A 103,542-nucleotide genomic window follows, 5' to 3' on the forward strand; every position below is an offset into this window, starting at 1 on the left:
TTGTAAAGAAAATTAGCTGTGAGAATCTTCATATTGGATAATCGAATACTCAAACCCAATATGAACCGACCTTATGAGGCCACTACTGCGTGAAGCCAAACAGAGGTTGATGGGCTCAAACCGAATCAAAATCCAACCAAAAGCAAATGTTTTTGTTTAATTTCTTTTCCCTTTTTGAGCTTTACAGAATAGAAGATGCTGAAGTACCTTCTTCAACTTGGTTCCCTCCGCTTTAGAAATACCCTCCACCGACACCTTATGGTCACATTTAAAAGTGACACTAAAATTTGGTACTTTTTCGATTTTTAGAGAGTGAATGTGAAGGAAAGTGAAGGAAAGAGAAAGAGATCTGATATCCTCTATAAAAGTGGGAAAATATGTATTTGTCCATTGATGATGTCACAAAGTGATTTTCCAAATAATCATAGAAAATTCATTTTTTAATACTTGAAAAATCGACCTTCCTTTACTGCGGTGACGACTCGAATCGGAAAGTACCTGTAAAGGCACTTTGATGCTCAAATTAGTTTAGTGCTCGAGGTTATAATTCAGTCTTCATGTTGGGACAAACTTGCTATGCTTATAAAGGTTCGGATGTGGTGGTAAAATACTGGCTTGAATGCTTCATGATAACTCAATGGCGTGATCGTTAAGGTAATTGACCAGGTAAAATACTGGCTTGAATGCTTCATGATAACTCAATGGCGTGATCGTTAAGGTAATTGACCATGTGTGTATCTTCTGACATGATCATATCTTCTAGTAATAACAGTGTGTGTAAGCGAATCTTTCACTACTGATACTTCGTGCAATCGTCGTTCTCCTAGGCAGAGAAAGCTCAAGGTGTCGAGCTGACTTCATTTAACCTCCCTATTTTGCCTCTCCATTCAGAGCATGGCCGGGGACAGAGCTGATTCAGATCCACCTCTTCCCTAGTCTCGAGTAAAGCCGAGCTAAAGGTGTGCAGTTGGTTGCATACTTCCCTACTTTGTTTTAAGGTCAACGCAGAGCTCAAGGCAAGAGTTGACTCAAATTTCACTTCTTCGCTTGTCTTTGGTTCAACAGGATTCAAGGTGCATACGAAACCTGTATCGAGCCCTAACAATCTCTCACATTAGAGTTGGGCTCAGGTGACAGAACTATTTCAGATGCACTTTTCTGGTAGTTTTATCGAGCGCTCACGCAGGTGGTTACGTGTAACGCCCCAAGCCTTAGCAGTTGTCGATATTGTCCCCGCTTTAACCACCTCACACAGGTACGGGGTTTTCTCCTTGGCGAAGGCACCACAAGCCCACCCAAAAGGCCTCGGTATGGGCGACGACACACGATTCGCCCGACCATCAGAGTACGCAGTGACACCGTGGACCCCCCACAACGATTTTGTCCTCACTTAGCCACCACTCAACGTGGTGTGAGGTTTTGTCTTGGCGAAGGCACCACGACCCTCCCAAGAGTCGTCCTCGGCTCTGGTACCACTTTGTAACGCCCCAAGCCTTAGCAGTTGCCGATATTGTCCCCGCTTTGACCACCTTACACAGGTACGGGGTTTTGTCCTTGGCGAAGGCACCACAAGCCTACCCAAAAGGCCTCGGTTCAGCAACATGAGAGTTACATAAGTAAATTCTTACAATTTCGAATGCAAAGTGTCATCCTTGCGCAGGGGCCATGCTAATCTTCTCTGTATCGTTCCAATTTTATCGGATGTCCCCGATGCCTACCCAAAAGGACAAAACCCCGTACCTGTGTAAGGTGGTCAAAGCGGGGACAATATCGGCAACTGCTAAGGCTTGGGGTGTTACATTACGGATCTTGATACATATGTGCAGCTTCAGGTCTATCTATTGACTGGTCAAAGTTGGCCAACATTTGAATTGAACATCTATATATAGTGTTGGAAAAGACCCTATTATAGTCGTAAAATTTTGGGTTATTTTCCAAATGACCCCCAACTTTGTGACCAGCTTCCTGCCCAGCCCCTTACTTTAGCAAATATTTCTGTATGGTCCCCTTTTTCAGTTACCGTTAACTTTCCGTTACTCTCTCTCTCCTCCATCTCATCTCCTCTCTCTGCCAACTCACCTATCACGCCACATCATCATCTTCTCCGGCAGGAGTCGCCGGTCGGCCAAATTTCCGGCAGGGGTCGCTGGTCGACCAAATTTCCGGTCGGCGACCTTCAAACTTAAAATTTTTTTTCTCTTCTTCCTCTATTTCTCTCTCTCTCCTATTTTCTCTTCTTCTTCCCCTCTCTCTCCTGTTTTCTCTCTCCTACTTTCTCTTCTTCCTCTCTCTCTCCTCCCCTCTCTAAAATGGACGGCGAAGGGTTCCCCCCTTTGCCGGCCATTTTATAGAGAGAGAAGAGAGGGGAAGAGAGGGAGATAGAGGAAGAAGAACAGAGAGAGGAAGATGAACAGAGAGAGAGAGGAAGAAGAAGAAGAAGAAGAAGAAAAAAAATAATTTTTCGCCGAGCCGGCGACTCCTGCCGGAGAAGATGATGATGTGACGTGATAGGTGAGTTGGCAGAGAGAAGAGATGAGATGGAAGAGAGAGAGAGTAACAGAAAGTTAACGGTAACTGAAAAAGGAGGCCATACAAAAATATTTGCTAGAATAGGGGGCTAGGCAGGAAGCTGGTCACGAAGTTGGGAGTCATTTGAAAAATAACCCTAACATCTTACATTATGCTGGGATGAAGGTGGGACCTACTTGGAGACCAGCGTGGTCGATTGCCCGACCAGGTTCATGGTCTTTGTAGTTAGAGTAACCTTAATGATAACTAAGGTTCCTCTAGCTCTGGCGGTTGTATGGGAAGGCAACCCAAGTTTAAATCCCTTTGTTAGCATTTGTTTTTCCTTTCCATATCTTTCACTCAGTGAAGAATTGCTAAAGAGCACGATTTTTTATTCAGTTAAACTCGTAATATTTTTTCTTTTCCTTTAAGCTTTAGAGCATCTCCAATGCAACACTCAAATTGAAAAATTCAAAGTGTCACCTAAGATCTTTTGAGTCTTTTGTAAAAAAACTCTCACAATGCAACACTCAACTTAGATCTCAAAATGACGTGGCATCATTTAATGTTGAGATGTCTTAAGAAGAAACTCAATAATTGAGATTTCTGTAGGGATTTAAACCCTTATACTAGTGTTTATAGCGGAAATAAGACATCTAATGTCTACACTAGTATCCCCAGGATCACATGCAAAACTAGTAATTAATCTAATGGAGATAGTAGATTACCTTAATCGCTTTTCCCTCGAACTAGTTGAATTGATTGAAGAAGACCAAGAGCTTCAAGTGTAGCTCCTCTACTTGGGACACGAGCAATCAACTTGATCTCCCACCTTGTTGTATAGCTAGCACACCAATGGTGGTTGGATAGAAGAACACCTTCTTCTTTGACTAGATTGATAGTAATGGGAATTAGCTCACTTTCTCCTCTCTACTTGATGTGGTAGAGTAAGAAAGCTTAGAGAGAAATTCCACACCTTATTCTCTGCCCTAAGAGTGTTTATATAGAACCCTAATAAGAATCCACCTCCTTTTAGGTTTCCTAAAACACCCTTTAGAATAAGATTTAGGGAAATAGTCGAAAATAGCAACTATTGGTATTTTCTCAATTCCCTAAGGAGGAGGTGCCCAAACACCACGAAAATTGGCAGATATAATTTTTATTATATCAGCAACTAACCCTCCAAAATTCAGCCCAATCCGAGTCCTAGAAGTACCCGAACCGGTCTAGGCCCAAAAACCCTGTTTTTGGCCTTTTTGTACTATCTTTGCCTAATTCCCTTTTAGGCCTATGAGATATGTTTATGGGACACTCCCGTGATTATATCTCACTCCCACTAGTCATATCTTAGATCAATTTGTCACTCTTATGTGTAACCCGTTGTAGGATCCGATCGAAGTTAGCCGCGAATTACTCCGTAATTCGACGATCGTAGTTGGTCTCTAGCTACAACTCTACGATCCCTAAATCAATCGGACTTGATGATCTTCCACATCAATTGTCCTATCCGACATATTGCTCGCATTGCCATCTTGGTCGAAGGACATCTCCTTCAACTCCTTCAATTTCTCTTGAAGATATCAATTGGCCACTCAACATCAAAAGCGAATCTAATCATCTAGGAAATGATACCTAAGTTATTTTAAAAAATTTGGAGTGTTGCATTGGAGATGTCTTTTGAATTGAGGATCTCAATACTGCATCTAGGAAAGAAAAACTCAATTGAGTTTTGACACATAGGGCAATTTGAGTTTTTTTTCATTTTGCATTGGAGATGCTCTTAGATGAGAAGACACAAACTTACAAGGCTCACATTTTTTGGTACGTGCACGTCTGAGTATGTATTTCTCCATAGTATCGATAACTGCCTCTGGAGATACCTTTTGATCAAGACTTACTCTATCAGTCGCGACCTACTTCAGAGATACCTTTTGAAATATTTTCAAATACAAAAGTTCAGTGTCCCCACGACTTAGTCAATTAGTCAGGCTACTTTTCGTTTGTGTAAAATTCTGTCCATAAGTAGGATAAAGATATAAACTAATTTGCCAACAATCCTTGATTAGACTCTTTCTTCTTAAAAAATTAAGAGTTCGAGACATGCTGACAATTGAAAAAAAGATAAATTAATTTGAAAGTGGTCGAAACTAGCCTATTAAAAGACTAAGACTACCTATTTTCTTTGTGCTTAATGATTAAATAGCTATAGTTGTCCCACCAGTGCAATATACAACGAATGAAATATAATATTTTTTTTTTTGATGAGAATGAAATATAATATTTTATTAGGAATCTTTAGGCGTTTACTTCTTATTATATTGTTCGATATTAGTTTTGGATTGGACAAATTCACAAATTAGCTTATTTTCTTTTTGTTGAAGATACAAATGAGTTCATTTGATAGGCCGACGTCGTTCGTCATAGTTAATTTTAAATAAGAAACATAAAACAAATATCATTAATTTTGGTACATTACCAATAAACAAATGACTTATTCGCAACGATTCATAATTTAACCAAACATTGACTTATAAATCAATAAAGAAAAAAAATCACAGTTATCAAAAACATTTAAATCCCTTTTGACAACAAAAAAAATACATTTGAATCAAATCAAAGCTGGAACAAGAACATTTTCAAGAATTATTTCCTTAATTCATGAAAATTAATCACAAAAAATTGACAAATAATCAAACAAATTCCTTGATTGTCATTTACTAAAAGAAAAACTAACTAATATGAACCCACTTCCCCTTACTAGGAACTCCTGAATGCACCACAAATAAAAGATAATACCCAGGAGGTGCAACAAATAACGTGGCCGGAGCATTAACTCCGATTACATAATTCCTACCGGAAATCTGACACGGTTTACCGGAATCCAAAACCATCAATCTTTGATTCATTGAGAAAGAATGTGTAGTGAATGATGGTGCCACCATTGTCACATGTATCTTCTCCAACTCAACACTCTTCTTTAATTTAAATCCAATTTGGAACCGATTCTTATATGTAATTTCGGTTCCAGGTTTGACCCAATTAATCTGAGGCCGAGCAATTCTGGAACTAAAATAAGGTGGGTAAAAGGCTTCTAGGCTTAATTCAGTTGGATAAAGCTCAGTAAAATTGTAATTGGAATTAGGGTTACTACCACCAACTAAAACACGCCCATCAGACATCAATTGAGCAGTTGAATGATACATTCGAGCGATTTTCGATGGGTTTAATACCTCGAATCTACTTGAATTTTCGATGATTTGTAAATCCGGTTTATAAAGAACCGGGTTTAAAACCGGGTCTCTAGCAATATACCAACCAGCAGTACCATTTTTAGCTCCATTTATAATCAAAACTTCACCATTTGGTAATAAAATCATATCACCCATAACTCTATTAATGGGCATTTCTTCCATCACCCATTTCGGATCTTCGGAAGTTATAACCATCCTACCACAAGAGGTAGAAGCGGGTAAAAACGTCCCGTTATTAGCGAAAAGAAAAGAATCGGGTCTTGACCCACCACAGATAAAAACCTCAGCATCTGGTGAACCAGTTCTTGTATTAACCAATCCAAGATTCAATGGCAAAAGAACCGAAGAACCGGTGCTAGGGTAGTTCCGGGAAACTTCACCCGGCATAGCCGGGTACTCTCTCAAAACCCTAGTGCTTTCATAATCAAGTAATATTGATCTAGTATTAGCAAATATGAAAAGATTTCCATCTGGTGATAAATGAAGAAATGGGTATAAGTTATTCTCAACAATATCAGAAGTTTCTTTAAGAAATGGAAGATCAAAGACTTTATAATCTAATTTTGATGAACTCTTAGGAATAAATTCATAACTAAATTGTCCTCTACCACCAACAACAATAATTTTCCCATTAGGTAAAATTTGGTTAGAAGCATACCATCTAGGAACAACTAGTCCTTCTTCATCTTCCATCCAATCACAATCCAAACAAGGTTGAAAGAATCGAACAACTCGTTCCCCATCGTTAAACCCACCACTTTGAACTAGTACTCCATCCGAAGCAAGTGAACCCGAAGAACACCAAGTATCGGTTAAAACGGTAAGAGGACGAACATTTCGATTATTAGGGTTGAATTCAATAGAATGAGCATAACAATCATCTTGAAGAGGTTGGTTTAGGTCAAGTTTTTTGCATTTTTGATTTGGTAATGTAATATTTGATGGACCAAAATCAGTTCTATCAAATGATATGATTCTATCATTTGGTAGTAATGCTATATGCATTGCTGAAATTCCAATACTTTTCTTTAATAACTTCCATCTCCCTTTGAAAGGTTGGCTTCTAAGAGTACTACTTTGGCTCTTGGTGCTAGTTACAATAGTGAAGAAAGAAAAGATTATCAAAAGAATGAATTGGAAGGATTTTGCTTCCATGGGGTTATTACTTTTGTAAATCTTGCTCATGAATACAATTTCTTAAATATCTATATATATAGAAAGAGAGAGAGAGAGAGAGAGAGAGAGAGAGAAACTTATAGTACTAAATAGACAAACAAAAAGTAGTTAGAAGATTCAATTGGCTGTTGATGACTAATACCATGCAAAGTATAGTTATGTTTTTTTACTCCATGAACTTCTTATTTATTTCCTTTGTTTTATTCATGTTTTGTTGACTTCAATTGGTCCCGACTTTTATATCGATATTAGGACTACACTCCTATTTTTTAAAACTTTTGATTTATACCCGTGGACAGAAAACGTTAGTTTCTAGTTTAATTTCGGTTGTGTGAATCACACATGTGAATCAGGAAAAAAAAATACTCTTATTTACAATTTAATTTCTTTCTCAATACCTTCTTCTTCTATAACTTCATCAAGCACAGACAACCATTCGCTTTCATCGACTCCCAACATCCCTGCACAACTATCAGCACAATTTTTATCTTCACAAGCCACCATCACAACCATCATCAACCTTAAGGGGTTTAATCAGTTATCAAAGTTGTATGCATTCTTTGGTTGATTAGTGATAATTGAGTTAGAGGTCAGCTCATAGAAGAAATTAAATTTAAGAGTTGATTAAGCAGATGATGATGATGTTGGCGGTGGTGGTGGCGGTAATAGCCGAAGATCACCATGATTTCAAGACAACCTCATTATGGTCCATGTTTTTTAACGAGGTGACTCCATTTTGAGATGTACAAGTTGTTCATACTTCGGTCCGTGTTTTTGAAATGAGATGACTCCATTTTAGGACGTAAGTTGTTGATACCTCTTTTCACAAAATTTCGCAAAATTATTATCTGGGTAGTGCTGATAATGATGGACTTTAGATGATGAAGATTATAAGACTCATTATCAAGAAAATTAGTTCAAGCAGTTTGTGAAGATTAAGATTGTGACGATTGTTGCGTAGGTCGGAGAAGATGACGAAGATGATGATGATGGTGGCGGTAGTCGATGAAGGGAATAGTTGTCTGTGGTTGATGAACGGAAGAAAAAAGAAGAAGGTATTGAAATGAAAATTAAAATTTAAATAAGGGCATTTTTGTCCCAATTCCCACGACTTACATTTACCTAGAAATTAACGTTTTTTGTCCATGTGGGGGTATAAATCAAAAGTTTTATAAAATGGAGATGTGGTCCTAATATCGATATAAAAGTGGGGGTTGATGTCAAAAGCATACATAAGGGCATTTTTGTCCTGATTCACCCAACTGACATTTAACTAGAAATAAAAGTGTTAGAAAAACGGGGTGTAGTCCTAATAGCGATATAAAAGCAGGAGTCAGTGTCAAAATCTCCCAAAAAATTTCTACTTCCAAAAATTTGGGTGAAATTTTGATTTATTTCTTCTAGGAGTCCAACATTACTTATTCTCCTCACACAAGAAAGGGTCGGGCAAATTTTAGTCGTTCACGATCCTTGCTAGCGTGAAGAGAAGTGGTAGCAAAGACTTGGAGAAAAAAAAAAACACATTTTTCACACAAACAGTTTTGTATCTCCTAAATTTGTTTTGTTTCCCTAAAAATGGACAAAATTTTACCAACATGTACCTTAAAAGGTGAAGCTTAGGATCCCATAATGTGTAGTGCCTCGAGAGATTGAAGGAACCTACCTAAGACTTCATCATAATTTGATTATGGCCTAAAAAACTTCAATTGGATCATTTTATCACCCACACTAACATGCAACAAAGAAAAACATGCATATAGTTATAATTTAGCATTCTGACACATTTTTCACATCTAATCTAAACTTGTTAAATCTCATCAGCTGTATGGTTAAGATTGATTGATTCCATAAATGTAGAAAAACAGGTATATAAATGCATGACCAACCGGTTGTACCCATTTGATGAGAAAGATAGTATAATGGACCCCTGAGGATTTAAAAATCCAACTAATTTTTTATCATTCCAGATGGATTTATGGAACAAAAAGCATCTTATTAGAACAATATTCCGTGCACCCACTTTCAATCAAAATGCTCTATTTTATTTTATTTGTGATTTTCCTTTGGTACAAGATGACTAAGGATAGTCTTTTTCATAAATCAAAAGTAAGTTTAGAATTTAATTTTATGCTTTACACCGATTTCAAATAACTTTTAGCAATTCGTAGTCGCATGCACTAAAGCGGTAAGGCATCTCTATTTACAAAGTATTAGGAATAAAAGGGAAAGAAATGAAAAGACTTCCAACTAAGCTTTTCGTAAGTGGATGAATTCAACAATCACATGAACAAGATCTGGAATGGTTCGACAAGATATGGTTTGATGAATCAGATTGATCCGCAGTCCATAGATATCTTGTCTCTATATCAATTTGATAAGTTATGTTAGGCATATGGAGGGGGCAAAGTCGGAGATGGTAAAAAAAGAACGGTTTTATAAAATTAAAAAGAACAATCGATACAAGAAATATACCAAGATGGCAGTGTTCATGTAGAAAAGGGGGCGATTAGCCAATAGTGATAAAAGAAATGTTAAATGCACCTACCACTTTTGTTACACACTCACATCAAACCTAATTTTTGGCCCACAATTACGACATGCTGAGTGTATATAATTTTAAAAAAAGTGAGTGTGTATAAAATTTCCCTAATGTCAAATGATCTACACTTTTCCTCAGTTCCCACAGCCCAGGACCAGACTGAACCCACGCCCAAGCCCAAGAAAACCCGTAAGCCCAAGAACAACCATAAGCCCAAGACATTTAAAGTTCGGAACGTTGGGCTGGCATTCTAAATAGAGTAGAATGTTAGCAAATTTCTTATGGGCTTTTCATCCATCCTCGGAAGAGCAATTGAGCAGTACATACATGTACATATATTTTAAAGGCACTGATGTTACCTTGAGCACCATAAGTTTCTACAACTAAAGCAGCGTTTGTTTTCTCACTTCTGTTAGATCTAAAATCTGACTCTAGGTCTGAATTAACTCGAGTTGGACCCATCTGATGGCTAATTGAGTTATGGTAACCATAAATTTCTACAACCAAAGTAGCATTTATGTTCTCACTCTAAGTTACATCTAAAATCTGACTCAGAGGTCTAAATTAACTCTCATGTTTTCATTTTTTGTTATCTTGTCGAACTCCTTTGAATAGCTAATTCGGTTTGCTCCGAATGGATAGTTCGGTTGGCTCCGAATGGTGAATTCAGTTTGCTCTGAATGGCTAATTGCGTAATTTCTGAAACAGTACCTGTAATTTATATCAAATTACACATATTTGTGTTATATTACAGTGTCAATGTGATTTAAACTAAAATACTATTAATCTCTAACACATGTTGAAGTTTATCAAACATTATGGATAGTTTATTCATTGTTTAATGTCATTCATGATAAATTATATATTTTTCAAACTAATGTATATGTTTTTTTTTCTTGTAGTAAACCAGCAGTGATGGAATTTCCTATGGAATCATCACATAAACTATAGAAGAATAAATTACGATGAAGAAGATTGTTTCTATAATCCTGTTTGGACAACTGAGTCTTATGTGAAGACTTATAAGGAACATATAAGTCTTGCCTTAACTTTGATGAACCACGTACATTTAATGAAGAGTAAGAAACACTACCATGTTTGATTCGCCGTAGACCTGAAAGACCAAAGACAGTAAGGATCGAGAGCTCGGGCAACATTCCAACGGAGTTTGTTTTTAAGTTACCTAGTCTACTATGTTCTTTTCATTCACAATAAATAACAGATTATTGTTCAATAAAATTTCATTTCAGTCGTATAAAGGTTGTATTATTTTTAATACAGTATACATAATTTATGATAAATCACATACTTTATAACAAAAAACATGATTTCAGATTTACATATCCTAACATGTTACCATAATTTATGGTACATAATGGACATGTACGCGTAAAAAACATGTAATTTATGTCAGAAAATAATCTAAGTATTCAATGGTACATAATGGACATGACACACATACATATGATAAATTACGTTGTACACATGACAAACTATGGTTTCCTCGTCATAAATAACACATAATTACAAACTTGTTTCATAATTTGTATTCGATGTGTGTTTATGTATGAGTAAAAACGACAGTTAAGTGAGAGAAAGTTGATATATATGTTTTGAATATTAACTCCCAAATCACGCTAATTGATCTCAGAAAATATTCTCTTTCCAAATCTGAAAGTTAATTGAGAGAAGTGATATATAGATTTGGTTTCCAAATCTGAAAGGATGAGAGAGAAAATCTGTTTTGGAAAATATTCGTTTTCCAAATCTGTTTTGGAAAATCTGTTTTAGAAATGTCCTTGATGTGTTTCTTCCTATTAAAACCCCCAAATCACATCCAAATCTTGCCTTTCCAGATTCTTTCCGCCCCCAAATAAAAAACCCGTGAAATATGAAGGTGAGACATTGACGGACTCTGTTTTAGAAAGTGAGGGTTTTTATGTCCATATGGTAAAAGGACTAAAAATCCATTTTTGGGAAGATTGGATCCTAAACCCTTTTTGAAAATTATTTTGAACTATATACCCATGGACCCACTTAATATTTATTGTTATAGATGTTCAAAATGACATTTTGACTACATAAGGGTAAATAAAAACTCTTAATTGAATATTATCTTCGTAGAAGTTAGTTGTCAACCAAATAATAGAGTCGGTAATTCCACAGAATAATAAATGATTGCCAAACGAAAGAACTCTTATTTCCACGAAATAAATTTTGAGGAAGACTTTCCATGGAACTCTTTTATTTCTATGGAATTATTTATCTGATATCAAATACAACCTTATTTCTATTTGACTTAGGCACTTTAGTTTCAAACAATGAGAAAAAAAAAAACTAATGAAACACTGCTTTCCAAAAGAGAAACACACCTAGCTCACACATACCTACAATTACAAAATCATTACATTCTTCACTAACTTGCTATATTATCATAATAAGAAAATATCTTGGTCTCCATTAATGTCTCTTCATCAACAAAGATTTCACTCTTAAATAGGTGAACAAAAATTCACTTTCCAAGAAAAGAAGGTTTCCAAATGAGAGTATTCACACAAAATTTCCTCAGTACTTCTCACATCAATGTCCAATTAAAACAACAACCCCCACCTTTATTGTATTGAGAGGCTACTTCATTTGAATGATCAGTCTAGCTTAAAATAATAGTTTGGGAATAATTGTGTGAAAATAATAGCTTGAGATAATTGTTCTAGATATTGTGAATCAAAGGTAAATTTATTTATGTGGAACAATTATATATAGAGGTTTACAATGAAGAAGTTTACATAAGAGAGGAAACTAAAACTAGCAAGTATAATTACAGTATGGAAATAACCTAAATCTAATTACAAATAATAAGGAAGTAAATCTTTTGTCTTCATTCTTCTTTCTATGTTGAGATAGTTGGTTGGATTTGAGAGGCAATATTGCCACAATCCATCATTAAAGATTTACAAGCACCATGAGTAAACCTTAAATAGTTTTTTGTAATGAATAAAATCTTTTAGGGTTTCATTGATTAAATAATTAAGAAATAAAAACAAGATATAAAGAACCATATAGATTTACAAGCACCATGAGTAAACAACTAACAAGATTATAAACCCATAAACTTTTACATGAAAAAAGTATAAGTTGAAAAGAAAGAATCAAAAAGTTGAAGTACTTTCATGCTATAGAAGTAAACAACTGTCTTGTTTTCAGAAGAGTCAAGTTTCAGATCTCAACCACAGTTTCTCTCTCAAGATTGATGAAACCCTTGAGAAACACTCAGATCTGAAAAAGTAACAAACAAAAAAAAAACAGATCAGATCCTTAAAGCCATCATGACTACAATATCTCCAATGATGAAACCATCATTATGTTTTTAAAAAATAATAGTGTAATGATGAATACCTTTATGATTTAGTCAGATAAAGAAAAACAAGTCAAACATTTTTCATCATTACACCAATCTGCTCTGAAGAACCAACCTTTTTAATGTCTTTCTTAAAAGAAACCCTAAGTTCATGAGTACCCAAAACTCACAATTAGATCTGCTGCATTAGAAAGCAAGATATAGAGAGAGAGACTGGTTTAAAACAGATACCAAGACCATCTCTTATACTGTTTCTCTCTCTAGAAATAAAAACTACAACCATGAAGAGATATCATTAGGGTTAGTTAGAAAAACAAGAGATTCCATAACATTTAAAAGTACCCAACATTAAAACTTACCATTAGATCTCATGCATGAGATACCTATATATAGAGAGAGAGAGAGAATTAACATCAAGGTTCGTTATAATGGAAGCTTTAATTGGGGGGAATGAAGCCTGGTCCGACGACGATAAACCAGATAATCTCTTCTGTTATATCTCTCTCTCTTTAGAAAGATTAAACAATGAAGAGATCAATCGTTAGGGTTTACTAGCCTCGAGCCAGACAACAGTCCCCTCAAAAAAGAAAACTTCCCCACTATTTTCTTCTCCAACTTCTCCTCTCTCTCTCTCTCTCTCTCTCTCTCTCTCTCTCTCTCTCTCTGATCTCTCATGAAAGTCGAGCAACTTTCTCTCCCTAAATAGGGAGAGGAGAAATGTTGTGAGAATGAAGGGGGAATGATTTGGTGGTGTTATAAAAGAATAAAAGAGGGTAGGGCAAAGAAGGAAGAGAGAGACACAAAACCCTAATAGATGGTACCCAGACCTAGAAATGACCACGTCTCCCTATTTTTTCTCTCTAAATAGCTACCGTTAGATTCTGTAATTTCAATCATGGTATAATCATTACTGTTCATCATTAAAGTGAATGTTTTTGAAACCCTAAAATTTGACGGTTTAATTATGAGCCGTTGGATCAAGAAACTTTGATGGCTATTATCCAACAGAGGAAAACACAAAGAATGAAAATGAGACAGACAAGTTGTTGGAACTATTAAAAGCCCTTGTAACGTAACAAGATGTTAAATGCTCTAATTAATGTCAATAGAAGGCTTTACAATAAAAAAAAAAATTGAATTGATAGAGCACAAAAAGAAAAAGAGTAGATGGACCCTCTCTTGTTGCCCTTCCCCTCCATATTCATTCATTCAACCATAAAAAAAAAAGTTTTAAGGAACAAGAAAAACTTGGCCGGAAAATCTTATGTTACGGAACAAATAATAACGGCAAGCCACGTCAGATTTATGTCACTTCCTTAGTTTTTCTTATCATATAGCATTACTGTTCAACAATCATTTAACACGTATCGGTTTTCCTTTTTTTCGGTATATAGGACACCTAAGAGACCAAAATATTGCCTACTTTAAAATATTTTGTTCTTCTAAATATTTTTATAATGCCGGCATGAAATTTATGAGATTGCATATCTTTATCGCGGAAGATAAGATATCATCATTGCAAAATAAATGTAATCGTAAAGTGCAAAAATAACTCTTCCTCTACAATGAAACTTCAAATCGTTCGTTGCGTTAAAGCACTATGAAGTCACCAAGACTACAAGGCCGGCGAAACTAATGAAATTCAATTCGGTTGGACTAGAAAAAACATTCTCTTTTTGGTAGTCTAGTTTGGTTAGACCAGTTCAGTCTATTGTTGGTTGCTTCCGAATCGTAATGGAAGGGCACCACCGTCCCAAACCAATGAGAAAATTAGAGTACCTAAAATACCCTAGTTTGTGACCTAAAATTACCATGCGAATCTGTGTATGGGCCGGGGGAAGTCAATGAGCATTGAATGAATCACATCAAACCAGTCAAAAATGTGAGATGATGAGGTCCTTTTCCTGCAAATCGCATTGAATGTTTTTAACCGTACATTCACAGTCAAGTATTCGATTTTAATACTACAAACTTTGTAAAAGCGTGTGAAAATTACCCTAGTAGCTACTATAACCCTATATCAGTGTAAGAAACTGGTAAATATGATAGGGTAAGACAGGTCTGAAGTTGGGATTTTAGGGCAAAATATTAAGTTTGGGAGTAAAAAAAGTCATAATCTGAAAGTCAAAAGCAAAAAATTGTATCATTCTATCATTGTCAAATGTACATATGTAAAGTATACTATATCCGAATTGAAATTTGTTCATACCTAAAGAGTATAGCGTTGTTTAACAAAAATTTAAGTCAATTTTTGCGCTGAGCTAGGCCCTGTTTGCGTGACAAAATTAAAAACCAGCTTTTAGCATATTTTAAGCGCTTATTAAAAATTTTGAGCGTTTAGTTCAAAAAAGTGGTAGCTTATTTTAAGCTAGAAAAACTATTTTCTTCAAAAAGCATAAGTCACAATTTTGTGGCTTTTTTATAGCTGCGTTTGAAAAGCTAACTATGAAAATAAAATAAAATATTTATCTTTTTAATCACCATCAATAAACATCCACCACCATCACACCCACCCCACCACCTCTGCCACCACAATCACTCCACCACCTCTAACCATCACCCCACCACCTCTGCCACCATTCCACCACCATCACCAACACTTCATCACTTCCATACCACCTCCGGACCACCCCACCACCTCTGCCACCACAATCACTCCACCACCTCTAACCATCACCCCACCACCTCTGCCACCATTCCACCACCATCACCAACACTTCATCACTTCCATACCACCTCCGGATCAACTCCATCACCACCAGTCCACCACTTTCGCCGAAACTCCACCACCACAACTATTCTACAATCATCAATTTTTTTTTACAACCACTCCACCACCATCACCGACGCCTCATCCTCTCTCTCACAATTCCACGACCTCCGACGTAATTTCACCTTCGGCGGAACTCTATCACCACCACTCTAATTTCGCCCCAACTCCACTACCACCACAACCATTCCACAACCACTTCACCACCATTGTCACAAATCGACCACTCCACCACCACACTATACCACATCCACTAACACCATTTCACTACCATTGTTGCAACTTTATCCCCTAACCACCAACACCCCCTCCATTCCACCACCACCATCACTACCATAACTCTGCCACCATTAAGCACCACTACAACACGTCCACTACCATTGAGCTTCATCACCACTAAACAAGGTTCAAATTTCTCAAACTTTGATCTTTATGTGATTATGAAAAATTAAAAAATTTATATGATTTTGTTTTAGTTTTTAATATTTATATATTTTTTTATTAATATAATGAATAACTACAATACGAAGATTACATTTTTTTTTTTACCAAATGTCACATCCTAGCTTTTGAAGATATAAACACACTTTCTATGTAGCGTACCAAACGACTCAGACAAATTTTTAAAAAGCGCTTTTATTTATAGACCTATAGAAAAGCTCATAATATAAGCTATTTGTGTACATAAATGAGGCCTAAGTCCTTCTCTGGTTGTTCCCTTTCAAAATTAGGGGTTTGAATTTCTTTCTCGTTGTATCTTCAATTTCTCTTTCAACAAAATTTCACTAGCCTTTTGAGTTATTGTACGGGAAGGCAAATATAAGTATCGCACATAAGTTTAGAACATGAAAATGTTTTTTTTAGTCTAGGCCATGAGCTAATTTTGTCATGAAAAAGTAACGACGTCAAACAAACCCGTTAGTTAACTATAGTAAAAACGGTGAGATTTTGTTTCATGATGTTAAAATTCGAACACAAATATATACCGATAGCCTATTTTCAAAATTTTCTGGTGCTAAATTTATTCTTACTTAGGGACGGATCTAGGATTTTCACTCAGAGGGTGCAAATTTATATACTTAAATAATTTTTGTTTGCAAACACAGTAATTAACAAAATATTTATATCCATTAATTATATTAATACAATCAACCATTACAAACACAATGACTTTTACGAGAGTTCTTATTCTGAAATGTTCGCATAATCGACTTATTGTTAATTTCACAATTTTTTTTTCAATAAAGACTACTAAACTATCATTTAACCACCGATCACTCATAGCTGAAAACTGAAAAGGCTCTTTCAAATGAGGTAGTTGCAACCGGCAAAATTAGTGCTAAAGTGATAAGCAAAAAAAAACTAAATGATATGATTTATCTCTCTTAGTTTCCACCAATGATCTAGCATGAGCTCCTCGATCTAAATTTGAGAAGTCATCATTCTGCCTCATATCGTAAATGTAACTATCAAGCTGAGAGCTAAGTAGCATAGTGTCAAGACTACTAAAACTTGAGGTATAAAATTCAACAAGACGCGTCAACTTACTTCGGTCTTTTCTTTGTAGTACTTGTGACAATTCATTTGTCATTCACAATAAATCTTCATCAAAAGTAAACAAAATACAAACTCAAAAGTTTGCATATTGAATAAAAAATCTATTGCTCTAAAATAAGAGTTGTTAGACCATTATACTCTGCATGTTACTAGTTCGGGACCCACTATAAAAGCTTTTAAACCATTAGTAATTTAGTTTGTCTCCTACTCGTTTGAAACATAAGTTTTTCCTTTGCCTTATCATTTTTGTCAAAAACACAAGTCATGTTTAGCGTGTGGTAAAGAATGTGATTTATGGGAATGATGTTCCGTAATGAAATTATTTGTAATTATAATCCCTTACTTTATAGTTTGATTTTGTCGACGGTAAGATTGCCATAAATTGAATTTGTTTAGAGGAAGAATTCTATTACGTTAGAACTGCAATTTTTGATGCATATATGTGTGTACGGAACACTATTTTCAAATATATTTCTCAGTGATCACATTTTTTCTAACACTACGAATACAGTCTTAGTATTTTTGACAAAAGTAGTTGTCACGAATAAATTCAATTACCAATTACTGAGGAAATTGAAAGTACCATCTATTAGTGTTGAGGAAGTATGGTGAAAAAAACAATAATCTACCTAGATTTTTTAGAACTTGGATTTAAATGTTAATATACTTTGAATTCGTGAAATGATTCTTGTGCAAGTAGACAACAAAATCTGTTTCAGAGTAATTAAGTTTATAATTGTTGGAGTCAGTGAAGACACCAAATAGATGACAAACTTCTAAACCACTCCCAGCATTGTCTTGTATAAATTAATTATATGCGATTCAAACCCTAGGTAGGGCCTCAATGTAATTTAAAGCATGTTTAAATTATTCAAAATATTGTTCCTACTCTATTTGATTCGACATAGTTGTTCTACTCTATTTGTTTGTATCTTACTAGTTTAGCAGAGATGTCCTCGCAACCTGCTCCAATTTGTGTCTATATGTGTCTACGTATGTAGACAAATGTATATGATCTTTGTAGGAGTCTGCAGGGAATTCGAGGAAATTGATTTCTAACATTGTTAATTCAAAAACTAAATAAAATCGGCCCTTTCATAAAAAAATAAAAAAAAAAATTGGCCAAAACCTCAAAAAGTACAACTTTAATATGAGAATTTCTCAGTATTTTGGTGAGGAATATGTCCAAGAATTAGGTTGAATTGAAAGTGTCATTGGGAGGCTAAAATATAAATATGTCTCACCGGACAAATGTGGAATTTGACAAGCAATAAGTAAAAACGACATCAAACCATATTTATTTTACCAAAAACTGAATTGGGTACACTATAAAATACATATTTTTTTATCAGATGTAGTTTTTTTTTTGTTGTTAAAAGATGCATGATGTAGTCTACAAACAAAAAGTATGTTTTTTTTTAGCATTAACTACAAAGGTCATTACAAAGACATAGATACAAAGTGGACACACAAACACTTCGATTGGGCTGTGGTAACGTGAGTTTTGCTCCTGATGACAATTGGTTTCTTACCTACCACCACCATTGATCTCTCGTCTTTTTACCTTTTGTCCAAGTCCTCAAACAAATATAAGGAAAAAAAAGTTGGTGTTACGGGGAAACAGGGGCGGACCCACGTAGGGGTCTGTGGGGTCACGTGCCCCCCCCCCTCACAGGCCCCAAACTTATTTCAAATAGGCCTTTAAATAGCACATAAAAAAAATAAGTAATTTGGTATAGCCACTATAAATAACTACGTAAGTTTGGCACAATGGAACCTTATACGGTTGTGCGCGTCCCAGGTTGGGAGTTCGACTCCCACCTCCTGCCAATTGTTTAGGTTTTTATTCATAATTTTATGTCCCTTTTTTTCAAATTATGGTGTGTTTGGATGGCGGAATCATGAATCCGCGGATTCATGAGTCCTTGGAATCCATGATTCCACGGATTCATGAATCCAAGTAATAATTTTTGGCTTGTTTGGCAACTAAGAATCCTATGATTTATTATTATTTAAGTATTTTTAAACGTCTTTAGAGAAAATATGATTTTGGAAAAAAATAATGATTTTGGAAAAAAATAATGATTTTGTAGAAGGAAATATTTTTTTGTTGATTTTAAGTTTGAAATTTAGGTTCATTAATCCAAAATCCTAGCAAATCCTAGGGGGTAGGGTGGGATTTTGGTCTATACAAATTTTGGAATTAGGAATCCTTAGGATTCAAGAGTCCTAGGATTCTTGGTAGCCAAACAGACCAAGGATTCATGATTCCTACCAAATTCCACTTTTGATAAGAATCCTACTTAGGAATCCTGCAACCAAACACACCATCAGTTCTTTTTGGAGTCTTCACTGTTGACTTTGGTTAACTTGGTTAGTGTCATTTTTCTCCATAATTTACATTTTCTTTTTTGTTTCATTTTCATATATATATATATATATATATATATATATGATTCTCTTTGTAATTTGATAATGACTTCCATGTAACTTTGTTGGACTCATTTTTCTCTATGTTATTATTTTTCTTCTTTATTTCAATTTTCTTATATATATGTATACATTATACTTCTTATTATTTTTTCTTAAACTCAGTCTACAATCTCTTTCATTAACTCCTTCAAGAATGTAAAATGTGGTGAACATGTTTCAAGACATAAGTATTTCATCAAAAAAATGTTTCAAGACATAAAACACTCTCTTTCTTGTGAAATAAGATTTACACTACTATTTTTTTTTATAAGTCGAATGTATATGAGGTTGAATATTTATATTGAGAATATAGTCAATGCAACTCACAAAGAAGTTAAGGAGTTGGTTCGGAGGTATATAACTAATAGAATAAAAATAGCACTCGCGTGAACTTCACCTCAAAATTTTGAATAATTTAAAGCTTTTTATTCTAACTAATGGTGCCCCCCATAAAGAAAAATTTCTGGGTCCGCCACTGCGGGGAAATAAAGAAATTTTCCGGGGTTTGAAATTTTAGGTGGAAATAAAAAATAAATTAGACTTTTTCATTTTCCCCAAACAACCATATCTTTTTCAGCTTCTTCTTCCTCTCACCTACCACCGCCATCTCCGACGACCTCAATTTGCTCCAGCGACTTCCACCATCTCCGGCTACATTTGTTTTTTCTCCTGCTCTCCATCTCTGGCGAAGGGAAGGAGCCCCTTCGCCTGAGATCGTCTGGTTGCAAACCAGATCTCGTCTGGTTTGCAGCCAGACGATCTCCGACGAAGAGGCTCCTTCCCTTCGCCGGAGATGGAGAGCAGAAAAAGAGAAGAAAGAGAAACAGAAGAGAGAGAGAGAGAGAGAGAGAGAGAAGGGAGAGAGAGAGAGAGAGAGAGAGAGGGAGATAGCGAGAGCGAGAGAGAGAGAGGAGAGAGGAAAGGAGAGATAGAGAGAAAGGGGGGAGAGAGAAAAGATGATGATGTCGTCGACCGTAGCCGGCGAAAAGATAATTAGTTTTATTTGATTACTTTTGTCCAATACCCGACCGGTGACTTTTTTGCCGGTGGCGTTAAGGTGCATTTGGTTTCATTTTTTTTTTGTTTTCCACCGTCGTCCCCGGAAACATTTCTGCTTTCCCCAAAGCGATGGCCAAAAACAACTTTAGTGTAGATATTATTTTGGATGCTACTATATGCAACTTTAATTTTACTAAAGACAACTATCGGACAAAAGTAATCAAATAAAACTAATTAAAACAGCATCCTAAATTGCTAAGCAACACCATAAACAAAAATCAAGTACCGAATTTCTCCTCCATACTATACACAATTCTATTTTACTCAAAAAAAAAAAAACTATTGGACAAAAATAACTAAATAAAACTAGTTAAATATTGTCCTAAATTGCTAAACCAACACCACAAAAAAATCAAATATAACCGAGTTTTTCTCTAAAAATCTAGGGGTTCAAATATTTATTACCATAACTAATTGTTCATAAATAAAATTTAATCGAGCATTAATTATATATATTCAAAAAATATTATATTCCAATTAGAGCATCATCCCAAGCTGTAATTCGAGGTAGGACAAGCCTCGTTCGAATGCACAAGGTTGATAATACCGATTCCAACTAACATATAATCGTGAAACTGGTGCATTTTCTTTCAAAATTACCTTGACAAAGTGATTTTCCTTCTCAGATATTGCAAGTGGAACAATTTTTTGTTGTGCTTGGACACCCCCTCTTAACGATAGACTAGTTAAAGAAAAAAAAGATAGATTGCGTTATAATCAAATTAGTGACTCTTAAAAAAAAGTTCTAAAATAGAGTGTGTGAGTCAAATTAGTAATCGTCTTCAAAACGAATTTCTAAAATAGAATGTGTTAGAGTCAAATTAGTATTCTTTTTTAAAATAAAAATATAAAATAGATTGTATTAGAGTCAAATTGGTATTCATTTTTTAAAAGAAATTTTATCTATTATATAGTTATTATTTTTCGGGTTCTATTTGGAATGATATTTTTTTTAGATTCTCAACATTATATTTGCTAGATAACACTCACAAAATAAATCTTATTTTTTTTAAATAATTTAACAAAAGAAAAAGTTGTGGCTAGGAAATAACTTTGTAGAAGTAAAACATAGTTGTATTTAACAATTTAAGAATCAACAAAATATTTGCTACATAAAACCAATAAATCAACTTTTAGTGTCGTTTAGCAATTTATAGGAAAATAAAACGGTTGTGTCTAGCAAATAGTCGTGTGGAGCAATAATACAACTTCCTTTAGCATTTGTCATTATTTTTGACTTATCACAGTTTATTTATGAATTTATCCAAATATTTTTTTGCTAATATTGTTTTAGTGAGAAATGTTTTATGATTAGTTTAAAGCAGGGTTGTTGATGCATTTTTAGAGAGAATAATTTAGGTTGAGAATTGTGCTATATTAAACTCATCTATCTAACTAGTTTCTTTTGAGAGAGATAGAGAGAGAAGATGATGGGGAGAAGGAAACAAGAACATGAGTAAATGTCAAGGGTACTATTCCTGCAAACTAGAAATTAAATATGTTGATAGAAGAAAGGACATCTGCATGTCTTTTTCTCTGGCCTATGATTCCATCACTATTACCTACTAGTAGTATAATATTTTACTAGTTAATATTCACACATTACAACAACTGATCCCTCCCTATCTTGGTTTTTGTTTTCTAAGTCTCTCTCTTTCAATATTCGTGTGATCAGTGCATGCACACAGTCAACCCCAGCATGGCAAAACCTATATCAAATTCCTCCTTTCATACCTACTGGGAAATTTAGTATGCCACCTCAAGAATTGACTGTATTTTTAGGGCAATTCAGGATTCATGTGTAAAATGAGACGCTTTTAATAACAAAAATGATGGTATGCCCGACCAGTTTTCCAGTTGAATCCTGGGCGGATGACGTAGTCGGGTCAGATTTAGAGAGAGAAAGTGAAAAACTCTCTCTCTCTAAATCTGGACCGGCCACATCATCCGACCGGAATTCAACTAGGAGACTAGCCGGGCATACTATCACCCATTGTTAGAATAAAGAGGGAACATGAAATAGAGAAGTTTTAAGGTAAAGAGAAAGGGAGCCTTTGTCTGTTTTGTTTAAGTCAACATGTATTAGGTCCGGTCAGAGTGCCCTAATACTTGCTCAATGCATGGGTTGGTAAAAAAACGGGCTCAAATAACAAAGAGGGGCGCCTATATATATTCCCTGTGGCCGGGAAATGTTGCATGCAAACATGACTTTTACTTGGCCCACAATAGAGGGCGGTACAGTACAGATACTGTAAAGTCATATTCTTATAAGATGAACATTAAACTAATTTTTCTTTATGGAAATTGACTACGATTAATTATAGTCATTAAACTAATTTCGCAAATTAAAAAATAAATATATAAGAAAAAGCTGTAGTTCGTAATGTCAATCGAAAGAACCAACTAAAACCCACACAATTAAACTTAAATTAACTAATTAAATCTTAATATTTAACGTCGTGAAAAATAAAATAAAAATAAATCAGACAAACCAATTGTTTCTGTTTGCGAAAAAAAATAATCTAAAACCACCTACAAAACAAAATAAAAGAGTCAAAATTGTTGAGGGTAGAGAGTTGTGAAACAATCGAATTAGTCGACGAATTCTTGTGATCAGTAGCACTCTCCTTTCGCTTGTTCGACGATGATGACTGTGAACTCTGAACTCCTTGGGTGTTCTTTGTAAAATTTGGATAATCTTTTTCTTCAGTTTTCATCTTATTCTTATTATTTTCGTCAGTAGTATCCAAATTCATGTTTAATCCAAAAGAAGAAGAAGAAGAACAGGGCAAGATACGGAAACCAAATTCATCACCAAAATTATCACCACAAATTCCATTATTCCAATTGAATATGGACATAACGATGATCAAAGGTTTATTGACTAATTTAGGAGTGATTGAAATTTTTGATGTCTGAGAGAATATGCTCATTGTGAATCTGTATGTCTATTTAAAGAGGGGTAGATATTTAGAGATAGAGTTTGACAAGGTTAAGGATTTGGGGTTCTTGAATCCGAGTTCTAGATGAATTTCTATTTCTTTTACGTTAGGAATTTAGATAAGGCCAGCGCTTTGGGGAAAGCTAAAAAGTTGCCGGGGTGTGAAGACTTGGTCAAAAATTGGTCAAATTTATTTGACAATTTTATTTAGGGGAAAGCAAAATAGCTTCTCCACCTCACTTCTCTCTCTCCACCTCACCTCTATCTTCTCCGATTAGGTCGCCGGCCGGAAAATTTTCCGGCCGGCGACCATTAAAAAAAAAAAAAAAAAAAAATTTCACTCTCTCTCTCTCTCTAAACTCCAGCTAAGGGGTTTTCTTTCGCCGGAGTCCCGGTCTGTTGAAGAACAGACCGGAAGTGGTCTGTTGAAGAACAGACCGGACTGGTCTGTTCTTCAACAGACCACTTCCGGTCTGTTGAAGAACAGACCACTTCCGGTCTGTTGAAGAACAGACCAGATCGGTCTGTTCTTCAACAAGCCAGATCTGGTCTGTTCTTCAACAAACCGGAACTCCGGCGAAGGGAAACCCCTTCGCCGGAGTTTCTAGAGAGAGAGAGAGTGAAATTTTTTTTTTTTTTTTTTTTTTTAATGGTCGCCGGCCGGAAAATTTTCCGGCCGGCGACCAAATCGGAGAAGACAAAGAGGTGAGGTGGAGAGAGAGTGAGGTGAGGTGGAGAGAGAGTGAGGTGAGGTGGAGATAGAGTGAGGTGAGGTGGAGATAGATTAAGGTGAGGTGGAGTGTTTTTTTTTATTTCCCCTTAAAATTTATTTCCCCAGAAAATCTCTAAAATTATGCATATTCCCTTTAAAATTTCACACCCCGGAAACTATTTAGCTTTCCCCAAAGCGGTGGCCTTTAGATAATCCACCTAAGCGGAGTAATTATGGGTTAATTCTTTTTTAGTCCCTAATTTGTGATCAACTAACTAATTTGGCCCGTAAATGTGTCTGTGAGTTCGATTTTACCCCAATTGTGTCTGGGAGTTTGGTTGACTCCCAAATTTTGTTATACCAAAGGCGTCCAATCCTACTCTTATGACATTTTTGTAATTATATTTTTCTTTTTTGTCCAACTCATCATCTCTCTCTTCCACCTCACTCAGTTTCTTCAATCTAAGAAAGTCGTCGACAGAAAGTTGTCGACTAATGACTGTTTTATGGCTCCCTACATTTTTTTAACTCATTCCGCCACCTTCTTTCCTTGATATCCTCTCTCTCGCTCTCCCCGTTACTCCTTTTTCCCCTCTCCCTCTAACCATCTCCGTTTTGTCGAAGTGATTCCCCTTGCAAATATCAAAATTTGACAAATTGAAACATTTGTTGGTCGTGGTAATCATGATTTTCGTTTTTTTTTTTTGGAACTGATCTTGGTAATGGTATGCTAAAAGTTTCTATTCTGTGTTCATAATAAGGGAGTGATGGAGTCGTGTTAGTGGAGAAGTGTTGATGTTGGTAAAATGGTGGCAGTTGTGGTGGTTGGGGTTAGCGGCAGCAATGGTTGTGGTTAGCGGCAGCAATGGTTGTGGTTATTGGAGGTGGGTGGAATGGAAGTGGTGATCTTGGTAATGGAATATAAGTGCTGTTGGTTAAATTGTGGGAGTGACTGGGAAGGCCATAAAGGTGTTGTGATGGTGGTATAGTTGTGGTGGTTGCGTGGTTAGATGTGTGGTTCAAGTGGTCTATCGCGTCGCTTATGTGGTCGTGATTTGCGATGGTGGGATGATGGTGGTTACTGTGATGGTTGTATTGTTCAGGTGGTATATCAGGTAGCATGTGGTTGTGGTTATTAGCGGTGGTGGTTCGCACTGATGATGGTGGTCGTGGTACAGTTGGGTCATATACAGTGTAACAGTGTTGGTTGGGTGATAATGGTGGTAGTTGTGGTGCTGGAGTGGTTATAGTGGAGGTGGCAGTTGTAGTGGAGGTGGCAGTTGTAGTGGAGGTGGCAGTTGTAGTGGAGGTGGCCCTGTTGTAGTGATGGTGGTAGTCATGTTAGTAGTATAGCGGCTGTAGTGGTGATGAATGTTTGTGATGGAGATAGAGAAGCAAAGACATTATATTTTTCACAAAGGAAGTTTTATAGTCGACCAGAATACTTGCCATGGGTGTGGTTTGCGGCCAGCCAACAACCTTTTTGCAGGAGAAAAATGAGGGTTGGTCCAACTCGGGCGTCAATTGTGTGGGTAGTCAAACTCCATCGGGCAATAGACTATTTTGAGAGTAGTCACTGTTTGTAGGGTTTTAAGATAAATGTGCACACATGAGGGAAGGGGTAGCTCATTCGACCTACCCTAGGAGATTATTCCTTACATATCTTAGCTAGATGCATGGGCCGGTGTGTTATCACTACAATAGCAATTTTTTTTGTTGAAAAGTAACACCAAAAACGAAAAATACTACAGCAACTATAAAAGTAACACCAAAAACGAAAAATACTACAGTAGCAATTGCACTATAAAAGTAACACCAAAAAAGAAAAATACTACAGCAACTCTAGTTCTTAACATTGATTAAATTCTAGTTCAAAACCTTGCTAGAAAAGCACCAATCAAGTTTCCATACAACTAAGTTCACATGTAAGAAAAATATCGTTGGGTTAAACACGATGAGACAACAAATACGCAAATAAGAAAAGATAGTTTAATACCAAGATTACTTGTTTGAGCAGCTTCAGTAAAGTCTTGCTCAACATCTATTTGATCTTCTTCTTGGGCCTCAACTGCAAATTGAAGATAAAAACCAGAGGTGAATTTGATAGAACTATCTTATTACAAATGAAAAGAAACTAGAAATAGCGTCGAAGAATTATACTTGGTTGCTGTGCCCACATTTCTTCTTTCTGCAGTTCACAGCACGGGGATGCAGACGAGCATAGCACCTGGCCAAACCAAATCATGTTCCATTGGATTCCATTTCAGAAACTACGAGTCTTATTTGTAAAACAGCATTTATATAGATTTACTGCTCAATCATTGATTCTTTCAACGTGATTGCTAGAATACAAAGATATATGAAGCATTACAATGAACGAGAACACTTGATCAGCCAATATCGAGGTTCAAACCCTACATATGTATGTCTGTTATCCATCCAACAACAATAGCAGGGTTATGAGTTGTAACCGGGACTGTATCCGGTACACATGGGTTCATAAGACCTCAGAGAAGTCGTTCTCGGTCCAGAAATCTCAAGAACATTAAGGTTTCGAGGCAGCTCTTGTCTGCACAAAGTCCAACATGTGAGATTTACAAATGGACTTACTGGGTAGGGCTTATCGTGTAACAGGCAATTAGGTATTAAAATTGCTAGTCAAAGAACATGTAAAAAACCTAACAATGTTCAGTTCAAGAAATGCCACATTCGCCGAAAATCGAACAGTAATTAATTCTTAAACGGCAAATCAATGGGGCAAATCAATGGGTCGTCTATGTTTTGACGTTGCGAAAAGTACGTAAGGTTCTAAGAACAGTGATAATCGAACACTGAAATTAGGTGTAAAAAAATCAACTTACTTGCGGCAAATCATCTTGTCCTGGTTATACTTTCTGGCTAAAGCCATCAAAGATGGTTCAATAATTCCACCACGAAGCCTCAAAACAAGATGAAGAGTTGATTCTGAGACATCATTACCATTAAATTATTCAATTTCTATCAGCAAAAGTGAAATAAAAAACAAATTTAAAACAAAAATAGAAGAAGAAAATACGGAATTCTGCGAACCTTTTTGAATGTTGTAGTCAGCAAGAGTACGGCCATCTTCAAGTTGTTTACCGGCGAAGATCAAACGCTGCTGATCTGGAGGAATACCTGAGAAATGAAATTGGGAAAGTTATTATAACAATCGGAACTAATCTTTTGAATAAAATGAATATTAGTTGTTAGGGTTTGAATAGAGGTACCTTCTTTGTCTTGGATCTTAGCTTTGACATTATCGATAGTGTCGCTTGATTCGACCTCTAGGGTTATTGTCTTCCCAGTTAGGGTTTTCACGAAGATCTGCATCTTCTCTGAACTTGTTTCCACTGATATCAAAACCCTAGCTTGGTTTCTATCCTTCTCACTCTAGAAATTCTTTTATATACGATTAGGGTTTAGTCACATAGTTATGGGCTTTGACCCGATCGTGGAAGGAAAAAAATGCATTGGCAAATAAGGCCTGTACAAATTTGGGCTCCCTTTGATATTTCATTTGGGCCTCCCCAATACCTACCAATGATAAACAGAGAAATGATTTCTTTCTTGTATTTTCAATAAAAGATATATCCAAATTTAATCAATGAAAAGTTTCTAAGAATTTGTGCATTAAAGGTAAAAACTGCAAGACGGACTTATAGGTCTCTTTAAGAATTTGATCTTGCTATCAGGATCAGACGACTTAAGGTCTCTTTATTGAGACGTCTGGGTGATAACCTCTCTATCACTGGCCTTTACTACTTTGGTTGGGCTACTTTTTATCTCTATGGAGCATTGAGTTTTCACAGTTTGTTTCGAGATTCGAAGGTCAAGAGATATCAAATGTTCACTACGAAACGGACGGGTTTTAGCTACGCCCCTTTTGTTACGGCTAACGAGTATCGTAGCTACTTGTCACCACTTGCTATGGAGTTTATGGTATTGTAGCAAATGCGGGCCAACAACTACGACCGTTGTGTTCATTTGCTACACATTGGTCTGTTTCAAGTACGTCTCACGCACAAACATTTAAAAAATTAGAAGGTGTCTTTCACCTACGGTTAGTTTGGCGTAGCAACTGGTGGCCATTTGCTACGAGTAATCCGTAGTTAATGGGGAAAAAGGGTAGCAGATACTCATTAGGTTTAGCGCGGAAAAAATTGCGGGAATTTTTTTTATTTGCGCCAAAAACTTTGGGTGCCTTGTGTAAAAGAAGCTCAATTATTGGGTGCTTTTCACAAAATATAGAAATACTTGTGGTGCCCAAATCGTCCATTACTTTTTTATTCTATTTTCTAAATAGAAAGACCTAGAGAGGGAGAGTTTGAAACCAGGGTTTCTTTTTGGCAAAAGGAAGAACGGTTTATGCATAGGAGAGTTGGAGTTTCTTGAGCCGAAGGAAGATCGGTTTCTTGTAAATCGACAAAGGGAAATCGATCGAGAGAAGGAAAGTTGGAGAAGAACGGGTTCAGCTTATTGTTAGGTATTTCATTGATTTTCCCCTCTTTCTCTGTCTATGAAGTTTTTCTGAGTTGATTTCCCAAATTTCTCTCTCGATTAAATCACAATGATCAAAGAGAGAGGGTTGTTATGTTCTTTCTCTTCTCCTTCTCTTTACTAATTTTACAGTTTATTGTGTATAAAAGTGGATGAATGAATTTCTTCCTGTAACCCAAAAAGAGAAGGAAAGAGATAGAGACTATGGGAAAAACCTAGAATAATTAATTGTGATTTATGAGAGATGATAATAGAAAACTAAGTATATGTTTATATTTACTCAAATTGTATGAGTGTCTGTAAAACGATTTTTGTTCGTTTGTTGATGTAAATCTCTCACCATTATTGATTTTCTCGTTACTATGTTCCGAACACATCAAGAATTTTAGTGTTTGTAAAGTTGTTCTTTCCATTTGATTTAGATATCAAGCAAACTAGGAGGTTTACGTTTCAGACTTCTAGTAGGGAATGAAAGACAAAAAGTCTGAATAATAAGCCGAGAGACACGTTTGACATGGGGGTAGATGATCAATTATTGGATAGTCAACCTTATAACTTGGGATGTGGTGCTGATGATGAAGTAGATATATCATTAGTGAGGAATGATCTGGTTGGAACAACGGCTGAAGCACCACTTAATTTAAGTCGTACCGAAGCAACTAGTTCAGTGAATTTCATTAATGATGATTATATTGAAGATGTTACCGAGGAAGATGAAGAAGATATAATTGGGGACGAAGATGAGGACGAAGATGAGAATGAAGATGAGGATGAAGATGAGGACGAAGATGAGGATTTTGATATTTAAGTGTCAACTTTAATTGTTATTTTATAGGAATAAGATCTACCTATTAGCCTTATTTTTCACGTATGCTTATAAATGATAACTTTTGAGTTAGATTATTGTAATTGTTATCATAAGTATTAGTATAAATTTTTCTTCCATTTAAGATTATTTCTTTTCAAATAGGTTTATAAATGTGATCTTACCTATTATAAATGTGATCTTAGGCTCTCTTTCACTTGAAGTTATTTCTTTTTCAATTATGTTTACAAATATGATTTTACTTATTAGCCTTACGTATTACAGGATCGAAGACTACTTGGAAGGTGATGGCCGACGAACAACCACGAGCTCTTAAGCGAACAAGAGGTCTTGCTAAGTTGGAATTTTTGTCAAAAATCCCACCTGGAACAAAACTTACATTAACTATTGAGGGTGGAACTCCTTATGGTAAAAATTCTACAGAGTTAGCTGCTTATGTTGGAAAGCTAGCTAAAGATGGTGAATATTTCCCTTTTGATGAGCCTGTGTGGAGTAAAATAGAAGATAAGGCAGAAAGGGTAAGGCGGGTGAAAGATGACTTGGAGGTAATTTTGATGTTCTATCTCTCTCCATCTTTTTTTATCTCTGTCTTTTCTCCCTTTCTCTTTAATTGTATATATGAATTCTTTAGATTCGCTGTTTATATTTCTTTGTTTTTGTTTTTTTAAGAATATTTTTCACTTTCCCGAAGAATGTGATCGTTGGATAGACACGACTCTAAATCATAGTTGGAGACTTCACAAGTACAGAATGAAGTTGAAATATTTTGACCCGTATAGCAATAATACTGAGTGGTATGCTAACTGCCCAAAGAATGTCATTCCAGCTCAATGGAAAAATATGGTTCATTATTGGCATACTGACCCCCATTTCAAGGTTTGTATACGTTATGTTTCACACATACACAGATGCAAACACAAACACTTCATTAACCTAATGAATAGTATAATTAATTAGGAGTGAATTTAATTTCATTATGCAGAAGGCAAGTGAGACAAACAAGAAAAACAAAGCGAAGAGCAAGGATCCTCATATCGGCGGTTCAAAATCGAATATGAATTACGCTAAGGAGGTAAAATCAACACAATTCATTCATAAAAAGAGTTACGTTGAAGTAAACTAACTGTCATCTTTTTGTGTTATTTTTCTATTCTTTCCATTTATTTCTACTCTTTTTACAGATAGAGGCTGCAACAAATGAAAAGGTCACACGATCAATGATTTACAAGAAAACACATCGTCGGTCTAATGGAACAGTAGCTTCTGAAGTCGCAAACGAGAGAATAGTATGATTTTAGATCACTTACAATTACTCAAATTAACTTATTCATTACTCAATCTAAATTTTTGTTATATATAAACTTACAAATGTAGAGGAAGATTGATGAGATTTTGAGCACCGGTGCTGAAGATGTTGTCTTGTTTCAAGAATCTTCTGTGGACTTGGGTAAAGACATTTACTCAAAAGTTGTAGGACCCGAGAAAAAAGGGCGATGGGGGGTTGTGGGACCTAGAATGAAATTCGATAGAGTTGATCAAGGTGCTTCTAGCTCCACAAGCAAGGATGATAAGATCAAGAATTTGAGTGAACAGGTTGAAATGTTACGCACAACTATAGATCAGATGAAGGAGGAGCTATATCGACTATCTAGTCAGGTACACATGTATTTTATATTACATTGTTTATGCAAATCTTTTCGTTTTTGTACATATTGGATTGCTTAAGGGGACCTGAACCCAAAGAGTACAAGGAATATCTAAGGCATTAAAGCGTTCCTATACAAACACTTAATTCCCCAAACTGAAAACTAGGAATCCTGACCCAACCATAGCCTAAATAAAACACAACTGCGTAGAAAGCAGTTATACATATACTAGATGCAAAGTGTAAGAAGGCACTAATATTACTATAAGAGTAGTAATTTGGATTTCCATTTATTGTTCCTAGATTCGGGTACCAGTACCCGGCATAGACGGATGGAGAATAATGTGACGAATTATCGTTCGAACGAGTAAGAGATGATCTTTCCATGATGCAGTAAGTATTAGAAGAATTAGGTCTGCTAAAGATATTCTTTCCTCTCATCCCATTACCTAAATTACTTGTTAGTAATGGGTTGGATGCTTTAGTTGTTATTCCACCTTCATGAAAGTCCCATTGAGAAGGGTAAGCTCCTGCGAAAATCTCGTCCGGGCGAAGACTTTTTTGGAACTCAATATTAATACCATGAGTACTACTAGTTTCCAAGTCATTGGAGTAACCTAAGCAAAAAGGTCTAGTTGTTGATGATGATATTGAGTTATAAATTCCAGCTGAATTAGTACTAATACTTCTCTTGCCATAGAGCTTAGAACGTTCTCGTTGTCGTCTAGCCATGATAACATGCCAATGATTCTTAACAGAATTCAACAAACTGATTTAGCAGCCTTTTAATTAGAAATGCAGTTACTCACATTAGAAATACAGTTACTCACATTAGCAATTACTATTAGAAGTGCCAACTTAATTTGTTCTTTCAGCTATTATTATAAAAAATTTGTTTCTAAGCATTCTTAATTATCAAGAAATAATGAGTACCTTAACTATCTGTAGGGTACTTCATCGTGTAACTCTGCACAATGATGATGATGATACTATTATTTCAGAAAGTTACCAGAGTATGCATTGGTACGTCTTCTCGTTTACTTTCTTACATATTTTAAATTTGCCGTATGTTTCAGTATCTCCATCAATGTGGTAGACAATGACGCAGTAGTTTTAGAGTACCTATCACAGTAGGGAGTCATTTAAAGAAACATTAGGCTCCATAAAAATCTTCCTAAGTTTGTAGAAAGCCTATTTTTTTGTTGCAGTCCAGAAAGTTATAAACACATGAATTTTAGGTTTTAATGTAGAAACTGAAGATGAATATATATCTTAAAAATTTTGTATTGGTATACTTTCATAATTATGAATCTAACAGACATCATGTTGCTCATATAAGTGTTCATCTCTACTTTAGAATATGGAATGTCAATGTTGCTGTTTGTGACTCATTTTATTAATTAAGCTGTATTCTGCATTTGGCTTTCAGCTTTTATCGTAAGAGATGTTTTTAGTATTCATCTGTTTAACTCTACACAATTATTTACTCATTGTTAGGTTGCTTACATTTAGATTTTCATTGAATCTTGTAATGAATGGTTAGGGTATCATACTCAAGGCTCTATAAATAGTTTTGTACATTGTTTGTTAGCATTTTGGAATCGTGAATGTTACATTTGATGGCAAAAGATGATTACATTCTTGACTTTATTGAATTACCATTGTTTCTCATTAAATTCTAATAAAATATTATCTCTTGTTGCAGGAAAAGCTGGAGAAGTGAATATCCGTACGAGATCCTTTTTGTTAATATATAGTACGTTGAACTTTTAGATATGATGACATTAGTTAGTTTGGATTGTTTACTCAATATATTACGTTCATATTTTGGTAAATTTAGTTGGTAGGTATTTTACTTTGACGTTTGTATGAAAGATTTTTAATGAATGAATGAAACAGATGATTGAGATGTTATTGTATGTGTTTTAGTTATATATATGAATAGATACAGGTTGAACAGGGTTACGATTAATGAATGCGAACCGGTGTGGGCCTTGAAAATTGTCATTTTTCTGCTACGAATGCTTTCGTAGCTAATGGACATTCAACAGTAATATATTATTTTAAATAAGTGACTTTTTGCTACGAACAATTCCATAACAAGTAGACAGTCAACGGTCAAATATTTTTGAACATTTAGTTACGACAAAATCCATAGCAAAAGGTTTAAATTAGTAGTTATGGATTAAGTCGTAGCAAGTAGTTCGTAGCTAAAACCTTTTGTGACGGCAACATTAGTTACGAAATGCAGGTCGTAGCAAGATATCATTTGTTACGGAATATCGGGTAACAGCTACGGCCAGGGCCCGTAACTAAAGGACGGCTGTTTTGTAGTGGTTGGTTATGTATGTGTTGGACAACGAATATGGATAGCTTCTCAAGGATATGTATGTCAATTGTTTAACTTAAAGAAGGGTGGTCCTTGCAGGAGAATTAAACAATGGTGCAGACATACTGACTGGTCAACCTACTCATGCTTACTGGATCAGCACAAGAATCATCACCCTGGATCTATCTTTAAAGGCTTCTTTTAAAATTTCGTGCTTTAATCTTGTACATAAGAAGACTAGTTATTTGAAAGTCCAGCTAGCTCAGTTCAGATATACTAGACGTCTAGACACATCACTCAAGAATGCCATAGTGTTTATAGGCCAAACTAGTTGTTCAACTGCAATGAGAGTTCTAACTCAGGCCACTCAAGTTTCTCGATATTTTACAAAATAAGAGTTTTTGACCCAACAGTCACCCCAAAGTAAATCCTTGGGGGCACTTGTGATGAGGATGCTTCTAGCAGAAAGAGGGCGTCTTTAGAATATCTCTTCTGATAGAGGGTGCCTATCAGAATTTAAAACAGAAGCATATCAAATTATAAATTCCAATAACAAAGCTTTTAGAAAAAGAACAGTATTTATTTAGGATGCTTTGAAACAGTAACTAAAGCATCTAAAACAAAGTGCATATTTTGAATACAAGGCCACACCCAATTATCTGTACTTCTTCATATCTTTCCATCTTGCATCCTAGTAATAGCCTTCTCAAATTGGTTCCACCTTTGCTCCAGTGTTCCGCTATACCCGATCGACATTCTTACCAAACCCGGTGATATTCCAGCAAGCTCTTTCTCTTCCGAGTTCATCTCGCTACTAGTACTACTCCCCGAACACGACATAAGCGTCTCATAATAGCCCAAGCTCACAGCCATTAACCCGAATTGGGTATAATTCTGCAGATGGTTCATCAACCGGTTGGCTCTTTCTTCGGTTTCCATGTCCAGACAGAGCATACCACCAAACCCGTATTCCGGGTTAACCATGGACTTCAGAAGGGCGTGGTTTGGGTGTTCCTCGAGACCCGGGTAAATAACTTTAAGACCCATTTTCTTCATCCTTGTAGCATATACTAGAGCCCTGTGACAATGTTCCTTCATTCTAATTCCCAAATGAGGAATCCTCTCTGCTAGTTCAAATGCAACTTTAGGATTCATGGTGGGACCTAAGAGCATTAGTGATCCTTGATGAAGATCCATCATTGAGTTCACCAAACTTGCTGGTCCACATATTGCACCTGTTTTAATCACACCAAATGTTAAAACTTCTTTCGAACTGTTCAAAAGAGCTCGCTAAAAACTTATTACACATTTATAAGAAAAATAGTCGCACTATATCAGATAAAACAACTTTCTTTTTCTCGTTTTTCAGATCTCGCATCCAAGCAAAGTTGTTAATTTGTTATATATACAAATGATAGCCGCGTTTATATATTTACATCTAACATCTCTCACGTCACATGAGACGAGAGTCTAGTAGGTTACGTGTAACAAGCCATAAGGACCCGTCACCCATACTTCTCATGTCAGAATTGTAAATTACGAATGGAAACATTCTTCCACTAATGATGCACATTAGAGGTTTTAATCAAATGATTAGTGATTAGAAATTTCAAAATCTTATCCTAGGTAAATCTAATATTGTCAAATTAATGTCTAGTCAAGGTGGGACCTAATATGAAAGTTGAAGTGACGGATTCCAACAAAATAATAGAAATAATAGAGGCAGACATGAATCTTTAAAGGGCCGGTAATTATAAGGCCCAAAATGGGGAAGTTAAAGAGAATCAGGCCCAATACTAAATAATAATGAGGAAAAAATCCAGTAGGTAAAAATACAATTTTACCCTCCAAAATGAAATTTTCCGCCAAATCAGCGTTCTGAACATTTCTGAACAATTCTTGGTTTGCTCTCGACAATTTTGTAAATTTCTGAACAAATCTTAGTTTGTCTCAACAATTTGTAAATTTTTTAACAAATTCGTTTTTGCTTAGACATTGTTTTGCCAAAATATTTCGCATTTTTTTCTTTTGCATTTTACATAGACAAACAAACACAAACATTTTGGCTACAACATTTTCGATTTGTCTTGTGAAAAAATAAATGGTTTTCGCATTTTCTGTTTTGCTTTCGACATAAATATAAAGACTAAAGCATTTTTTTATTTATCCTTTACAAAAATTAAAATGTTATGCATATTATCCTTTGTATTTAACAAATCCGTTAACGAACAAATAATATTTTGACTAATACATTATATATGTTGTTAAGAACATAATTATATATGACGCCAACATTTTATAATAAGTCGGGACATTATTATAGATATTGTCAACATTTTATAACAACACAATGATATATGTTGTCAACGTATAAGGGTAAAAATGGAATTATGAAAAAAATATGTTGCCTTGTTACAACATAATTACATATGTTGTGAACATTTTGAAAAATGTTAAAAAAATGAGTTTTTTTGACATTATTATTTTTTAGTGGGTTTTTTTCTTATTAGGGTCTAGATTTTTGGGTTTTTCACTCATTTTATCTTTAAAGGGTACACCCATCATGAGGTATGGAGCTTTGGATCGACTGAAATAATGTGTGGTTCCACCATTATTTCAGACCACTACCCACCACTTGATATCACTATCAAGTAGGGTAAGAGTTGGAGCTTAGAAAGAAAGATAAGGGAAAGAAGACAAGAAGGACTTTGGGAAAAGTTTTGGTGGGACTCCAAACGATAAGGAGAAGGAAGAAAATAAATAGGGAGGAATTTTAGGGAAAGTTGTGGGTAACCTTTCTCATCCCATTTTGATTTTATATTGCTTTCTTTTTTAATTTCTTTTGTGCTAATCAAAGATTAAAATAAAATATTAGACCTTACTAATTGAGGAAATTCCAGAAAAGGTTTATCTATTAAGTGATGTGGTCTAGAGAATTTAACCCTCAATATCATACATCACTTATTAGTGAGAGACAAGGCACAATATATTCCTCGTTAACTCGTGATATAATTTGGTTATACATAGTTTGGCCTATGTAGTAGGTCACATGGATAGCACAGAGGTCTCACGGGATAGGTACAGCTTCTTATCCCAATTCACTCACTTTTAGTCGTGAACCCGTGAACTTTCAATATGTCAAGACTCAGTTACGCACAAAAGATGCTTGGAATTTCCCAAGAATGCCGTCTATTAATAACCTCCCTAACCACCCACTTAGACATCTAAATGTTTCTGAAATCTGGTTCTGGTATCTTAGTCATCCAGCTGTAGTCGGCCCAAATTTTCGTACCAGTCTCATTTTTTTGTACAATACATAGGTTGATCCACCAATAAGCTATTTTTTATTTTTTTGAATTGTTAGCGCGGCTCGAACTTTTGACCTCTAAAGTGGAAAGACTAAACCTCTGATCACCACTCCAACCAAGAGTTGTTGGCCAACCAATAAGCTAGTTGATCTCATGAGAATATGAAATATTATGTTATGATTCGGTCATGATATGAGATATGAAGGCTCATAGGACGTCACAGGTTCAACTACACAATAACAAATATACAAATATAATTACGATTACGTACCTGCGATAATATCAGCACCACCACTGATATATTTTGAAATACTGTGAACAACTACGTCGGCACCAAACTTTACTGGTGATAAAACCATAGGTGCGAAAGTATTATCAACGACAACCTTGACTCCCTTATCATGAGCTATCCTACACAACTCTGGCAGATTAGAGACAGTAAGAGTAGGGTTACTCATGGATTCCACGTATAAAACATTTGTTTTCCCTTCAACAATTGCTTCATTAACGGAATCCAAATTTTCTACGTCAACAAACGTTGTCGTTATATTACATGCCCTAGGCAAGAAATGAGTCAGCAAAGCGTGGGTCCCGCCATAAAGCGTTTGAGATGCAACCACGTGTCCACCGCTAGAGCACAGTTGCATCAGAACCGATGATATAGCTGACATACCACTTGCTGTACAATAAGCAGCTTCAGTTCCTTCCATTGCTGCCATTGAACGGCTGAGATTTAATACTGTTGGATTAAAATGACGGCTGTAGATGAAGAAATCACGATCAGGTCCTAATTCACCGGCGAACATCCGACGCATAGTGTCTGGTTCCATGACGGTGAAAGTCGCTGATGCTTCAATTGACATGTTAACGCCGCCGTGTTCGCCGAATTCATGACGGACGTTGGCTAACGCCGAAGCCGGATCGCTCCAGATTGGTCCGGCGGCTGATTTCTTCGCCATGATCAGTTCATCTCGGTCGTGATCATCAGTGGCATTTCTCTTTTTGTTTCCTACTTGAACAGCGATGTCCGCCATGAATTTAGAGAGAAAGTGATTTTGAGAGAGAGAGAGAGAGAGTTGGATACGTTTGTGTATAGAAGGTGGTAGAGGGAGGGGGTTTATATAAGGTTGAGAGTTTGGGGTTTAAGTAACAGTGGGGTAGAGTCGTAGAGATACATCGTATCTAGTCATTTTTTGGGATACGAAAGTAAAGTAGAAATGTCAAATATTAATACTACTTACCAATTTTAACCGTTGGATGATTTTAAGTGGGACCTGAAACTTCATTTGTTATCCTCTGCATGTGAGACGTGTGCTCAATAATAACTGTGGAGAGGAAAAATTGCACACATGTACGTAAATGGACATATGGAAGTCACTTCGAAAATTGGAAGGTCGGACCACATCCTGGCTCAAATGACACTCCAAGACAAAAGTTTGAAGTGAGGTCGTCATAACGTCAACAATTTACTCTTTTTTTTTTGTTGAACTTTCAACAATTTACTCCAGTTCTCTTTTTTGTTCTTGTTTTTTTTTTTCTTTTTTGTTCTTGTTATTCGGGCAATTTTAATAGACCAGAGTCATTACTACGTAGAATTAATAAGTCATGAAATATATATGTGTTTAAAGGTTATTTTAAGGGGCCTAAAGGTGACTAATTTGTGGACTTCTAGATAGTCGAATTTGTGGTGTTCGTGTTTTTTTTTGTGAGTCAAACCTAACATAAATAAAGTGTTACAAAAAACAAAAAAAATAAAAAAATAAATAAAAAAGGGATAAAAAAAATATAAAGTGTTACAAAGTCCAGACCCTCACAATAAAAAGCGAAAAAACATAACGGAAGGGACTAAACGGTAACAGAATTAACAGTAGGAGGTATAAAAACCAATGTTTAAATTTGTGGCCTTTGTGTTACGGTGTAGGTATCCAATCACTACATCAATAAATGTTGGACAGTCCACCACTCTTTGGTGCAACGGTTGGACACTCCTCATAAGCTCATGAGGTTGTGAGATCGAGTCTCGGTATAAGCAGTTTGCCATTAAAATTTGTCACATGTAATTTAGGCAATATATAAACTAAATATTATAATAAATTTATTGGGTTTTAGGGCTCTTTCATATGTCGTGCTTTAGGCTTATTTCATTTTGATTTAAATTAGGCGGTTATCGTGCTCATTACATATTCATGATGTATGAATAACTTATAACGATCATCGTAGATCTTGACCGATTTTTCAATAAAAAAATGTTGGACAAATATTCCGGTTATTTAGTATCACACAGAATAGCATTTCTTATTAATATGAGTTTCCTTGTTATACTGTACTACAATTTATGGGGAAGAGGAGTTTTTTTTTTTTTGATGAGAAGGGGAAGAGGAGTTGAGGCTTAGAAGTTGAAAATGGTTTATGTACTCTATTAAAATTATTCTTCTCTCTTCTAAGTTAGAATTTTGGGTATTTTTTATTAGGAAGATGATTTGAAATTTAATTTGCTAAGACAAAAAAAAAAAAAAAAAAATTGAGGCCCTTTTAAGTCTCAACATGAGCCAATTTGACAAGTTACAAATCCTTTTTGATTCCAAGTTTACACACATGTGTACATGTTATATAAAATATTATTTCCACTTCTTTTTTTTTGGAAATTGACTACGATCTACGATAGTTATTATATTGTCATTGATACATCAAAGATTTGATAAGCACGAAACTACCGAATTCAACTCTTACAAAACGGGCCTATAACCCAACTATACTATGGTCTAAAGCCCAACAACATTAGTGATACCTTAATAGCCCAAGTTCAATAAACTATGAAAACCACTTCCCATAATCGAACTTGAGACTTCCAGAATTTTGGAATCGCCGGTGTTATGGGAAATAAAGAAATTTTCCAGAGTGTGAAGTTTTGGATGGAAACAAAAAAATTACTAATTTTTTGTTTCTCCTAAACAACCAAATCTTTATACTCCACTTTTCATCTTCTTCTTCCTTTCACCTATCACCACCATCTTCGGCGAATTTCACCATCACTGGCGACTTCCACCATTTCCGGCGAGATTTTTTTCCCCCTCTCCTTCTCTCTCTCTCTCTCTTCCGCCCCTCTCTCTCTCTCTCTCTGTCTCTCTCCTTCTCTCTTTCTCTTTCTTCTGTCTCTCTGTCTCTGGCGAAGGGAGGAGCCCTTCGCCGGACCTCGTCTGGTTGTAAACCATTCTCGTTTGGTTGCAAACAAGACGGGATCTGGTTTCTTCAGACTCAGATCTCGTCTGGTTTACAACCAGACAAGCTTCGGCGAAGGGGCTCCTCCCTTCGCTGGAGACAGAGAGAGAGAACAGATAGAGAGAGAGAGTCAGGAGAGAGAGAGCAGATAAAGAGAGAGTCAGGAGAGAGAAGAGAGAGAAAGAAAGGGAAGAGAGAAGATGCCGGTCGTTGCCGGCGACTTTCTTCCCGCAACTTAAAGGTGCGTTTGGTTTGGGTTTTTTTGGTGTTTCTCGAAAAAAATTTCTGCTTTCCTCAAAACGGTGACCTTTTGGAATTTATGTCAACACACTACACCACTTGAAGAACCAATTGTTGACTATATTATTTCCACTTCGAAGAATCAATTACCTTCCATCTTGTTGAATATAATGATTCAAAGATTTCTAACTTCAAAATACGTGTTTATGTCAGGGAAAATCTATTATGTGTTACTATTAATTATTATCATTTATATCTACAAATAACTTTTTTTTTTGATGAAATACAAATAACTTATTTGGTCTCTCAACCTTGCATGTGTCTTAGATGATAAGCCATAAACTATATCTACTTTTAACAATTCAAAATTACACGTGCCAATTGTATTATATATTTTTTAAAATTTACTTTTCCAAGGTCGTTGTACTGTATTTTAGTATCATCAAAATGCAAAAGGTAGTTGTAATAGTAAATACTTTAAAATAATGATTTTTTTATATAATTCTTATATCATAATTTAATGTTATTATTTTTATTATTATTTTTGCATGTCATATTTTAATATTATTGAAAGAATAACAACGAAAGAAATTTGAGTTTCATGGTATGTAGTTTAGTGTTTATGGCTCATTTGCCATGACGATTTATGTCTTATCATAGGCACATAGGGTTTGTGTGGTTTTCAAAGAAATTGCGTAGGCCACCAAAATTATGGAGTGAAGTTGACGTGAATCCTCGCCACTTTCTTATTTTTGACAAGCAATAGTGAAATCCCACTGGTCATCAGATTGGATTTTTATTTTCAAGTTCTTCATGATGCCTAACAGGGTGGTTTTACTAAATATTTCATTTATGAAAGCGTAGTACGTTTAATGTATATTAAAGGAGATGGTGATTAGTAAACTTGCAATTTGATCTTTGGTATCTTAAATACAAGAGTCATAATGAGCACACCCTGTGTCTGTGAGGGCATGGAAACAAATAACTTGGCAGGAATTTAGTGTTACAACTGGGGTCACGGGTAGATATGCCATAAATAGCCAAACAATGTTGTCTATGCGACTATGCTGTGGCCTATGTGCCTTCATCATCCGAAAAACATATCACTTATTGTGGTGATAAGCAAAACTAGAGAGACCCTTTTTTTTTTTATTAATTGCAGTGCTCAAATATATCATATACATAGCGACGTTAGATCAAACATCTGCCTTATGTAATGATGTCCTTAACGACAAATGTGGAGCCATATTCTATTTAAAAAACATCTGCCTTATGTAAGGATAATTACTAAAGAAATTAGAAATGGATTGCTTATTTAATTGCAATAGGTCTTGAAAAAAACATGATAAGTTATAAAAAAAAAATCTCTTAATGACTTTCTTATTCAATATATGTTTTTCATCAACTATAAATCTATAATTAGTAAAAGATGAAAGTATTCTACAATCTTAAATGTTGAGAGGAGGGTGTAGCTCGGTCGAACTCAAATTACTTACTTATTGTTCTATGCTCTAGATCAATAGTATGATAAATTTAATAAAAGACTTTAACTTTGACCCATTAATCTACATCTGTTCATTTCTCGTGAAATTTAATGGACTTTATAAATAGGAACACGACTTATTTTATCAAATTCAATTTTCATTAATGTAAAAATGATATTTTATAGAATTGAGACTCAACAAAAATCAATGAACTTTAGATATGAACTTCGTGTGTAAACCTATTATGTTCTAAATTGGATACTAAATGATCGTGTATATTAAAATTTAATTTATTAATATTAGTGTAGGCCAAATCATTCCTAAGAGACATTCTTATCTTAACAGATACATCAAGGAAATTCTGGTATGAATATAGAAGCCAATCCAAAAGTTTGAATGACAAATTAATCAAAGTAAGAATTATCTTGTGGGAGATATGGACAAAGAAACAATTCCACCCTGTCTATCTGCATCTATACTTTATACCGTGAAAAGAAATGCCGTCAAATAAACTTTCACATTAGCAAAGGTAAAAGGAAGTGGTAAAGTTTCGGGGTATGGCTACAATTCAAAAAGAAAATTATGTTTATGAATATAATCACATTATTATCATCTTCTATTATTATATTTTTCTATTAATTAAATTTATCTTGGATGATGATAAATGTGATAAAAAGGTCTAATGGAATATTATTTCAAGTAGTCATCTTGGATGATGATAAATGTGATAAAAAAGGTTTAATGAAATGTTTTGAGATAAATGTGATAAAAAAGGTTGCCCGGCAATAGATTCTGAAGATTCAATATCTGACGTGTGAAGCACTAGTAGATTCTTCTAATCCTTATCTTGCACGGGTGGGTACTGGATTACTATTGTGCGCCTGTATGACGTGTGCACTAAATCCAACACATGTACAGATATATATGGGTAGGGCCCACTACCCATGTCTTCCACCGAGCCTGGAACATTGAAAAGGTACGTACGTGTTTGCTTTTCGGTCTGATTAGGTACAGGTAAACTACTCCAATTACTTTTAAACCCTTAGATGTCACTCGACAAATCTGTGGCTATAAAAAAAGTGGAAAAAGAAAGTGACATATGCAATGAGTTCATCACAAGAAGCAATACTGAAACCAGGGTTTTTGAATCTCTTTTATTAGAAAGAAGTGGTCTCGATTGATTCACTCAATCAATTTAAAAAATAGTTTGTAACCTTCTTAGTAATGTGCTTATTGGGAACGGTCTTCGCCCGAAAATAACAAAGTCTCGCTTTCAACTACAAAATTTGGAAACCACATTTTCTTTGTGTGTAATATCATTATTACATTCACAAGTCAGTCCTTTAGCTAAGCACTTGAAAATAAGACACTAATTCCATCCATGCCCAAACCATCTTATAGAAGAGTACTGAATAACTAGCTGTATCAGGGTCTTGCTTGAGGCCCATCAATTTGAACCCAGACAGAAACATTTAGAAGCTAACTTAGCCAGAGTCGGATTGAAGTTCCATCAATAACTAGAATGTAGTTGTTACGTTTCCAATAAAATAGCATAATTACATGAAAGAATATAAAGAAAAATCAATAGTATATAAGTTTGATATGCTACACTTCTAGCTCGTGCATACGTTCGGGCGGAAGCGTTGAACTGTTCGATCTTTGACTCTCGATATGTTGTAAGAATTCAAGGACAACAGGATCAGTCCATGGAGCTCCAAAAGGAGCTTCATTTCCTGCAACCCAACCTAGATGTCCACCCTTTGGTGTTACTATCAATAGGCAGTTTGAGTTTTCCTGAAAACCAAATAAATAAACAACCAAAAAAGACTAAATCTTAATATTAAAACGTACTCGAAATGATCTTTTGGCAGAAAATCAGTTTAGTTAGAAGTTAAAGGAAATAATTGAAATCAAATTCATGAGCAACCTTGATATCTTGACGAGGAATTCCTCGAGATGGTGCAATGGGATCGTTCTCCGCCTGCAAAAACCCCGAAGAATATGAAAAAATAGCACAAATACATAATCATCGAACTAACTAGTTTTTAGTTCTGATTCGTGTTTTGACGAATTTCGGTTTTCCAGTTTTTTGTATTATTTGAATATTTCAGTCTAGAAGTGACATAGACTTATGAAGCATTTTGTTACCTTGAAAGGAAAATGGTAAGTGGTAGTAGTACCTGTATGCACAATAAAGGTATATGAACTTGTTTTATGGAGTCTGAGCTACTTGATTTGGAGTAGTAATCGTCTGCCGATTTGAATCCGAACGAAACTGCAGAAAAACAGTTATCAATGGCGTATAATTTCTACATTTGCTTAAAACTTACGCCACGTAAGAGTGGCACGTGTAAGAGAGTAAGAGACCACACTTAGTCCCACATTGCTAAGGCGAGTACCCAAACCCTGGGGCTACTACAGGTGAAGACGTGGGTGGGCTTCTGAGAATTCATGCCAGGAACAAACCATCGGTCAAGCAGTGGCAGATAATCGGGAAAATATCGGCAAGTCTGAGGGTTGGATCATCACAGATGGAATAGTTGTACACGTACCACGAGTTATTCCTTCATCGAACTCCTTGACAGTTCTGGCATTAGCTGCCATTTTTATGTCATATTCGCCTCCGATATCTTCAAATAGGAGAGCATGCCTGAACAATGCAAGAAACCATAAATGAAGAAAGCTATAAATGAGGAATCGAGATGAACATATTGAGAAGTTAAAGCAGAAAAATGATAGACTTACTTCTTAAAAATTTTGGTGAGAGACCTTGCAAGCGCTTTGTCGTAAATATTGTTAAACCCCTTACGAAAATCTTCATCAGCAATGACCAGATTGAAAGGATTACACAAGGATACTGCTCCAGAGAGAGGACAATTTTGTGACTCCTGAAAGAAGATATGGGCCAGCCGACATGATGAAAAACTTGGTTGACTCTCCTCGAACCAAAAAGAAATCCAACAGACAAAAAAGCAATTGACAATGAAGGAAACATTCATCTCTAATAAATTTTGCATATACTCCTACCTCCCCCAAATATCGAACAAGAATATTTGCTCCTAAAGACCAACCGACTGCATATAAATTTGCATTTGGGTAACGAGTTTGTACATGTTTAACCACCTCACGGGTATCTTCTGTAAATGAAGCTGAATAGAACTGCATTATATCATTATTGAATAAGGAAAAACGTTTTCGTGAGAAGAAAATAGATAGAACTGAAATTTGAAAGGTGAAATTCAAAAAGAGGATGTTGAAATTTATATTCTATAGCAAAACAAATTAAAATTCTGAATAGCATAAAGAATTTGCAGAAACCTGAGGTGTAATAACAGGACTAGCTCCACAGCCACGACCATTGAAAACGACAACCCTCCATCCGATCCTTCTAGCTCGAATAAGCATATGTTGAACATAAGTATCTTCACTCCCTCCAGTTAGACCTGGCTGCGCATACCCATGTCATATAGCAGTCTACAAATTGAGGAGTTATATGGATTACTCATTATGTACATGATTATCAGAAAACAGACCACATTGTTATTATAAAACTCTTAACCATACTAAAAGTTGTTGAAGTCTTAACCAAATCAACTTCCGTCCGCCACACGAAGTATATATTATGGGTAAGCACTTGTAAGTTGTTTTGTAATGACACAAACTTATCCAGACCTGGGTGAATGAACATATTTCTGTGGCATACATTTCTTTCCAATCAAACAATCCAAAACCAAACATATCGCATCAAACAACGCCCAAAGTGCCGGTTACTACTTACCTAAAGAGTAAAGGCTATGTAATAAGACCTTCTGCTCCTTATCAGTGCTTGGGCGTTGGGAGTATATTGGGTCAGTACAAACTCCTATTTGGTAACTGATATCGGAGCCATATCGAGTCCATTCAAGTCACTGCGAGATCCAAAGGCTGGATCAAAGTATTAAAACGTACGAGTACTATGTATATGGACCAAACTAATGCATTGAATAGTGATAGCCAAATGTAGCCACCTAATGCCCGCTAGCATCGACTAGGAGGGGTCTATAGGATGTTGGCTCCGAAACTGTGGTGAAATGACGGTCTCAACAGTTGAGTAACTAAACCTTCCTCTCCTCATCAACGGTTGATTCTTCCTGTGTACTGTCTGAGTAGATAAATACGTTTAACTCGCTTAGAAATTCAGCGGACTAAACGAAGTCACCCATAGGGATGACAATTTGGGTCTAACCCAGGTTCCCACCTAGTCAATGCTATTTAAAAGACTAAGTGGATTGGTGTGGATCGATCAATTTCGACCTTTTCTTTTGCCAAGGGCTTCTGCCATGTTTATTGACAGGATGATATTGGGTATATGCCCAACTCCAAAACCACTACAATTCAAAGGCATACAATTGAAAACATAGCAGGAGAAAACAGAATTCATCTAAAATGCAGAAAACACATAAATTTAGAATTACAAGTACTAAAACTGATAAGTTCAGAACACTTTTTTTTTTGGGACTAACCAGTAAGATTAGGACTGGGGATTCAGATGACATTTGAAGGTTATCACCGGAAACCCAATCAAGAGAGACGACGCCATTGTCAGATGTTCTAAGACACTCTCGCCGGAATCTGACGCCAGGAAGAGAACGGAAGAAAGCAGCGAAGATAGTTTCAATGTGACGATTCCATCCGATTAATGGAAATGGGTTATACGAATTCTGCAATGTTTTGAGTATGGGTAGGAAAGTGTTGGTTGCCCCGCCGATTATTTCGAGTGAGGTTGAGGAAGAGGAAGAGGAAGAAGAAGTTGAATCGTTGACTTGACGATAAGACATTATTGGATTGAATGTTTTACTGACGTGGATGGATGTACGAAATCTTCTGGAGTTTGGCCGGAGATGGTGGTGGCGGAGGTGGTGGTTGGAGGAGAGATGGATAAAAGTGGTGGCGATGGTTCTCGTCATTGGTCTTCTTTTTTAGGCGTACAGGGGATTGGAGAAAGAAAAGGATATACCAGGTCCCACACTCCCACTTGATAATAGATTAGAGGGCCAGAAAAGGTTATAAACTGGGTCGGGTTGGATTTGGAGCTAGTCCAAACCTTATTTAAATCTGAGAAATGTTAGAAGCTCAACAACTTGGGAGGATTTTCATATAAGCGCGCACTCTTTGTAATTTCATTGTACCCCTGTCACTACCCTTAATTTTTTATTTTTTGTTGAAACTTACCGTTTAAATTATTTATTTTTAATGGTAAACATTTTATTATTTATAGTAAGAAAAGTAAAGTTATAACAATGGGCGAAAGAAGTAAAAAATTAATGAAGTATGATGTATCAAATGCTACTGTTGGAATATGTTTGGAACTAGTAGCTTTCCAGCCAACCTGCGACCATAACCACATCCACAAAAAAGAACCCGACATGTCTATATTTGCGGAGCAAAACCATACCAAAAGAAGCGGATGGAAGAAGAAATGACATGTCTGTATTAGGCTTCATTGACATTAAAGACATTTTTTTTGATAATATGCCGTCAAAGACTATAGACACCCACTGATTACCTTTAGGCCACTCCACTTTTCTTTATAAAACATCATCCATCGACTTCTTTTAGCCTTTTAGGTTTAACATTTTTACCAAAAATTTACACACCAATTTATCATATTTTTTGAGATTTGCTTGAGCTGACATAGATCTACATAAATTTGTGTTGTTTCCACCATTTACGCATATTATGTAAGACTTGCAAACCAACCCATTTCTAGACCTCTCCACTTTTGATTTCAGGAAACAAACTCGAGAGCACCTTAAGTTGCAGGCCCCCCCTTTTGGGGCGAGTGGTCCTTTCTTGGGCAGCTACTAAGACATAGGTTGCCCCGAGCTTCCTTTGGCATACCTTTGCTAACATTACTAAGAAAAGAAAGTAAGAAATCGTCCTAGATAAATTACTGATTTAGCTCTTTTGTGTTGAGGTCTTGCTAAGCCTCTTTCAGACTCACAAATCTCACAGTGCATAACATCAACACAATCAATGTATCAATCTCATAATCCCATAATTTTAAATTATTACATATCTTTTACCAAATTAAATATTGAACACGATCTATAATCATAAAAAAGCGAATAATTTGCACAAATTTGTATCGGCTATACAATGTGCATAAGGTGAACATATAGTTATGCCCTTAACAAAAAAAAAAAACATATAGTTATGCAAGATCAACCGAGTGGAAATTGACCTTTATTTTTGTACAAAAAGGGAAAAGGTGAAATTGCTCACTACTACTACTACCACTTCACATGAGTTCTTCTTCAGCCGGTTTGATTGCTAGAACATCCCATTTCCGGTATCAATCTCCACGATCATCATCATCATCTCCTTATAATCTACCCTTAACCCCAAAATTTATCTCCATTAAAACCCCTCTGAGCTCATTACCATCAAGATTTGAAAATCTTACATTCTTGGCCTTAAAAAAACCCATAAGTATATTCAATTGGAAACTGAACTCATCATCAATGGCTGAAATTTCAAGAGAGAGAAAGGAAAGCAAGTATGAAATCTTTGAAACTGAAGAAATTCTTTCGGTATCACTAGCGAAATACACAGCTGATTTATCAGAGAAGTTTGTGAAAGAAAGAGGGGCTTTTACTGTTGTTGTATCAGGTGGTTCTCTCATCAAATCTCTCAGGTAAAATGTTAGGGTTTTTCAAATTTTCTTACTTCCCCACCATTATTGAACATGTTAACAAGTTTGGGTTGAACTTGAATTTCTAATATTAAGTGGCATTTGATGTTAGGTTAAAGTTCTTTTTATGGGGTTTTTGTTTTTGGTTGATTTGGGGTTAGAATTTCAGGAAATTAGCTGAAGAACCTTATGTTGATTCAATCAATTGGTCAAAATGGCATGTTTTATGGGTTGATGAGAGAGTAGTTCCCAAAGATCATCCTGACAGTAATTATAAGCTTGCTTATGATGAATTCCTCTCAAAGGTGAAAACTTTAGTTTTTTTTATAACTTCTTTCAGATTAGTGGTTGCTAAGCCAATTCTTCTTTTTTATATCATTTTTATATCTAGTTAAAGTTCATCTACCTATTTATGAGTCCAGTTAAAAATGAAGAAAGAATGAATTTTTCGTTGTTCAATGCCGTTACCGTGTTTGGGAAATTGGGTAAACACATAAATCGAAAGGACATAGACAAGAAAAGAAAACAAGATTGTTGTGGGAGAAGATGATCAATACTAGTATTTGACAGAGTGATATTAACAATTTAACTAAGAAACTTAGATAATGGAGCATGGATTGTAAATGTGACCCGTGCACTCAAAATCGTTTGTCAAATCTGTTTTTTGATAATTTTGAAGTTTCAATGATGAAATCGTAGTTGACAAATCATAACTCCGAAAGTTTCTCATTTCTCATAGATCTTTACCTGTCTGCAAGTCGCTCAAGCGATAAATGCATTTAGAGAAATATGGTGTATTCAAACTCCTGTTTTAGTGGCAATCAAAGAAACGCAAACACCTTTTTAGGTTAAAGATAGATTTTTTCATTCTGTATTATCGGATCGGGTTGCTGAATGATTATATTATTATTCCAAGTTCTGTGACAATCTGACTGGTATTACATCTCTAAGTATTTTTTTGTATATATTGACAGGTACCAATTCCTCCTAGTCAAGTTTATGCTATAAATGATGCACTTCCGGCCGAGGGTGCTTCCGATGATTATGAAACTTGCTTGGTTCATTTGGTTAATACCAACGTCTTGGCTTTATCGACCGAAAAAGGATTCCCTAAATTTGATCTCATGCTACTGGGTATGGGTCCCGATGGACATATAGCATCTCTATTTCCTGGGCATCCTCTATGCGACGAGAATCATCGGTGGGTTGCCTTCATTAAAGATTCCCCAAAACCTCCCCCAGAGAGAATAACATTGACCTTCCCAGTGATAAACTCGTCCTCGTATATTGCAATAGTGGTGGCTGGAGCTGGTAAATCCGATATAGTGGGTAAAGCATTGGGTAAAGAAGTAACTTCAAATTTGCTTCCTGTCGAAATGGTTTCACCTGAAGAAGAAATGAAATGGTTTCTTGATAAAGAAGCGGCTTCAAAGCTGTAAAGACTAGCCATGCCTGCTCTTAACTATGTAAGTTTTGTACGACTCTTTTAGTAAAGTACAACCACTTCTACCTTCTAAGGTTGATTATGCTCTTTTGTTCCGTCTAATCTCCCGAAGAATATGTTGTCTATTGTTGAAATAGATCAACTACGTAATTACTAGTCAGGCTTTCGGTCGAGTGTGTTTTATCTGTTTCTTTTGATGAATTTCTTGTGTTGTAGAACTGAAATGTCTAGTCTGTTATGAAGAATTCCTGTTAAGTTATAATTTGGAAGCTACTTAGGTGGTGTGTTTCTGTTGTCCAACTCCAACTTGTCCGAGTCTGATCATTTCCGTCAAAGGCACAGTAGTCAATTTAGGTTACCTTATACAATGGGCTCTTGGTTCAGATTTTTTTATGTCTGACTCACATGGCCCCAAAATCAGCCTAAGTTAGCCATTCTGACTGAGTCAGATGAAAAGCAAACATTCTGAGATCCGATTCAAGTAAGATCACAAATCTGAAATCTGACTCGAGTAAGATTTCAGATATGAAATTCAGAACAAAAACACCACCTTACTATTGTTTAAATCCGACTTGTCTGAGTCTGGGTCTGATCTGTCTTCATCAGGGGCACAATAGTTGGGCTCTTAACTACTCAATGGACCGAAGATCAGCCTTAGTTAGCCCATCGGCCGAGTCAGATGAAAAACAAACATGCTGAAATTTGACTGGAGTAAGATTTTAGATATGAGATTGGAAACAAAAACACCACACCACTCTCAAATTCTAACAATTTTTTCTTAGAATTCATGCATCACTTGATTGAATGAAAATTAAAAGAAAACCCCATCGAAAACATAATTATAAATCAAGAAAAAGAGGAGATTACAATAGTGTGATATCTCTAGTTCTTTCTCTGTCCTCTCTATGTAGTAAATCCATACATCAATAACATGATTAGGATGTTAATTAGCAGTTTCTTTATCAAGTCTCAGTCGCATTTTCGATCAGCTTCTCCTTTTCTTCTTCAGTCATAAACGCAGTAACCGGGAATGATCTCCCGACACCCATTGGAGTCTTGAAATATATTTTCTTACTAGCAGGATCATCTATGCTCATCTCAGTTATAGGAACCCACATAAACATCTGCTTGCTTTTGACTCCAGTCATCTTTTTCATCTTGAATTTTTCAATGTAAGCTGTCACTTCAGTAGAATAACTAACACGAGTTTTTGCCGAAGCAAAGAAATGTTCATAGGGAGCCTTCTGCTTCATCCAGACAAACCCTGTTTCTCGAACTCTTCCACACTCTTCAAGATCTTGCAGTGGAAGAACCCCTTTAGGAAATCCAAGTTCTTCAAGAAGTTCGATTGATTGTCGATAACAATTTTCTGAACCATAAACTATTTCTGCACCTTCTCTCTCATCATTCCTTGAAGCAGTACCGGTAGCCATGACAAGAAGAAAAGTAAGAAGAAAGAATAAGTCTCTGTGCTTTGTTTACTGACAATATGGAAGAGTTGTGTTGATGGATTCAAATATTTGAAGAAAAACAAAGAGATGAAAGGTTGTTGAGAAGTTGAACTAGAAAACTAAACCCATGTGAGTCTGTTTACCAAACAGCTTTGGTGTGTGGAGAACTCATCAGCTGTACTGGTTTACTATATATAAAATAGATTTAGGGAGAGAGAGAGAGAGTCCCTGCCAGTGCCAACCCAATTTTTTTTAGGAAAAAATTAAAAGGTGGGTTAGCAGTCTAGCAGAAGAAGACCAGATCGGGATCCAGGAATAAAGATAAAGAAAATTTGGTGGAGAAAAATGAAAAGAATATAGTTGAAAAAAAAGGGGTATTTAGCGATACCCCCTCATCCCTAATGTCCAATTAGGGATGCCCCCTTTTTTAATTGGATATTAGGGATGCCTCCTTTTTTACACTTAAAAGTACTTAATTACCCTTATCTTCATTTGTTTTCTTCAATTTCTTATATATTTTTGGTGTTATGCTTACCAACAAATTTTTGTTTCTCATATTTATTTTTCTCTTATCCATCTTTTTCTAATTTCCCAACAACATTTATCAAAAATTTAAAATTGATAAATCACAACAATTCGAAATAAAAATCGTAAATTGTAATAAAAAAATTTTAACTTACTAATTTTTTAATGTATACGAGTTATAATTAATAAAAAGAACGATAGATATCAAGAAGTCTTCTTCAAATTAGTTACATATATCAATTTTAACGTTAAATGAGAAAACAAATGTGAAGTTAAATTTTTTTCTTTAAATTTACAAATTTTATTTCGAATTGGTTTAATTTATTAATTTTAATTTTTCGATAAATGTTGTTTGTAAATTATAAAAAGATGGATAAAAGAAAAAAAAACTATGAGAAACGAAAATAAGTTGGTAAGGATAACATCAAAGAGGTATAAGAAATTGAAGAAAAAAGAAAAAATAATAAAGATAAGGATAATTTTGTACTTTTAAGTGCAAAAAAGGGGGCATCCCTAATATCTAATTAAAAAAGGGGGCATCCCTAATTAGACATTAGGGATGAGGGGGTATCGCTAAATACCCCGAAAAAAAATCAAAGTATTTGATACTTTGATGCAACAAAAGTAGCACTCTATGACAAAATTCTATGGGGGTAGATTAGTTACCCAAAACTTAACCTTTGGCAGGAATTTAGCTGATACCCCGGACCACTAATGTCTAATTAGTGATATTCCTTTTTTAATTAGATGCTAGTGAAATCCCAGTTTTTACACTTAAAAAGTACGAAAAATAGTCTTACATGTAATATATATTTTCTTCCTCTCATATCATTACTACCGACTCTTTCCATGAATTTCCAATTTATAAGTTTACGGCTGACATAACACTCTAACTTCGGGTTTTTCATTAATTTTTTAATCTAATTTCTAAGTTCAATTAATAAATTCTCTTTTAATTTTTCGTTCAATTCATAATTGTAATTTGCATTTGTAGTCTTTGAAACGTCAATTTTAAAAATTCAATTAAGAGGTCTTCTTCAAATTGGTTACACTTGGAAACGTCAATTTTAAAATTCATAATTGTAATTTGCAATTTTAAAAATTACAATTGTAATTTATAATTAATAGAAAAAACAACAGATATCAAGAAGTCTTCTTCAAATTGGTTACACTTGGAAACGTCAATTTTAATGTAAAACAAAGAACAATTAAGAAGTTAAATAGTATTTTTCTTAGAATTTTACGATTTTTGTTCTGAAATTTTGTAATTTATTAATTTTAAATTTTCGATTAGTGATGTTGGTGAAGTAGAAAAAAGTTGGATGAGAGAGATAAATAGGTGTGACTCGTGTGAGGAAAACAATAAAGAAAAAGGTAGTTTCGTACTTTTAAGAACAAAAAAAAAAGAGGTTCAGTATTATCCAATTAAAAAAATGAAGTATCCTTAATTGGATATTAGTGGTGAAGAAGCATAGCTAAATTCCCCTTAATAATATTAAGAAAGAAAGACATTAGGTAAATCATGTGATTGTAAAATATGATGTCAGACACAGGCCAGAACTAGCATCTTTGGTTGCTTTGAGTTATCTCTTGGAGGTTTTGAGAGGTTTCTTTACTTATTTATGTAACTCACATATTATAGACATTAGCTCTCTTTTATATGTAACATTTTAAATTGTAATCAGATGGTTGTCTTTATCTCAAGATAGATTGGACCTCAAAAAAGTCTTTTAGATATATAGGGTGTATATATATGTTATATTACACTTAAAAAAATTCATTACAAAAGTTGTTTCCTACAATGACAAGAAATTCTCAAACTAATTAGCATTCAAGAATTTCATGCAGATAGGTGGATTAACCTTAGCCAAAGCAAGAACAGATGAAGGTAAACTCCATAAACCATCACCACATATCAAACCAGAAGCAACTGCAGGAATCATAACACTAGCCTTCTTCTCATTAAGTTTCTCCCAACTAAACACAATCAAACTTCCAAGACACATATCGATCGAGAAATAAGCTCCAACTAAGAATGGAACCGCCATTGCCATTGGTAATGGTACAAATTTCCCGATCCTTCTCGGACAATAATCTCTCAACAAATTCATCCCGACGGCAAAAGCGAAAAACCCATAACATAGCTCCAAACAGTGACGGGGTAATGTCGAAAACCCTTCAACTCCTAATATAGCCATGTTTCTGTATATTAAAGCATAAGGAGCTTTGTAAACTCCATTAGGATTTCCAATATCAAAGGCTCTATAAAAAAGAATGAAAACTAGAGGAGCTATAATACAACCCATGGCAGTTCCTATAGCTTGACTTAGTAGCATTGAACGTGGGGAAGTTAGGGTTAGATGTCCTGTTTTGAAATCATGCATAAGATCAGAAGAAATAGAAACTATGGATTTGATGAGCCCACAACCGATAAGTCCGACGACCACACCGTCTTGTTTTCCGGCTAATGCAGCTAGTATAAAGAGAGCTACTTTTCCGTAGTTATAAGCCATGTTTATATCGGTAAGACCAGCACCATAAGCGTTGCAGAAGCCGAGAGACGGAGCAATAATGTAGGCTATAACTACATAGTACCATTTGAGCTGAGGAAACATCTTTGGGATCACTATTGTTGAGATAATAGAGAAGATTATATACCCTATTATTGCAAGTTTGATAGGAATACTTTCTCTCATGAACACTTCATTTCTTTTAAGATCATCTGGATCTTGTGTCTGGTTATCTTCATCAAGTCCTGTAAACAAAAGTCAAGGTTAATAGAAGTTCTTATTAAGAGCATGAAGCAATGATGCTCAATTTTGTCTGATAAGTCTAACTCAAATGGACCCAAAATGAACTCAAACAACGAGTCGGGTACATAGAAAAATCATGGAGTCTAACTCGAGTCCACTCTGACCTACTTAGAAAGAAAAAAGCACTACCTAAACTTTATGTCTGTTTTACCTGTATTGGCTCCTTTCTTCTTTTTTAATCTGGCATGGATGTTTATGCTGGTGATAGCAACTACTTTAAGAAAATTGTAGATCCCATCACCAAGGATGAGAGCTACTGCAATAAAAACCTGCAAATTTGGTCAAGTAACGAGAACATAACTTAGCATCCTGTGGGAGCAGTCAATGACATCAAACGCGTTATACAAGTGATCTATCTATCGAGGAGCGCTCCTACTCTTATATGACTTGGTTATATCAAAGCATTATCTGGTTCTAGCATTTTCTTACACGACTTGGTTATATCGTGACTTAGGTAGGTCATACGAGAAACAAACCTTGTAACCTTGCAAGCTCTTCATACTACTCTCTGGTAACTCACTTGGATACCAATCCCCTTTAAGTCCATGTATCAATGGCCACATTATCCCCCATGAAATTACAGCTCCAAAAAGCAATGACAAATTCACTAAATGTGGGCATATCATCCCTGCTCCAACATATGTCATACTAAAGTTGAAGTAAAATCTGCAAAAACCCAAAACTTATATAATTATCCCTAACCAAATACATTAAACGATCGATCAAACTGTTAACATAAAAGATATCGATACCAACGTTTGTTTCCAAGCTTTTAAACCAAAAGTTGGGAATTCGGAGAATCCACATTCTTCTCCTCCACTGAAGAACCATTGGAAGAAACCCCATAGAAAACTCATTGAGAAGAACTTCACAAATCCGCGGATACGTTTCCTTTTAAGGAATAAACATTAACATCATTTAGACATGATTCGTTCAAGTTGAATTCTAGTTAGCTATGGAAGTTAAAAGGGGAAAAATATAAGTACTTTGCATTCTTGTCCTCTAGGGGAGAATGGAAGCCATTAATGAGAACTCCACTTGCAGTTCCACTAGGGTACGTTAGCTTATAGTCCACTATCATAATCTGTCTCAAAAGAAAAAGAAAGAGTATAAAGTATTATAGGTCACAAGAAAACTTAACGAGAAGGGGTTTAAACCACAGATTAAGATAAACTGTGGTTTTTAAAATATTATAAGAAAAAGGCGGTCAATAGAAGGATTGAGCCCCATTGGTTTTACGACTAGGAATATTTATTAGTATAATATGCTTTTATCATTGTTCTAAAGCAGAATATGTGTTACTATACTTATGTCAGGGTAAGATAGACGGTTCGCCTTTTTCAACATAAAAGATAAGTCACATGGATAAATGAAAATGCTTAAATAGAAATATCACTTGCCACTTGCAAGTAAATATTATAAAATGTTATCCAAAGTAGATTCCAAAAAGTAAGAGAGGGTCTAGTGGCTTGATAGAAGTTGAAAGGTGAAGTATTGGGTATTGTTTTGGGATTAGATATAATTGAATGTGTATTTCTGGTCTTGTTTTCATGTATGTCGATGTTAGACAATTTTAGAAAAATATTATATCACAAAATTGATGTAAGTTCACAACCCAATGAACAAAAAGAGAAAAGTGAGACATTTAGCTAGGAAAGAAGAGTAGGCGAAAGCATATTTATGGGTATCAACAAAATTACAAGAATTTTAGACTATTGATTACTAAATGATAAAGGGAATCCGACTGTTTAATTAAAATAGAACATCACGATAGTATTTAACTAATAAGATAAAGACAACATAAAGTGATGTTATTATAGGCGATAGAAAAAAATCCTAACAATATTATGACATGGGGCGACGAAAGGTTTGGGATATGTAATTTTCTCTTTTCAATGGCTAATTATTGAAATCTTTAAGAGGCCACGAAGAACTAAGTCTACGCTATGTAGTATAAAATATCTATCCGATATTCCGATCAATTTTAGCATTTATGGTGTGTGTGCAAATGTACCTTTCTGAGAGGAACCAAAGCCAAGAGCCCAACAAAACAAGTTGTAAAGAGAAAACCAGTCATCCAACCAACTCCAGGTTCCTTATAGCTTCTTGTTGTATTTCCTTCTGTTTCAATTCCCGCTTGTTCATACGTTTTCTTATTCAAACCTAATAAATAAGACCCAAAACCTCCTGCAATCAAACCAAACAAATATTAGAGTTTTCTTTTAATCGGTAAGGAAAACAATGTTTAAAATTTGTATATAAAACGAAACACTTTTGACTCTGACACTCTCTTAATTTAAGACAGAAGAGTATGTGGGAGACACCCTAGGCCGGACAGACACCGTTTCCTGGAAACCTCCTTAAGATAGGAACTCTGTCTCTATATTTATGTATTGTCCGATTAAGGTGTGTTTCATGATAGAGTTGTTCTATTCAGTATATATTTTTTTCGAATACTCTAGAGTAGTAAAAGTACGTGCAAACTAGCCCAAACTCGAAAGGAATGTTTACATATGTATACGAGCTTGTAAATAGTTCATCCTTGTTACCTGCAAGAGAAATGCTATAGCAAGCAACTGCACAAGTCTGAATTATAGTATTTTCTTGTGGTGTGAATGGAGTTGAATCGATACCCATCTTTTTAAGAAACTTAGTCCACGATCGGACGACTACAAATGCAACAAGAGCGGCTGAAACGTTGAGGTTTGGGGTTAATCCAGTAGTGAGATTAAGTTTCATTATAACTATACTGTAAAGAACACCGATCACTAAACTTGCAATTAGCCCACGTATTGTTATCTGTTTTTTCCATGGTTGAATTTTCCTTAATTTGATATCCTCCTTCTTTTGTTGTTGTTGTTGTTGTTCTTCATCAAGTTCATCTTCTAAATTCTCTATCATCTTAGTACCTTTCTCCATGTTATTTAGTAATTTCCTGAAAATGGAGTTTTCCACTTGAATCTACTATCTCCTACTCCCTCTCTTTTTATATGTATATAGTCATTATTGGGCAAAAGGGTTGATTTTTAAGTACTAGAAATGGACATGCCAAATTCAAAACATCACGTGGTTTGAAAAATCCCACATTGGTTCTGGAAGGGTCATATAGGAAACCTCTGGAGTCAAGAGTCAGTTTTTTGGGGTAAGAGAGACACGAGACCAGCATACATTTGTATCAAACCCAAGACAAAACAAGTCTCCGCTCACTAGTGTATTCGAATAAGATTCAAGTTTTGATCTCTCCATTGGAAAGACACACATATTACTACCTAACCAAAGTCAGTTTCACTGCGATGATTCAATGAACATAACTCTGTTATATGCTTTTATCTAGATATTCAATTTGATCCACTGATCTCTTGAAATCTTATCATCCAAAGTTTACTTTACAAGCTTCATTGTCAAATTTAAAGAGAGTGGGTATCTCTTTTTCTTGGTACAATAATTGATTCTTGTTTTCCCTGTTTCTTCAGTAATGCCAAGAGGAAGGTTTATGTAAGGATGTTGATCTTGTAGGACCCATGAGATTCCTTCCCTTCAGCAATCCCCATACTACCTCCTCCATTTCAAAACAAAAATCTCTCCACTTTATAGGGTCAATAGTTTGGGGAATCATTGTACCTAGGGCACCTACGGTTGTCAATCACCTTTGACTCCAATTGACTTTGAAGGCCATCTAAATTTGATTCTAATAATCTAACTTGTTTGTTTTTTATCTTCTCATTTTTCACCCTCACCTTCATCATCACTTCCAGCTTCATACAGGCACCCGTCGAGATTGCTATCCGGATCGAGTGCCTGCTAGCACACAGTACGCATTGGGTGTCTAAAAGGGTTGGGTGTCTAAAAGGGAGGCACCCAGTACGGACTGGGAGGTACCCATTCCCCAGAATAATATTTTTTTTCTTCGTCTCTTCTCATTCTTCAAATCATCATCAACACCTTATCGTGTAAAAAACTTTATTTCTAAACCCATCATCATAGATCAACAATGAGTAATTAGAGAGATAAAAAAAACACCTTGTTTTAGAGAGAGAAAGAGAGTAAAATCATCATAAAAATAATCTTGATCCGAAACCACCATTGAAGATAATCTCGAGAACCCTAATCTCAGACTGGTGTCAGACTTAGACCAGTCCGAGACCTTGCCTAAGGTTTTGGACTTGTCAGTAGACTCAGCCAGACCTTAAGCAAAGTTTCAGACGGGTGGATCTGTATCCGGGTGCCAATAGATGTTTTTTTTGGGGTAAAAGGAAGAAATTGACCAAGGTCAATCTCATCCGTGGGTGCTAACAATAATTTTTTCGGGTGCTTTTAGCCGCCATTACCTTCAACGTTTAGATTTTCTTTGCGGGAAAGAGGGAAAAACGAAACTCGTTTCCCTCTCTAAAACTTTTTCTGCAAACCCCAAGACAACACAGAGATAATTAACGCTCTGATAGTCGATATCAATGGCTGGAACGGAGACAAAACTAGTTCAAGAACTCATATTATACGCCGCAAGCGCTGCACTGAGTTGTTTAGTCCTGTTCGCTGGGTTACCTCAATTGGACCCAAATCCATCTGCTACTGAGAAAGAATTGGAATAGAAGAAGGAAAATAGTTAAACGATTAGTACGTCCTCTCATTAATACCAATCCTTACGAGGTATTTCTCTATCTTTGGAAGTTGAAATTGGTTACATCAATGGAGAAAGTTGATCTTTTTATTTCTCTTTACTCGAATTTGACCCCTTTCCCAATATGGGTTGTTAGTAATTTCTCCAAATTTTGTGAAAATGAGGAATATTGTATTGTCTTTAAAGAAATTAGGGTTTCTATTGACTATATGATTTTTCTTTCTTTTCTTTTAACTTGTGAACTCTGGTGTTCTATTGCTTACTTGATATGAAAGTGGTAATTGATTCACTATGTTATTTCATAATTTGGGGATTTGAAGTTCGGCTGGAGTTTGATGTGTGTAATAAAGGAACTTCTATGGAAGAAGATGATTAGGGTATATTTGGCCTTTATGTCAAATTCAAGTTTGCTGCTTCTTTGGGTTTAGACAATTAGAGTTAGCATTTACATCGAAAACTGATCCATACTGTAACATCCCATGTTTTTAAGGTTAGTTGAGGGACTATTTGACAATTGGGTCAAGTCAAAAGAAGGGCTAAATTTGCAACTTGTTCTGATTTCAGGGCTCATTTTGCAATCTGGCCAAATCGAGGGGCTTGTTTAGGAGGTGTATGTAAATGAAGCACTCAAAAATGAACCCAGCCCACTTGTTCCTTGCACCGTGCATGCATGTGAGACGTGTTACATAGGGGATATGGTTTATGTATTTTAATATTTAAATGTGGACCCCATCTTCTCAACCCACTTAAAAAGCTTTTCTTTTAATCCATTTCAAAGCCACCAAACCAGAGAAGGTTTAATCTAATTTGGTCGTGAGTTGCTTAGGAAATTTAGTGGTTCGACTTCGTCGGTTGATTTCTTCTTATTCGGTTGTCAGAATTCAGTGAAACTTTTTCCAGGTAAACCTATTCGACTTGTTCTACATAGCGGTTTGAAATTTTCAATTTCGTCCGAATTTGGTGGTTTTGTGATAGCTATTTCGTATACTGTATAGTTGTACTAATTTCATTTGGGATCGAACTATGGAGCTATTTAGATGATTATTATTCGATTTCTTCGAATGGTTTGTGTTCAGAAACATGTTTAGGAGATTGTAGACTATTTCGGGGTGTCCAAATATAGACGGGGTGCTGCCGAATTATTTTACGGCTCGAATTTCATATTTGGAATAGTTTGGAAATGAATTGGAATAGAGATTGTTACCCAAATTTTGTCATATTTCATATAAATGGACAATTTCGGTTATAGATTTATATTATAAAGTTCATTATATGAATTGTCAGCTTACGAAGACTCTAAAATGAAAAATAGAGTTTTGGGGAAATTGGTTAGTTGGTTGCTATGCATTTCAAGTATTCAATGGACTTGGTTATGAAAGTTAGAGATCGATTCGACAGATACTTGAAGTCTTCTGAATTTAGCGAATTTACTTTTAAGTTTTCATGGTTTTGTTTTAATGATTCTTTTTATTTACGAAGGTTCTTAGTATAAGAACTTAATGTTTCTATTCGATTTTGGTTATTCTTCCTTATTCGAGAGTATGCGAATGAGGAGGAATAAGGTCGTCTGGTAGGCGGGAGTCTTTGGTGATGCAAGGACTGAGGTAGGGGTTCTGAATCCTTTATCCAGCATGGTTTTATAGATAATGAATATGCTAGATTATACAGTTATATATGCGCCATTATAACTAGAATTTAGGTAGCATGGAACTCGATTTATGTGATGAACTGAAATATGCTTGAAATGTTTTGATGCGATATGAGAAATGTTTTCGAACTGATTTTACGATGATTGTGAACTACTGGGGATTTTCTTGTATGTACCCGACTGCGGATTATGTCAACCTACGGGCACGTAGCCATTGAGGGTAGGATGACATGTGGACACGGTTGTGATCCGTGTGAGACCGGTGAGGTGGGCGACACTAGTCATGAGACCTGTGGGAGTAGAGTGCTTCACTTGCTGGCCATTGGTGCTCGTGCCTCCAGCTCGAGGCTCAGGGCCGTACACCCTGACCGCTCGCCTGGGAGGTGACATTGATTGGGAATCCCTCTGCTTTGTGGCGATATGACTCTTGGTTGTTCCACTTCCGTGTTTGATAAGATAATGAATCGAATATGAATATTGGTTTTGATAAATGAATGAAACTGATTTTAAAAGATCGCATTAGATGCATGACAGGGTACCGAAGAGAATGAGGTTCAGGTCCTTCCATGGGTATTGGGGGACGGCTCTCTTATTCGAACTCGGTGATCAAAAACTTATTTAGATACTTAAGGTATATATGTATCATGAGGTAAACTCTTCAATGATTGCGGAGTCCCTTAGTGGGAGAGGGACTTACCGGCTAGGGGTAAGTCTCTTTCTCGAGGAGACGTAGTGCATTAGCTAATGCCATAAATGGGCTGGTACTATCTAACGCACTCTAGGTTCTCCTGAGGTACTCTCCTCTTATTGGGAGGGCAGCTAATCACTGCTATTGCTTGCTAGATTAAGGAAAATGGTTTTGTATATAGTATATACAGTAACTGGTTTGATAACTCGTTTTGTCATGATGTTTACAACTTGTTAAATGAACCTTTGAAAACGTGATGGGTTTTGGATTGGTCTTCTACCAGAATAACTCGTGTCGGTGAGTATTCTGACCCCCTACCAGTTGTTAGTGTGCAGGTGCTTTGTGTAGCCTCGAGGCGGAGTGTGTATTCCGGCCAGTGATCTTGTCTGACGAGGCTAGTGGCGTTGCGTCGTTTTCTTCGGTTGTCGTTTATTCGCTTTCCATTATTTTAAAGTTATCTATTTATTGCAGAAACCAAACTCTAATATGTATATATATAACACTTGGAGTTGTTTATAGATTGTATCGGTGTTTTATGAGGCGTTTGTATGTTTGTGGTTCGGGTTTCGACCCGAAACTGAGTTGAATTTGTTTAGCTTCCGCTCTATAGTTTATTCTTGTATATGCAAATGTATGGTTTGCATAACAGGTTTTGCAGGTGCGACCGGTTCGATTTACAGAGGAGACTCTGCCGAATTTTCTGTCTCGTCTGTGAGTTGCCGGGGCGTGGTCGTGTCTATTTTGGGACACGGGGCGTCACACATACATGGAAAAATTGAGGCTGTATAAATGTCATTTTATCGCTTTCTCCAGGACTCGATTCGGTATTCTCAATGTTGAGAGTGTTCTCAGCTTGAGATATCATGTTAAAAGACATCAAGATTCTTAAATGGCACAGGAACAATGCTCTATTGTTAGGTTAATAGTGTCTTTGACTCCTTTTTCACCCTACAGGATGTAATGGCGTGTGATGTTATAAACCCGGACCATATTGATGTCGAGTTTGAATCAATTTGCGGTTTAGAGAATGTAAAACAAACACTATATGAACTGGTTATTCTTCCACTTCGAAGGCTTGAGTTATTTGGTGGAAAGCTTCTCAGTCCACAGAAAGGAGTTTTGTTGTACGGGCCACCAGGAACTGGAATGACAATGCTTGCGAAAGCCATATCAAAAGAGTCCGGGGCTGTTTTTGTTAACGTTAAAGTCTCTAATTTGATGAGCAAATGGTTTGGTGATGCACAAAAACTTGGTAAGTACTGATAACCATTGAGTAACTTTTTATTAGCTTTTATTCGTTATTATAAACTTTCTGATCAACTGATGACGGCAATGAGTTTTAATTCTATATCGTTTTTATATAAGGGACTTACTAAAATTTTGCAGTTGCTGCTGTATTCAGCTTGGCTTATAAGCTCCAGCCAGCTATTATATTCATCGATGAGGTTGACAGTTTCCTGGGCCAACGCCGTAGTACTGAGTTACTGACCATGAAGCAATGGCTAAAACGAAAACTGAGATCATGGCTCTGCGGGATGGTTTTACTACAGATCGTAACTCGTAAGTAAACTTACGAGGATCTATTTCTTGTTACCTATTTATATTTTCCCAGTTTGTAATTAAGCTAAAGTTGATGTAGATTTTGTGCTGTTTTTGTTAATATAGAGAATGATCGAGTAATGGTTCTTACTGCAACAAACCGACCTTCAAAACTTGACGAAGCAATATTTCGGCGTCTTCCCCAGGCCTTTGAGATTGGCATACCTGACCGAAACAAGAGAGTCAAGATATTGAAGGTTATTTTGAAAGGTGAAAAGGTGGAAGAAGATATTAACTATGACTATATATTAAACTTGTGTGAAGGATACACTGGTTCAGAGACCTTCTAAATGATGAGAAGAATGGAAAGCATTCAAATGTCAGTATTATTGATGTCTCCTTCCATCTTTATCGTGATCTTGTTTATTTCTTTCTATGCATGTGATTTCCATATCCACTATATGGGATCTCCATTCAATTCATGCCCATTCAATTTCGTAAATTTTATTGATCGAATACTTCCAGAGTAGTTATCTATTCCCTTGAGCTTACATTTCGACCATCTATTATTGATCATAATCTTTTTTTTTTCCCTTTTGCTCTTGTTGCTTGCAACAGACACCAAGGCCATTGGCTCAATCGGATCTGGAGAGAGTTCTTGCAACGTCAAGGAAGACGAGAGTCGTGGCAGGTGAATACAATAGAACATGGTCAAGAAATGGAGCGGATGAAGCTTATCAGGTCCAAGACGCAATATCGGGACTCTCTAAGCTTGTCTTGTCTCAAGTTTTGAACCTTCGCCCAGAAGCCCAAGATCCGTAGGAAAAGCTGTTGTCATTTTATACCAAAGGTTAGTGCATTTTATACCTTTCAAAGAGTTTAACTGGATAATTTACACCACGAACTATTGGCCATCATTGTCTTATATATACATGACTTAGTCGATAAAGCATATTCTGTATGAGTTCCTTCTTGATTAATTGTTTTTGACATACCATTTTCTACATATACGAGTTATCTACTTATCTGTATTAGAAAGTCAAGAATAGTGAGCAAAATCTACCAATTATGAATTATGTCATTGTCTTTTTGGACATTTGGGGTTGTTATGAATCTTTATTTGGCTATATACTTGTTTAAAACAATATTGAAGAAGTCCATATTTTGGATTTTTAAAGTCAAAAGTTACGCCTATTTGGATATATATGTATATTCTTTATGTGTGTTCGGATATTTTTCCAAGCAGGAATTAAATTCTCTTTCTTTATTTTATGTTAAATGATGTTATGACTAAGCTGAAGAGACAATTAGAATAACCTAACCTAGTTGTTGACTTGTGGTATCTTCATATAATTGATAGCTCATTTTGATTTGGGTTTGACTCTTTCACCTTAAATATCCTTAATTAAAAAAATTAGTAGATATTTTTCTTGTTCTTTTTACTAATTACTAGTACTTAAGGTCGAATAAATTGTTAATATCTCTCTCTCTCTATCTCTCTAGTTTCTCTCTCTAACTTTCGTGTGTACCTCGTGTTTTGACTGGTTGAATTAGCCCGCGTTGGCCATCCTTGAACATTAAAAGCTCTTACAACTAATCCACCACTCCTCTATAATTCCTCTCTTCCTCTCTCTACCTGAAACCTCATTCATTCAATTTCAATTCCAACACTGATCGCTCTGATCAATCGGCGAAGTACTTCAATTCGAAAATCGAGAACTTCTCAGTTCTAAGAATCATGATTTCGATCAGTTCTTTTATTTTACTTTTCGTGATTATTCTTGTGGCTATAATCATTAGAAACTTGATTTCAGGTACATCTGTGTTAATTCTGTTGAAAAAATTGTGGAGATCAATTGATGAACGATTTCATATTTATCAATTCTATAGAGTTCCAGAATACAGTTCTAATTTTGAAGAGAATGAATTATACAAGAAAGTTTCAAAATATGTAAGTTCATTATCTTCAATTGAAGATTCAGATTTCGCTAACTTGATTTCAAGTACCACAAAATCAAGTGAAATTACTGTTCAACTTGATTCAAATCAATTCGTTTATGATACATTTCTCAGTACAAGAATTTCATGGATAAATGAAGAGAAAATCGAAGGAGGAATTAGTTTAAGAACTTTTGTTTTGAAGATCAAGAAGAGAGATAAACGAAGAATTCTCCGACCTTATCTTCAACACATTCATACAGTTTCAGATGAGATTGAATCGAGGAAGAAGGAGATAAAGCTTTACATAAACACAGAATCCGATCATCATGATCGTAAACTTGGACGGTGGAGATCTATTCCGTTTACTCATCCGACGACTCTAGATACAATTGTCATGGATTCTGATCTAAAAAACAAGGTAAAATCTGACCTAGAATCTTTTATCAATTCAAAACAATATTATCAACGAATCGGTAGAGTTTGGAAACGGAATTATCTTTTACATGGTCCTTCCGGTACCGGAAAATCATCATTCGTAGCTGCAATTTCTAAGTTTCTCAATTACGATATCTATTCTATTGATCTCTCAAATGTTTCAGATGATTCTGACCTAAAAACGATTTTACTTCAAACAACTAATCGGTCAGTGATTGTTATTGAAGATTTAGATCGATATTTGAATGAAAAATCAAAATGTTTGAGTTTATCAGGGATTTTAAACTTCATGGACGGGATTTTCTCTTGTTGTAGTGAAGAAAGAATCATGGTGATTACTATGAACAATAAAGAACGGATTGATTCTGCAATTTTAAGATCAGGAAGAATTGATGTTCAAATTTATTTCCCTCTTTGTGATTTCAATTCATTCAAAACTTTGGCGAATAATTATTTAGGTTTAAAAGATCATAAAGTATTTCCTCAAGTTGAAGAGATTTTTCAAACAGGAGTGAAACTAAGTCCAGCTGAAATCGGTGAGATTATGATTGTGAATCGGAGTTCAGCTAGTCGAGCTTTAAAATCGGTAATTACTGCTTTACAAGATGTTAAGTCATTATCAGCTAGACGGAGACTGAGTGAAAGTGTTTCGAGTAGAGAACAGTTATTCGAAGACGAGTCAACCAGTTCGCCTAAAGAAGTTATTTGCAGAGAAAGTGTTCATACTGTGAGGGAATTTAGAAAATTATATGGCCTTCTTAGGTTCAGAAGTAGTGGGAGGAAAACTGGTCCTATGGATCTGAGTTCATCCGAGAAGGAAAATTGAATTTCCCCGTGTGAACAGGATTTCAACACGTAAAATCAAAGCCGACGAAAGTTTAAAACTATTTCTATCTTTTATTGATTTGTACATGTACACACGACTATCACAAATATTGTAGTGAATTCTTTTACTAAGGATTTTCATAAGGTGTAGAATGAAAGTAGATAAAATTTTGACATAGAATTGGGTTTTGGTTAGGATTTGATTTTTTTTTCTAACAATTTAAATTGAAACTTTATGATTGGAAATGTTATAAATAGTGAAACAAACTCATAGATTGAAAGTAGATGTAGTTATTTGGATTTTGTGTATTATATTTGGAAAGGTTAGGGGAAGATGAAGATTTGTATTGGTAGAATTTATTAGTATTAGTTGGTATAGTTGAGTTTTTTTTTTTTTAAAGAGATATAGTTGAGTTGAGAACATGAGATATTTGATGTTTGGCAAATGCCTTTAATATATTGTTGGATTATTTGGATATGTACCCAATGTTCCATTTTAGAAGCCTTTCACTCTCAACTGAAGAGTGAGCCAATTTCAAGATATTTCAGTTAAAGAAAACATAAACATATGCGGTAAAAAAGTGTTACATGTGTAGCTAATGACCAAGTCGTGTACATTGAGTAAAATTGGAATTACAGAGTTCTGTAGGTTCGGTAGAGTTCGTGCAGTTTAGAACGGACTTCCATGTACCTATTTATGCATGGTTTGAGGTTTAGTTCTACGACAGGACGCCGTCTTGTTGTTGTTGGGTAAATTTGATGAGTAAGACCGACCGATGCCAATAACACTGACAGTCTTTTGGATGGATTTGTTGAGTTTTAGACACGAACAAAAGATTTAATCTATTAGGATTCAGTATCTGTGATTTAAGAGGAGAAAGAGCAAAAACATATAGTTGGGGGAGATTTTGAGCATTCAACTTCTTAGATTGTGACCTACACTCTTAGATAATGAAGTGCAACTTGATTCGTCTCTGATGATACCCTAAATAAACACTTTGCCTCCCAGTAACTATTAATTCGTCTCAAATCCGTTATATACAAAAAAAAATTCGATGAAATCCGTTATATACAATTTAGTTGTGCAAATAAACTTTCTCCCTACCACGTTACACAGTCGTTCTTCGTAAGTATTCCCTTCCCCCAATCTCTTCATTGTGTGCAAGAACGATTTTAAGGACGATCTCCGGAAAGTCATATGAGGACATCAGTAAATTATAGCCCTCAATAATCGAACATAATCTCTTGGTTGTTGTAAAAGGTGTCCATCTAAGCTTTTTTTTTTTGTTGAAATAAGGTGTCCATCTAGGCTGTTAGTAGATGTTCTCCCTCCCTCTCTTATATTATTGAAAATTGTGTAGATGTTGGGGAAATAAATTCCCACATGAGCAGAAGTGGGATTGTAGTGCTCGTCTTAAGAAGTTAACTACCTTTTCATAAGGAATGATTTAAAGGCGCTTTTGAAAGTGTTAAAGGTGCTTCTCTTAGTCTTGAAGGGCAATTTGTGAAGGAGTGAGGTGGCTTTAACATTTCCAGATGACGCCTTTGAAACTCCCCAATCCTAGTGAGGCCTTTTAGATTCGTGTAGCGCACAAATACTAAAGACGACAACATCACTAGCAACTCAGGAGATGTGCATCATCTTATAATGGTAGGTCAATAGTTAGATCATATGGCTCCTTCAGATCTTGGACCCCACAAATTGATGAAATCAGACGGTCAAGATTGAAAGAATGTCGGCTACAATAATAGTAGTCTAAAAATATCTGGTACAGGAGATCTATTTACAACGACAAAAGTCTAACTAGATAATCAACCAAGATCTTGACACGTGGACGTCGTTAACCATCGAAATACAAAAACTATAAACGATTTTCTCTCTCTTCTCTTGATTTTCTCTTTCACTCGCATAAAGAGGAGAGAAGTGACGAAGAAATCCATTTCTTTTCCTCTCTCTCTATCTTCTCTCTCAGATCGATCTGCAGAGATGGAGATGTTTTACTATCTTGTGTTTGGGGGTCTATCAATGGTGGTTGCTGTATTGGAGCTCAGCAAAAACAACAAAGATCGGATTAATACTTCTTCTGCTTTCAATTCCTTCAAGAACAATTACCTTGTTGTTTACTCTCTCATGATGGGTAATGCTCAGATCTGATCTTTTTTAACTGAAAAAGTTTTCTTCGCTTTCTTAATTATACGTTTCTACATTGTGGGTTTTCTCCGTATTTGCATTTTGATGTATATATAAGATTGTGTGATGTTAGGGTCAGTTGCTCATCCGATCTAGGGTTAAAAGTACTTTGTTTGGAGAAATTATGTGTTTAATTTTAATGGGTTGCTGTGATTTGGGTTTGGTTTTGAGTTTTGGGCTATTTTTTTTGAGGATTTAATGTGAGATCTGGTTAGGGATTTATTTCCTCTAATGGTTATGAAATTCTGAAGTTTATGTGGTTGTTGATCTGATGATTATGTTACTAGTCACAATGTAAGCTTGATCAAGCTGGTTTCAGATTTTATCCTATTTTGATATTGTACTTAGCTGCAAATATGGCCTTTAGATAAGTTCCCTAGATCCTCTATACTGTGAAATTTTATCAAATTAGAGCTCAAACCTTTTGAGAACCAGCTCATTATGGTAAAATGAACTAGAGTTGTTGGGTCGGTTTCATTTTGTTTCTAAATAGGTATTGACTTCTTTTTTTTCTTCGGGTAGCCGGAGATTGGATGCAGGGTCCTTATGTCTACTTCCTATACAGCCAGTATGGGTTTTCAAAGGGAGATATCGGACGGCTCTTTATTGCTGGTTTTGGATCTTCCATGTTATTTGGGACCATTGTTGGTTCTTTGGCCGATAAACAGTGAGTTTTGTCATATAATTTGAGTTTGTTCGAGAAAATGAGATAAAATAATTCATCTTTTTTGTCGCTCATTATTTTCTGTGCCGAATTCAGGGGAAGGAAGAGGGCATGTGTCACGTATTGCATAACATACATATTGAGTTGCATTACTAAGCATTCACCTCAATACAAAGTACTAATGTTGGGGCGTATATTGGGAGGAATTGCTACTTCTCTCCTGTTTTCAGCATTTGAGTCATGGCTAGTTGCAGAACACAACAAGGTAAGATCTTCGATCCCTGCCTTTGAATTTCTATAAGGGATGGTTAGAGTTGTACTCTCTTAAATGATCACCAAAAATAAAAATAGCAAAGGTTAGAAATTTCCATAAGAGTTTGGCAACTTACATTGTCTTCTTGTTTCACATGTCCAGAGGGGTTTCGAGCAACAGTGGCTTTCCCTTACATTCTCCAAGGCAATATTTCTTGGAAATGGTCTTGTCGCGATTCTTTCTGGGTTGTTAGGGAACTTGTTGGCTGATAATTTGGGATTTGGTCCTGTTGCTCCCTTTGATGCTGCTGCTTGCTTGCTTGCGGTTGGTATGGCCATTATCCTCTCTTCCTGGAGCGAAAACTATGGAGACCCTTCCGAGAACAAGGACTTGCTTACCCAGTTCAAGGGTGCAGCAATTGCCATTGCGTCTGGTGATTCATTCTTAAACTTCTTATTCTCTCTTCCTTTATCTTTATATTTGAAGCAGCCTTACTTGAGTATTTTATTGTAAAACCAACTACCAAAGAACTGCTCACTAATTGAGGTTCGGATATGTCCTACATGGACAATTTACTAGCATAATTATATCCAATAATTACGAACTTAAGCTTTATTTTTGGGCAATCAGAAAACTGTCAATGGGTCGACCACCCATCTTTACAATTTGTACTCTATTCCTTGTTTTCTATTCGTCTTACAATATATTTTTTTGTGGTCCAGACGAGAAGATTGCATTGCTGGGTGCAATTCAATCTTTATTTGAAGGTTCAATGTACACCTTTGTGTTCCTATGGACTCCTGCTTTGAGCCCTAACGATGAGGACATCCCGCACGGTTTCATTTTCGCAACATTTATGTTAGCCTCTATGTTGGGGAGTTCAATAGCATCACGACTGATGGGACGGTCATCTCTGAAGGTTGAAAGCTACATGCAAATCGTGTTTGCCATTTCTGCGGTTACTTTCCTGCTTCCCATTGTCACCAGTGTAATATACAAGTCCAATGAGCCTCATCTTTCAATAAAACCCTAATCTAGATGGTGATTGAATCTAAATTTAACTTCTTATGTGAAACAGTTTTTGATACCAGCCTCAAATGTGAAGGGTGGGAGCATCTCATTTGCAGGAAGCATCCAACTCTTTGGGTTCTGCACATTTGAGGCTTGTGTTGGTATTTTCTGGCCTTCAATTATGAAAATGAGATCCCAGTACATCCCGGAGGAGGCCAGAAGTACCATCATGAATTTCTTCCGTGTTCCTCTCAACATCTTCGTGTGTATTGTTCTATACAACGTAAGTAGTCTATTGGCTTCTGCCCAAACTCTTTACCTTTAAGCAGTTAAACAGTTTCACTAATATGATAACTGAGTTGCCAAAACTAGGCTACTACCATCCACAAATTTGGATTGCAATTTAATAATTTCAAGTATGGAAAATCAGAACCATATGTTTTATTAAATCTGTAGAGCTGATTTTAAATCTAAAAAGTTCGATCTTGTTATTTTGAAGGTAAATGCATTCCCGATCTCCGTCATGTTTGGGATGTGCTCGATTTTCCTCTTTATGGCATCGATCTTGCAGAGGCGTCTCATGGTGGTGGCAGAGAGCCACAGAGCTAGTAAGTCCACTAGTCGTTTCTATCCTTATGATTGTAGAATGCGTGAATTTAATGCATCAAACTCAATATGATTAATCAAACGAAACTATTATAATTGCGTAATGACCGATGTTTTGTTGTCAAACAGAGTCTGAGGATTGGACATCCATGAAAGAGAGAGACTCAGAGGTGGAACCATTGAACATCTAATCTGTTTGAACTCCAGATAGGTTAGACAACAAGGAAAAGAAGATTATAATTTCTTTTTCTATCTTTTACCATTAAAATGTTTAGTTGCTGTTTGGGTAGTAAGGACAAATCCTATATATAACAGAAAAGATTATATATAGGATTGTCATCGATTCGTTGATTAGGAAACAGGTTTTGAACGGTAAATTGGCTGGCTGAAGGTTTTGATGAAATGGGGGGAGAGCGATGCACAGAAATAAATGCATATTCTTGCAGTTTATTAAAATGGGCATCAAGGTACAGGCTGTGTTTTCTGAGCTGTATTTAATGTTCTCTGCTGTAATTTTTGTGGGGATTCTTTTGGTTAATAAGGCTTTAGGGTTTCCTTTTCTTTCTTTTTTGACATGACATGTTTTAAGGGAGTTATATGAATGATCTTGAAAAGTAATCTGTAATGAGTTTTTAAATCATGAATCAGTGACCCAAGTTGATATTTAGTTAATGTTTCGGATCTTAAAAGTTTGGGGCGACTATGATCATTTCATCACACAAAAGTTCCACAATGAGCCCAAGTCCAAATGAAAGAAACCCAAAACAAACATGAGTCAACCATTGTAGAGATTTAGCCAGTCATGACAAAGTTTCTGAAGTTTGATGCAAATCCCACTTGAGATAGGAGCTACAGACAGAGTAAAACTACATAAAGCTCTACTTTAACTTTATTTGAGAAAAGAGACTCTCAATTGTTGCATGCTTGCATATCCCGTTATAAATCGGGAAATTTGGCCAAAACTCCCTAAAAAAGTTGAGTTTTAATTAAAAATGATTTATCAACTTTTTATAGGCTTCAGCTCCCTATGACATTTTTATAAATTATCTAATATAAGGAAAAGACGAAACTGACCTTATCGCAAACCAGATTGCAAAGCTTTGCAAGACAAACCAAATTGCAAAGTAGTGCAAACCAATTTGCAAAGCTCTGCAAACCAATTTGCAAAGCTCTGCAAACCAGATTGCAAAGCTCTGGAAAGTGTGTGCAAAGTCATTGCAAAGCAAACCAGATTGCAAACCAATGCGAATGGGAATGCAAAGCTCTGCAAACCAGGTTTGAAACCAGTGCAAACCAGTTTGCAAAGCTTTCTAAATACGATTGCAAAGCAGTGCAAACCAGTTTGCAAAGCTTCGCAAGCTAAGATTCTAAAGGTAATTTCGGCATTAGAAATAGGAGTGCTTTTAGAATTGTCCTTCAAGACTATTTTCAAACGATATATGGGGCCTAAAATGACAAAAAGATAATTTGTCTTTTTTGACAAAAAAAAACATGAAATCGGGCCTCCAACCCAATTTCCTGTTCTAAATTTTATGCTTCAAAATTAAATAGTAGATATTTGGAAAAATCGAAAGAGAAGTTGCAAAATCTAAACAAAATATAAATGTAGAACTCTTTTCCACTAATAAAACTCTACGGTTTCGTTTAGGTCCAAACTTCGAAGTCAAACTAAAGTTGACCACATATATTTTAGATTCAAAGAAACTTTACGGTTTCTGGGGAATATATTTTTTTAGAGAATCCATGTCTCTTTTCTTTATATATTTTCGGGGGCAATATTTTTTCAGTCCAAAAATTAATTTGATTAAACATTGCCCTTAATCTTCATTTTCTCTATTACCTTCACGGCTTCACCACCATAACTTTCCACCACCACCATTCCGACCACTATTGCCACATTTTCTCCTCTCTCTCACTTACTGTTGTTGTCTCTCTCGGTTTGTGCCTCTCTCTCTCACTACTTCTCTCTCCTTCTCCATCTTTCTCTCTACCTCTCGCTTTCCTGCTCCATCTCCTTCTATCACTCATTATTTCTCTGTGCTCTCACACACTCTCTCTCTCTCACTCGACATCTCCCTCTCTCACACAGCTTCGACGAAGGGACCTCGAAAAAGGTTGCACCAGAAACCTTCCTCGAAGTCTGATTTTAGCAAAGGCAATACTTTTCTTCGCCGAAACTGTGTCTATGTGAGAGAGGGGGAGAGATAGAGACTGAGGAAGTAAATTGAGAAATAGAAAGAGGAAAACAACTAACGAGAGAATGACAGAAAAATTGCGAGAGTGATAGAGAAAGAGAGAAACCACGAATGAGAGAATAAGAGAACGACAAAGAGAAATTGTGAGAGTGAGATATAGAGAGAGTACGAGAAAGAGAGAGAGAAAACAGAAGAGAGAAAGCAACATGAGAGAGAGGAGGGAGAAGATGAAGAATAGAAACAATGATAAGTCAACTTTTAGGTTAAAAAGAAAATATGTCCCTAAGTCAATGATTGTTGACTAAGTAACATTGACTAAGTATTTATGCCAGAGATTTCTTTTCTCGTTTTTTTTTTTTTTTTGTTGAGGGGAGATTTCTTTTCTCGTGGCCTTCTGCAAATCCACCTTTTGGCCACAAGGAAATGTCAAAAACATGCATGTTACCACCCCTTGGAGTTTTAACTCAAGATCTCAGTCAATAAATTGATAACACTCTATTCTCAACAAAAAAAAAAAAAATTGATAACACTCTATACATTTGTTTTAAATACTATTTAAAACCTTCAAAAATGAAATCCACGGGAGTATGAGACTATGAGGTGAGCTTGTGAGCCAAACTAGAAAAAGAAGAAAGAAAGAGGAATTGGTCTAGTAAGTTTGACCTATTGGGTAGTTCCTTAAACCCAATCTGCAAATACACAAACTTTTTTTTTTCCTCATACTTCATATGCAGATCTCAGCAACTTATAAAAAGACTAGGTAATTGGTCAACTAAGTTCCCAACATATGCCAGCAACCCTTGGTTGGAGTGGTAAGAGGTATAGTCTTCCACCTTAGAGGTCAAGGGTTCGAGGCACGCTGAACAATTCAAAAAAAAATAAGTTCCCAACATATAGAAACAGTTTTAACTGAAAGAGTACACCCACCCATGGAGAGCACGGCATAAGAGGAATAATTGTTCGCCCATATCAATACAATCACTAAATCAATATGAACCAAGAGGATGAAGGATAAAGTGGTACCACTATCATTTATCCAAGAGCGATTCGGTAAAAGGAAAACACGCGAATAAATCTTATGCTTTCAAGTTTTCAACATGATTTTTTATACAAGAGAATATACACCCCCAACAAGAACTCTGATTTCGATGTAATATAATTCTACTTTCAACAAAAAAAAAATACACCCCCAACCAGATCTCCTCATGGAAGCAGCCGTACCAGAAAGAAACAAACATACTATACTCAACATTCAACATATGGAGCCACTCAGAATGCAAATAATGAAATGAGAACATGAATCAAGAAAATGTAGAACTAAGTTTACCCATCTCACTAACATTGATATCAACTTCATAATTCTAATTCGAAAATCAAAATATAAACTAATGATTCAACATTCCTCCGGTAAGAAGATACAAAATGAAAGAACTATGGAGGGGTAAAATTCAATACAAACTCAAGAGATGAGCATAAAATGAAAAACACGAAACACTTCTGTATTTAAACGAACCCGTTTATCTAATCGTTGTCTGTCGGTGAGAGTTTGCATAGAGTAGTAAACTAGTAGGTTAACTCGCACTATGTTATGAGAACAAACCGGGTGGAAGTAAAGATTCGGTACGAATATCAGACAGAATAGGATGAATATGTTATATCCATAAAACACTAAAACCGAAATATGGATGCCACACATATGACTCCCAACATAAATTTATAATCTAATGTTCTTCCCACTTAAATGCTTCATGATAATAAGATAGTGAGCATTGCTACAATTGAAGTGGTGAAGAAAGATCAAAATTGTAGCTTTTATTTTTCATTGAATATCAATTCATCAAAAAAAACATATGTAAAACTAGTTTAAAAAAGAGAAGAACAAACCCTAGATTGGAACATATCTCTTCACCACTTGCTTCCCTGCAACAGCAGCTCCAACAACTAATCCCCCAATTGCACCAGCTACAGCTGCAGATCTTGGTCCTGATGCTGCTTTAAACAAAGCTCCAGTTCCAAGCCCAGCTACTACACTGTTAATAACATCATCAGTATCCCTAACTGCAAGTAACCCACTTTCTAATCCAGCATACATCAACCCAATCACACCGATTCGATTCCCGATTTTCCTTCCAGAATGACCAGAAGCATTAAGAATCCTATTGATCTTTAGCTTCAAAGTATCACCTATATCAAAATCAATCCAATAAGAAACCCTTTTCAAATTTTTATATGAACTCAAAGAAATGTCAATCAAAATTCAAACTTGATGTGTTTTTAATAATGAACAGATTAATAAATGGAAATCAATCAATACCCTTGAAATTATATTAAAATTTGTGATCAAGCATTCAAATTGAAGATTGAAATCACCATTACCTGGTTCTGAAGCCTTAACTCCTTCGATTAAACCTTTACCAGCTCCAAATATAGCTCCAGAGAGGTAACCACAACCGGTATAGTAGGTCAAATTTTCACCCCAAGATCTACGTAGAGCTACTGATTCTTCTTGGAAGAGAAATTCAGGTGAGGTAGGAAGTTTGTAGAGATTTTGTGCTGGGATTTGAAGGTCTTTGTAAGGATTATAGAGCCTCGTATAATCATCCTCGTTCTTACCCATATTCCTTGAATCCGCCATTTCGTTTAAGTTATTTTTCTTGATTTAGCTAGGGTTTCTGATTCTTCTATCTATAAGAGTTTTTTTGTTAATAGAACAACCAAGATTCGCTCGATTTTTCTATTGATCTTAAAATTAGGGTTTGTAAAAATCGAATATCAAAAAGGTTCTTCCTTTTCTACGGCGAGAAGGAAAGAAAATGAGAGAACTCGAAGACTCCGGAAATAAACCATAAGTATTTCAGAGGAGATGCTAAATTACTATATAATCCTTGAATCTAATAGTGGCTGACCGCGGGCTCTCACCTTTCCTCGGGTCGGTCCAGCCGGGCAATTCTCCACACTTAAGCGACCATTACCCGTACTGAGAGCATATCTCCAATATGTGTCAAGGTTTTGAGTTTCTCTTTCCTAGATGTCAATATTGAGATCCTCAATTCAAAAGATATCTCCAATGCAACACTCTAGAAATTTAAAATAACTTAGGTGTCATTTCTTATATCGATAGATTTGCTTTTAATATTGACTATTGAGTGGCCAATTGAGATCCTCAAAAGAAATCTCAAATATTGTGTTTCTTCTTGAGATATCTCAACATTAAATGATGCAACATCATTTTGAGATCCAAATTGAGTGTTGCATTGGAGATGCTATAAGGACAAGTCTAGCGTGGGGGGTTCGGGCTCCCGATTTTGGAAGCCCCTGAATTTTGGGAGCCCCTGATTTTTTTCAACTCCAACGTCAGGCTCTGCAATCTAAGTTTTTTACTACACTTCAGACCTATCCAGTTGGAACTGTCCAATAGGATAAAATTGAAGACTGATAGACGAATTAATGAACTAAACCTTGTCCTTCAAAACACTCTGTCTAGATACAGTGTGCGGCGTACGTGTGCGGATTTTATTTTCGACTATAAATTGGTAGTTTCAAATACAAAATTTCATATTATTTTAGAGAGAGAGAGAAAAAAAAATGAAAATATAAAAAATGTAGAATTGGAGAAAGAACGGAAAAAAAGAAAAGATTTAAAACACTCATCATTTTTTTTAAATAATCAAAAGAGATTTTTTTTTAGGAGATCCACCCAAATGTGACTCTTGGGAAGTCCCAACGATCACATTTGGGGGTTGGGGTTGGGAGCTCGGGAGGGCGGGGCTTCCGGGTTGGATTTGGTACGGGGTTCTCCCAAATTCAAATTTGGGAGCCCCATCTCCCAACGTTGGAGTCGCTCTAACCCATCAAACAAGTTGGGGATTTCGAGCACCAGACTTCTCACGGATTCTTTTTTGGAGGGTGTTCCAGGGAAAAAATTATATTTTCTGTGAGAAACAAAAATATTTTTCGGAGAAATAAGACTTTTGTACCCCGCATAATTTAATTTATTTTTTTCCAAAACAACGGTCTTCTTTTTCTTCATTATCTATGGTTCCGTAAAATGAACAAGGAAGCACGGTGGAAATCGGGGCAGGCTGGAGTACTCAAGAAAATTTAAATTTTCAGGTCGGGTGTTCCCCAATTTCGAAATACATATTTGAATAAGGGTTGGCACATGACCTTTTTGGTTTAGGTGCCTAATATGAGTCATTGGCTCTAGTCAGTCCGAGAGGACAAACAAGCTTCCGGGTTTGTCTAGCCGGGGAAATGTTGTGCTGGATGGTCCAGAAGGCCTCGGATTAGTCAGTCCATGATCACGCTTACCCTCACAGCATGTCTAGTCCTAGAACTTTCTGATTTGAAAACGTTATTACTACTTACATATCACTCTTAAACCACTCAACATTGAATCAATTCGAAAGTCTCTCAAACACTAGATTAAAAGATACAATCATCAAAAAGAATTTCAACTACGAGAACTAAATCAATCGGAGGATTTTAATGACGATTTTAGATGAAAAATCGAAATAATAATAGAGGAAAAAGTGATGGAGTGTTTGGATGCCTACATACAAAGTAGGTGAAAATGTGAGACACCTATAAAATGACAGGCTTAAAACAAAAAAATGTGGGCGCCTATAGAAGCACCATGTGAAGAAATAAACCTTAAATGTCGTAAAACCTAAACACTTTGAGAATTAAACCAGTGAACTTATTTGGTGAGTAAATTATATGATGAAGTGGTTATGAACCAACTTAAACAAATCCATGCTCAGACGCTAAGGAACGGAACTGATCATACAAAATACCTCATCATCAAACTCCTTGAAATCCCTAACATTCCTTATGCTCACTTACTGTTCGACCTTATTCCTCAACCAACTACTTTCCTCTACAATAAACTCATTCAAGCTTACTCAACCCATGGCCCTTTTCAACAATGTTTCTCTCTCTACTCTCAAATGCTTTTACAACCTTCCCCACCAAACCCACATTCCTTCACCTTCCTTTTCTCAGCCTGTGCTTCTCTTTCCTCCCCAAAACTTGGCCAAAAGCTTCACACCCAATTTCTTAAAATGGGTTTTGAATATGATAACTTTGCTTTAACTTCATTAGTAAGTATGTATGCAAAATCTGGTCTCTTGAGTCATGCACATAAGGTGTTTGATGAAATGAGTGACAAAGATTTTCCTGCTTGGAATTCTATAGTTTCGGGTTATGCAAGAAGTGGGGATTTAGTTAGGGCTAGAGAGTTGTTTGAATCTATGCCTTTTAGGAATGTTGTTTCTTGGACTGCTATGATTTCGGGTTATTCGCAGAATGGAATGTATGAGAATGCACTTGAGATGTTTTTGAGAATGGAGGAAGATAAGGGTATTAGACCAAATGAGATGACAATTGCTAGTGTTCTTCCAGCTTGTGCTAATCTTGGGGCACTTGAGATTGGTGAGAGAATTGAAAATTATGCAAGGAAGAAAGGATTCATGGGAAATTTGTTTGTCAGTAATGCTTTGTTAGAAATGTATGCAAAGTGTGGGAGGATCGACACGGCGAGACGAATTTTTGATGAGATTGGAAGTAGGAGAAACTTGTGTACTTGGAATTCTATGATCGTGGCTCTGGCTGTTCATGGGAATTGGAAAGAAGGATTGGAGCTTTTCCATGAAATGATGGTGAGTGAATGATTCTATTTAGTCGATTTAACAACTTTTAGTTAAAAACCTTTGCCATTACGATATTGCTCATGTTAGTGACTATCAATTAAACACGTTTCTTTTCGATATTGTTCAATAAAGAACGTACTAGAAAATGCCGTTGATGATCTAACATTGGTAAAACTTTCGTTTTGTTCGAAACTAGATTGGAGGAACTGCGCCAGATGACATCACATTAGTTGGAGTTCTTCTAGCCTGCACTCATGGTGGTCTAGTTAAAGAAGGGTGCCAGCTTCTTGAATCAATGGAGAAAAACTTCTCGATAACTCCCAAATTAGAACATTATAGCTGCATAATTGATCTATTGGGTCGAGCAGGAAAGTTGGATGAAGCTTATGCTCTCATAAACCAAATGCCAATGAAACCTGATTCAGTTGTTTGGGGATCTTTATTAGGTGCTTGCAGTTTCTATGGCCATGTCGAACTGGCAGAAAAAGCAGCTGAATCTCTCCTTCATCTTGAACCAAGAAATCCAGGGGTTTATGTAATTCTTTCGAATGTTTATGCTTTAGCAGGTCGGTGGGACGGTGTTGCTAAAGCTAGAAAGTTGATGAAAGGTAATCAAATTACAAAAGCAGCAGGATATAGTTTCATTGAAGTTGAAGGAATCATCAATAAGTTTATAGTAGAAGATAGATCGCATCCAAATTCTAGCGAGATATATTCGTTGCTCAATGAAGTTTCGATGAAGATGAAGCTTCTTGGGTCTACGCAGGATTCGGATTCAGATAGCGAAATTCAGAGTTGCCTTGAGGGCACCATTTGGTGACAAAGAAGCATCGATCTGTAAATTAACCTCAAGGATTTTGTTCAACTTAGATAGTTCTGCTCCAATCATTCCTATATTTATTCCAATTCATTTAGTACATTGTCAAACAGTTTCAACTAAAACTAGAATATGTTGTATCTTCATCTTTTTTCCTTGAAATCGATCATCTTTTTGCTGTTGATTTGTGCAGTATTCATGTTGGAAAATGATCTAAGATTAAAAGTAAACACCATTTGCAGTTAAAATTGCGCAAAATAAGAACTTTTGATATTAGTGAACAAACACTTGATCTGATAAAATGATGACTATTCACACTGCACAATGTAAGTGAGTTCCATCCCAAACCCTAGTTTTTAACTCTACCTTTGAATATAAAACAAGAAATTCTAGTAAAACAACTTCAATCCCAAACAGCAGTTGACCAAATTAAAGATGGAGTCAAGTTAGGCTGTCTTGAACTTCTTCGTTATCCGGCTTCTTCTCCTGCCAACGAACTTAAGAATCTCGTCGATGAGAATCACCGGTGAAGAAACCAAGATTACCAAAATCCATTCATTTAAACTCAACGGAACGATACCAAACACATCAGCTAGGAACGGCACATAAAGTATGAGAAAGTGAAGCCCAAATGACACTGACATGGCTACTAAAAGAAAAGGATTTCTCCAAGGCGGCATGGTGATTAAGCTATTATCTTCAGACAAGGCATTAAGGGAATTGAACATCTCAATTGCTACTAAAACAGAGAGAGAAAGAGTTGTTGCCTTAACTTTGCCGGTGGTGAAGTAGTCACAAGGATCTGAGAAGGAGATGAGGCGGCCCCCACTAACGGTAAATGGAGCTGCCGAGAAATTTTCCCATGTAGAACACTCTCCCCATGTTCGAAGCTGAGATAGTGAAACCAGGGTGTGTCCATCGGCGGCAAGATCAATACCCATAAAGGAAGCCTGAGTGTACCAAAAGACAAAGATGCCAACAGTTGCTAAACCCACATAGGATCCAATTATCTGCCAATTTCAAGAAATGTTAGTGGAGAAGTACTTGATTCAACATTGAAAATTCAAGAGATATGTATAACTATTTGATTGTCATGGACTTAATTTTGAGTGATAGTGAACTCAATGTCTCACCAAGTAGCGAAGGAAAACCCAAGAGGTGATGAGAGCATCGGTGCTCTTGCGAGGTGGTTTCCGCATGATGTCCACATCTGCGGGATTAAAACCAAGAGCTGTTGCAGGAGGACCATCAGTAACCAAATTGACCCAAAGAAGTTGTACCGGTATCAGGCATTCTGGTATACCAAGTGCAGCCATCAAGAAAATCGATATTACTTCTCCAACATTAGATGATATCATGTACCTACGAAGCAGAAAAGATAGGTCTTCATAATGAAGAGACAAACGAGAGAGAGAGAGAGAGAGAAAGAGATTAGCAATATACCTGATGAAAGCTTTCATATTATTAAAAATGGAGCGACCTTCGGCTACTGCAGAAACAATTGTACTGAAATTATCATCTGCTAGAACCATATCTGATGCTTCTTTTGCAACCTGAAAGATAGAGAATACACACAATTATAAGAAACCCACTTTCCTATCGGCATGTTGACTCAGATAAAATGACTTGGACTTCTACAGGTATTGATATAAGATTTTCCAAAAAGTGATTCAAACATTACTTTTCTGACAATCAACTACAAAAGTAAAGCACTTCTTTAGAAGGCATCCTCTGAGCCGCTTCCTAGTATCGACTTTGAAAATCAGTTGCTTATGAAAAACTCGCTTACCAAGAAATCCCGAAAACAGACTTAAAACCATAGTTGGCATAAGAGCAAAATGATGGACTACCTCAGTTCCAGATATACCCATAGCAATCCCTATGTCAGCGAGTTTAAGTGCGGGTGCATCATTGACACCATCCCCGGTCATTGCAACAATTTCGCCCATATCCTTGAGCATTCTAACAATGTCTTGCTTGTGTTTGGGCTCGGCACGAGAGAAAACCATCCCTCCAGGTTTTGACAATATTTCAGTCTGTTGAGCAGAAGAAAAGGCCATAAACTCTTTACCTGTAAAACTTCTTGACCTAAGGTCATCACCATCAGAAAACAATTGTATTTCTCGACAGATAGCCTCGGCTGTTGACTTGTTATCTCCAGTAATAACCATAACTTTGATTCCAGCTTCTTTACAATCTTCAATTGCTTTATGAACTTCTTCACGAGGTGGGTCCTGAATGGTTAGTAAAACAGGTAAACTTTCACGAGTAAGAAAGTATAAACATTGAAGGATATAAATCTGGCATAGAAACCTCACTTAGAGTCCGGGAATCCTATATAAACCACATGACTCTCTAATTGGCATGCCCCTCGAGGTCTTTCCCAAGGGTTATACAGGTTTTTAAAGAAGACCAAGAACCTCATCACCAAGGATCGGGCCTTACTGTGAAACCCACTTCAGCTGAGTGGTAACATGTGTGCTCTACTGCAGAGAGCAAAGTACAAATCTTGTTTCAGAAAAAGCATCGGACTCGCTCTCCCCAATAGAAAGCAACAGATGGTACCACCTGGCCAAGTTGGGTTTGTCCGACATTTTGATAGTAAACTAGCCATAGTTTTTAATCACTTTATATGTTAGTTTACATTTATATTTGACGAAGATCCACAAAAGCGTACTCAATATTTGACCACATTAAGATGTACAAAGTGAACTATAAGCATTTTGTACAAAAGTATCACATAAGCTTACCCGGAGCCCGACAACCCCAACAAAAACCAAGTTGCTCTCTATTGCAGAGTAGTTGGCTGGATCAAGCAGCTTCTTGTAGGCATAATGACTTTCCGAGTAATAGTCTGAAAACTCTCCTAACTCATCCTTATACGCCAAACCCAAACAACGAAGGCCTTTTGAGCTCAACTCCAACTGTCTCAACAGTATTAACTGCCTACAAGGCTCGTCCATTTGAACAGTTGATCCATCCGCAAGCTGAACACGTGAACTTCGTTCCAAGATATTCTCAACAGCACCCTACAAACATAAAACACCAATTTGGTAACTACAAATTTTATTTATTTGGGTTAGTTTCTTCCAGATACAGATACCGCTTTTGTGAACCATACTCGAAGTTTCGGATAACTTTACTTACTAAAACATGTAAAAGCGGTAGAGATTCTAATGTTGAATACTCTGTTGACTCTTGTCCATGTCAAGTATAGTTGAACAAAGAATCACAATCGTGTAAAGGGGACTTAAGTAATTTAACTAATCTAACACATATTCAATCAACAAAAGTTCTCATGCAGAGAGCTAAACAAAACCAAGCAATCCTAGACTTCTAGAAAGTTGAAACTTCGAAATTCACAACGGGCAGTAGTATTTAAACAAAAATTACCTTGACAAGAAGACGATTATGTCCAGTTGGCTCACGAACGATAACACTCATTGACTTGCGAAGTCGATCAAACTCCAATGTAGCAACCCTATTTGATCTCTTCGTCCACCACTCACAGCAACCTAAGCAACCAAGATTTAAGCAATAAAAATAGTAAGGAGAATTGTAGTTCATTTGAATTTCAAAAATAAGACATTTCTAATCAATTCTCACCTAGTTTAACTGTGCTGCGATCAATAGAATAGTCGGAAGCAAGCTGTAAATCACGAATCCTATTTCTCGCCTTAGCATCAGGAACCCCCATTTTCTCTACCAATACTTTGAGAGCTGCCTCAGTAGGCAATCCTGTAACTCGAAAAACTCGACCTTTAGAAAAAATCCCAGCATCGTTGCAAACTGCACATATCTCTGCCATTGCTTGCAAATTTGCATCCATATTGTAACAAGTCCAGTCGACAATTCCTCCGTCTTTGGGATTATAAGTAGTTCCATCAACTTTAAAGAGTCGAGAAGATGTCTTTTTCCCACCTAAAGTGAAAAACTCGGTAACTGACATCTGATTAGTTGTGAGGGTCCCAGTTTTATCCGAACAAATAACAGTTGTACATCCCAAGGTCTCTACACTTGGGAGCTTTCGAACAATTGCATTTTTCTGTGCCATTTTTCGGGTACCCAGAGCTAAACAAGTTGTTATTACAGCAGGAAGGCCTTCGGGGATTGCGGCTACTGCTAGAGCAACTGCTATCTTGAAATAGTAAGTACATTTCTCGAAAGAGAAACGAACATTCGTTGGCCAGCCATCAACAATATCCCAGGAGAGAAAATATTTGTAGTTAATTACCCAGACAACCAAGCAAATAAAACCGATCGATGTTGTTAACTTCCCACCAAATTCATCAAGTTTCTTCTTCAGAGGGGTATCACTCTCTTCTAATGAAGCTTCATGAATCTGAGTTTGAATCTTCCCGATCTCCGTGTTCATCCCAGTACTCACAACAATACATATACAACTACCATTTACAACTGTGGTACCTGCAAAGATCATACATTCCTTGGCCTGTAACTCACAATCATCCATGAAAATAGGACTCGGGCTCTTAATCACGGGCATGGCTTCTCCTGTTAATGAACTTTGTTCGACCCTTAGAGTCAAGGTTTTCAAGATAGCAACTCTCATATCAGCCGGGGCCTTATCTCCAACCCGTACTTCGACAATATCTCCTGGAACAAGTTCTCTTGCAGGCAAATCCGGCACATAATATCCGCCCCTCAAAACTTTCGCAGAATCACTTTGCATTTCCTTAAGAGCTTCAAGTGCATTTTCAGCGTTGGATTCCTGCCAAACTCCAACTACAGCATTAAGAACAAGAATGAGTAAGATTACGAATGGTTCAACGTAGGCCTCGAAGCCTGAATGACCTGATTCATGGCCCTGCAAATATGCAAGGACGAATGAGATGAAAGCTGCAACTAGTAGAATTTTAACAAGCATGTCATCAAATTGTTCTAAAACAAGCTTCCACATTGGTTTTCCCTTTTCCTTTTGAAGTTCATTCCAACCATATCTTTCTCGCCGATTTTCCACCTCATTTGGATCCAAACCCTTCTCTAATTTCACATTATATTCCTTTAAGCACAGCTCAACTGACCAAGACCATGCAGGAAATGGTTTTTCCTCCATTTTTATGATTCAGTGAAGTTCAATTCTTACTAAACCACTACTTCTAGATATGTTGTCTCAAACCCATTTCAGATTCCTACAAGAAGGTTCAAAAGTAGCAAAATTTTTCAGTTTTTCATCAAGAAAAAGAAACAATTTTGAAGTTAAATGAAAACCCATAATCTATTTTCCTTTCATCCTCTTAATCAAGGATTCCAAATCTAAGTGATGCTAGTAAACTTGAAGAAAAGGGGTTTTCTTAATTTTGTGCATAAATTTCTTAAAACACAATTTGTATCAAACAGAATCAGTGAAATCAAGGTATAAAGGGAAAGTTGCAGCAAATTGTTCATCAATATGTAACCAGTGTACATACTAGAACAAACAAATCTTGAACTAGAAAAAGAGAAACAAAAATACTGCAAGTATTCATGAAAAACCCATTGACTTAAAACTTAAGAAATTGAATCTAAAAGCATATCATACCATTAAAATAACCAAACCCACATAGAAAATCTGATAACTTTTCAAAGATATCATGTTTATATCCAAAGATAACTAAATTTTGAAGAATGGGTATACAAGAAGTAGAATAAATTGTAAGAGAGGAGATAGAGAAATGTCAAACTAACCTTGAGAATGTAGTAGAAACAAAAGATGGCTTGGAGACAAAGCAAAGGAGAAATTCTTTGGTTCTCTTTAAACTCGGGGTTGAAGTTGAATGGGAGTTGTTGGTTTCAATCTGTCTCTCTCTCTCTGTCTCTCTCTCTCTGTCTCTCTCTCTAGATAGTTAGATAGTTGATCTCCGCTCTTTCTATGTTGTTTCCTGAGTCGTCATCTCTATAAAGCAACAAAATTATGTTTGAACTTGAAATCTTAAAAAAAGGGTTATTGAATTTTTATTCGAACAAGTTAAAAACCCTGTCGTCAGGTATTATGCCAAATGAATTATACCCTATACAGTTGACTTCCAGTACTAGACACACACTATTCCTACCCTAAATTTCACATATTCTTTCTGTTTACACTAGTAATAGTCCTACCCTTGTACGCATTTTGCTACATCTAAAAACTGGTTTATGACTTCTCATTTGAAATTTCATACACTGGGTGAAATGATTTTGAACAAGAACCCAAACTTTAGGAACTGTTTGTGTCGTTTAAAGTTTTGTAATTATGTATAATCTGAATTTGAATCATTTGTGACTTTCCATCTGAAATTTGTAACAAGTGGAGTGCTAATGAATCTCGTGTAAACAAGAAACAAAAATTTAGGATGTGTTTGTAATGTTTATGGGTTTTGCAAGTCTCCATCATCTAAATGCAAATCATCTGAATTATTTGTGCATTTTCATATGAAGTTTTAGGTAGTTTTCTTAATCGTTCGAAAATGAATTGTCTAAGTCGTATATAATTAGAGATGCAATAGGAACTTTGTACTAGTTCTGATAATAGATTTTTTATTCAGTTTATTTGATCTAATTCAAGTTATCTTAAAATTAGACCAAGCCAAGTAGCCAACCATTAAGACAATTTAGAAAAAAAAAAAAAAAGACCACCTCAAATGTGAAAATCTTTATTTTTCGTTATTTAGTTGGTTGTCTCGTCTATTTGATTTTATTTTGTACTTATTACATACAATCTTTAGTTTACCATTCTTGGTGTAGTGTTTGGACACTCTCTCTCAAATTCATGAAGTACTTGAATCAGATCTCAATGGAAGTAGATTATCATCAAGATTTATCCTATGTAATTAGGAAAATAAATAAAATAATATATGAATTATGGACTTTCACCCCTATCCTTAGGGATCTTTATATAGCATTTAGGATCATGATGTCTTAATGGTAGTGGTTATAGTGCACATTCAAGTTCATGGCTTGTTCTACAGTGTATATAGGATGTATTAAGGCCGGTGCTATTTACAGAGCTATTTAGAGGACTGGCTATTTGTAGATACACTTTTTGCTATTTACAGAGAGCTTGATTTTATCACAACTTATAGGTATTTAGAATTAGACCCCTCTTTTACAAGTAGGTCCTTCCCTCCATCTCTTCTTCCAAAAATTCTTAAAGTCATTCTTTCAACTTTTATCTTGGTGTGTTAGGATTTCATGGCTTCTTTAGTTAGGTTCTAAAAAAACTTGTTATCGATTTATCTTGGATCATATATACTCATGGAAGTAGATTTCTCTTTAGGTAGTTTTCAAAGAAATCTTGCCATAAAAGAAGATGAGATTTTGTTGCCATATTTTTTGTTGGTTCTGGTCGAAAATTTCAATTCAAATTCGGTGGTTCTTACTAGGGGTGGGAATCGGGCGGGTATGGGCACCCGCGGGTAATTCTAAGTCGGGCTCGGGCGGGTCGGGTAAGTTTCTCCTCTGCCCACTCGGGTTCTCGGGCGGATTCGGTCGGGCTTTTCTGAAATCTCCTGTGATCAAAGCCCGCCCAAGCCCACTAAAGCATTGGGCAAGTCGGGCTTCGGGCAAATCGGGCATCGGGGTTCTTTATCTGATATTTTTCTACCAGATCAGGAAACTCTAGAAATTTGATATTGTTCAAATAAGCTTCTCTAAACAAATTGATACCAAATCTTTACAAAACTTATAAATCAAGAATGAAAAAAATACTCAGATTCCGTAACATAAGAAATCAACAACTGATATAGATCTATATATGCAAACATGAGACTTGGTTGTCTTCCACTTTTTTTCTTGTCTTTGTATGTTTCAATAATTCTTCTTTGTTCTTCCTTCACATCAAAATAATCTTAAAATTTGACCACTACATAGAAATGGAAGATGATCCCAATAACTTATTTAATAGAGAAGAAGGTTGGCACAAGAAGGTCTAGTAAATAAGAGAGAAACGGGTAGAGAGACAACGTAGATTCTTTTTCTCTCTCTATGCTACCGAATTTTTCAGATTCAATGTGGTAAACTATTAGGGTTGCTTCAATGTGTAGTTTATATATCTTGGGAGAAACCTTAAATCTATTTGGGCTTTATAGTGAAGTATAATCGACACTCAAAGTGATTGGCATCTATAGGCACCCGTCGGGTGAGCATATCGGGCTCGGGTATGGGCGGGGTGGCGGGCAGAGCTTTTCACCCGAGCCCGCCCACGAAAAATCATCGGGCTGGGCGGGTAGTACCCATCTTCGGGCGCGGGCGTCCATGGACATTGTCGGGCGCGGGTAAACGTGACGGGTATCGGGCTTTCGGGTAGAATTCCCACCCCTAGTTCTTACCGAAAATCCATCTTTTTTTTGTTGCCATATTTTTTATTAGTTCTGTCCGAAAATTTTGATCTAAATTCGGTGGTTCCTAACGAAAACTTATCTTTTTTTTGTTGTTATATTTTTCTTATAGTTTTTGTTGTTTTTCACCGAATTTTTTGGTAAAAATGTCACAAGAAATGTTCATCGTTCTAAGCATTTTTTTCACCGAAAACTTGGATCGTTCACAAAAGTTAGGAAAAAATGTTGACCTAAAAATTCAAGTTCTTTTTTGGAATAATCACTACAAATTAGTTTATCTTATCCTAAAATTATGTCTTCACTTAGAATGTTGTTATATGAATCCAATGAAGAGTTGTAGTTGAGTTCTTCCATATCAAACTCTTCCATTAGTGAAGTTTCTTGACAACCAAGCTACTCCATTAATTTACCTTCTTCATTGTTAGTTTCTTCCATTACTAGTGTTTCTAGTAGATTGTTCATAGTTGTGGTGGTGAATGTTGTGGTGGTGAATGTTGGGATGGTGAAAGGTGTTGGTGGTGAGGTTTAGGAATGAAGGAGATAAAAAATCTTCTACTCTATAATCACTATATATATTTTTTTCAGTTTGATCTTTATTAAAATTTGATTTTGTCCCTATGTGCTATGTAAATAGTAAAGTCTTACTTACAGTGAAAGTGAAAAGATTCTAACTTTTGGACACTCTAAATAGCCAAAGTAGCTCTCCAAATAGTTTTGGCTTATATTAATGTCATGTAAATATAATTACCTTTATAGTCCAATTAGAAAAATAAAATAGAAAACAAGTCTTGCACTGATAAAATTTGGGGAACTATAATTTTCTCACACAATAAAAAAAAAATTACCGTTTTATGCAATTTTTAAGTAGCATTAGTTAGGACAACTATCAAGGTCTTTAGGGTTGTTAAGGACACTCCTGTACATACAATATTTAAAGAAAAATATGCTCAGATTCGTGGAGACATCAATCATGTATACCACTCATCAAATGATAAAACAACTTTTCTAAGAAAATATGAGAATTAGGTAAAACTAATCTAATTCTTTTGAATAATTAGATATATTTTTTTTTGTGAGATGAATAATTAGCTATTTATTATTAGAGAAACAAATAGAGCAATATCCAACTACGTACTTTTTGGAACACAGAGAAATTGAAAAGCTGTAAAGTTGTAAGTTAATACAATAATTTGGTTTAACATTCTAGGCGCGTGTTGGTAGTTCTATGTTGGACCAACCTAAAGTAACCAAACACACACTTCTCATGATTTGTTACTCAAAATTCAAAGGCTGTTATTTGAAAATGAAACATCACTTTATTTGTGTGTTAAACTTCTACCAAGTTTCTTGTTACCTACTATCAAATTTCAAAAAGAAAATAAAGTACAAACTACAAAAGAATTTGTAAGGATTACAAACTTATGGTGTTACTTTTAGAAAAAGACAATAATATTGTTGTTTACTTTTTTTTTTTATGAAGACTATTGTTGTTTACTTTGAAATGGTGTATAGTGGTGGAAACAATCAAAATAATATAATTAGAAAAAATTTAGATAATAATTATAATAATAAAAAGAAAGTGTCATATGAATCACCTTAAAAGGAAAATGGGTTCTTCAAAAAAATTAGAAACGACATTTCTATGGTGTTAGAAGAAGTTTTCAAACACGGTTGAATGACTACGATGGTTGTTGATTGTTACAGTTTTTATCACTGATGCAAAACTATGTCATCGTTACATCAAAAAAAAAATATTACGTGAACAACACAAAACTTAAACAAAACAACAAGCGAGGTATAAATAAAACCCTAAGCTACTATCGCTAAATATCAACATTAAAAATCAAATCCTTTTCAAAGGTTGTGCTCTGGATAATAAAAGAACTCTGAAGTACAAAATTTTAAAAGGGAGTTATAAAATTTGTCAAATTTTGTAAGACAACAAAACTTCTTTCCATCTCCACCACCATCTTCGTCTACCACCTCCGACCACTACCACCTCCATCTCGTTCATCTTTCTCTCCTTCGTTTCTTCTTCCCCCTTTCCTCTTTTTTTTCTTCCTCACTTCTCTCTCAGGCTCCCACCACCACCACCTCTGTTTATCTTTTTATCTCTTTTTCCACCTAGTCGTTTTGGCGAAGGGTTGCCTTCGCCAAAATGCCGCTATTGATTTGGGCCATCCCCCACACTAGATTGGCATCCCGACGACGGGGATCCCATCCTTCGATGGAATCGCTAGAGAGAGAGAGAGAGGGATGAAGAGAGAGAAATGATGGTTGTAGTCGGAGGAGAAGAGATAAAGACTTAAATAAAACTGAAAGTCGTCGAAAGTGACAATTTAACGGTGACCATTAATAGCGTGGATAAGGAATGGTGGAGGGGATTTGGGGAAACAAAAGGAAAATAAAAGCAAGACTGAAAATCACAAGAAATTTTGTACCCCATAAATTTTTTCCCCCGAACGGTATCTTTATAAAATCCTTCGGAAAGAAAATTACAACTTAATAAAGAAAAGAAAGAAATTTCATTTTATTCAATTAATCCTGAATTCGAAATATGGTCCAGAAACAATGATGTATCACTCTTCTAAAACCTCGTACTAATATTGTTTCTCCATACTATATCTCATTATCTGAATCCACGTTTTACTGAATTCAACTAAATACAATTCTTACTTTTTTTTTTTTTTTTTTTGTTGAAGGAAATACAATTCTTACTTATTTATTGCACTTTGAAAAAATGAGGAGTAAAATATACTAGAAAAGTGGACCTACTACATACCTAATAAGAATTTACCAACTATCAAGATAGCGAAAAAAAATCATCTGGAGAGAGAAATAATTTACCAGAAAATAAAGATTGTTGTTTTCTTCTAGACCTGAAATAGACTTTGACCCCTCTTTCAAATTTTACTTTGCTATTAAAACAAGTATTTTCATTTCGTTCAACAATAACACTAACTTCAAATATAGGACTTCTTTCAACAAAAATGAAATTCAAATATACGAATTACTGCCCCATGGACTTAACTTTCCAATGAGAGATGAAAAGGACCAAATTTGTCTTCTCTCTGAGAAAACATTGGGACATATTAATATGTGATTTTGATATTTTGTTATGATTTTCCCTGATTTGTGGCTCTCAAACGTGCCCACAAATCCAAGTTCGTGACCGTTGAGCCGTGTTGGGTGGGGTGTGCATGCAGCTACTATTTTTGAGTGAAAAAGATCTAGACACTACCTGTTGACTTTTTTTTTTTGTTGAACTCACTACCTGTTGACTTGGGAATCTACAACAATTCCCTCCTACTTGGACCCTTTCAATTTGGGTAAGAAAAGAAAAAAAAAATCTATAACTAATAAAACAAAATAAAATATTTTCAGAAGATAATGGAAATCAATTAAATAATCTCTAGGGCTCTAAATTTCGATTGCGGGCTAAGTCTTTGTTGTGCACGATTTTTTTTTTAGTTTACTGGCAAATTTTAATATTAGAAAATAATTATTTGGATCAAAAAAATTATCTCAATAACTAAAAAAAATCTAGACTCTATTAAGTAGAAATTATCAAAATATTATGTGTAATAATAGGTAAAGTTTATAATAATATTGATAATTGTTAGTTTGGTCATTCTTTTTTCATTCCCAAAATAACCTAACTAACTAAAACTCACTCCCTCTCTAAAAAATACGGGTTAGGATTTGTTAATCTCCTTCTTAGGGTTTCTTCTTCTTCCTAGGGTTTCTTCTTCCACTACTTCCTTCTTCTGCAAATCTTCTTCGTCATCTTCTACGAATCTTCTCCTTCTTCTTCTACGGAACTATGAGATGAAAATTTCAGAAACAAAATTTTAATGGAAAACATCAAACCGGCTACTATTGAAAGCTTCATTCATGATTTTACAGTAACTATGAAAAATTGAGAGAGAGAGAGAGGGAGAGAGCCATATCGATTTCATGTTCGGTTTCCTGTTAACAACACAAATCGATTTGCAGAGATAGTCATCAGGGGCGGCCTTGGCCCAAAGCCACCAAAGCGGTGGCTTTGGGCCCCCAATTCCTGATGAAACCAGGAGGGCCCCCAACGGATTCAATATATAAAAGCTAAATGTTAAAGTATAACTTGGAACCATGTAGCTCAGTTGGCAAAGCTTGCTTTGAACACCCAAAAGGTCATTGGTTCAATCCCCATTGTCTACGTAATTTTGCTCCTTTTCTACCACAACTCATTTATTTTATTAGTATCTTATTTTTTTTTGTTCAAATCTTGATCATCAATACAAACCAAAATGAGTTTTATTTTTTGGTAATTAGTTTTTATTACTTATATGTTATTTTTTTCATGTTCTTTTCAATCTAATTTTAAAAAGTTATTATACCGATCAAACTAAAATAATGTAAGGATATGTCGTTTTTTTATTAGAAACGAAGTGGTAAATAAGATATACAATTTCTACAAGTATTTGAAATTAATATGAATTTCATATTAAAATTGACACCAAACTTATATTTGTATTGAACAAAACATTATTTTTAAGTTGTTCGAAATTTTCTACAAAATTTTGTTCATGCATCCCAACAATGTAACCTAAAACTAAGGACACCTTATTAATAGGATTAAGGTAACACAATTATATAAACAAAAAAATTAAATTCTTTAAAGGGCCTCAATTTCGACGTTCGCTTTAGGCCCATCACAACCTAGGGCCGCCCCTCATAGTCATAAGGCTTCGGTAATGAATCTGAATAAATCTGCGTTCTTTTTTCTTTCTTTCTTAAAACCGAAACTCTAATTTTGGTGATGATGAATCTGATGTTGACGATGAATTAGATGCTGATGTTAATGATTATATGCGTCCAAGTCCGAAACCCTAATTTATCTGATGATGATGAATATGAAATTTTTCAGATTTGAAGAAGAAACTTCAGTTTTTTTGTTATCGTGTTGCAAATCGAGTTTGCAAAATCTGATCCCGAGATTACAGTCTACAAAGCTTGCAAATCCAGTTTGCAATTTACATTTTGCAAGTTCGCAACTCCCAGTTTGCATTTTACTTTAGTTGCAATTTGCATTTTTCAAACCCCTCTGCAATAATTGCAAACCCAGTTTGTAGAAAACAAAAAAGGACAATGTTTTTCTCAGTTTTTTTTTTTAAAAAAAGTATTGAAAATGTGTCTTGTTAGAAAACAAATAAAAATCCCTTTTAAATGTATAAATTTCACACAAATCCAACATCTCAAAAAAAAAGTTATGTAAATTTAAAGTTAAAAAATAAAATAAAAGAATTAATTGCACAAAAGGTTTCTTTAGTCTTTGTAAGGTTTTTTACCTGAATAATAATAGTGGCCAATATATGGACAAACAAATATCTTATGCGGACAACTATTTTCGGGTCCGATGCAAGTCAACTATGCTTGACTTGAATGACTTATACTTAATCAGGGGGACAAAATTACAAGGACTTCATTACTAAAACAATAGTTAATGAGAAATTCTAGTCATCCCTCCATTTTGGTCCCTCCCTCAACCCTCCATCGGTGTGACAATTTATCACTTGAGTGTGGAGCAATTGGAGAGAGAATTGTGAGAAAATATACTCCGATGATATGTCGCCACATGGACGGAGGGCTGGGGGAGGGACCAAATGGAGGGATAAATAGAATTTTTGATAGTTAATCTAGGAATCATAAATAGGGTTATTTCCCTAATGGCCCCTTACTTTGTGACCAGCTTCCCGCCTGGCCCCCTACTTTACGAAAAATACCCATATGGCCCCCTTCCGTTATAACACCGTCACTCTCTCTCCTCCATCATGTTTTCTCTCTCTGCCAACTCACGCCACATCATCTGTTACGCCACCTCATCACCATCTCCGGCAGAGGTCGCCGGCCGGCGACCTTCAAACTAAAAAAAAAAAAAAAAAAAAATTTTTCTCTCTTCCTCTCTCTCTCTCTCTCTAAAATTACTCCGGCGAATCTGTTCATTGAAGAACAGACCCAGGTCTGTTCTTCAAGAAGAGAAAGAAAATGGAAAAATTTGAATGAATCTCCCAAAGAAGAATTGAAGAAGAGACATGCATTGACAGGGGAGACAGGAGGTGGAAAGGCATTCAAATGATTTGAAGTCAAACAAAATAAGACCCAAAAGCTGCCTGAAGAATAAAAACGAGAATAAGAAGCCAAATCCAAAAGCCTCCATGATATGTATCTTAAGAAACAATGGTTGTTTGCTCTTCATAAAACTGGTAATATGTTTGATTGGGTCTTCATATCAACTGTCCTATTCATTCTCAATTGTTGCAGTAAGATTTAACCAGATTTTCTTACAAACCTCCACAATAATCAGAACTCCTCACAGGGAAACAACCCTTCAAGGCTTCAACCGTCAATTCTATGTCTACCATCCAGAACCCTAAGTCAAAATCGGACCACCATATCTCCTCTTCCATGACCCATGAAACCCTAACCGAAGAACAAAAAGATGATGATCTTGTCATAAAACCCAAACAAGAAGTATTCTTTCGTCTTTGTTTTCTTAAACAAACTCGCAATCTCTATTTAGAAATTTAGTACTGTAGTTGGTACTTGATGAAGAAGAAGATGGTGCTGCTTAGATTTTTACCGTTTATGGAAAAAGAAAAGTAGAAGGACTGGACTTAAAAACTCTAATTTTCAGAAGGGTACGAGTAAAATATATTAGAGTAATGTCCCATATCAAATTGTTGTCCACATAAAATGATGTAGATTGTTGCGGATGCGTAAAAGTAATGGAATCCACCATTGTTACTGAACTAAACTAATTAAGTAAAGCTGATGAAATAACGATTAAACGATAAATAAACGAAAAACAACTGAAATAATTAAAGAAGAAGATGCAATCAAGGTTGATTTGTATTTGATGATTCAATTCAATGCTTAACAAGACATACCAGACTTCTCTTATATAGAGAATAAACTTTCCTAGATAGACTCAAATAAAGAAAGAAGATAACTATTAAGGATACTTTCCTTGATTGCTAGGACTCTAAATATGGAAATCCTAAATACTAAACTGGAACTTATCCTATTATGGGATCTTGGCCGTTGGGCCTGTTATTGGGTTGGCCGTGAGGCCCATTGATGGGATGGCCGCCATCATACTCCCCCACTGTGGAACAACTTGTCCCCAAGTTGGTGTCGTCATATATTGGTTCATTCGGATAAAACGGGTAGATATTAACGATGCGGAAGGTAACTTTGGGGACGATTTTGAAGGCAATCCTTAGTTCCCACTTTGCGCGAAATTTGCCAAAAATTCGAAGAAGACAAATATAGACCAATTCAGCAACTAGAATCCGAAACCCATGATGTGAAATATCCCTCAAAATAAATTGGAGGAAACAAACTTCTAACAAATTTCTACATCTCCCGTCATCTAGTAATTCAACGAAGAGGATCATAATACCCATATTATTCTCTCTCAAAAATTCAACTATGTATTTTGTCATCCTATCGAGGCTTCGACCAACGAGTGAAGAATAAACAATGTTGATCGTGCCATCTTCCCATGGTAAAATTTGCCACTTAACAATCTTCAAGAAGGAGTGAAGTAACATGAACAAGTATAAAGAGAGACTTATTGTAGCAATTCCCAGAAGTTCTTCACCAAGAGACGAAATAACAAATAAAGGAACATAACCTTCAGGATCCTTTAGTATATGCTTCAATATGGTATCACTTGCAAATAAACTCATATCGCTGAATTGATATTCCACCTGTTTGACTATCTCTAATCGAAGATCATCACTGAGTAAATTTTTCAATGAAATTGGAATTGTAAGAGTAGAATATGAAATCAATTAAACTGAATTCTGTTCCTTAGGGTTAAACCGATCAGACCCACTACTAGTACCAATATACTGTAAGTTTGGGTAACCTGAATTTGGAATTTATATCCGTGTTCTTGGAACAAATTCAAGGGAATTCACGTTTAATGTAGAAGAATATTGGCTTTACTATTACTACTGTTTATCTTCTTCTCTTCTATTGGTTCTGACATCTCACTTTCTCTCCCACTTTTATTCATTGTCATAATAACCTTCTCTGCTACAAGAGAAGAATAGTGAAACCCAACACCAAATTGACCAATCACACTAACATCTGCCCCTACCTCTAATGGCTCCATGAATTCCTTTGTTTCAAATCTCTCAATCTTTTCCAAATTGTTCATCAAATCGGCTGTCGTCAATCCGATTCCATTATCAATACGGTTTGGTCGGTTTGTAGCTCTTGTAACAATTACATGGGCATGAGACTTTAAACCCTTTGTAAGTGTCAAGAGTTGGGAAACAATTTCAAGAATAGAGATATTATAAGGAATTTGTCTAACAGATTTTGCATATGTAGAAACCAGTTTAGATGCAGGAGCAACTGATCCGAAAGTAACTTTATCGCCTTTAATGTTGGCAATATTAACAAACTCTAGATGTCCTTGTTCATCACCGGTAGTTAGACAAAGAGTTGTTGCTAAAGAAGTACCTTCATAGATAGCATGAAGTTGTTGACTTTCAAAACAATCAAGAATAACATGAAGACTTAAAGCGTGTTTTATTACTGAAAGTGGATGATTTGATGCTAAACTTGATATAGCTGAGGGTGATAGCACCAAACACGTAATTGTTTTACTACTATTGACTTCCTCTGCAAGTTTTGTTCTGCCAATGTGATCTGTACTGACAAAACCGGGACTATTACCTTGAACCAGATGAAAGTGGCCAAGTTCTCGGAGAAATAGGAAGATGGAAGATGAAAACATGGTTGTCATTCTTGGAGTGGAAGTGAGCAATTCGTCTTCCCCATTCATTGAATAACTTGTATTTTTGTTATGAAGGACCTCTCCTCCAACAACATTGTTCATGGTGGTCGAAGGAATTTTGTGATTTAAAACAACTAATTCTTCTCCCGGGATTATATACGGAGCAAATAATTTCTGTGAGCTTGTGTTATTCATCTCATTGAACTTTTCTTTCTCCGTCATTGAAAAACTAGTATTTATTTTATCAAGAAAATCTCCTTCAACAGTATCGACCATGGTAGTCGAAGGAATTTCGGATAATTCACTTTGTTCTTCTTTTTCCTCAGTCATTGAGAAAATTTTGTTCTTTTTGTCAAGAACTTCTTCTTCAATACCATCGAACACGGTGACCGAAGTAACATTGGAGAACTGTCTACTTGATTCAATCTTTGTCTCCACATATGAAAAATATTCATCTAACGGAAGAAAAACATACCTGAAGATGCTTTTCAATGTAGTACAATCGTCTACGAATTTTTTCCCTTGATTAATGAGTCTCCATTGCATTGCGTTGAATTGTTCATAGATTCTTTCGGACATATGTTGTTCGATGAGAAAAACCTTATCTTCGTCATGGATATCTTGGTTTATGAACCAATCTTCCATATGTTGAATCCAAAAATTTATATGATATTGACCGTCGAATAGAGGAATTTTAGAAACGGTATTAATTTTTTCTGGATATTTTCGATCAACATAAAATTGTTTTGAATCTCGAAAGGGATCCCAATCTAAACGTGGAAAAATTTTCCAACACTCAAGGAGAGATGTATCCATGAAAAAAATTTCATCTTTTGTTCCCAGATTTTTAAAGCTCTGAATACCAGTTGATGTAGATTGTTGCGGAAGCGTAAAAGTAATGGAATCCACCATTGTTACTGAACTAAACTAATGAAATAAAGCTGATGAAATAACGATTAAACGATAAATAAACGAAAAACAACTGAAATAATTAAAGAAGAAGATGCAATCAAGGTTGATTTGTATTTAATGATTCAATTCAATGCTTAACAAGACATACCAGACTTCTCTTATATAGAGATTAGACTTTCCTAGATAGACTCAAATAAAGAAAGAAGATAACTATTAAGGATACTTTCCTTGATTGCTAGGACTCTAAATATGGAAACCCTAAATACTAAACTGGAACTTATCCTATTATGGGATCTTGGCCGTTGGGCCTGTTATTGGGTTGGCCGTGAGGCCCATTGGTGGGATGGCCTATAGGGTTTTGTGTATCCTATACACTAACTAGTGTTGTAAGCGGAATCTCAAACATATCATGTTTAACACTAGATTGCCCAGGATCGACATGCATAAACTAATCAATGAACTAGAGAGGGATAAATACCTTAACGCGTTTTTCCCTCGAACCATTCCAATCGCATGCAAAGATCGAGAGCTCCAACTGTAGCTCCTCTACTTGAGACACCGAGTGAATAGACTTGATCTCCCTTCCTTTCAGACTGCTAGGACTTACTAGAAGGTTGAGAAGAACTCTTCTTCTTGACTAGATTGATAGAATGGGAACTTTTTCTCTATATTCCTCTCTCTCCAATAGCTGTATATTCAGAGAGAGAGAGAGCTGTATAATTTTTCCTTAGAGAAAAATCCACACCTTTTCTGTTCTCAACTGACCCAATATATAGACAAACCCTAATTAGACTCTCATTCAGATTAGGTTTTCTATTTTCTGGGTCACAGAAAAGATAATTACCAAAATACCCTTTTTGGGTATTTTGATAATCCCCTTAAGTGTGGCCGGCCAGGGCAGCCCACCATGGGCCTTATGTGGCCGGCCCACTTACTCTGGTCGGCCATCTCATGGCCGGCCCAAAGAGTCTTCCTTCTATCTTGTCCCGAATCTCCATTCGGACCCTTTCGGCCTTTCCAGTTGAATCCCATCCAACTTTAGCCAGTTCCCGTCTAGTCAATTCTCTCCGATCAAGTTACCACTCTTATGTGTAACCCGTTGTAGGATCCGGTCTATGTTAGCCGCGAATCAACTCCTTGATCCGCCGATCGTAGTTGGCTTCTAGCAAAGCATTACGACCCCTAATTGGACCGGACTGGATGATCTTTACGTGTGGTCATCGTTATCCTAACTGACAAATTGATCGCATTGCCACCTTGGTCGAAGGACACTCCTTCGGAAGGACATCTCCTTCAGACCTAACGGATAAATCCTTCAGTCTCCCACTTGTACTTAGAACAAGTGCAATGCTCGATTCCCATGTCGCTTAGTATCTCATCTGATACGTCACACCGTTCAGACTTTCTTGATCCAGAGAACAACTGTCAATTCAAATGATTAACTCTTAATCCATTTGAGTGCGGCCACACATTTTCCAGTTGCTTCTCCTCAAGTGGCCCGGAGATACTTATTCCTAACTTAATAGGAGGACATCATCCAGTCTTGTATTCCCACTTAACTTCATGTCTATCCTGTCTCCCCCAATATGCTGCCTTTATAACCTCCTTTTACGGCGCGGCGTTTGACAGTACCAAAGTTCGACATTCCTTACATAAGATGAGTGGAGCACTCATGTTTACGGAATCTCTCCAATCTTGCCTATGAGAGTTTGTGACGCCTTTTTCAACTCCTTGAAAAACTCTCATCTTTGGGTTAATCCAATGTAGATTCCCCAATCTACATCCATGTAATTGACTTAAATACCATATTCCTATAGCCCATGGAACTGCGCTATCAGTCAATTCCCATGCTAGTCTTCTTAAGTCATTGTTGTCCATGCAATGACCTGGACTAGGGACTCTATAATGAATCTATTCCATGTTCACTTAGTAGGGTTCCATTTACCAGATCACGTATCTGATAAACCTACCTGGAATTCTTCATTATTTTGGACCGTCATTAAACACTAAACCATTATTTAACGACAGAAATAACTCCTTTATTTCTTTTTATTGAATGTAGCTAATTGATTACATGAAAACCCCTTTTCATTAATCCAATTACAACTTAAAGCCATTCATCGATGCGCTTTATACCTATGCCCCTTCTATGACTCTCATACTTGGGCTGAGGCAGTGGTTTAGTTAACGGATCGGCAACGTTGTCGTCCGTATCGACTTTGCAAATGACCACATCCTTTCGCTCAGTGATTTCCCTAATCACGTGATACTTCCTTAGGATATGTTTGGATTTCTGGTGTGCTCTTGGTTCCTTAGCCTGGGCGATAGCTCCATTGTTGTCACAATATAGAGTAACCCCATTTTCTATGCTAGGAACTACACCAAGTTCGGAGATAAACTTCTTTATCCAAACTCCTTCCTTCGCTGCTTCCGAAGCGGCAAGGTATTCTGCTTCTGTGGTAGAGTCTGCTACAGTAGTCTGCTTTGAGCTCTTCCAGCTTACTGCTCATCCGTTTAGACAAAAGACATAACCCGACTGCGATCGGAAATCATCTCTGTCCGTTTGGAAGCTCGCATCCACATGGCCTTCCGCGATTAGTTCGTCTTTCCCGCCATACACCAAGAAGTGATCCTTAGTCCTTCTCAAGTACTTCAGGATATTTTTGGCTGCGGTCCATTGTTTCTCACCTGGATTAGATTGGTAACGACTACACATACTCAAAGCATATGAGACGTCTGGGCGAGTGCAGACCATGGCGTACATGATAGATCCTATTGCCGAAGCATAAGGCACCTTCTTCATGTGTGCTAGCTCATCAGGATCTCGGGGACACTGAGTCTTGCTAAGCGTCGTACCATGTGTCATGGGTAGGAATCCTCTCTTAGAGTCTTCCATCTTGAACCTCCCAAGAACCTTATCTATATAAGTCTCTTGACTAAGTCCAATCATCCTCCTCGATCTATCTCTATAGATCTTGATGCCCAATATATATTCTGCATCTCCTAGGTCTTTCATTGAAAAACACTTCCTAAGCCACTCTTTCACGGAGTCAAGCATAGGAATGTCATTTCCAACGATCAGTATGTCATCCACATACAGGACCAAGAAAACTAGGTTGCTCCCACTAACCTTCTTGTATACACAAGATTCCTCTTCATTCTTCAGAAAATCAAACTCTTTGATTTTCTCGTCGAATCGAAGATTCCAGCTCCGACTTGCTTGCTTCAACCCGTAGATGGACCTTTGAAGCTTGCAAACCTTTCCAGCATTCCCGGAATCCTCCAAAACCCTCAGGCTGTGTCATGTACACATCCTCTTCCAGTTTACCGTTCAGGAAGGCGGTTTTGACATCCATTTGCCAAATCTCATAATCGTAATGAGCTGCAATTGCTAGAATAATCCTAATGGACTTAAGCATCGCGACAGGGGAAAAGGTTTCTTCGTAGTCTATACCCTGGACTTGTCTGTAACCTTTTGCCACGAGTCTAGCTTTGAAAACGCTCACGTTTCCATCCTTGTCTGTTTTCATCTTGAAAATCCATTTGCATCCTATGGGTTTTACCCCATCGGGCAAATCAACCAAGTTCCAAACTTGATTCTCAGACATGGATTCCATTTTGGATTTCATGGCTCCCAGCCATTTTTCGGAGTCTGGGCTCGTCATAGCTTCTTCGTAGGTGCTGGGTTCATTATCCTCTACCAACAACAACTCTTGTCGTTGAGATAACTCAATCAGCCTTGCGGACCTACGCGGGGCTTGAACAACAGGTGAGACACTCTCAACTCCTTGAGGGTTCTCCTGCGAATCACATTCGCTCTGCGCGGGAGGATCTCCGAGATCTACCATCTCATCCCCTCTTTCCTCTTCTATCGGCTCATAATAGTTAGGAATCGCGACTTCTGACATCGGTACAACGGTGCCAGTTTGTTGCTCGGATCGAACCTCTTCGATCTCTATATTTCTCCCACTTGTCTTCTTGGAAAGGAACTCCTTTTCAAGGAAGACACCATCACGAGCAACAAACACTTTGTTCTCTGATGGGTTGTAGAAGTAATACCCCTTTGTCTCTTTCGGATAACCGACGAAGAGACACTTGTCTGATCTTGGTGCTAGTTTATCTCCTTGTAAACGCTTTACATAAACATCGCAACCCCAGACTTTGAGAAAAGACAACTTTGGAACCTTTCCAGTCCACATCTCATATGGCGTCTTTTCTACAGCTTTTGACGGAGCTCGGTTAAGTGTGAAAGCAGCCGTTTCTAGAGCATACCCCCAGAAAGTGTTAGGAAGATCGGCTAAGTTCATCATCGATCGAACCATGTCCATCAATGTTCGATTCCTCCTCTCGGACATACCGTTCATCTGAGGTGTTCCTGGAGGAGTGAGTTGTGAAACTATTCCACAACTCCGAAGATGATCCTCAAACTCTTGACTCAAATACTCGCCACCTCGATCCGATCGAATGGCTTTTATTTTCTTGCCAAGCTGATTCTCTACTTCATTCTGGAATTGTTTGAACACTTCAAACGATTCCGACTTATGCCTCATTAGATATACGTAACCATATCTAGTGAAGTCATCAGTGAACGTAATGAAGTAGCCATAGTTACCTCTCGCAAGTGTACTCATAGGTCCGCATACATCCGTATGTATCAGTCCTAAGGGTTCACTCACCCGATATTCTTTCCCCTTGAAGGACGATCTTGTCATCTTGCCCACTAAGCATGGCTCACATGTATCGTACGATTCTAAATCACACGATCCCAGAAGTCCATCTGCATGAAGCTTCTGCATGCGTTTCATGTTATTGTGACCCAAACGACAATGCTAGAGATAGCTTTGGTTAGAATCATGAGTACGAAGCCGTTTCGTGTCTATGTTCAGGATTTCGTCTTCTATGTTCACAACATAAAGACCATTACGCAGCTTAGCACTGGTATAGAACATCTCACCCTTGTATAAAGAACAACTCTTGTCCTTTATTACAGCGTGATATCCCTCTTTGTCTAACACCGACGCAGAGATGATGTTCCTTGATATAGTCGGTACGTAATAGCAATTACGTAGCACTAATATCAACCCAGTCTCTAAACTGAGCTCGAAAGTTCCTACAGCCACAGCAGCAACTCTTGCCTTATTTGCGACTCGTAGAACCATCTCGCTCTTTGTCAGATACCTGACCTCCTTGAGCTCATCTAATTCTGAAATTATATGTGCTCCACATCCGGTATCATATACCCATGAGGGAGAGTCAGCCGTATCTTCCAAATTGACCTCTATAACATAGGCACCGACTTCCACTTCCCTTTCTGGTAGCTCTATTACGCTTTCTTTCTTTGAAGCATCGAGAACTCTTCTCTGATCTTCCTCCCAATCTAGAAAGTCGTATAGATCTCTATCTAAACGTGAACTAATACTATTTGCCATCTCTACTCTACAGAAACAAAATAAGGATTTTGCTAAGTACTACATTCAATGTTTACGCAAAAACTCTTTTTGCCATATTATTCAATGAAAACCGTCCCCCTATGAATAATACGATTCCAAGACCCCATTCCTGTGAAGCTAAGCGTACTTTGGCACTACCCTTAACTTCACCCTCCTGGGTGAGTAACTCCTTAC

General features: G+C 36.2%; 11 protein-coding genes, 2 long non-coding RNA genes and 4 pseudogenes across 20 annotated transcripts; 7 read left to right on the forward strand and 10 right to left on the reverse strand.

Annotated features, from left to right (window-relative positions):
* Nucleotides 1-1,615: 1,615 nt before the first annotated feature.
* Nucleotides 1,616-1,728, reverse strand: LOC147569313 (U6 spliceosomal RNA; annotated as a pseudogene).
* A 3,225-nt stretch (nt 1,729-4,953) lies between these two features.
* On the reverse strand, nt 4,954-6,998 carry LOC147569314 (aldehyde oxidase GLOX1 pseudogene; annotated as a pseudogene). Its single transcript, XR_015231234.1, has one exon. The product of XR_015231234.1 is annotated as an aldehyde oxidase GLOX1 pseudogene (transcript).
* A 5,193-nt stretch (nt 6,999-12,191) lies between these two features.
* On the reverse strand, nt 12,192-13,538 carry LOC147569315 (uncharacterized). Its single transcript, XR_015231235.1, has 3 exons — nt 13,192-13,538; nt 12,871-13,105; nt 12,192-12,750 (listed from the first exon to the last, which is right to left on the reverse strand). It is a non-coding gene; the product is annotated as an uncharacterized LOC147569315 (long non-coding RNA).
* A 12,634-nt stretch (nt 13,539-26,172) lies between these two features.
* Nucleotides 26,173-27,850, reverse strand: LOC147569316 (ubiquitin-ribosomal protein eL40 fusion protein). Its single transcript, XM_086655806.1, has 5 exons — nt 27,592-27,850; nt 27,413-27,499; nt 27,205-27,307; nt 26,504-26,570; nt 26,173-26,411 (listed from the first exon to the last, which is right to left on the reverse strand). Exons 1-5 carry the CDS (start codon nt 27,692-27,694, stop codon nt 26,385-26,387), a joined length of 387 nt encoding a protein of 128 aa, XP_086511932.1. The 5' UTR covers nt 27,695-27,850; the 3' UTR covers nt 26,173-26,384.
* Nucleotides 27,851-28,710: 860 nt separating this feature from the next.
* On the forward strand, nt 28,711-33,246 carry LOC147569317 (uncharacterized). The gene is made up of 8 exons (XM_086671849.1): nt 28,711-28,847; nt 29,952-30,232; nt 30,357-30,563; nt 30,670-30,759; nt 30,869-30,973; nt 31,062-31,343; nt 32,281-32,355; nt 33,038-33,246. The coding sequence occupies exons 2-7, from the start codon at nt 29,975-29,977 to the stop codon at nt 32,308-32,310; spliced, it is 972 nt and encodes a 323-aa protein (XP_086527975.1). The 5' UTR covers nt 28,711-28,847; nt 29,952-29,974; the 3' UTR covers nt 32,311-32,355; nt 33,038-33,246.
* A 974-nt stretch (nt 33,247-34,220) lies between these two features.
* MGL (methionine gamma-lyase) lies at nt 34,221-38,171 on the reverse strand. Its single transcript, XM_086655807.1, has 2 exons — nt 37,241-38,171; nt 34,221-34,896 (listed from the first exon to the last, which is right to left on the reverse strand). The coding sequence occupies exons 1-2, from the start codon at nt 38,001-38,003 to the stop codon at nt 34,331-34,333; spliced, it is 1,329 nt and encodes a 442-aa protein (XP_086511933.1). The 5' UTR covers nt 38,004-38,171; the 3' UTR covers nt 34,221-34,330.
* A 5,212-nt stretch (nt 38,172-43,383) lies between these two features.
* On the reverse strand, nt 43,384-46,946 carry LOC147569319 (embryogenesis-associated protein EMB8-like). Of its 3 annotated transcripts, none has more exons than XM_086655809.1 (8): nt 46,415-46,946; nt 45,231-45,359; nt 44,940-45,071; nt 44,658-44,800; nt 44,465-44,562; nt 44,093-44,187; nt 43,840-43,893; nt 43,384-43,706 (listed from the first exon to the last, which is right to left on the reverse strand). In XM_086655809.1, exons 1-8 carry the CDS (start codon nt 46,856-46,858, stop codon nt 43,518-43,520), a joined length of 1,284 nt encoding a protein of 427 aa, XP_086511935.1. In that variant the 5' UTR covers nt 46,859-46,946; the 3' UTR covers nt 43,384-43,517. The 3 variants fall into 3 exon arrangements, with proteins under 3 accessions (XP_086511935.1, XP_086511936.1, XP_086511937.1); XM_086655810.1 differs by having other exon boundaries at nt 45,231-45,355; nt 46,415-46,888; XM_086655811.1 differs by having other exon boundaries at nt 45,231-45,386; nt 46,415-46,867.
* Nucleotides 46,947-48,013: 1,067 nt separating this feature from the next.
* Nucleotides 48,014-50,329, forward strand: LOC147569320 (6-phosphogluconolactonase 3, chloroplastic-like). The gene is made up of 4 exons (XM_086655814.1): nt 48,014-48,077; nt 48,156-48,588; nt 48,755-48,890; nt 49,560-50,329. The coding sequence occupies exons 2-4, from the start codon at nt 48,197-48,199 to the stop codon at nt 50,022-50,024; spliced, it is 993 nt and encodes a 330-aa protein (XP_086511940.1). The 5' UTR covers nt 48,014-48,077; nt 48,156-48,196; the 3' UTR covers nt 50,025-50,329.
* Nucleotides 50,330-50,794: 465 nt separating this feature from the next.
* LOC147569321 (uncharacterized) lies at nt 50,795-51,462 on the reverse strand. The gene has a single exon (XM_086655816.1). The coding sequence runs from the start codon at nt 51,460-51,462 to the stop codon at nt 50,992-50,994; it is 471 nt and encodes a 156-aa protein (XP_086511942.1). The 3' UTR covers nt 50,795-50,991.
* Nucleotides 51,463-53,715: 2,253 nt separating this feature from the next.
* On the reverse strand, nt 53,716-58,872 carry LOC147569322 (metal-nicotianamine transporter YSL3-like). 2 transcript variants are annotated; one of them, XM_086655812.1, is made up of 7 exons: nt 57,368-58,872; nt 56,833-57,005; nt 55,805-55,902; nt 55,575-55,709; nt 55,295-55,484; nt 54,970-55,087; nt 53,716-54,760 (listed from the first exon to the last, which is right to left on the reverse strand). In XM_086655812.1, exons 1-7 carry the CDS (start codon nt 57,735-57,737, stop codon nt 53,826-53,828), a joined length of 2,019 nt encoding a protein of 672 aa, XP_086511938.1. In that variant the 5' UTR covers nt 57,738-58,872; the 3' UTR covers nt 53,716-53,825. The 2 variants fall into 2 exon arrangements, with proteins under 2 accessions (XP_086511938.1, XP_086511939.1); XM_086655813.1 differs by lacking the exons at nt 55,805-55,902; nt 56,833-57,005; nt 57,368-58,872 and having other exon boundaries at nt 55,571-55,695.
* Nucleotides 58,873-59,131: 259 nt separating this feature from the next.
* On the forward strand, nt 59,132-64,151 carry LOC147569323 (uncharacterized; annotated as a pseudogene). Its single transcript, XR_015231240.1, has 5 exons — nt 59,132-59,465; nt 62,727-63,024; nt 63,159-63,325; nt 63,438-63,690; nt 63,930-64,151. The product of XR_015231240.1 is annotated as an uncharacterized LOC147569323 (transcript).
* A 257-nt stretch (nt 64,152-64,408) lies between these two features.
* Nucleotides 64,409-66,706, forward strand: LOC147569324 (AAA-ATPase At2g46620 pseudogene; annotated as a pseudogene). Its single transcript, XR_015231239.1, has one exon. The product of XR_015231239.1 is annotated as an AAA-ATPase At2g46620 pseudogene (transcript).
* Nucleotides 66,707-66,811: 105 nt separating this feature from the next.
* LOC147569325 (uncharacterized) lies at nt 66,812-66,990 on the forward strand. The gene is made up of 2 exons (XR_015231241.1): nt 66,812-66,885; nt 66,916-66,990. It is a non-coding gene; the product is annotated as an uncharacterized LOC147569325 (long non-coding RNA).
* Nucleotides 66,991-68,283: 1,293 nt separating this feature from the next.
* Nucleotides 68,284-71,904, forward strand: LOC147569326 (uncharacterized). Its single transcript, XM_086655817.1, has 8 exons — nt 68,284-68,650; nt 69,226-69,370; nt 69,464-69,632; nt 69,783-70,053; nt 70,343-70,608; nt 70,699-70,914; nt 71,131-71,239; nt 71,367-71,904. The coding sequence occupies exons 1-8, from the start codon at nt 68,500-68,502 to the stop codon at nt 71,426-71,428; spliced, it is 1,389 nt and encodes a 462-aa protein (XP_086511943.1). The 5' UTR covers nt 68,284-68,499; the 3' UTR covers nt 71,429-71,904.
* Nucleotides 71,905-75,063: 3,159 nt separating this feature from the next.
* On the reverse strand, nt 75,064-76,279 carry LOC147569327 (mitochondrial import inner membrane translocase subunit TIM23-2-like). The gene is made up of 2 exons (XM_086655808.1): nt 75,809-76,279; nt 75,064-75,616 (listed from the first exon to the last, which is right to left on the reverse strand). Exons 1-2 carry the CDS (start codon nt 76,065-76,067, stop codon nt 75,318-75,320), a joined length of 558 nt encoding a protein of 185 aa, XP_086511934.1. The 5' UTR covers nt 76,068-76,279; the 3' UTR covers nt 75,064-75,317.
* A 1,767-nt stretch (nt 76,280-78,046) lies between these two features.
* LOC147569328 (Pentatricopeptide repeat (PPR) superfamily protein) lies at nt 78,047-80,080 on the forward strand. Its single transcript, XM_086655820.1, has 2 exons — nt 78,047-79,092; nt 79,280-80,080. Exons 1-2 carry the CDS (start codon nt 78,166-78,168, stop codon nt 79,901-79,903), a joined length of 1,551 nt encoding a protein of 516 aa, XP_086511946.1. The 5' UTR covers nt 78,047-78,165; the 3' UTR covers nt 79,904-80,080.
* Nucleotides 80,081-80,154: 74 nt separating this feature from the next.
* Nucleotides 80,155-86,433, reverse strand: ECA2 (ER-type Ca2+-ATPase 2). Of its 2 annotated transcripts, none has more exons than XM_086655818.1 (8): nt 85,586-86,433; nt 83,507-85,050; nt 83,294-83,415; nt 82,651-82,929; nt 81,751-82,134; nt 81,344-81,453; nt 81,034-81,262; nt 80,155-80,910 (listed from the first exon to the last, which is right to left on the reverse strand). In XM_086655818.1, exons 2-8 carry the CDS (start codon nt 84,972-84,974, stop codon nt 80,347-80,349), a joined length of 3,156 nt encoding a protein of 1,051 aa, XP_086511944.1. In that variant the 5' UTR covers nt 84,975-85,050; nt 85,586-86,433; the 3' UTR covers nt 80,155-80,346. The 2 variants fall into 2 exon arrangements, with proteins under 2 accessions (XP_086511944.1, XP_086511945.1); XM_086655819.1 differs by having other exon boundaries at nt 85,440-85,769.
* Nucleotides 86,434-103,542: the final 17,109 nt, after the last annotated feature.

The sequence above is a fragment of the Eschscholzia californica genome, unplaced genomic scaffold (genome assembly GCF_041429995.1).
Source record: "Eschscholzia californica isolate CP2 unplaced genomic scaffold, dmEscCali1.0.p SCAF_1, whole genome shotgun sequence".
Taxonomy (NCBI): Eukaryota; Viridiplantae; Streptophyta; class Magnoliopsida; order Ranunculales; family Papaveraceae; genus Eschscholzia; species Eschscholzia californica.

What these genes read in the sequence shown, in the direction of transcription:
- LOC147569322 (XM_086655812.1), bottom strand. Translation starts at nt 57,737, where the DNA reads ATGGAGAAAGGTACTAAGATGATAGAGAATTTAGAAGATGAACTTGAT. An exon ending in CTATAGCATTTCTCTTGCAG is followed by an intron (nt 57,006 to 57,367) that starts GTAACAAGGATG and finishes GTTTGATTGCAG; the next exon opens with GAGGTTTTGGGTCTTATTTA. An exon ending in CTAGAGGACAAGAATGCAAA is followed by an intron (nt 55,710 to 55,804) that starts GTACTTATATTT and finishes ATTCCTTAAAAG; the next exon opens with GAAACGTATCCGCGGATTTG.
- LOC147569327 (XM_086655808.1), bottom strand. Translation starts at nt 76,067, where the DNA reads ATGGCGGATTCAAGGAATATGGGTAAGAACGAGGATGATTATACGAGG. An exon ending in AGTTAAGGCTTCAGAACCAG is followed by an intron (nt 75,617 to 75,808) that starts GTAATGGTGATT and finishes ATTTTGATATAG; the next exon opens with GTGATACTTTGAAGCTAAAG.
- LOC147569316 (XM_086655806.1), bottom strand. Translation starts at nt 27,694, where the DNA reads ATGCAGATCTTCGTGAAAACCCTAACTGGGAAGACAATAACCCTAGAG. An exon ending in TAAGATCCAAGACAAAGAAG is followed by an intron (nt 27,500 to 27,591) that starts GTACCTCTATTC and finishes TTCATTTCTCAG; the next exon opens with GTATTCCTCCAGATCAGCAG. An exon ending in GACAAGATGATTTGCCGCAA is followed by an intron (nt 26,571 to 27,204) that starts GTAAGTTGATTT and finishes TGGTTTGGCCAG; the next exon opens with GTGCTATGCTCGTCTGCATC.
- MGL (XM_086655807.1), bottom strand. Translation starts at nt 38,003, where the DNA reads ATGGCGGACATCGCTGTTCAAGTAGGAAACAAAAAGAGAAATGCCACT. An exon ending in TGGTGCTGATATTATCGCAG is followed by an intron (nt 34,897 to 37,240) that starts GTACGTAATCGT and finishes TGATTAAAACAG; the next exon opens with GTGCAATATGTGGACCAGCA.
- LOC147569328 (XM_086655820.1), top strand. Translation starts at nt 78,166, where the DNA reads ATGAACCAACTTAAACAAATCCATGCTCAGACGCTAAGGAACGGAACT. An exon ending in AGCTTTTCCATGAAATGATG is followed by an intron (nt 79,093 to 79,279) that starts GTGAGTGAATGA and finishes GTTCGAAACTAG; the next exon opens with ATTGGAGGAACTGCGCCAGA.
- LOC147569317 (XM_086671849.1), top strand. Translation starts at nt 29,975, where the DNA reads ATGGCCGACGAACAACCACGAGCTCTTAAGCGAACAAGAGGTCTTGCT. An exon ending in ATACTGACCCCCATTTCAAG is followed by an intron (nt 30,564 to 30,669) that starts GTTTGTATACGT and finishes TTCATTATGCAG; the next exon opens with AAGGCAAGTGAGACAAACAA. An exon ending in AAGTCGCAAACGAGAGAATA is followed by an intron (nt 30,974 to 31,061) that starts GTATGATTTTAG and finishes TTACAAATGTAG; the next exon opens with AGGAAGATTGATGAGATTTT.
- LOC147569320 (XM_086655814.1), top strand. Translation starts at nt 48,197, where the DNA reads ATGAGTTCTTCTTCAGCCGGTTTGATTGCTAGAACATCCCATTTCCGG. An exon ending in TCTCTCATCAAATCTCTCAG is followed by an intron (nt 48,589 to 48,754) that starts GTAAAATGTTAG and finishes TTAGAATTTCAG; the next exon opens with GAAATTAGCTGAAGAACCTT. An exon ending in ATGATGAATTCCTCTCAAAG is followed by an intron (nt 48,891 to 49,559) that starts GTGAAAACTTTA and finishes ATATATTGACAG; the next exon opens with GTACCAATTCCTCCTAGTCA.
- LOC147569326 (XM_086655817.1), top strand. Translation starts at nt 68,500, where the DNA reads ATGGAGATGTTTTACTATCTTGTGTTTGGGGGTCTATCAATGGTGGTT. An exon ending in AGCAATTGCCATTGCGTCTG is followed by an intron (nt 70,054 to 70,342) that starts GTGATTCATTCT and finishes TTTGTGGTCCAG; the next exon opens with ACGAGAAGATTGCATTGCTG. An exon ending in TGTGTATTGTTCTATACAAC is followed by an intron (nt 70,915 to 71,130) that starts GTAAGTAGTCTA and finishes GTTATTTTGAAG; the next exon opens with GTAAATGCATTCCCGATCTC.
- ECA2 (XM_086655818.1), bottom strand. Translation starts at nt 84,974, where the DNA reads ATGGAGGAAAAACCATTTCCTGCATGGTCTTGGTCAGTTGAGCTGTGC. An exon ending in ATAATCGTCTTCTTGTCAAG is followed by an intron (nt 82,930 to 83,293) that starts GTAATTTTTGTT and finishes TTATGTTTGTAG; the next exon opens with GGTGCTGTTGAGAATATCTT. An exon ending in TGGGTATATCTGGAACTGAG is followed by an intron (nt 81,454 to 81,750) that starts GTAGTCCATCAT and finishes TCTATCTTTCAG; the next exon opens with GTTGCAAAAGAAGCATCAGA.
- LOC147569319 (XM_086655809.1), bottom strand. Translation starts at nt 46,858, where the DNA reads ATGACGAGAACCATCGCCACCACTTTTATCCATCTCTCCTCCAACCAC. An exon ending in TTGTTCGATATTTGGGGGAG is followed by an intron (nt 44,801 to 44,939) that starts GTAGGAGTATAT and finishes ATCTTCTTTCAG; the next exon opens with GAGTCACAAAATTGTCCTCT. An exon ending in CTCACCAAAATTTTTAAGAA is followed by an intron (nt 44,563 to 44,657) that starts GTAAGTCTATCA and finishes TGCATTGTTCAG; the next exon opens with GCATGCTCTCCTATTTGAAG.
- LOC147569321 (XM_086655816.1), bottom strand. Translation starts at nt 51,462, where the DNA reads ATGGCTACCGGTACTGCTTCAAGGAATGATGAGAGAGAAGGTGCAGAA.